Source organism: Mustela nivalis (assembly GCF_964662115.1).
Source record: "Mustela nivalis genome assembly, chromosome: 4".
Lineage (NCBI taxonomy): Eukaryota > Metazoa > Chordata > Mammalia > Carnivora > Mustelidae > Mustela > Mustela nivalis.
In genome coordinates, this window is record NC_139023.1 from 78,102,409 (window position 1) to 78,246,587 (window position 144,179).

The following is a 144,179-nucleotide window of genomic DNA, read 5'->3' on the forward strand; positions in this document are numbered from 1 at the left end:
GAGGGAGAGGGGGAAGACGACTCCCTGCTGAGCACGAAGCCTGATAGTGGGTTTGATCCCAGGACTCTGAGATCATGACCTGAACTGAAGGTTGCCTCTTAAAGGACTGGAGCCACCCAGGTGCCCCTATAAGTTCATTTAAAAATTTAATGTCTATAAAACCTTAGAAAGAGTTATAAGTGGGAAAAATCCATAATTTTTGTTAAGTATGTTAGCTATATATATTTTTGACTTCCTAGAAATTGATATCACAAATCCAAAGGTTTAAGATATACCTACAAATATATTAACAAATACAGGAAAGTAATATTTAGTCAGTTGTTCATACACCAAAAAAAGTATGTCTTAATTATTTTTATTTTAGCTCATTTGCATTTGGAAATATTTATAATCTAAGTATTAAATAATTGGTATGTATTTAAATTATTACTGTGTGCAATCTGCAATGACGAATTATTATTAAGTCTGGATACTGCCCTTCCAAAGATTACTATTTAGTTAGTAAGACAGAATACACCCTTAAAACATTTAATACATTAAAATTTTATGAAAAACATATTTAATTAGAAAATAGCATCTAAAAATGTTAACTCACTTTTAAGGGACTTTTAAAAACTTTCTTTGACAATGCAAGTTTCTGGATAGCAAGGATATTTGATAACTGCTTTATAATATTTCTCCTATAATGATGCTCAGCTTACAAGCACTTTTTCAATGATGAAGGCTTTGGTCAGCATCCCTGCCTCCCACTACACATTCTTTCACACAAAAAGAGAAAACTGCAAGCTTATATCTCAACATATCTCAAATCTATTTCCACTGCTAAGATGATAAACTTCTAATTTTATTTCCCATTCAGGTTTAAAGCTTTATTTAGTTTCTAAGTAGCAAGAAGTCTACATTTTATTGCCTGAATTATGCAATGAAGTGGTAAAATATCTAAACTTCCCCCTTACATACAAGTGTAAGAAACAAAAAATTGGGTAAGAGATGGAAAAATCTCAGCACAGGCGGGAATATAACACAAATGTGGGTGAAGGGCTCACCCTAAGAAAGGATCATACTCTGTATCTGCCCTAGTCCTCTATGTCACTGCTAATTCAGTTTTGAACTTCTGAAGCTCTCTTATAAGAAATTATACTTAAATATTGTTTGTACTCTTTATGGAATTTTAAAGTTTTCAACAAGTGAAAATATAAATACATTTGCACCAAATAATAAATATGAGATTATCCAATGATAATACATTATTGTAAGAAGATTTTTTCTCAAATTATTTAATTCTTTTATATCTGCATAAAGATATTTTGCCTTTACAATCCATCTATGTATAAGAGATTTTCTCAAATTATTATTTATTTGATGTAATTTTTACATGAACAGTTAAATTCTCAAACTGCCAAGCAAAATATTGTTTGGCAAGGTGACACCGTTGAGAAAGAAATGTTTTTAGTATTTGAAGAAGAAATTATATAATCCTTTGCAAAATTTGTTAAATATTCTAGCTCAAAAATAAGCTTTGAATTTCCCTTCAATTTTGAAAAATTGAGAAGTGATTTTCTTGAAATATAATTATAAATAACAAAATATGTAAGTAGAGTATAATTGAGAAGCTTGAAGACCCTTAATTATAGTGGTGCAAATGTGGCATTATAAAACTTGAATTGCAGCCTAATTATTACTTCTTTTTTTCATCTTAAGAAATTGCTGACAAATGGTTTATAGTTTTAACTTAAGAAACTAGAATAAAATTTAGAATTAAAGATACAGTGGCTCAAAAAGCATGTTGACGTATGCTATCTATTTAGCTCTGAAACATATTATGAAATTTTAAAAAACACAGCATAAATTTGTACTTGAAGTGTATATGTGAATCATAGTAAGGAAGAACACATTTTTATTAATTAAATAGAACACTTGTAAATTCTGATTTTGCTTTCTATGGCTTCTCTTTCTTATGAGTAATTGTATATGGTGTGTGTGCATAAATGTCAATTATGTTTATGCTATTTCTTTTTTTAAAAGATTTTATTTATTTATTTGACAAATAGAGATTATCAGTAGGCAGAGGCAGGCAGAGAGACAGAGGAAGGGAAGCAGGTTCCCCGCTGAGCAGAGAGACCTATGCAGGGCACAATCCCAGGACCCTGAGAGGCAGAGGCACAGCCCACTGAGCTACCCAGGCGCCCCTGTTTATGCAATTTTTAATAAATATATGTTAAATACCTCTATATATTATCTGTATATTTATTAACTACATATTATGAATGGTATTATATCATATATACTTAGCACTATATAACAAAGTGGTTTATGCGGATAGAAATTCTAACACAATGTAATTTTTATTGATATATGTACGCATGTACACACACACACACAGCACAAATATGGTCAGTTTTGTAAAGTATTTAACAATTTTCTCAATCAAATATACAATCTTCTTATCACTCTGGAAAGTTTTCAACAAAAACGTTGCAGCTCTATGTTGTATGAATTAGGTATCTGTCTTTGTGATTCTATATCAATTTTTCTGCATTGCAATAGTAGACTTTTGCATTTGTATAGATAGACAGGTACTTTACTATCTACTCACATTTGGTTGTCCTTTGCCGTCAATTTTCAGTAAAAGACTGATCAAACTTTTTCTGTAGACACTGAAAATTCTAGATATTTACTTTCCCAGTCTGCCCTGTATTTAGTGCATGAGGACTTGTGATCTAGGCCTAGATCATTAAGAGCTTCAGTGCCAGACTTTGAATTAAGAGCTACTCTGGCAAAAAGGTACGGTAAAGAACCCATGCTGACAACTGTAGTGAAAGGACAAATCCATTTTCTAGAGACAGCAGTCCAGCCACCATGACTTAAGTGCTGGTGGTACTGGTGGGCAGTCAGGATGACTTTTACTCAGAAGTTTTCTATCCTATGACTTTGCTTTAAGTTGGGCTTTGTGGCCTCCCTTCATTCCTATTTCCCAACATATTTCCTCTATTCTCCCAGATGATTCTCTAAGCTTACCAAAGTCTATGAAATACTTTTGATTCAAATCAGCCAGTAATTTTTGTTGTTTGTGTCTAAGGACACTGAATAGTATAAATAAACATGTCTTCGTGGTAGCAGAAAAAGAGGTGGAGGGGAGTCAACACATGTTTCAGGAAATAAGGAGAAAATATGTGGTCTGTAAATGACAAACTACCCCAGAAGAAAAAGATTTTTCCTTCATATGCAAGTGATAAGGAGGCATAGGAAAAAGTGAAGGAGAGAAAGATAGGAACAATAATTGATCATACAACACAACTGAAGAGACAAAATAGATTACTTTCCCTGGGAAGAAATAATGAGGGCCAACATACTAGCTTCAAGACCAGTTGGAATCATGTGTGCCAGAAAGAGCCAACTAAAGAGATAAAACGCATTTCTTCAGTCTGACTTTGGGGCGGGGGGGGGAGTGCTCCTGGCTAGTCACATATTTTGGGCAGATGTGAGGCATCTGTTGCTTACACCTGAGAAAGCTAATTAGCTAATTAAATTCTTAGGAGGAGCAGGGAAACACGCCTGAGGTACAAGATTCACCCCAGCTGAGTTGTATGCTGTAGTACCAGAATTAATGCGAATTTAAAGCTCTCTGACTAGGAGGAAGGAAAACAAGTGAGGATTTTATTTCAAGCTGTAATTACAGAACTTAAGTAAATTAAAAAAAAAAAAAGGATACTCTATTAGCAACAAGGAAAACAGGGCACAATTCCAGTTTTCTATTAATCGGCTTTATTATTTTAAATAAACATATCTATTCATGGCAATGTTACTTTTTAATATTAGGCAAATGTTATTACGTATTAGATTTCATTTATTAAATTTAAATCACTATATATTGGACAACTTGATTATATAAAAATCTAAATGCATGCTCTTCAAGTATACCCATATGTAAAAAATAAATTTGGCCTTGATTCCCTTACACTTATTAGAGCACAATGTCAGCTGTTAATTCAGGCCACCGAGGATAGCATCTTTATGTTGCCATGACTGGGTTTTGTCTATTGGCTCCATAGAAGGCACACTGACATGAAATACATATTTCTCTCATAATTCACATAATTGGAGTGAACTCAGAATGCTAAAATTGCCCAAGTTACAAAATACAATTCTACTTTACACTAAAGTTCTTAACCGAATCCCTTATTAATGGGATTTTCTCTTTGTACATTAAATGTAAAAACATGCCATTATAAACACTATGGAGACAACACTTAGCACTATGCAGAATGCACTGGTTAGAGAAGACTGAACTGTAATTTGAATTATTCAAGTTTTGAAGTACAAACATGTGAAGATTAGTTCAGTATGTCAACTTGTCTAGGCCACAGGTTACCCAGATATCTACTTAAAAATTATTTCTAAATGTGTCTATGAGGGGGTTTCAGGAAGAAATTGATGTTTGAATGTTTAGGACTGAATAAAGCAGAGGGTCCTCCTCCAGGTGGGTAAGTATCATCCAATCCATTGAGGGCCTGAATAAAACCAGAAGGTAGACAAAGGGAGAATTCCCCCTCCATGCCTGATTTCTGAGGTGGGAATGGGTCTTCTGCCTTTGAACAGGACTTAGGCTATCAGCTCTCAAGGTTCTCAGGCTTTCAAACTCACACTGGAATACACCACCTGCTTTCCTGGGTCTCTGGGGTGTAGGTAGCAGATCATGGAACTTCTGAGCCTCCATAATAATATGAGCCAATTCCTCATAATCCATTGGTAAATAAATAAATAAATAAATGTGTATACACATATATACATATATGTATACACATATGCAGGTATATATACATATATATGTAATGATATATATATACCATTAAATTTATCATTACATATAAATATACATATATATACATATACATATGTACATATGTGTATCCATCTATCATCTATCATCTATTATCTATCTTCCTGTCTTCTATCCATAGTTTAATATAAGGCTCTGTTTTTTTGGAGAAATTTGAATGATACAGAACATGTGTAATTTTGTTTAAAAAATATAATCTAACATTTAGAAGTGTTGTAAAGTGCTAGCTCAACAAGTGAAGCTTTAATAAGGCACATGTTAATACTTCAGTGTTTTGATTGCAATAGAAATGTTAGAACTGAAGCAAGGCACCTGTAACCAAAATGAAATTTAAAAATTGTATTTTATATTAGGTTATATTGACTCACTACAATTTGTGAGAGAGTGAGATAATCTCATTTGTAAGCTAAAAAAAATACATTAAAGACACCTACACCTTAGGGGAAATAAATGTTTAATTACCTTATAAATAAAACTATGAAGTTTTTTGTTGTTTTTCCTTTATTAACATATTTTTAAATTTTCACTTAATGTTTCTTGAAAGGGAAAATATCTATATATCTATTCAATTTTTTGTTTATAATAAACTGTCCTTTTATTCTAATTCTGATCATGAAATTTCTAGGAATCTTCATATAATAAAGGGAAAAGAATACTACTGACGATGACTGCTTTTGTCATTAAAATAATATATTCTTGTAAAATGCATTGTAAAATGACCCACTGTGCCCTTTAAAATGCTTAGGCCTAATGCAATATACAGCAGTGCATTTCATTCGCAAGGTCAAAAAAAAAAAAAACAGTTTAGAAAGATATTTTGTTTTTAGTAACCTCTTATATATCACACAAGCATTACATTGAAACACAACATTAAATAGCTATAAATTTATGCAATTTATAATTTTTCATAAAACACACATATTTAAAGACATATCTTTTAAAGTGGGCCAGAAATTATTGTTACTGTGTCTCCTTAATGGGTAGTAATTAAACAGTAATGTAAATATTCTTCAAACTTCAAATATATCACGACAAGGAATACTCGAAAAAAAGTTTACATTTAATAATGTGAAAATAAAAAGTGCTATATTTATTTTTTATTTTTAAGCTAATCTTAAAATCTGTATAAAATTTAAGTTTTAAAATGTAAATACTACAAATTGTATTAACAAATAGAGCAACCAAAATTGCAACGTAATTTACAAGATACACAATTTGCCTAAATATTGAAATGATCTTGCTCTGGCATGTGCCAGATAGATTACTTTTCTATGAAATTGGCAAGTGGAAACTTGTTTGTCAGTAATATGGTTAATAGCTACCTTTTTTAGAGTTTGTATAAGCTGTGAAATAGATTAATTAGAATATGTCTGAGAGTTATAAGAAGAGGAGATTCTCATTTTTTTCCAATGAGTTCATGGTACAAATGGAAATGAGAAATTATAGGATATTTTCTACATATTAAAAATCTTGCCAAGCTGGCTCATTGTTGCACATAAATCTACATAATATTCGTTATCACTGATTGCCTAGATGCCACAAAACGGCTTATCTTTCTGTTGATTTTTTAAAATTGCAACCATTTGCAAATATCCAAATATATTATTATATTGAATTATTTTTTTAAATCTTTATTCTACACTTGGAATATGGATTCAGCTGTGTTTTCAAGTTAAAATGACCTTGGCAAGCCATTAACTTTCCAGGGTTCAATTTTCCTATTTCCAAGATGTGATAACAATATACCTGCCTCTGTTTACTTTGAAGAGAGTGAAAATAACATAGATAAGGTAGATTCTCCCAGGGCCTAAAATAGCTGCGGATAGTAAATGAAATACTTTATAGAAGAGGAATTAACTTTTCCCAGCCACTAAGTAAACTTTGACTAAGTTACTCTTTCAAAATTGTTATAGAAACGCAAAGAGCAAAAAATACAAATACAAGCACAACATAAAAATTAAATTAACCATTAAATTGCTTTCAAACTGAAGACCAAATCCTGTGCTATAAACATAAACCCAAGAAGAAAAAGGCAGGAAAGGCAAGAAATGGTGCTAATGAAAATTTAGTATTAAGTAATATACTAAAAGAGTGGTTTATAGTGTACACTGTCACATATTTAATTTAATTGGATTTTCCTAATAATCACCTGAAGAAGTGTCCTGTCATGTTTGTAGCAGATATTTCATGTACCACCCGATGCTCCTACAAGAAATCTGAGTCTTCCATTGCCTACATTGTAGCTAGCTTGGAACCTCCAGCTCCTTGTCAGAATTGTCTCAACTTTTTTTTTCCCAGCAATGCCATTTATTTTCTTGTTTATTTTGAAATAATTTTAAATTCACATAAAATTTGCAATAGTACGAAATCTCCCATATAAACTCTACTAAGCTTTTGCATTGTTAAAATTTTACCTTATTTGCCTTAGCATTTCTTTCAGTTCTATTTCCCTTTTCTATATCACTTGAGAGTAAGCTACAGACATAATGTCCTATTAACCTTTAATACTTTATATTTACAAAAGAATTATCCTTCTTTTTTTTTTTTAAGATTTTATTTATTCATTTGACAGAGAGAGATCACAAGTAGGCAGAGAGGCAGGCAGAGAGAGAGAGAGGGAGGAGGAAGCAGGCTCCCTGCCGAGCAGAGAGCCCGATGCAGGACTCAATCCCAGGACCCTGAGACCATGACCTGAGCCAAAGGCAGCTGCTTAACCCACTGAGCCACCCAGGCACCCCAAGAATTATCCTTCTAATGAAAACACAACTATCAAAATTAGCAAATTAACTTTGACCCAATATTACCATCTTGTCAACCAACTGCATTCAAATTTTACCTATTGTCTCTGTATTATTTATAACTTCAAGAAATGTGTGTCAGCATGTCCTTTAACTCCTCAATCTGAAATAGTGTCTGAATCTTTCCTTGTCTTTCATGATTTTGATATTTTTGAATAATATTAAATATATATAATATTTTATTATATATTATATATGTATATTTGATATTTTGATATAGTTCATATTTTGAAGAATATATAGATATATGGATTCATAGACATACAGACATACAGATATAGATAGATCTTCATTTTGATGAGAAGAAACCATTCAGGTTCTTTAGCATACTCCCATCATTCTCTAAATTTTTTCTTACTTTCTGGTAAAAGTTCTTCTGAGCTTATATATTATTTTTTATGACTTGTAAATGGAGTCAACCATTTCTCCAAGGACCTTTAGTATTTGTTTATTTGTTTGTTTGTTTTGTTTTTTAAATTTCTAAGTAGAGAATACTGTTTAGAAATCAAATACACAAATATGCATATTTCTATATTTATCATTAAGTCTATCCATCTGTCTGTATGTCTATCTGTCCATCTATCTTCTAACTATCTTAAAGCCATAAATTCACCCCACTTCCTCTAACGGCAATTTCACACCACAGGATTTTCCCTCATACCAACTTTTCTGTATTTCTAGGGTGATAAATCTGGCTCTAATCATCAAAGAAGTATTATTGTTTGCTCAGTCTCTCCTATATTTGATCAATCTTTTGCCACATCACCAGAAAATTCAGCCCTGATCATGCTTCATAAATTCTACCCTGGCACATCTTCCGAAACCATGATCCAGACAAACCATGGACATACTATTCTCCAGGTGACCCTCAGCCAATGCATAATGTGATGGTGATTACTGAGAACACTCTCTTCTTCGTATGGCTCTCAGACAATGACTAAGCAGAAAAATGCATAATGGCATATTTATTTCCATCCTATTTGTATACTTCTAATGTGCAGGTTTTGCTTCAGGTCTCCCCACTAGGCTTGCGGTCATATATCACAGTCATTTGTCTAACCCTGGTAGTCCTCCTTCCTCCCTTTTCTTTTTGTAGGTGTTACTCCCAATAATATCTGTATGCCTAAATTCATGCCCTTCTCTTCTTTCTAGAGAACTGAAATTATGACAAGGGAGTGGGCAAATCTATCATCACTTTCATGGAATGTAAATAAATTAAGAATTATTGTGAAGAATCTTATAAGCCAAGAATTTGCAGGAAGGGAATGCCTCCCTAGTTTCTAATCATTTCATAGAAAAGTTTGTATGCAGGCAAGGTAGAGTTTGAATTGTCATGCTATGGAAAGAATTTAGTATTGAGATGTCTTCAAAGCCCCATAAACCTCTAGAGAAAGAGCAAATACGGAACAAACACTGATAAGAAGTGGGATGTATTTAGCTATAGAAAGAGGAAGAAATAAGTGTACATACTCTTTAGAGTACTACCACACAGGTGCAAAATCTAGATAGGTTTCCATCAAGGATAGAATAACTATGGAATAACTAGTAACATTAGCCTACCCCCAATAAACTATAAAGTCAGGTAAAATATATGAGGTAACTGCTTTAAGGTAGTAACAAAAAAACACAAGACTGCTATATCTGAGAAAAGAGAAGCAGACAAGTCAAGTCCCCTAATAATGTCAGATCTATGCCTGCAAAATATTTCTCACCAGCAATTCAGAGAACTGGATTACAAATATAAAAATTATATATATAAATTGAGGAGGCACAGATCAGAGTTTGGGAAAGTAAATTGGTTTTCATCTGCAGCAGCATCCCAAAGTAGAAAGCTGCATAGAAAGGTTGCCCAAGACGTCCATTGGGATCCCCTGTGAGATAGTGAGAGAGAGCTACCATTTGTGTGTATGGAGTGAGACAACTAAATGCTTCCCAAGAACAGCTGCTGCAGAGCTAATGGAACACAGGTGTGTAAATTTGTCATGAGTTTGTATTGTAGGAGCCTACTTAGCCAGAGCTACTCCTTCTCGGTTAACAGCCATTTTGTTGTTTATGCAGTAAAACTTAAACTGACCCTGCCCTCCCTACCCAGGGGAACTTACTTAAAAGCAAATCTGGAAAAACAGTAAAATATGGTCGACCAGTCCCTGATAATAGAGCCCAAATACAAGGATGGGTCAGGTCAGGTGGAGATAACAGAGCTCAGAATGCAAGGATGAGTCAGGCCAAGTGGAGACAATCTCATTGGCCAGGCTCAACCACATGGCCTTTGCTCTGTAAAAGCTAGTCTGTGAGGCTGGGGGTGGTAGCTCTCTCTGTAAGAGATGGCCCTAGCTGGTTGGTTTGATTCTCGGTGCTGGCCTGAAATAAAGCTTTGCTTGACCTTTCACTTTGTATCAGTCTTGCTCCTTTGATCATGGACCCCATCAGTACTGCCACAAGTTAAGGATGTTTATGTTGAAAATATGAGAGTTTTAATGTGTGTGAATTATTCCTCAATAAAATTAAGTAAAATTAACTTTATGGTTGCTGATTTAAAAGTGAGACATGCTAAATTAAAGAAATGATTATTATTTTTTTTTAATCATAATACCTGGAAGTAAAGTGACCATTTGAAAATTAAATTTAGGGCCGCCTGGGTGGCTTCGTCCATTAAGTGTCTGCCTTCAGCTCAGCTCATGATCCTAGGGTCCTGGGATAGAGTCCTGCATCAGGCTCCTTGCTCAGTGGGGAGACTGCTTCTCCCTCTGCTGCCACTACCCCCTGCTTGTGGTTGTTCTCTCTTGCTCTTTTTCTCTCTCTTTCTCTCTCTGAAAAATAAATAAAATCTTAAAAAAAATTTTTTTTTCTTTTCTTTTTTTTTTTTTTTGATGCAAAGAGAGAGGAAGACATGCACAAGCAGGGGGAACAGTAGGCAGAGGGAAAGGGAGAAGCAGACATCCTGCCAAACAAGGAGCCCAACACGGGACTGATCCCACCTGAGCCAAAGGCAGATGCTTAACTGCCTGAGCCACTCAGACACCTAGAAAATTAAATTTAGTAACCCTTAATTCAAAGCTAAATGGGTATCTCCCCCAACCTCTTGCCCTACCAATCTGTCAATAATATATTATTATATTATCATAATAAAGTGTTACTTTCTATATCATATTATATATATATATCTCAATAGATACTCAGACACACAGACACAGTCAATTCTTGTTATCTGTGGTAATTATGTTCTCTGAAGTCACCAGGAACACTGAATGAGAGTACACTGAGACTTTCTTAAGTGAAATATAGAGTTAGGTCCTTGAGAGCCTCTAGTCTCCACATTTTCATCAACTGATCAATATATAATCTTGTTTTATGTGTATTTCTCCTTAAAGACATTTTATTTAATCCTTAATGCTGATTCATTAATATTGAATGCATGGCCAACTGCACTATAACTCATGTGCAAATAAAGTCAATCTAACATATGTATTTTCTTTGTGCTTAGGAAAACTAGATAGTACTTTAGCACTACACTTGGGGAACATTTTAAAGAAATCCCTGACAAAAGGTATAACAATCTAAATAAAGAAGACATTAAATAGACCACAGAAAGAACACATTTATGGTGTGAAACCTGAAACAAGAAGTATAGATGCAGATGGAAATGTGCATGTGATTCAAATTTTTCATCTCTTTGCATAGTTCTGTAAGTGACCAAAAAATGCCAATGGAATATTAATTTGGGAGATAAAAATAAACTTTAGTAAGTTAAGAAAATTTACAAATATGGAATCCATGAATGATGATTGACTGTATAATATTTACATGTGTCAATGTGTACTTTAAAAAAATTTTGTATTTATTTGACAGAGAGAGAGAGATCACAAGTAGGCAGAGAGGCTGGCAGAGAGAGAGGGGAAAGCAGGCTCCCTGCTGAGCAGAGAGCCCAATGCAGGCCTCAATCCCAGGACCCTGAGATCATGACCTGAGCTGAAGGCAGAGGCTTTAACCCACTGAGCCACCCAGGTGCCCTTTGTGTACTTTTTTTATTGAAGAGTTGCAATTCCTTTACCAACTTCTCTTTATGGGAGCAAATGTCTTATATATGAAAATCAGTTACTGACGGGCCTCTTATCTTTTCCTGAGAACCTGTTGGCCACTTTTCCTTCAGTGTTTGACAGAATATATACCTTAAATGGTTCTTATATTACCTTTAATAAGGTTCTGGGGCATACCAACTCCCTTCTCTTCATTTTACTCAACCTAGATCTGGAAATATCATGGAATTGGATGTATTCCTGTCTCCATAAAGCTTTTGAATGACTCTAAACACTAAACTTTATAATTTGACAGTGTGAACTTCCTGTTTTGGCTTCATCACTTAAAGAAAAAAAAATAAACTTCAACATTCTATTTGTATAAAATCATACATTAGGAGCTGCTGGGTTATTGTGTTGGTTGATTTTATGTATCACTTGGCATGCCATAGAACTCAAGTATTTATTCAAACACCAGACCAAATGTTGCTGTGAATGGATATTTAAAAGATTGTCATTCATCCAAGTAGACTTTTAGTGAACCAGATTACCCTCCATAATGTGAATGGATATCATCCAACCAGTTGAAGACTCAGATCCCCTAAGGAGGAGAAAAAGACTCAGATCCCCTAAGGAGGAGAAAATTCTGTCTCTAGATTGTCTTTGGTCTTGAACCACATCAACTCTTTCCCTAGGTCTAGAGCCTGCCCTACAGATTTCAGACATGTCAACTCCCACAGTCACTGAACAAATTCCTTAAAATAAATTTCTCTATAAATACACACATCCTATTGGATATTTTTTCCTCTGGACAACTCTGACAAATACAGTCATTAAATTCTTAATGTGATACAGGCATTAAAACAATTTTGTGCAAATGGGATTTTGTAAACATTAATAATGTTTACATAGGCTTTTAGATAGCACACATGTGTGAGCACGCACACACACACACACAGACACACCCACACTTTTCACTCTGGATTGCAGAAACAAAGGAAAGTTCTTATGTATACTGTCTTTGGTCATTAACTTCATATATTTCTCTGAATATCCATATTATTTTAATTAGAAAATGTTATGGGAGAACCATTATAACTTATAAAGTAAGAAACTCAATCTTTTCAGTAACCAACTTTTCATATTTGTTTGGTACTTCTACTCTTTTATTTCTTTTATGGCTGCAATTTTTCATCTACCTATTCAATCTGGAATAAACAAATTGGTCACCTTTTAACTATTACTTTTTTTTCAATTGGGTATGTATCAATCAAAATTTATTTAAAATATGAATTTGAATTTAGCTTGACCAAAAAATGTATTTTTAAAAAAGATTTTATTCAGACCTGTACCCCTGGGGATAAAAATACATGTTTATAAAAAATAAAAAGTTTAAAAAAAAAGATTTTATTTATTCATTTATTTGAAAGAGAGAGAGAGTAGGAGGAGGAGAAGGTGAAGGACAAACAGACTTCACACAGAGCATGGAGCCAGATTTTGGGGGGGGGGGGTGATCTCATAACCCTGAAGTCATGGCCTGAGCTAAAATTAAGAGTAGGACACTCAACTGACTGAGCCACCCAGGTGCCCCAAAATGTATTTTTTAATACTATGAAGAGTTCCATAAAACCAATTCATCTAGTCAATATTTTTTCAATGTCTATTCTGATGGTAAACACTTACTGAATGGCATTCCAGTGAAACCCAGAGTGAAATGATACTATGTATTTATATATAGTCATGTTTTTAAGCACCCGTTAAAATGATTAAAGAACATTATTTTCTCTATCTTATTATTTTTTTAATTAATTTATTTATTTTAGAGAGAGAGAGAGAATATTAGGGGGAGCAGAAGGAAAGAAAATCTCAAGCAGAGTCTCTGCTGAAAAAAGAGCTCACTGAGGGACTCAATCTCAGGGCATTGAGATCCTGACCTGAACCTAAATCAAGAGTCAGACACTTAACCAACTGATTCACACAGACACACCTGTTTGGCTCTAATTTAAACAATTTTAATGTTAATGTAAAGATTTGTAGAGTTCTTGTAAACATCATTTGACATAAAACATGTAAGTCATCTATCTCACTCCCTTGCAGATAATAAATATTTTAATGTTTTAGTGTTGTTTCTGGCATGGGTTGTTTTGAACTGAGACTCCTAGTAAAAAGAAAAATCAACTCTGAAATCTCAAAAGAGTATCAAAAAGTGTCTGTTTGATGGCATTAGAAAACTATGAAGCAATGAAGACTTGCAGGACCAAAATGAAAGGAATAGAAGAAGGCATGAAATGTCAGCCTGATATTTGACACTGCTAGCTTCTTGAGGTATTATTTGATTCAAAATGTGTAGCTAAAAGCCTGATGAACTGGTCAAATACCTGTTAGTAAGAAGAGGCTTTAAAGCCATATGGAGCTTTCAACAGTCTCACTCAGCAGGGTACAGCTTAGTATCTTCTAAAAAGTTTAGTGTCTTCTAAAGTTTAGTATCTTCTAACAAGAAGAGACTATAAAAAATAAAGACTTAGAATGGAAAATAGGGAATAAATCACCAGAGGCAGAAGTATATTAGACTGATAACAATACTTCATGGAGACTTAACCCAAGATTCAAAACTAGTTCAATGCCTGAATAGATCAAGGTAATTTATTCCTACCATCTTCTATATAACATTATCCCAAACCTCAAGTATTTTTACATCTTAATATGAAATATTTGATAATCCAAAAATTAAGTTATGTAAATATATATGAATTGACACTAAACCAAGTGAGAAAATTAAATCAACCCAAAGGAGGATCCCAATGTAAATTTATCAGATATATGATTTAAAATAATTTTATTAGTATGTTTCAGATAATAAATTACAAGGTAAATTTTTTCATCAGAGAAAGAGAAATTGTAGAGCAATAGTTAAACATAAATTCCAAAACTGAAGATAGAATAACTGAAATTCAAATTATATGGGTAGGTTTTCCCACAGATTTTTGAAAGCCAAAGAATTGACTGGAAGATATATCAGAAGAAAAAACACAATCTGAAGTTCAGAGAGACAATTATAAGATTAATTTATTATTTTCTTTATGTATTTTATTTTGTGTATTTTAGAGAGTGTGTATATGTGTGCGAGCAGGGAGAGAAGTAGAGAAAGAGGGACAAGCCAACTCCACACTGAGCACACAGCCCAACTGGGGCTCCATCCTTGCACCCTGGATCACAAACTGAGCCAGAAATTAAGAGTTGGATGGTTAACCTATTCTGCCACTTAGGTGCCCCTATAGAATTAATTTAAAAACCAACATACGTGATACATAAGATACAGTGAATTAAGCATATGTGTTATTGGAGTCCCAGAGGAAATGAAAGAGAGATGAGAAGTGATGAGAGATGAGAATCATTCAAGAAATGATGATGGATAATATGCAGTACACATGATAAATTATATAAAGAATATTAATCTGGTCACAAGGGTTTATATTTGCATGGTTTCCATTACAAGAATTTCCAAAGTGACCAAAATTAATCTATGACTCTATATGTTAGAATTTAATTTACTTCTCAGGGGGAGGATTAAGGTAATAAATTGTGGGGATTAAAAAAAAAATTCTGATTTGATGGTAATGTCTTATTTTGTTAGTCTGTTGACTTTATTATGATTCGTTTAGCTGTACACTTATGGTTTTATATGCTTCATTATGTGTATGTTATAACTGTGTTCAACTGTGATTGAAATCATTAGTATCTTGTCAAAACCTTATCTCTGGAGAACCCCAGTTAAGGAAATATAAATGGTGAAAAACTATTTCCCATTTATTTATTGTCCATAACTTGTTAGCCCTCTTTCTAGGTATCAGTTTAGTATTAATTCAGCAGAAGCTACTTTTAATTTATTCTCACCAAGTGCTCTTACGCTTGAGAGTACATAAGGAGAAAGCTTCCAAAACTAAATGAAATTTCAGAGAATCTCATATAGGTTGAGAATTAAATCCCTTCCAAACTTCTTACCTTCTATTTCCACCAACCACTATTTTTCCTTTCATCTTCATTCATTTCATCCTGAAGTGGCAAGAAAATTTACATGGATAATTTTGCATCTCTCTGAAATACAATAATGCATACTGAAAAATACGTTCACTGGTATCAAGAAGTTAAATTTTAGTGAACATAACATAATTTCTTAAGATTTCATGTCATAATCAAGTTTATAAATTTGACAAGTTTACTGGATAATCTCAACCATAAACTTAATCTTCACTGAAGCTTTGAAATCAAATCTTGACCTGAGCATTCAAAACAAAATCAGAGGTTGAGCCAATTAAAATATATCAGTTGTATGTTATAAAACAAATCAGAATAAGGACAAAATTCACGATAACTTTGTATATTAGCTTGCTTTATATCATTTTCTAACTGTAATCTTCCATGCATTTTTACATATTAATGTAATAAGTAGTGACTAAATGTAAAAGGGACAAAAGGTATTTTTTTCTTGTTATTCTTTGTACTCAGGAAAATGGGATGTTTAAGTGACAACTCAGTTTTCCAGGTACGGTCAGTTTGGATATCCAAAGAATCTCTTTTGATTCATGCAGAGTCATGTATTAACTACTTGAGATTTGGATAAAAATGGATTTAAGATTCCTCATTTCTCATTTAGAGATAATTGCTTTAATAACTTACTCTCCAGCTTCTCTTCAGAAAATCATCTTTCTAAATTAGTTGGCTATTGAAGGTCCTCAGGTGCACACATGTCAAATTTAGTATTAACTGAAGTGTATTCTCTATTAGAAGAAGAAATTCCATCTGTGCTTATATTCAATGTCTGGCTACTGAAATATATTTAGTCTCAGTATCTGAATTACTCTCACAGTGAACCAAACTTACAGGATGACAAGTTAAAAATTGTTTCCTTTTTGCCATCAAAAGAAGGTATAAACCTCCAATAAATACTTGGCCAACATTTAGAGCATTCAAAATTATGACTTTATAATGAAATATGTAAATAACAGGTATATGAACATATTCAAAAAAACAGGATCTTTATGCATTTCTTTAGTTATTTCCCAGGGAATAAGACCTAGGCCAGTACTATGCAACCTACTTCATAAAATACTTGATTTTATTTAAAATATGCTGCAACATGAAACCTGTGATTGTTGTAGTGGAGATTTCTCCTCAAGACTCCAACTCATGACTGCTGCCCCAATATAGTCAGAATTTAATAGGTGAATAAAGTTGGCTGCTTTAGAGTTGATAGCTCCTAAATGCATTTATAGAATCTCACTCTTCTCATCTGCATTGAATGTTGATGCTTTTGGTTTCAAAGCTATACATCCAGAAAAGACAGACTGACCCAGTGCCCATCTTTCTAGGCATTGCATTCTTGGTTTTTCTATCTCTCACTTGTAAGCCTCTCTTCCTTCTAATTTTTATTTTAATAGCAGATAATAATTTATTCTGCTTTCATAATGTTTAACAGTTTACTATAATTCTTATTGAAAGTTGAAAATATATTAATATAAAATAGGTATCATTCTTCAAATAAGTGGATAATAGCTTCTCAGATATGAGGTGCATAGCTAGTCTTTATTTATTGCCATATTTTTATAATCCTTTCAACTAAAAGCATAAAAAAGCACCTGTTATGATGGGCAAACATATTGATTTATCTAAGTATATGGCTTATGGAAACGGACAATTCATATAATCTTATACACAATTTGACTACCAAAGCACATTAGGCATATAATAAAATATTTATATTTACACATTTTAGATTTTTCCTCTATAAAATTGCCAAGATATTAATCTGAAAAAGTGACACTGTCATTTCGGTGATCCAAAATGGTTTTAAATATAAAATAAACTATCAAAATCACATTTGTAGAAACCCAAACGATACAATTTCTTTCATTTATGGCTCTTTCACTAAAGAAAAAGAAATGATTTTACTTCTCTTAAGATTATGATGCTATCTGTCTTGCATATAAATAGTTCTCAATTTATTTTGCTTTTAGCATTAGGACTTAAATAGTGTTTGGCTAAATAAAAATAGGAGTTACTGGGACGCCTGGGTGGCTCAGTTGGTTAAGCAGCTGCCTTCGGCTCAGGTCATGATCCCAGCGTCCTGGGATCCAGTCGCACATCAAGCTCCTTGCTCAGCAGGGAGCCTGCTTAGCTCTCTGCCTCTGCCTGCCATTCTGTCTGCCTGTGCTCGCTCTCTCCCCCTCTCTCTGATAAATAAATAAAATCTTAAAAAAAAAAATAGGAGTTACTGAATTCTAAAACTTTTGTATACTAAAAAGAAATATTAAAACTTTTTTTATGTTTCAAGGTTTTATAAATTATGGTTGGTTAACATATAGTGTAATATTAGTTTTAAGAGTAGAATTTAGTGACTCATCATTTACATAAAACACCCAGTGTTCATCGCAGCACATGCCCTCCTTAATGCCCATCACCCATTTAGCCCATTCCCTGCCCACATCCCTTCCAGCAATCCTCAGTTTGTTCTTTATAGTAAAGTGTCTTTTATGGTTTGCTTCCTTTCCTTCCTTTCTTTCTTTCTTTCTCTCTTTCTTTCTTTCTTTCTTTCTTTCTTTCTTTCTTTCTTTCTTTCTTTCTTTCTTTCTTCTTTTCCCCTATGTCCAACTGTTTTTCTTTTCTTTTTTCTTAAATCACATATAAGTGAAATCATATGGCATTTGTCTTTCTCTGACTGACTTATTTTGCTTAGCATAATGCTCTAACTCCATCCATGTCATTGCAACAGACAGTATTTTATTCTTTCTTATGGCTGAGTATTATTACATATCTTCTTTACTCATTCATCAGTCAATGGACATGTGTGATTTTCCCATAATTTGGTTATTGTTGATAATGTTGTTATAAATATCAGGGTGCCTATGCCCCTCTGAATCACTATTTTTTTTTTTTTTATCCTTTGGGTAAATACCTAGTAGTGCAATTGCTAGGTCATAAGGTCTATTTTTAATTTTTTAAGCAACCTCCATACTGTTTTCCCAGGGGCTGAACCAGCTTACATTCCCACCTACAGTGTATGAGGGCTCCCCTTTTTCTGCATCCTTGCCAACATTTGTTGTTTCCTGGGTTGTTAATTTTAGTCATTTTGACAGGTGTGGAGTGGTATCTCATCTGTCCAGTATTCCCAACACTATTTGTTAAAGACACTGTCTTTTTTCTATTCAGTATTTTTTCCCACTCTGTCAAATATTAGTTAACGATATAGTTGTGAGTCCATTTCTGGGATTTCTATTCTGTTCCATTGATTTATGTGTTTGTTTTTATGCCAATACCATACTGTTTGATGATTAAAGCTTTGTAATATGGCTTAAAATCTGGAATTGTGGTGCACCAAACTTTGCTTTTCTTTTTCAGTATTGCTTTGTTTAGTTGGGATCTTTGGTGGCTCTGTGCAAATTTTAGAATTGTTTAGTCTAGCTCTGTGAAAAATGCTCATGGCATTTTCATAGATATTGCATTAAATGTTTAGATCGCTTTCAGTAATATAAACATTTTAACAATATTTGTTCTTCCAACCCATGTGCATAGAATGTTTTTCCATTTCTTTGTGTCTTGTTCAATTTCTTTTGTAAGTGTTCTATAGTTTTCAGAGTGAAGATCTTTTACCTCTTTGTTTAGTTTTATTCCTGGGTATCTTATGGGGTTTAGTGCAATAGCGAATGGGATTTGTTCCTTGATTTTTCTTTCTGCTTCCTCATTGTTGGTGTATAGAAATGCATCATATTTCTGTATGTTGAATCTGTATCCTATGACTTTGCTGAATTTGTGTATCAGTGTTAGCAATTTTTTGGTGGAGTCTTTTGGGTGTCTACATAGACTATTATGTTGCCTGTGAATAGTGAAAGTTTGACTTCCTTTCCCATTTGGATGACTTATTTCTTTTGTTGTCTAATTACTGAGGCTAGGATTTCTAGTACTATGTGAAATAACAATGTTGAGAGTGAACATCTTATTTTATTCCTGATTGTAGAGGAAAATCATTCAATTCTTCCCCATTGAGGATATTAGCTGTGGGTCTTTTATATATGTCCTTTATGATGTTGTTCCCTTCACCTCTACTTTTTTGAGGGTTTTTAATCATGAGTGGATGTTATATTTTGTCAAATGCTTTTTTTGCATCTATTGCATATCTATTGAGAGGATCATATGGTTCTTATCCTTTCTTTTATTAATTTGGTATATTAAATTAATTGATTTATGAGCATTGAACCATCTTTGTAGCCCAGGAATAAATCTCATTGATCCTCATGAACGAGTCTTTTAATGTACCATTGGATTCAAGATGATAATATTTTGCTAAGAATTTTTGCACCCATGCTCATCAAGGATATTGAGTTGTAATTTACCTTTTGTGGGGTCTTTGTCTAGGTTTGGAATCAAGATAATGTTCGCCTTGTAGAGTAAATTTGAGAATTTTCCTTCCATTTGTCTCTTTTGAAACAGTTTGAGAATAGGTACTATTTCTTCTTTAATGTTTGGTAAAATTTCCCTGGGAAGATATCCAACCCTGGACTTTTGTTTGTTGGGAGATTTTTTATTACTGATTAAATTTCTTTACTGGTTCTGGGTCTACTCAAATTTCCCATTTATTCTTGACTAAGTTTAGGTGGTTTGTACATTTCTCAGAATTTGTACTTTTCTTCTAGATTTCCCAGTTTGTTGATATATATTTTTTCCTAATATTCTCATAGTTGTTTATATTTCTGTAGTGTTGATTGTGACTTTTCCTCTCTCAGTGATTTTATTTATTTTTGTGATTTCTCCCTTATGTTTGATAAGTCTAGCTAGGGGTTTATTAATTGTATTAATTATATCAAAGAACCAACTCCCACTTCTATAATCTGTTTTACTAAATTTTTTATTTCTGTACCATTTATTTCTACTCTATTCTTTATTACTTCCCATAGTCTGCCAGATTAAGACTTCATTTGCTATTCTTTTTGGGGGGGGGCATTTCCTGAGTACACAGAACTTACTGACTTCTGCTTTAATTCTCTTCCTGAGGCATAAAAATTAGTAAAATAAAAAAATAGACTTACTAGCCATTAAGCTGTGGTGGCAGAACTAAAAATTGAAGAAGAAATCATAACTTACCTAATACTGCTACTATTTGCAAAGTGTACAATCTATATCATAAGGGATTACCTAAACTGACAATAGTACATTTATATCCATGCATATCTAGATCACTGATATACCTAACAATAACTTCACAGAATTATGTTTCTGAAAATAAAGGAACTAATTCTCCCAACAATTTGACTGGTTAACAAATTCTGTTCATTATATCTCATATAAGTGAGGTCCAGCCTTCCATATAAGTACCTTTCCTTGACTCCCCCATGGAATGCTTCATGACTCTCTTTCTTTCCTTTCTCTATTGCTTCTAGAAACCAAATATCCAACTTTGGTTAACCACAAGTATTACTAGTGGTTTTGTGGTCAGTGTGCTTTAACATATAGAGATCCTATAGAAATTTGTCTGAGACTCTCACTGCCTAGACTAGGGCACTTGATTGACTTAGTAACAGTGTGCAAATATAACTCTTAGTCTTCACCTGCTTGAGGCACCAGAGTAAATAAATGTATTGTAATATATTCATAAAACAGCATGTTAAACATAATGGCAATAGAAAACTACAACAATAAACAACAACAAATTAATCTCACAAATAAAATAGAGCAATGTCAGACACAAAAGAATATATGCTGAATTATTGTATTTATATAAAGTCTTCAAATAAGCAAACATAATCAATACTGTTAGAAGTCAAAATGGTGATTATCTTTGGAGGGGAAAAGTAGCTAGAAGAATATTTTGGCAGGCTTCTGAATTCTTGTCAAATTCTATTTATGGGTCTGAGTTCTGGTTACACAGCTGAGTAGATTATCTTTAAAATTATGTTTAATGAATTGTGTACTTTTATGAATATGTGTTATATCTCAATAAATGTTTAGTAATAAAAAATAAAAAAACCAAAAGCCCAAAATAGTAATATATTTTATCACCAAGATCTGCTCTACAAATAAAGGCTGTATTCTTTTTAAAAATGTTTATTTGATTTGTATCAAACATTATTCAAATTTGAAGAACCAAGCATAATAATTTAATAAAATTTTAGTTCACCAAATAAAAAAAGAAGTTAGATTCAACAAATTAGTATAGGTTGTCTAAAGATACCACACAGTCATAAATCTTATTTCAGAAATTTAAAAATTAAGTATAACACATTTCCATACAAATATAAATCTACCATATAGACATTTGTTATTTTCTGATGACATGTGCATGTTTTGACTGAATTTAAAAAACAATCATTTTGCTTAGCTGAAGACACAATTCTCTTTTTCTTCTTAAGCCATTCCTTATCATTAAAAGCACCGATAGGAATGAATATCTTGTCAAAGTCCTTCTATATACCCATATATCGAATACACAATTACTATTTGTGTGGAATTCAGATTCTGAATAATGTATTTTCTGTCAATAAAAACCAGCTATTGCCTATGTCATATAAAGCCTTGTAAACTTCAAAACCTTTTCAAATTATCAGAACAACAAACATTAGTTATTATAAACTAAATATGCTTATTTTACCAAATACTTCATTTATAAATGTCTAACTTATTTTGACTGTTATATTTTTAAAATCGTCAAAGTGATGAGGAGACAATCTCCCCAAAATAATTGTGTTTAAGAGGTCTGCTCTTTAATACACAATCAAATTTATACCTGATTGAACCCAGTTGTGATATATTACCAAAGATCTCAAAATATAGTTACTACATTGTCTTTAAAATTAGCATTTTTTTTTACTTTTTTGGTAATTGGTCATATTATGGTTACACAGCTGAGTCAGTTTATGGGTACTTGACTGCAATGATCACTCGGGCATAGTTTATAGGTTTTGTCTACCATTCTGGTTAATTTTAAGATATTTGGAAGTAAATACTAGAAATCATAGCAAAATAGGGCAAAATAAACTGAAGAGTTTATCTTGTACACTTTCCATTGCCATAAATCAAAATGATGTGTTGCTTAAGTAACCAGCTAGGTGTGGTTAGAAAATGACTGCTACTGCCCACTTGGTTTATTACAGCTTAGCATGCTTCCTTGACTATGTCAAATATGAATGGAGATGAAATCATTTAAGGACAATGGGAATGAAATCTTTAAAAAGTAGATTTTGGTGAACTTGACAATGAGGCAAATTAATCTGGCAAGATATGTTGATAGGAATCATTTTTTAAAAGATTTTATTTATTTATTTGAGAGAAAGGATGAGCACAAGCAGGGTTTGCTGCATAGAAAGGAAAAGAAGCAGGTTCCCCATTAATCAGCCTGATATAGGGCTCAATCCCAGGACCCTGCGATCATGACCTGAGCCAAAAGCAGATGCTTAACAGACTGAGCCACTCAGGTACCTCATGTTTATGGGAATCTTTAAGACACATCCCAAAAGATTTTATTAAATTTTGAACAAACCCAATTGTAGCTGCATAACACATGGTACTCTGGGTGCATATAATTTTTCCTAAGGGAAACATTTCATTATTCTGTAAAGACAACATATATGGTAGCTTGATTATCTCTGGCATAGTCATAGCAAACATCCTGCAGATATCTTCAATAATGTTTCAGGCAGATAAAAATATTTCCTATAGGCTTTGAGTCTTTACATCTGGACTCTGAGCTTTGGTGCAAAGTTGGTTGGATCCACTGTTTGCTTATTTCTTCTTGGCTTACCTTTTGAATTTGGAAAGCACAACTTGAAGCAACCTCCCTTAGAAAGGAGTGTAAAAGAGATAAGGAATTGGGTCACAATGACGTTAAATATCCTGAATGTGAAGCAATCAGCAGGTGCTGAGAACCAGTGTTGAATCAAGTTGTGTGGCACCAGATATCTCTTATAGAAGCATTCCAAGATGCACCTTTCCTGGATCATGGTTAATACATTCAGCTACATATATCCTCAGCCATCTCTCACCAAAATGACTAGGAGGAGGAATGCCCATCAGAGGAAAAATTCAGAAACTGTACCCTCTCCATCAGAGCTATTGGATATGGACATAAACAGTATGTTGGAAAGGGAATTCATGCTAACAATTAGCCAGGTGATGGCTAGGTTGGAGAAAAACAATAATGATAAAATAGAATTGACTAGGGCAGAAGTGAAAGCCACCAGAGAAGATGTTGCTATCAATGAGTACTAATCTAATCTGAATTCTCTAGCAGCTAAGGAAACCTTCCAACATCAGAATTACTGGAATCCATGAGTGGGTTGGGGGGAGATCCTTGGGAAAGGGAGAGAAAGAAAGAAAACTAAAGGATACAGTTGAACAAATTCTCCATGAAAATTTTCCCAATCTGGGGAATGGAACCAGCATTCATGTCCTAGAGGCAGACAGGTTTCCCCCCAAAGATCATAGGATCTAGAAAGACCTCAAGACACCTGATTGTGAAACTGATGGGTCATAATTTTAGACAGGAGCTCTTGAAAGCAGCTAGGGGAGGAGATTCCTTATGTACAGAGGGAGGCCCATCAAAATAATGTCAGACCTGTCCACAGAAACCTGGCATGCCATAAAGGGCAGGCAGGATGTATTCAGGGCAATAATGAGAAGAGCATGCAGCCAAGAATACTTTATCCAGCAAGGCTGACATTCAAAATGGATGGAGAAATAAAGAGCTTCCAAGACCAGCAAGGTTTAAAAGAGTATGTGACCACCAAACCAGTGCTTCAAGAAATATTTAGGGGGGTTCTATGAAAGAAGAAAAAACCCAAGAGTGTCATAGAAGAGAAATTTACAGAGACAATTTATAGAAACAAGGACTTCAGAAGCAATATGATGTCAATAAAAACTTACCTTTCAATAATCACTCTCAACATGAACGGCAAGGTTTAAAAGAATATGTGACCACCAAGCTGACACTACAAAAAATATTAAGGGAGGGGGTCTATAAAAGGAGAAAGAACCCCAGAGTGTCATTGAACAGAAATTTATGGAGACAATCTATAGAAATAAGGACTTCACAAGTAACATGATGTTAATAAAAATGTATCTCTCAATAATCACTCTCAACGTGAATGGCCTAAACACTCACATAAAATGGCATAGTGTTGCAGATTGAATAAAATGACATGACCCATCCATATGTTGTCTATAAGAGACCCATTTGGAACCTAAGGATACATCCAGACTGAAAGAGAAGGAACCATCTTTCATGCCAATTGGCCTCAAAAGAAGGCTGGGGTAGTGATTCTCATATCAGATAAATTCAATTTTAAACTAAATACTGTAGTTGGAGATACAGAAGGACACTACATCATTCTTAAAGGATCTATTCACCAAGAAGATCTAACAATTATAAATATGTATGCCCCCAATATGGGAGCAGCCAACTACATAAGACAACTGTTAAACAAGATAAAGAGTCATATTGTTATGAATATATTAATAGTAGGTGATCTTAACACACCACTCTCAGTAATAGGCAGATCATCCAAGCAGAAAATCAATAAAGAAACAAAAGCATTGAGTGACACATTGAACCAGATGGACCTCATAGATATATACAGAACATTCCACCCTAAAACAAGAGAATACTCATTCTTCTCGAGTGCACAGAATAGACCACATACTGAGTCACAAATCAGGACTCAACTGATACCAAAAGATTGAGATTATTCCCTGCATATTCTCAGACAACAGTGCTTTGAAACTGGACCTCAACGACATGAAAAAGTTTGGAAGGAATTCAAAAAGCTAAAGACCACCATGCTTATGAATGTTTGGATCAACCAGGAAATCAAAGAAAAACTTAAATAATTCACGGAAACCAATGAGAATGAAGACACTTTGGTCCAAAACCTATGGCAGACAGCACAAGTTGTCCTAAGGGGGAAATACATAGCCATCCAAACCTCCCCCCCCCAAAAAAAAAAATCCAGAATATACCAGCTCTCTATACACCTTAAAGACCTGGAGAATCAACAACAAATTAAGCCAACCCCACACAAAAGAAGGGAAATAATAAAGATTAGAGAAGAGATCAATGAGATAGAAACTAGAGATTCTGTAAAGCACATCAATGAAACTAGAAGTTTGTTCTTTGAAAGAATCAATAAGATCAATAAGCCATTGGCCAAAATAATCCAGAAGAAAAGAGAGAGGATCCAAATTAATAAAATTATGAATGAAAAGGGAGGAATAATGACTAACACCAAGGAAATAGAAACAATCATCAGAAATTATTATCAACAGTTATATACCTATAAGTTAAGCAACCTAGAAGAAAAGGATGCATTCCTGGAAACCTATAAAATTCCAAAACTGAATCAGGAAAAACTGACAACCTGAATAAACCAATATCTAGTAATGAAATTGAAGCAGTGATCAAAAACGTCCCAAGAAACAAGAGCCCAGGACCTGAAAGATTCCCTGGGGAGTTCTACAAAACTTTCAAAGAAGAAATAATACCTACTCTCCTGAATCTGTTTCAAAAAATTGAAGCATAAGGACAACTTCTAGACTATTTTTATGAAGTTAGCATTACCCTGATCCCCAAACCAGACAAAGACCCCACCAAAAAGGAGACTTTCAGACCAATATCCCTGATGAATATGACTGTCAAGATTCTCAACAAGATCCTAGCAAACAGGAACCAACAGCACATTAAAAAGATAATCCACCATGACCAGGTGGGATTCATCCCTGTGTTTCAAGGGTGGTTCAACATTTGCAAATCAATCAATGTGATAGAATAAATCAATAAGAGAAGAGAGAAGAACCACATGGTCCTCTCAATTGATCAAGAAAAGCATTTGACAAGGTACAGCATCAGTTCCTGATTAAAATGCTTCAAAGCATAGGGATAGATGGAACATTCCTGAACTTCATAAACTCTACCTCTGAAAAACCCACAGCAAATATCCTTAATGGAAAAAAACTGACAGCCTTCTCTTCGAGACCAGGCACATGACAAGGATGACCATTTTTACCACTGTTGTTCAACATAGTACTATAACTCCTAGCAACAGCAGTCAGACAAGAAAAAGAAATAAATGGTATTCAGATTGACAATAAAGACGTCAAACTCATTCTCTTTGCAGATGACATGATACTTTATACAGAAAACCCAAAAGACTCCATGCCCAAACTACTAGAACCCATACAGCAATTCAGTCATGTGGCAGGATACAAAATCATTGTACATAAATCAGTTGCTTTCTTATACACTAACAATGAAAATATAGAAAGGGAAATGAGAGAATCAATTCCATTTACTATAGAACCAAGAACCATTTATACTTGAGAATAAGCATAACCAAAGAGTTAAGGAATCTGTACTCAAGGAACCACAGAACACTCTGTAAGAAATTTAAGAAGACACAAAAAAGATTGAAGACAATTCCATGATCATGGATCAGAAAAACAAACATTGTTAAAATGTCTATACTGCCCAAAGCAATCTCTACTTTTGATGCCATCCCAAAATTCCACTGGCATTTTCAAAGAGCTGAGACAAATGATCCTAAACTTTGTATGGAACCAGAAGAGACCCTGGATTGCTAAGGAAATGTTGAAAAAGAAAAACAAAACTGATTTCAAGCTTTACTATAAAGCTGTGATCACCAAGACAGCATGGTACTGGCAAAAAAAAAAAAAAAAAAAAAGACACATAGACCAGTGGAACAGAGTAGAGAGCCCAGATATGGACCCTTAACTTTATGGTCAACTAATCTTCAACAAAGCAGGAAAAATTATACAGTGGAAAAAAGACAATCTCTTCAATAATGGGGCTGGAAAAATTGGACAGCTATGTATAGAAGAATGAAACTCGACCATTCTCTTACACCGTACACAAAGATAAACTCAAAATGGATAAAAGACTTCAAGGTGAGACAGGAATCCATCAGAATCCTGGAGGAGAACATAGGCAGTGACCTCTTCAACACTGGCCACAGCAACTTCTTTCAAGATATGTCTCCAAAGGCAAAGGAAACAAAAGCAAAAATGAACTTTTGGAAGTTCACCAAGATCAAAAGCTTCTGCACAGCATGGGAAAAAGTCAACAAAACAAAGAGGCAACCCACAGAATGGGAGATAATATTCACAAATGACACTACAGACAAAGGGATGATATCTAAGATCTATAAAGACCTCCTCAAACTCAACACACACAAAAAAGATAACCATGTCAAAAAATGGGCAGAAGACATGAACAAACACTTCTCCAATGAAGACATACAAATAGCTAACAGACACTTGAAAAAATATTCATCATCACTAGCCATCAGGGAGATTTAAATCAAAATCACATTGAGATACCACCTTACACCAGTTAGAATGACCAAAATTAACAAGACAGTAAACAAGTGTTGGAGAGGATGTGGGGAAAGGGGAACCCTTTTACACTGTTGGTGGGAATGCAAGTTGGTGCAGCCACTTTGGAGAACAGTATGGAGATTCCTCAAGAAATTAAAAATAGAGCTTCCCTATGACCATGCAATTGCACTCCTGGGTATTTACCCCAAAGATACAGATGTAGTGAAAAGAAGGGCCATCTGTACCCCAATGTTTATAGCAGCAATGGCCACAGTTGCCAAACTGTTGAATGAACCAAGATGCCCTTCAACAGACAAATAGATAAAGAATATTATGGTCCATATATACTATGGAGTATTATGCCTCCATCAGAAAGGATGGATACCCAACTTTTGTATTAACATGGATGGGACTGGAAGAGATTATGCTGAGTGAAATAAGTAAAACAGAAGAGTCAATTTTCATATGGTTTCACTTATTTGTGGAGCATAAGGAATAATAAGGAGAACATGGAGAGATGGAGAGAAGTGAGTTGGGGGAGTGAGTTGGGAGGTGAACCATGATAGACTGTGGACTCTGAAGAATAAACTGAGGGTTTTGGTGAGGAGAGGGGTGGGAAGTTGGGTGATCCTGCTGGTGGGTATTAAGAAGGATACATACTGCATGGAGCACTGGATGTGGTGCATAAACAATGAATTCTGGAACACTGAAAAAAAGTTTTTAAAAAATAAATAAAAATTAAAAAGAAAAAAAGAAAATATTTACTCTAGTCTCATGATTTTGATTAGGAAAAAAAAAAAAACTTGTTAACCAAAATAACATCACTAATAGGAACTATCTTCCAGGGGAGATAGAAGGCAGTATGCAGATACCAGAAAGCTTTAAGTAAATGGAATAACCAAGTAAAGATTCAAAGGAACCTGTTATCTATCAAAAGTGCTAGAAGCTGGGTTATAGCCTTAGCCAGTAATGCAAGTTGATATTCAAATCAGAATAGAATTTGCTATCTTTAAATTTCAGTGCTTAATTTGCTACAAAATCAAGTCAATTACAATGTAATCAAGTCAATGACCTAAACATCATGGGTAAGAGTGTAATTTATCTTCTCTGATGTTCAGCTGTGAAATTAAGCGCATAAAGATCCAATACTGACTGTATCACCTTTGTGGGATGGTATATGTGCTAGTATCTGTAAAATTTATACTATGAGATCTGTGATATGGCTATACATATATGTACTATGTAGATTCCAGAATTTATTGAACAATGGTTTCTGGTAACCACCACAGTCACTGTAACTATAAGGTACATGAAAGGAGGTCTTAAGGGGGTGGGGAGAAGAATGGAGAATAACGTGATAATTTTAAATAAAGTATTGTGTCAAACATTATTTTTTTTCTTTATTCTGTAGATTTGCAGTATAACAAAGAGTATGAAACTTCACTGATAAAATTAAGTCTGTGAAATATGAAAACAATGATTCTCAGTATAAGAAAATATTTTGGTGACTTGAGTTCAGGCCTCCGATTAATGTAATATTGTGGAAACTGAAGATTGGTTAGAAAATAAATTAAATTTGACCTTAGAAATATGACATACATACTATTTTATTAATCTATATTTTAAATATTTTTAACAGTGGTTAGTGGAAATAAAAGACTGCTTAAACTGGAATAAAAAAAAAATAGGGCTCTGAAGGGATATGGTCAAAATTAATGTGCTTCATAGAATGAATTCCTACTCTCCACTGGGTGGTTCAAATCCTCTTTTTTATGTTAATAGGCTCCTTTGTATGAGAAAATATTGCAGAAAGACAAATAATAATAAGATGCTCAAGGAAAAGGTGTGTCAAGGGAATCCCAGGTAAGACGGTACACTTGGAAAACAGAGGAAGTGAAGAATAAAATAGCTAACCTGAAATCTATTTCTGTCCTGTCCTGACTACCAAGGAGTGAGAACATAGGTGACCAATCTAATCTCCTATTAGTATGTTGTAAATAGACTAAAAATATTTGGCTTGTCCTTGTAAATACATCTTGATACTATAACTTTATGCACATGTAGTCACCCAGAATATATTGCATAAGCAATACAGACATCCAGGATAAGCAATGAAAATATTTCGTAATTTAGCAACTCCTTGCGAAGGAAGTAATAACCTCTGTATCACATTAGAGGCTACTTGGCTAGAAAGTGCATATTCACTATGAAGAGATTCTTGGGAGGCCCTGAGTATATTCTAGTCTCTTCCTTCTTCCCATATGCTACTAAATTGCTTATATTCTTGAAATAGTAGAAAATCTTGATCCAAGGTAGTATCTCCAATTCATGTAAATTTACTTTTAACATATTAACTCAGAGCTCAAAGATAAATGGAAAATTTGGAGAACATTTTTGTTGGTAATGGCTCAGATAAAGAGCTAATAACTTAGATGTTTAAAGAAATTTTTAAAGTGAAGAAGAAGGACACCTGCCTAGCTTAATTGGAATAACATGTGATTCTTGCCTGGCATTGTAAATTCAATCTCCGCATTGGGTATAGAGATTACTTAAAAATAAAATCATGGTAGGAGGCAAGGGGGGAGGGAGAGGGTGGTTGGGTTATGAACATTGGGGAGGGTATGTGCTATGGTGAATGCCATGAAGTGAGTAAACCTGGTGATTCACAGACCTGTACCTCTGGGGCTAATAATACATTATATGTTAATTTTAAAAAGTCATAAAATAAGGTAAAAAAATTTTAAAAACTTGAAAAACAAAAAGACCAAACATCAGGGACATAGTGAAGAAAGGGACAATATATATGAATAGCCTATACATTTATAAATATATGCTAAAGGATGTTGAATCATAAGAGATTTAAATTAAAAATGTATTATTTGGGGGGCACCTGGGTGGTTCAGTGGATTAAAGCCCCTGCCTTCGGCTCAGGTCATGATCCCAGGGCCCTGGGATCAAGCCCCACATTAGGCTCTCTGCTCAGCAGGGAGTCTGCTTCCTCCTCTCTCTGCCTGACTCTTTGCCTACTTGTGACCTCTCTCTCTCTTTCAAATAAATAGAAAATATCTTTAAAAAATTAAAAAAATATAAAAACATTATTTTTGACATAAAGTGGTAAAAATTTAAAAAACAAAAACAAAAACAAAACCTTGGAAAACACTCTATTTGTGAGGCTATGGAAAAATAGCAAGGCTAGTACATTGTCAAATGTATATTCACCACATTGCCAGTGGTGAAAAATGCTGTAACTGTTCTAAAGAGGATTGGGTAACATTCATCACATTTACAGATGCATTAATCATTTCACCAACCAAATTTACTTCTAAGAGTTTATTATGAATATGTGCCTTTAACAATAGTAAACATTATATCAAGTATTTCTATAAGACACCTATTGCTGCAGAATATATTGGAACAAAGTTAGTAGCTAAAATCCAGCATGCACTACTATCTCACAGCTTCTGTGTTAGGAATGCAATGGTGACTTAACGGTTCCCTCTGTTTTAGGATTTATCACCAGGTTTCCATTATGAGTGGGACAGTACTGAGGTCTCAAGGAAGACTAGACTGAGGAAGGATCACTCCCCATTCCAAGCACACATGGTTGTTAGCAGGATTCACATGCTTATAGCTAATGAGTTGAGAGATTCAGCTCCCCACCAATTCTTGATAGGAAGCCTTGAGTTTTTTGTCCTGTGAGTCTCTCCATTACATGCTTTCACTTCCTCAAGGTGTAAAAGCTAAGGAGGTAAGAGACAGAATCAATAGCAAGATGGAAATTCAAATCTTATGTAATGTAATAATGGAAGTAAACACCCTATTCCTTTGTCACATTCTGCTGGTTAAAAGCAGTGATGATTTACTGTTTCAGCTCTGCATGTAAAGAACTTGGAAGTGAACACTCAGTCATTACAAACAGAAAAAGCTGAGTAAACTGAAAATCAACTTTCTTTTTTGTATACACTAAAAAATTAAGGTTGAGAGATGAAAATGGAGTGAATATAGGGATGGGAGTAAGACTTCACTGAATATGGATTTCTAGATTGTGCTGCACTTTGCACTAAGTAAGTATTTTTATAATAAAAATAATTATGAAGAATGGAATAAATACATACTAGGGTTAAAAGCAGAAAATGAAACCTGTAATAATACAAAGTTGGTGACTTTTTCCCACAAGGAAATAATGTCACCAACTCTGGGACAAAGTACACTGACAGTGACTATATACCTTAGTGGAATTTGGAAAGGAAAAGGGAACACTAAAATTTACCTAATATATTATTTTTGATCCATGTTCAAAACTACTTTCCACAACTCTTCGAAGAAAGTCTTTCTTACCTCACTTGGGTCTGAACACTCTGCTCTGGAACACATTCTTGGTATATATCTCCCTCATACTGTCTGTGTGCTGGCATCTCAGATTTCCTCTGGATGAGAGCACCCTCTTCACCACGCTGAAAGTCCAAACAGCCATGTAGGTTTGTCTTTTTATGCATGTGGCCACATTTCTTTTGTGGCACATGAATTTCTTCACTTTTTCTCTCTAAACTCATCTAGATTAGTGGTAATGAGAACTATTCCTAGATAACAAATAGTCAGAGTTGTAGATGCCCCAGGCTAAAACAACTAGATATTTAAATACAGTTATTATTTAAAAGATGGTAGAAAAGCCTTAATATTATAGTACAATTATTATATGATTTTCATGCATAAGGAAAGAACAAGGAAGAAATATCTTTGTGTAATCTCTCATTTTGATATGTAACATTTCCTAATCCTCCCGTACCTTTTTTGATTGTTCTTAAGTGAATAATATTTTTTTTTCAGAATGAGTAACAGGTGAATTTGTATTCACCTGAAAAAAATATTTATCTATACACACACACGTGTATAAAATCATATTGAATATACATATGCATATTATATATGTATACATATATACACATATATACATATTATATATACAATATCTGTGTATATTTATATATCTTTAAAAGATAGAAATATATAAGATATATATTATGATATATATGTAACCATTGTTAAGCAGAATTTGTTGAATCAGAACTCTTCAAATCAGAAATAAAGATGCTTAAACTAAGTAATGTCTTATACTATGATTTTCTTTCTAAGAAATTTGAGATTTGTTTGTTTCCGTCATAAATTTTGTTAAGAATTCTATAAATGGAATAATAAATTCAATGTTTCTTGAGATTAACATGAGTTATTTAAGTATAGAGTTAGAAGATAAGGTATGATAATTATAATTTTGTATATGTGTGTGTAAGTGTGTATATATATATATATATATAAAGTCCTCATTTGTTACAAATATTTTTGAATTGCAGTTAAGAAAATGGGTTGCATATAAATACTAATTTGAATTATCCCTATTTATATAATCGACACAGCTGGTAATTTATTGAGATCTATGTGGCAGGAACAGTTTCAGAGTTATAGTTTCAGAGTTACAGTTGGATTGTCTAATTTGATCCTCACTACCACTCCAGTGCATGATTACTTTTTCATTTTTATGTATGAGAAAACTTCGAAAATTACTTGCCCAAGGTCTCACAACTACAAAAATAAATGCTAAGAGGAGACAGTTATATTTGCTCAGAAATTTTTAGCAACCACATTATACTCTCTCAACATCATTTCTTCAGTCCCATATGTGTTTATAAATTATTTCAGAATCAATCTAATAGTTATTAGTACTTATTCAAATTATTTATACCAAATTGTAATAAAATAATAATTTATATTTTTACCAAAATATATGACTGTTTAAATTTTTTAGAGCATTACTTTTATATATCTGTGTCTCATGTAAGAAAATAAAACTATGGGGTGCCTGGGTGGCTCAGTGGGGTAAAGCCTCTGCCTTCAGCTCAGGTCATGACCTCAGGGTCCTGGGATCAAGCCCTGCATTAAGCTCTCTGCTCAGCAGGGAGCCTGCTTCCTCCTTTCTCTCTGGCTGTTTCTCTGCCTACTTGTGATCTCTGTTTGTCAAATAAATAAATAAAATCTTTAATAAAAAAATAATAAAATTATGCATCTCTTACTCTCTATGTATGATTTTAGAGGTCTCAATAGACCACAATTTTCTTTCCTACAAAATAAATAATATCAAATTGATTCTGTAATTAATTCACATCATGATTTGCTTATGTAACTTACAAAATGAGTACCTATGAAAAGGAACTATAAAGAAAACTAGAGGTAGAGATTAGAAGTTGACACACTGGTTTATTAAAGAGAAGTTAGGTGAGTATTTTGTCTCTTAGTTGATGATAATGATAGACGGATGACAGATAGATAGATCGTAGATAATAAATGATAGATAGGTGATAGATAGATAGATAGATAGATAGAAGAGTATAGATATAGATAAAATTACTCTCAGTCCATGGAAGTGCTTAAGTATGCCAACCATGTTTTCCATTACAGGGATACAACCAATTTCAGTTATTTGATTAGCATCAGAAATCAAATGAAAGAGCTAAGACAGAAATAAATTTCTTAACTGATAGACCAGCCACTCTGTTTGAAGTTGTCTGAATTTGAATAGTGAAACTTACCATGCTGTTTAATAATTACCATAATAAACAATGCAAATCAAAAAAACATTCTGCCTACAAAAGATAACATACAAAAAATATAGGCAATAATTGTAAATCAGATACTCTAAGTAAAACGAAGGCATGCAAAAATATTTTTTAGAAAGGAGACATCAGGCTTAAGCAAAGGTAACAAATCAAGTCCCTTCACACAGCATGAAGGTACAAAACAACATTCAATTCTGCCTTTCTACATCAGGCTTTATTTATTTATTTATTTTTCTTCCCAAGGTCTGAACCTTAATAAGAAGTGGGGGCAAAAATCCTAGGGATGCATATTTTACTCAACTAATATTAATTGAACAAATAGAAAAAAATAATCTGAATTATTTTCCCCTTTACAACACTTTCTCTAGATTAAGTGCCACCTTTCAAAAGTTAGTAGATAATGAGCTTTGATGTGCTCATTTTAAATTTGTCAGTTGGGAATTAATTGCACATAAGATTTTATGTAGCATTAAATGCAAATGATTTTATACTTCCAATTATCTCCCCAACTAGATGTAAATTAGAAAAAGCTCTTCTAACTTAAGTAAATTTTTGTTTTAAAAAAAGTTACATTGTTTGGTATTTTGCACCTAAAACCTTAATATAAGAATAACTCAAATACTATAAATCAGGAGAAGATAATTTTATAATGTTCGAATTTCCAGATGTAGATTATCCTCAAAAAAAAAAACAAAACTTTTTTTTCTCACAGTAAATCCAGTATTTTTTTAACAAAAACGACTGTAGTGAGAGGCCACATGAATTAAAATTATGAACAGAACATCAATAACCAAATCAGCTACAGTAAATATACATTTGTGATTGTAGTAATTATCCTTACCCAGCATAAAATAAAAAGTTAGGCAGTTACAGAGTTTCTGTTAGTCAAAAATAAAAAAAAGAAAGAAAGAAAGAAAAAAAAAAAAAGAAATACAAGACTTTGAGAGTATTCTTTTTAATACTTCCATTAAGGATAATTTCATTAAAAACAGTATTTCTACACTTATTTAGTATTTCTATACTTTTAAAAATTCTTAGCTCAGATAATTAATCAAAGATGGGTTTTGTGCACACCAAATTTTTCTGCATTTTGAATTTTAAAAAGCACTCTATCAACCTTATTTTTTTAAAAACATTTACCTTTATATTATTGTCAAAAGTCACCATAAAACTTTCATTTAGCATATTTCATAAAAATAAACACAAGAATAAAAGCTTTTCAAGTAGATTTGTAAAGCACAATTTAAATACTATTACAATTTTACATAATGCATTGACTTGAATTCACAATTACATATTCAGATAATATTTGTGACAATTTTATTAGAGATCACTTGATTTGTATTACTGTAGAAAAACACAATTGCGCCTGCTGTATTTCAACAATAATCCTTCAACCTTCACAAAGAAATAAAAAGAGCATACTTGAAAATGAAGTAGCAGAATATTCTTTTTTCATGTGTCTATGTCAGGTTTTCTAGGGGAAAAAATAAAAACTGTATAATCATGCACACACAAACCACCCATCAGAAGGTAGTTTTGTGACTATTTCTATATGTTATGTTTCATCAAAGTTACTTACTAATATATAAATTTTGTAACTATTGACCACCTTATGTGGTTTAAAAATTACTAAGCCCTCATTTGTTTGTTTTATTTTGTTCATAAACATAGAAAGGGTAAGAAAACAGATTTAGAAAAGTCATATTTTTATTTTGTTTTGTTTTGATCAAACAATGTCAAGCAATAATAAATATAACATTGATTTTAAGGCTTAGACATGGGATTTGTGTCAAAGATGGCAAAGGAGTAGCAGGCTGAGATGACATCAGGTAGCAGGAGATCAGCTAAATAGTTTATCAAACCATTTCAAACACCTACAAATTCAACAGGGGATCAAAGAGAAGAGCAGCAACTCTAGACTAAACAGAAAATCAACCACTTTCTGATAGGTAAAATCTGTGGAGAAGTGAATAAGTGAATCCAAAGGGACAAGAAGATAGACCCTGGAGGGAGAGGAGGGTTCCCAGAAAGTAGCGGAGTAATGGAGCACAAAATCAGAACTTTTTTTTTTTTTAAAGGTTTTATTTATCCATTTGCTAGACAGAGATCACAAGTAGGCAGAGAGGCAGGCAGAGAGAGAGGAAGGGAAGGAGGCTCCCTGCCAAGCAGAGAGCCTGACGCGGGGCTCAATCCCAGAACCCCGGAATCACGACCCGAGCCGAAGGCAGAGGCCTTAACCCACTAAGCCACCCAGGTGCCTCAAAATCAGAACTTTTAAAAATCTGCTCCACTGAGGGATACTGCTCCAGAGGCTAAGCAGGGGTGGAGCTCTCATAGGGAAAGCATGGTTGTGGGTCCCCATGGGTTCAATGAAGGATCAGGGGTATCTGAGTATCACAGAGCTCGCAGATATTAGAGCAGGGAAGCCAGCTACAGAGACAGACCTGAGGAGTGAGTTCTCAGCTCAGGGTTACCTTAAACCATGACCCATGGCACAGTCAGACCACTGATCTTTGAGCAGGGACCCCTGCTCAAAGGGGTCATATCCGAGGAGACCTCCCTGGAAAAGTAGCAGTGGTCTGCTGGGTTTGGAGACTCCAGGTGGGGCTGTGTACACAAACACTGTACTCTAGTTGGTAAATTCATATCTTAGAAGTATATAGGTTAGGAATTTTGAAACTACTTAAATGTATACTAAGATTGAACAAATATGTAAATATAGATAAAGAGGGGCAGGTTTCTCACTATTAGAAAGGCTACAATGATTTCTGTGGTGCTAAATTAGAGTTAGAACTATAGTTTGAACTCTTGTTTACTTTAATATATATATGAATAGATACAGAAATAAACATAGATATGTGTATATGTAGGTTAGCAGACATATATTTCTTAGCTCTGTCCACTAGAGGGTTGGGAAGAATTGAAACCCTAGAAACAATGAACACACTTGGCATCCAGGTCTGGCTCTCTAAATCTCATTGTCAGTAGAAGGAACCAGAGCTCCTTGAAGAAATAGCCTGTACTAGCGATGGGGTAAGGAAAACACAGGGACTGGGGGCTTGACCATCTTGTAGATTCAAAAAAAAAAAAAATCCTGCATCAAAAGACACACAGTCGAAGGACAAGTGAGTTCAATGAACAGCCAGAGGCCAGGTAGACAGGAGTGATTGAGTGCTTTTCTCTGAGGTGCACTGAGGAGTGGAGCCCTGAGCTCTCCACACCTCCAGGCCAGATTTCGGGAGGCTGCCATTTTTATTCATATCTTCCATAATTCTACAGAAAGCATTCAGGGAAATGAAGCTCCTGAGAACAAACCAGAGCAGATTACTTAGCCTGGCCCCTGGAAAGGGCAATATGAATCTGCCTCAGGCAAAGACACTTGAGGATCTCTACAACAGACCCCTCCCCGCAGAAGATTAGCAAGAAATCCAGACAAGACCAAGCTCACTTATCAAAGAGAACCATGGAATTCCAGAGGAGGAGAAAGCAAAGCATGGAATTCATGGCTTTCTTCCCATGAGTCTCTAGTCTGGCAAAGTTAATTAATTTTTTTAATTTTATTTTTTCTTATTCTATTTTTTAACTTTTACTCTTTCCACATTTTTTTAACTAGTTTATCTTAAAAATAGCTTTCATAAAAAATCTTTTTGAATGTTTATTATTATAGTCATATTTTATCCTTCATTGTATCTAACTTTATTTTTTATATACACATAGGGTTTTTTGTCTAAAAATTTTTTTGATACAACCTCTTTTAATAGATCAAAATATACCATAATCTAGTACAGGGCATAGTTCTGTAGACAGAAGAAAGAGAAATTAAGGAGTCAATCCCATTTATAGTTCTACCCAAAACCATAAGATAACTAGGAATAAACCTAACCAAAGAGGCAAATAATCTGTCCTCATAAAACTATAAAGTACTCATGAAAGAAGTTGAGGAAGACACAAAGAAATGGAAAAATGTTCCATGCTCATGAATTGGAAGAACAAATATTGTGAAAATGTCTATGCTACCTAAAGGAATCCACACGTTTAATGTTATCCCTATCAAAATTCCATCTATTTATTTAAAGAAATGAAACAATCCTAAAATTTCTATTAAACCAGCAAAGACCCCAAATAGCCAGAGAGATTTTGAAAAAGAAAGCCAAATTTGGTGGCATCACAATTCAGACTTCAAGCTCTATTACAAAGCTGTCACCATCATGGCAGTATGGTACTGGCACAAAAACAGACACATAGATCAATGGAATAGAATAGAAAGCCCAGAAATAGACCCTCAACTCTATGGTCAACTAATCTTCGACAAACCAGGAAAGAATGTCCAATGGAAAAAAAGACAATCTCTTCAACAATTGGTGTTGGAAAATTGGACAGCCACATTCAGAAAAAGGAAACTGGACCATTTCCTTACACCACACACAAAAATATACTAAAAATGGATGAAAGACCTCAATGTAAGAAAGGAATCTATCCAAATCCTTTAAAAGAACACAAGCAGCAACCTCTTCAATCTTAGCTGCAGCACTATCTTCCTAGGAACATCACAAAAGGCAAGAGAAGCAAGGGCAAAAATGAACTACTGAGACTTCAACAATATCAAAAGCTTTTGTATAGCAAAGGAAACAGTTAACAAAACCAAAAGACAATGGGCATAATGGGAGAAGATATTTGCAAAAGACATATCAGATAAAGGGCTAGTATCCAAAATCCATAAAGAACTTATCAAACTCAATACCCAAGGAACAAATAATCCAATGAAGAAATGGGTAGAGGACACGAACAGACATTTGTGCAAATAAGACATCCAGATAACTAACAGACACATGAAAAAGTGCTCCACATCATTTGGCATCAGGAAATACAAATCAAAACCAAAATGAGATATTACCTCACACCAGTCAGAATGGCTAAAATTAACAAGTCAAGGAATGGTAGACGCTGGCCAGGTTTTGGAGAAAGGGCAACCCTCCTACATTGTCAGTGGGAATGCAAGCTGGTGCAGCCACTCTGGAAAACAGCATGGAACTTCCTCAAAAAGTTGAGAATAGAGCTACCCTATGACCCAGCAGTTGCACTACTGAGTATTTACCCTAAAGATACAAACGGAGTGATCCAAAGGGGCACATGCATCTGAATGTTTATAACAGCAATGTCCACAGTAGCCATACTATGAAACGAACCTAGATGTCCATCAACAGATGAATGGATAAAGAGGAGGTGGCGTATATATATATATATACAATGAAATACTATGTGACCATCAAAAGAAATGAAATCATGCCATTTGCAATGTGGATGGAACTAGAGGGTATTATGCTAGCGAAATAAGTCTATCAGAGAAAGACAATTATCAAATTATCTTCCTGATATGAGGAAGTTGAGAGGCAATGTGGGGGATTTCGGGGGGTAGGAAAGGAATAAATGAAACAAGATAGGATCAGGAGTGAGAGAAACCATAAGACACTCTTTTTTAAAAATTTTTTTAAATTTATTTTCAGCGTAACAGTATTCATTGTTTTTGTACCACACCCAGTGCTCCATGCAATACGTGCCCTCTCCAATACCCACCACCTGGTTCCCCCAACCTCCCACCCCTCACCCCTTCAGACCCCTCAGATTGTTTTTCAGAGTCCATAGTCTCTCATGGTTCACCTTCCCTTCCAATTTCCCTCAACTCCTTTCTCCTAACTCCCCTTATCCTCCATGCTATTTGTTATGTTCCACAAATAAGTGAAACCATATGATAATTGACTCTCTCTGCTTGACTTATTTCATTCAGCATAATCTCTTCCAGTCCCGTCCATGTTGCTACAAAAGTTGGTTATTCATCCTTTCTGATGGAGGCATAATACTCCATAGTGTATATGGACCACATCTTCCTTATCCATTAATCCATTGAAGGGCATCTTGGTTCTTTCCACAGTTTGGCGACCATGGCCATTGCCGCTCTAAACATTAGGGTACAGACGGCCCTTCTTTTCACTACATCCGTATCTTTGGGTAAATACCCAGGAGTGCAATTGCACGGTCATAGGGGAGTTCTATTTTTAATTTCTTGAGGAATATCCACACTGTTCTCTAAAGTGGCTGCACCAACTTGTATTCCCAGCAACAGTGTAAGAGGGTTCCCCTTTCTCCACATCCCCTCCAACACATGTTGTTTCCTGTCTTGTTAATTTTGGCCATTCTAACTGGTGTAAGGTGGTATCTCAATGTGGTTTTCATTTGAATCTCCCTGATGGATAGTGATGATGAACATTTTTTCATGTGTCTGATAGCCACCTGTATGTCTTCACTGGAGAAGTATGTTTATTTCTTCTGCCTATTTTTTTATATGATTGTCTATTTTGTGTGTGTTGAGTTTGAGGAGTTCTTTATAGATCCTGGATATCAACCTTTTGTCTGTACTATCATTTGCAAATATCTTCTCCTATTCCGTGGGTTGCCTCTTTGTTTTGTTGACTGTTTCCTTTGCTGTGCAAAAGCTTTTGATTTTGATGAAGTCCCAAAAGTTTATTTTCGCTTTTGTTTCCTTTGCCTTTGGAGACATATCTTGAAAGAAGTTGCTGTGGCTGATATCGAAGAGGTTACTGATTATATTCTCCTCTAGGATTCTGATGGATTCCTGTCTCACGTTGAGGTCTTTTATCCATTTGGAGTTTATCTTTGTGTCCGGTGTAAGAGAACGGTCAAGTTTCATTCTTCTACATATAGCTGCCCAGTTTTCCCAGCACCATTTATTGAAGAGACTTTTTTCCACTGTATATTTTTCCCCTTTTGTCAGATTATTTGACCATATCAGGGTTTTCTACTCTGTTCCACTGTTCTAGGTGTCTGTTTTTATGCCAGTACCATGCTGTCTTGGTGATCACAGCTTTGTGGTAAAGCTTGAAATCAGGTAATGTGATGCCCCTAGTTTTATTTTTTGTTTTTCAACATTTTCTTGGTGATTTGGGGTCTCTTCTGATTTCATACAAATTTTTGGATTATTTACTCCAGCTCTTTGAAAAATACGGGTAGAATTTTGATCCGAATGGCATTAAAAGTATAGATTGCTCTAGGCAGTATAAACATTTTTTTTAAAGATTTTATTTATTTATTTGACAGAGAGAGATCACAAGTAGGCAGAGAGGCAGACAGAGAGAGGAGGAAGCAGGCTCCCCACTGAGCAGAGAGCCTGATGCGGGACTCGATCCCAGGACCCTGAGATCATTACCTGAGCTGAAGGCAGCGGCTTTTAACCCACTGAGCCACCCAGGCGCCCCGGCAGTATAAACATTTTAACAATGTTTATTCTTCCAATCCAAGAACATGGAATGGCCTTCCATCTTTTTGTGTCTTCTTCAATTTCTTTCATGAGTGTTTTGTAGTTCCTCGAGTAAAGATCCTTTACCTCTTTGGTTAGGTTTATTCCCAGGTATCTTATGGTTCTTGGTGCTATAGTAAATGGAATAAATTCTCTAATTTCCCTTTCTGTATTTTCATTGTTAGTGTATAAGAAAGCCACTGATTTCTGTACATTGAATTTGTATCCTGCTACGTTGCTGAATTGTTATATGAGTTCTAGAAGTTTGGGGGTGGAGTCTTTGGGTTTTCCATATAAAGAATCACTTCATCTGTGAAGAGAGAGAGTTTGACTCCTTCATTGCCAATTTGGATACCTTTTATTTCTCTTTGTTGTCTGATTCCTGTTGCTAAAACTTCTAATACTATGTTGAACAAGAGTGGTGAGAGTGGACATCCTTGTCGTGTTCCTGATCTCAACGGGAAGGACGCAAGCTTTTTCCCATTGAGGATGATATTTGCTGTGTGTCTTTCATAGATAGATTTGATGAAGTTCAGGAATGTTCCCTCTATCCCTATACTTTGAAGCGTTTTAATCAGGAATGGATGCTGGATTTTGCCAAATGTTTTTTCTGCATCAATTGAGAGGACCATGTTTTTCTTCTCTTTTCTTTTATTGATTTCTTCGTTCTATGACATTGATTAATTTGCAAATTTTGAACCATCCTTGTAGCCCAAGAATGAATCCCACCTGGTCATGGTGGATAATCTTTTTAATGTGCTGTTGGATCCTGTTTGCTAGGATCTTGTTGAGAATCTTAGCATCCATATTCATCAGTGATATTGGTCTGAAATTCTCCTTTTTGGTAGGGTCTTTGCCCCATTTGGGTATCAGGGTAGTGTTGGCTTCATAGAAAGAGTCTGGAAGTTTTCCTTCTCCTTCAATTTTTGAAACAGCTTCAGGAGAATAGGTGTTATTTCTTCTTTGAAAGTTTGGTAGAATTCCCCAGGGAATCTATCAGGTCTTTGGCTCTAGTTTTTTGGGAGGTTTTTGACCACTGCTTCAATCTCGTTACTAGGTATTGGTTCATTCATGTTGTCAGTTTCTTCCTGGTTCAATTTTGGGAGTCTATAGTTTTCCAAGAATGCATCCATTTCATCTAGGTTGTTTAGCTTATTGTTGATATTAACTTCTTATGATTGTTTCTACTTCCTTGGTGTTAGTTGTGATCTTTCCCTTTTCATTAATAATTTTATTAATTTGGGCTTTCTCTGTTTTCTTTTGGATTAGTGTGACCAATGGTTTATCAATCTTATTGATTCTTTAAAAACGTCAGCTTCTAATTTCAGAGATATGTTATACTGTATCTCTGGTTTCTACCTCATTGATCTCAGCTCTAATCTTGATTATTTCCCTTTTACGTGTGGAGTTGGTTTGATTTGTGGTTAATCCTCCAGTTATTTAAGGTGTAGAGATAACTGGTGTGTCCTGGATTTTTCAATTTTTTTGAGGGAGGCTTGGATGACTATGTATTTCCCCCTTAGGACCACCTTTGCTGTATCCATAGGTTTTGGACCGAAGTGTCTTCATTTTCATTGGTTTCCATGAATTGTTTCAGTTCTTCTTTGATCTCCTGGTTGATCCAAGCATTCTTTTTTTTTTTTTAAGGTTTTATTTGTTTATTTGACAGACAGAGATCACAAGTAGGCAGAGAGGCAGGCAGAAAGAGAGAGGGAAGCAGGCTCCCCACTGAGCAGAGAGACCGATGTGGGACTCGATCCCAGGACTCTGAGATCATGACCCGAGCCGAAGGCAGCGGCTTAACCCACTGAGCCACCTAGGCTCCCCTGATCCAAGCATTCTTAAGCAAGGTGGTCTTTAGCTTCCAGGTGTTTGAGTTCCTTTGGAACTTTTCCTTGTAATTGAGCTCCAGTTTCAAAGCATTGTGATCTGAGAATATGCAGGGAATAATCTCATTCTTTTGGTATAGGTTGAGTCATGATTTGTGACCCAGCATGTGGTCTATTCTTGAGAAGGTTTCATGTGCATTTGAAAAGAATAAGTATTCTGTTGTTTTAGCGTGGAATGTTCTGTATATATCTCTGAGGTCCATCTGGTCCAATGTGTCATTCAATGCTCTTGCTTCTTTATTGATTTTCTGCTTCGATGATCTGTCTATTTCTGAGAGAGATGTGTTAAGATCTCCTACTATTAATGTATTCATATCAATATGGCTCTTTATCTTGATTAACAGTTTTCTTATGTAATTAGCTGCTCCCATATTGGCAGCATAGATATTTACAATTGTTAGATCATTTTGGTGGATAGTCCCTTTAAGAATTATGTAGTGCCTCCTGTATCTCTGACTACAGTCTTTAGTTTAAAATTTATTTGTCTGATATGTGAATCCCTACCTGGCCTTCTTTGAGGTCCATTGGCATGAAAGATGCTTCTCCATCCCTTCACTTTCAGTCTGGGTGTATCTTTAGGTTCAAAATAGATCTCTTGTAGACAATATATGGATGGGTCCTGTCATTTTATCCAATCTGCAACCCTGTGCTGTTTTATGGGTGCATTAGGCCAATGTGTCCTGGGATCGGGCACATTGAGAATGATTATTGATAGATACATTTTTATTGACATTGTGTTATCTTTGAAGTCTTTCATTCTGTAGATTGTCTCTTTATTTCTGTTCAATTCTATTCTTAGTATTTTTCCTCTTTTATAGAACCCCCCTTAATTTTTCCTGCAGTGTCGGCTTAGTGGTTGCATAGTCTTTTAAGCCTTGCCGGTATTGGAAACGCTTTATCTCTCCTTCCATTTTGAACGTCAGTCTTGCTGGATAAAATATTCTTGGCTGCATTTAGTGCCCTGAATATATCTTGCCAGCCCTTTCTGGCTTGCCAGGTCTCTGTGGACAGGTCTGACATTATTTTGATGGGCTTTCCTCTGTAAGTAAGGAGCTCTTTTTCCTAGTGGCTCTCAAGAGATTATATCTATAATTATGATTCCTCAATTTGACTATCAGGTGCCTTGATGATTTATTGGAATCTATAATCTTGGGTGGAGACCGTTCAGCCTCTAGTCCATGAACGCTGGTTCCATTCACAAGATTGGAAAAATTTTCACAAAGAACTTGTTTCACTATATCTTCTAGACTTCCTTATTTCTCCTCCCCTTTAGGGATTCCAATAATTCTGTTGTTGGAATGTTTCATGGCATCATTTATTTCCCTGATTCTGTTTTCGTGGCTTCTAAGCTGTGTGTTCCAGGCTTCCTCCTGATCCTTTCTCTCTATCTGTTTGTCCTCCAGATCACTAATTCTATCTTCTGTCTCAGTTACCCTAGCTTTGAGAGAATTTAGATTAGATTGGAACTCATTGAGAACATTGTGAACCTCATCTCGGGTAGCTTTCAGCTCTGCCCCAACATTGTGAACATCATCTCTGGTCACTTTCATTTCAACCCAAACAATTCTGTTTGGTCATCCATGGCTTTTTCCAACCTAGCTATTGCTTGGATAATTGTTAGCCTGAATTCTCTTTCTGATATATTGTCTATGTTGATAGCCGTTAGCGCTTTTGCAGAAGGCCCATTCTCTGCATTTCTTCTGTTGGGCATTCCTCCTCCTAGTCATTTTGGTGAGAGATGACTGAATGGATGTGGCTGGATGTATCGACTGTGGTGCAGTCAAGGTGCACCCTGGAATGCTTCTGAGCAAGCAGGATTCCCCACCCAAATGAGAGAAAAAAAGAAAAGAAAAAGAAAAAAAAAGAGAGAGAGAGAGAAAGAGAGATAGGAAAAAAAGGGAAGATAAAAGAAAAGGTTCATCCCAAATGGACTCCAAGGTAAGATTTCTGAAGTACACAAACAGAAATAGACAAACAAAAAGACTGATAAAAATATATGACAAGAGAAAAAAATATATATATAAGCAAATAAAGGAAGAACCTCGTCAAAAGAACCCCTATTATAAGATTTATATACTATCAGGACAAACACAAAAACACAGAAACACTGGTGGAAGAAAAAGATGAGAGAGTGGTAATAAATTCTCAGTGTGGGCAAGGTAGGTTGTTTTGATTCTTCCTGGATGTATCTTGATATCCTTGTTAAAGGAATCAACTTTCCTAAGATATAGGGGGATTAAAATTTGGTTTACTTATAGGGGTAGCATTGATTGGGGAAAGGGGATTATGTTGAAGTTTAACTCTATATGAATATTAGAAAATAAACTAGGAATAAACTAGACTAAACTGAACTAAAATTTTAAAAAAATTTAAAAATAGAAATGCAAAAGAAAAACAGAAATGTATGTATCAACAAGTTCAGGTTAGAAGGTTATTATGGAATTTGATGTACTGGAAATCTCACTGTGATGGCAAATAGGTTAAAAAATTATTTATATATAAAAAAATGAATGAACCAGAATAGTGGCAACAAGTTAAAAATAAAAGTCGTCCTATGAAGTACTGGTGGTTGTTCTCTTGTAGTCTTTTTTTTTTTTTTTTTTTTTTAGTTTCCTGGTTGGTTTTCTGGGGGAGGGGCCTGCCACGTGGGTTTTCAGTCAATGATGTTCCCTGAGTTAAGTCCTCCCACCCCTCTCAAGGGGGTGGGCTCTGAGGAAACTGGTTTTTTTCAGGCTTTTATTCTCTGGCGGTTTTTATGTTTGTTCACTTTTTTTTTCTCTCACCTTGACCGCTTTTGATGGTTTTTGTAGGTTTGGAGGAAAGCAAACTGCACCCTGGCCTCCCTCTCAAAGAGAAGCCTCAGTCTGGCTACAGAGCCCAAATAAATTCCCCCTTGGCCGCTGGCAGAACAGGTTACGAGTCACAGTCCCTGGGGACCCAGGATCTTTTGCTTGTACCCAAAACCACAGCAGCAGCGGCTGTCTGGGCAGCCCTAGACTGCCAGAGAGGTTCCAAGCAGTGATCGCACACTGAGATTTCCCCACTGGCCTGGCCTGGGAGTGCCTGGTCTTTCCAGGTCTAAGAGCTCAGGGCTTGTACACACCTCTCTCAGGTGAGTCTCAGGCTCTGTTAGCATGGCTTGGCATTCTGCCATCTGGCGAGGCTCCCAGCCCCTCACAGGAGCTGGACCCCACGTGTTCTTGGGTGCGCTGGTGGCTCAGGAACCAAGGTCTGGTTTCTCTGCCGCACTCTCTTTGGCTCAGTGCCAGGGGAGGCTGTTGTGGGTCCCGGGACTTAAGCCTTTGTCCCTAGCCACCCCAATTCCCATAAATTCCACCCCCCATGATCCTTTGCTCTCTTTGAGTGTTTTCAACCAATCTCCAAGTTAATGCTGGTCCCCAGACACAGGGCACTCTCATACTGGGGTATCACTTTCCAATCAATCACCTCTGGTGCTCCCTCCCCCTTTTGTTTATCTTCCAATATCAGTTTAATATTCCCACTCCATTTTACCTGCTCACTGGTGTCTTCTGTCCCGTAGAGATCCAGATGTGTATAATTCTGATCTCAGGCTTATTTCGTGGGTGATCGGAGTTCTTTGGTAGGTAATCAGCTCACTTTAGGATACAGGTTGAAATGGCGCCTCCTCCTACTTCCCCATCTTGTCTCCCAATCTCACCATAAGAGACTCTTAATCTCATGAAACAAACTGAGGGTTGCAGAGGGGAGGGGGTAGGGAGAGGGTGGTTAGGTTATGGACATTGGGGAGAGTATGTGCTATGGCTTGTGTTTTGAAGTGTGTAAACCTGGCAATTCACAGACCTGAATCCCTGGGGCTAATAATACATTATATGTTAATGAAAAAATTTAAAAGAATTCAAAAAATAAAGGCTTAAACATTATTTACTCTAAACAAATACATAATGCTTTTGATTGCATTACAGCAAGCCTGATTTTAGTTTTATATGTACCCCCCAAAATATGCATTAAAAACAACTTCTGAACATTTTCTTCAGGTATTTTCATAAAATCTTAAATTCCCATTGTCTATACCTTATAGGTGCACACTCATAGAAATTATAAGTCCTAAGCACCTGGAGGACTCAGTCATTAAGTGTCTGCCTTTGGCTCATGTCATGATATCAGGGTCCTGGGATTGAGTCCTGCCTGGGGTTCCTTGTTCTGCAGGAAGCCTGCTTCTCCCTCTGGTTGCCACTTCCCTTGCTTGTTCTCTCTCTCTTTCTTTATCTCTGATAAATAAATAAATAAATAAATAAATAAATAGAATTTCTAAATAAATAAATTACAGACACAAAACTCATTCAGAATACAAACATCTGACTTTATAGCATATGAACTTTCCATTCCTATGTATTGCAGAATGCTCTTGAAAGAAGTTGTGCTAAATTATACTCCCTTGGATGAACCTGATGTTGGGTATAATGGAGGGCACATATTCCATGGAGTACTAGGTGTGGGGCATAAACAATGAATTCTGGGACACTGAAAAGAAATTAAAAAAAATTAAACTCCCATTATTTTCCATATTTCTCGTTTGTATTAACTATAATATTTTTAATGAAAATTTTTGCTTGAAGTATCAGCTTTTAAAAGATATGTTGAATTTCCCCTTGGTTGTCTCTATTTTGTCAAATTTTATCCAACAAACTGGAACACTTTTGTTATTTACACTCTGTGTTATTATATATACTTATTTTTTTTCAAATGTCTCTATTGGTAGCTTTTACGCTTTCCAACAGTCATTCTATTTTTTTTCAGAAGCCTGAAATTTACACTGATATATCTTATGACTCTAATTTTGCTTGATATTTTTTAGTTTTTTGAGTATTTTACTTCCTTTTTAAATTTTTAAAAAATTTTGTTATAAGTAATTTTAAGATAACAATATCCCCTTATAATTTTTCAAAGTTTAGATGCCAACTTTGGACTGTAACTCTTTAAATTAGGTATTAAAATTTAATTAATTAATTAATTAATCAGAGAGTTTTTTAGAATATACTGAATTCTGTAGATCCACTTCTGAGAGTGAATTTCATAAGCTTTCAGACACACATAACTTAAAATACTTGTTTAGAATTCTTATATACCCTTAAACCTCTGGTTCATTATTAAATTCTAAAAGAACATGCTACTAATAATCTCCATATATATAATACAATTCAACAACATCACACTTAGTAAAAAAAGAAAACAAAACTTACAATTCATAATAATCTGCTCACATAAATGAATATTACAATGACTTTTTTTCATAATCTAAATTCAGTGAGATCACTATCACAAAATTTGATATGTATTGCAACAAAAAATGTTCAAATTTGTAACTACAGCTGTCACAAATTTTATCTATATATAGAAATAATCTTGTCTATGTTATTAGTTGTCTTGGGGGAGTCAAAAGTTATACATGGATTTTACACATATATAGATTTTTCAGCTGAGTAGGGTGTCAACATTCCTAAACCCCACATTGTTCATGGGTCAACAGTAATGTTGTATACCAATTATACCTAAAAAGAAAAACAAGCAAGCAAACTCCTTTACCTGCCTTCCATCTGGTAGTTTTCTATACAACCAATGTCATTGGTTTACTAGTGTTCAGATTTAATACATCACATTGGAACACTTAAAAGCACATGTTAAACCACTGCTCCTGGAAGATGTTCATTCTCTAGTAATGATAGAGTCTTGTGTACCTAATTTGATTTCTGGGGCCCAATTTCCTAAAATGCATAATAAAAGGGCCTTGGCAATCTTTAAAAACAAACAAAAAAAAAAAAGAAAGAAAGAAAAATAAAAACTAGTGTTGTCTAGAAACTTCATTGAATACTCACCTATCCTTACTCTCTCTCCCAATATTTTATTTTTATAATTATTTCCAAATTTTAATCTATTATATTATTATTTCTCCATTTAGAATCTTTCTTTATTTTATTCAGTTAGCCTGCATGTAATACATCTTTAATTTTTGATGTAGTATTTAATGATTCATTAGCTACATATAACACCTTCCTAGATGTGTTAGAAATGGAAAAACATTCCATACTTATGGATTGGAAGAACAAATATTATTAAAATGTCTATGTTATCCAGAGCAATCTACACATTCAATGCAACCCCTATTAAAATACAATCAATATTTTTAGCAGAGTTGGAACAAATCATCCTAAAATTTGTATGGAACCAGAAAAAGACCCTGAATAGCCAAGGAAATATTGTAAAGAAAATCAAAGCTGATGGCATCACAATTCCAGACTTCAAGCTCTATTACAAAGCTGTAATCATCAAGATAGTATGATACTTGCACAAAAACAGACATAGATCAATGGAACCCAACACAGAATCAAGAAATGGACCCTCAACTCCACTGTCAATTGATCTTTGACAAAGCAGGAAAGAATACCCAATGGAAAAAAGACAGTCTCTTTAACAAACAGTGTTGGGAAAATTGGACAGCCACAAGTAGAAACTAAACCATTTTCTTATACCATAAACAAAGATAAACTCAAAATTGATTGAAGACCTAAATGTCAGACAGGAATCCATCAAAATCTTAGAGGAGAAAACAGGCAGTAAGTTTTTTGACCTCAGCCACAGCAACTTCTTGCTAGACATGTCTCCAGAGGCAAGGGAAATAAAGGCAAAAATGAACTATGGAGCATTCATGAAGCTAGAAAGCTTTTACACAGCAAAGGAAACAGTAGACAAAACCAAAAGACAACCTACAGAATGGGAGAAGATATTTGCAAATGTCTTTTCAGATAAAAGGCTAGTATCCAAAATCTATAAAAAACATATCAAAATCAACACCCAAAAAACACATAATCCAGTCAAGAAATGGGCAGAAGATATGAACAGTCATTTCTGCAAAGAAGATATCTAAATCGCCAACAGACACATGAAAAGGTGCTCAACATCATTTGGCATCAGGGAAATACAAATCAAAGGCACACTGAGATATCAACTCACACCAGTCAAAATAGCTAAAATTAACAAATCAGGAAATGACAGGTGTTGGCAAGGATGCAAAAAATGGGGAACCCTTTTACACTGCTGGTGAGAAGGCAAGTTGGTGCAGCCACTCTGGCAATTATAGAGGTTCCTCAAAAAATTGAAAACAGAGCTATCTGATGACCCAGAAATTTCACTACTATGTATTTATCACAAAGATACAAATGTAGTGATATACAAGGGCACATGCACCCAATGTTTATACCAGCAATGTCTAACTATAGCCAAACTATAGAAAGAGCCCAGATGTCCATCGACAGATGAATGGATAAAGAACATGTGGTGTATAAATACAATGGATTACTACTTTGCCAACAAAAAATGAAATCTTACCATTTGCAACAATATGGATGGAACTGGAGGGTATTATGTTAAGTGAAATAAATCAATCAGATAAATAATTATATGATTTCACTCATATGTGGAATTTAAGAAACAAAACAGGATCACAGGGGAAGGGAGGTAAAAATAAAATTAGATGAAATCTGAGAGGGAGACAAACCAAAGAGACTCTTAATCATAGGAAGCAAACTGAGGATTGCTGAAGGGGAGTTAAGAGGGTAAATGGGCAATGGGCACATGATGTGATGAGCACTGGCTGTTATATGCAACTGATGAATCACTGAACTCTACCTCTAAAACTAATAATGCACTATATGTTAATTAATTTAGTTAAAAAAAAAGCTATTATCTTTACCCTTTTTTACTCAAGCACATTTGTTAATATAAACAATTATAATGACTTTATTTTGTCCTTATTGAATCTTATATTTCCATTCTAAAATAGGAAAAAATATGGAATACCTGCATAACTTGATTATTATCTCAAATTAGCATTCTCCCAAGGGAATGGAAATTCCATGTCTTTTAGTTTAACATTCTCCTTTTTATGTCATTTTTTTCAGCTTACAAAACTTTGAACCTTGTAAGTAAAAATTACATAATTCTGAACCTATATTTTCTGAAGAACTCCATAAACCATCTGATATTCTTGAGAGGAACAAGAAGAATCTCCTCATGGAAGAGGTAAACAACAATGGTGTTTGTAAATCAGAAGTCACAAATGTTATTTGTGCCAAAGGTGAAGGAGCATGTCATAATATCAGACAGGGAGGTATTAGTGGAAAATACAATGATGACTGGAAGCAGAAGAGAAATTAACCAAGATACATTAATTTTAAAAAAGAACAGAAGTTTGTTTAAATCTGATGAATAGAAGAGAGTAAATCATTTTAACAATATAGGATTTATTGGGGTGACTGGGTGGCTCAGTTATTAAGTGGCTACTTTAGACTCAGGTCATGAGCACAGGTTCCTGGATTGAACCCCACCCAGGGCTCTCTGCTCAGTGGGGAGTCTGTTTCTCCTTCACCCTCTGCCTCTCCTCCTGGCTCGTGAACTCTTCCTCTCTTTCTCTGTTACAAAAATAAAATGTTGAAAAACAAAAACAATAACAACAAAAAATATAGGATGTATATTACTGACCTGATACAGTGGATTCATCCTTCCTTATAAACATAGTTCAAACAGCCAGTGACTAAGAGTGAAGTCAATACAGAAATAGATACTGAGCAGTCTGGTTTCTACCCAGTTCCCTGAAAATAACATTACTTTAGTCGTTGACATGTCATATAAACATTTAGGTTAAACCTAACCTCTTAGTTGTGTGTGTATATGTATGTTTATACACACATTTTCATTAAAGTGTTGCTTCTATTAAACTATTTTCAGAGGACAAGAATTGAAAGACCCCTGCCCTGGAAAGTCCCCTCCCCTGGAAGATAGATAGGATAACTAACCGCTTGTTTGCTTTTCTGTGAACCGCTGGCTTTTAGGCGTAGATTAGGTTATTAATTGCGTGACTAATTGCTCTTTTGCCCTTCTGTAACTGTTTCGCTTATAGAATTAATAGAAGACGCCATGATGGCATTCCTACCTTCCCCCTTCTTGTTCCCCCTCCCTGCCTCCCTCCTCCCGCGCACGGGCCCTCAGAACCAATCAGCTTGTTCCCCCTTCCCGCCTCTCTCTTCCGCGCGAGTGGGTCCCCAAAGCCAATCAGCAAACTCCACTAATGCCTTTTTCAAAAGTTCTAACTGTCAACCAATCAGTTGCGCCCCACCCAAAACTTGTTTGCACCTGTCTATAAAAATCCTGCACCACCCCAGCCAGGTGTGCTCAGCTAGCAGGAGCTGCTGACCACCCGCAGGCGCGCGCTGACCACCCGCAGGCGCTTGCGTAACAATAAAGAACCTCTTGCTGATTGCATCCAGTGGCAGTGTTGGATTCTTGGGTAAGGGGATCCGCGGGTCTTTCAGAATCATGAATATTTCATTTCCTTTATTCAGCTTCCTTGAGAGTGCTATGAGATAAGCACTTATTAAATGCTGTTGTTATTATCTTGCTTAATAATGATGATGAAAAGGGAATACAAACACCAGACACTTGCTAGAGCTAAACAGGCTTCCTGTACATTGGAATATTCTGCTTAGTTCAATATTCTGCTAATTAAAATGAGAGGCATTCTCTTTGATAGTAGTCTTTCTTGAAAACTTTTATGGAAGTGTATTTTGAAACTTAAATTATTGAACATAACTAAAGTTCACTTAAATAAAAACCAAAACACAGTCAGAATACCTCACTTAACAATGCTGATATATTTTTACAATTATGAAAGACATTACCTTTTACATGTTTAATGAAAAAAAATTAAGAATAGAATTCGACATGATAAATTGAAATGATTAGTAGAAATTTATTCTATTACCAAAATAGAAAGGGAGATTGAAATCTTAAACAAGGGTAATCCATCTTTGAGATTCCTTTGGCAAATAATCTTATCTCTACCTTAATCACCTTTTTTGTAATTTTGCAGAACTCTTCTCATTTGAATTATTGCTTCTCCTACATTTGTTAGCCTAACTATTTTAAAAAAATATTTTATTTTTATTTATTTGTTTGAGAGAGAAAAACAGCAAGAGAAAGCATGAGCAAGAAGGTCAGAGGGAGAAGCAGACTCCCTGTGGAACTGGGAGCCCAATATGGGACTTGATCCCAGGACCCCAGGATCATGACCTGAGCTGAAGGCAGTCGCTTAACCAACTGAGCCACCCAGGCAACTCAGCCTAACTATTTTTATTATATTATGGCATGTAAATATATAAGAATGTGTTAAACTTAAGAACTATAAATCCTTTTAATATATAGAACAAATAAATCGATTTAAACTTAAATACTTAGAATGTGCTTAATCATATTTATATGGCACAATTTATACTATCATAAAATCTCCAATATTAAACTATTTCAGAAATAATTTCCACTACTTCTCACATTTTAAAACATTTTTGGAAGCGCCATGACAGATTTTTTTTTTTTAATTTTATAAGCAAAAACACTGAAGCACATTTATTTTAACTTTGTAAACTCTTAGAAGTTTCATGTGTTTTTGTGGAAAGAAAGAATCCTTTGTCAATCACATAAATACTATTTCTGGCTTTCAAACATTTTCTATAAACAATGATACTCCTCTTATTTTACAACCTATTAGCATGAGAAAATCATGCAAATGTCCTTGTGACTAAAATATAAAGCTCAGCATACAGAGAAACTAAAATTTATTCTATTTATGGAAAAGCTTATTTTCTCCTTCAAAATTCACATAATAGGTTTTCAAAATAGATATGCTTAATCTTGTTTTTCTGTCATTCGGAACAGTAATACATATGGTTCTTAAAAATAAAGTGTTAACGTTGACATTTTAGAAAACAAACACATCTCATTCATGCATTTAAGAATTCTTTACAGAAATTCAAACTCTACATATACCTGCAGTAGTGTCTTATTTCAAAGGCTTATTGTGGTACCTTTAAATGTAATTGTACTTAATGCTATAAAAAAATAGTATCAGTGAGATCATTCCCATCTTTTTTTATACCGTGAAAACTGAGTCTTTAAATGTATACTGAGTCTTAAAATTATTCATTGTAATGCTAACTCAGCTTTATTATCCTCTAACACCTTTCAAAGTGGAGATGAGCATAGGGAATGTCCCTTTGAAAAGAGTCAGCTGTCAATGAATTAGAAAAGGATATACTTGAGAGATCAGTCAAAATAAATGAAATCAATCCAGTACTTTTTTTTTTAGACATTGCTAAAGCAACAAAAACTCTTTAGTACAAAAAAATGCCATCTGAATCAAAGTGACTTATAAAGTCAAAACCAAACAAACAGAAACAACAAAATAAACCTATAATTGTTCACTGCTCATTTAAAACGATTAGTGTAAAAGCAACTATACAGGGAGCCTGGGTGGCTCAATTGGTTAAGCAACTGCCCTCAGCTCAGGTCCTGATCCTGGAGTCCTGGGATCGAGTCCTGGGATGGAGTCTGGCATCTGGTTCTCCCTCTGACCCTGCCCCTTCTCATGTTCTCTCTCTCAAATAAATAAAATCTTAAAAAATATATATATTAAACAAAAGCAGCTACACAATTTCTGATTAAGTTCAGTTTAAACAGTTATTGGATAATTATAACAATGTTTATGTATACTCAGTACCAAACACAAATGGCTAAGCACCATTTGATACATAATTAAACCTTCTCAACATCCATATAAAATAAAAAAAAATATTAGGTATATTATTTTACAGATGTGTAAAATGAGGCTGAGACACATTAAGTAATTGGCAAAGAGCTTAAATCTTAATCTGTCTCACAAGATTTATAGCTATTATTTTATATACTGAGCAGTTATCATAGATGATATTCAGCTTAATTTAAAAAAATTTCAGGTGGCAATTCCAAATTAAAATTGACAGCTGATGTTTAATCTGATTCACATAGCTATGATTTAACTATGCACATTCACAGTATACTTAACCAATGATAAATTTTGACACAAAGATTTATCTGAACTATTAAAAATAGTTATTTGAAAAGTAGTGGCAACTTTCAAAATATCTCACCTTCTCTCAATTCCAGACGAAAGTTGGTCATGACACTTTCTTTTCCTGATACTACATAACATTTTAGAGTGTTTAGTTGTATGAACAAAATTTTAAGTTATTCAAGGGCTTTTCGCTATATACTTTCTCTTCTGCATTCTGTATGATGTCAGGAACTCTGTGGGTGTTTAAGAAGGATTAATTGGTGTCAATGGCAATAATGACTTCTATTATCTCCTTAAGTATTGATACCATTAAGAAGGTGATACTTAAAAGGATCTAACTTTATAATTTCTAACAATGACCAGTGATTTAATATGAAACAGAATTTTCAAGAGAATAAAAATAGAAAATTAGCATAGAATAAAGATTACCAACTGTATCATAGTCTTTTTTTTTTTTTAAGATTTTATTTATTTATTTGACAGAGATCACAGGTAGGCAGAGAGGCAGGCAGAGAGAGGAGGAAGCAGGCCCCCTGCTGAGCAGAGAGTCCGGTGCTGGGCTCCATCCCAGGACCATGGGATCATGACCTGAGCCAAAGGCAGAGGCTTTAACCCACTGACCCACCCAGGCGCCCCCTGTATCATAGTCTTAATAAATTGAAGTTACAATTACTCAGACCTATGCTTGGCGAAGGATATTTGGTAGGCATTTACAGATACCCATTAAGCAAATCTATTTATGAAAGGTGTAATCACATAGAAGAAAATCAATACGGTAAAAAGAACACTGGATTTGGAACCAAACTGACTGTGAGTAACAGTTGCATTATTTGTAAGTGAAACATCTTGATCATATTATTTAGGCTTTAGCCATATTTATTTACTTATCAGACGAGATCGGGCGCATTCAGGGTGGTATGGCCGTAGACTATTTACTTATCAATAATGGAAATAATCACATCTTACCTCACAAGCTTATCTTTATGTCTCAATAAATTAAATAACAGATTACCAAATTAATAAAAATATCCAACCACATTAAAAGGTCCAGTTATATTTTAATATAATATATATACTATATTAAATACATATTTAATATAATATATAATCCAGTTATATTTTGTATATAATATATATGTTTCCTGTGTGTGTGTGTGTGTGTGTGTGTGTGTGTGTATGGAGGTTTTATTAGGATTCTAAAGAAAAGCAAAAAGGTGTCTGAGGGTGAAGAGGGTAAGGGCTTGGAATTGGCAGGTAAGGTAAAGAATCTTTGAGAAAAAAATTTACAAATATTCTAAGAATTGAAGGGTAAATAAAATCAGTCAATCATAAAAAAAAAAAAAAAAAACCTTCATGTGCAGCTTTCCAAGCAACATAAACATCCAGCACAATGGACAAAGGGAGGAAGGGCTTTACTTAATTCAGCAACAGAGTATGAAGAGTACTAGGGTAAAAACTTAAAGATGTAGGACAGGGAAATCCAAGAAGGACTTTTCAAAGAAAATAAAGCACACAAGATTGAGACGGTGTGAATGATAAGCTAGGGGGGAAAAAAATACTTAAAAATTACACCAAGAGATTAAATGAGACAAGACAAACATTTCTTTGAAGTTGTTGCTATAAAGATCAATAGTGACATTAATAAAAACAGCTCAGGAGAAGTATTGCAGAGAGATGGCACATTTCAGTTATTTAAATACTGAATGTGGTCTATTTCTTCTGAAATATGCAGAAAAGACTCAATATACAATAAATAGAGGTTGCAATTAAAACTAAACAAAATTCTACTAAATGCATAACTGATGGGAAATGTATCATTGCAAGAAAGTAAGGAATATCTCAGAACTACTAGCTGGAAATTGGTGTTTGAGCCAGTTAGGGATAGACTTGGAGATTGAATTTGGCTTTTTTTGGTAGTCAAGAGGCCTGGAAGTTTGCAGTGGTTTTGTCAAACAGATGAAGTGAATCAAGGCAGGAAGTGGGAACTAAAGTGACAAAATAAAAACTCAATTTTCCAAGGTCTCACTGATTACTGACCAGAGACAGGAAAAGAGCAGAGATTTTGTTATCTATCTTTGAGGCCTTCAGAACATATAAAAATTGTTAACATCTGTACATGAGCACTATTCTAATACTGTAGTGGGATGGGAAGAGGTCAGATGCAGATCAAGAGAGAGAAAGCAGAACAGATCTTATCATTTTGTTCCCCAGACTACTCCAGGGAAAAGACAACACAAGACAGGACCAGTTAGGGAGAAGTCCTGGAACCAATCACAAAGCAGAGTGAGAAAGAATACTGAGCACAAGTCTTTACTGTGGTTTCCATAAGAAAGGAGGGGCTAGACAGGGTAAGCCTATTTAACATTGGCTACTTTGAATTATTTTGGGGCACACTGGGGCTTAGAAGCTCCCTTCTTGTCTGTTACTTGAGCCTAGGGCAATGGGGGCAGGAGTATAGTGGCTAGAGTGTGAGAATCCAGTAAGGGAGTTGGTTAGGAGTGTGGATTTAATTAGCGGCTCAGCTTAGACATTGTACTCGCCTCTAGCTAGGGCCTCAAAACTGAGTGAAGGCAGTATCAAAAACAAAAACAAAAACAAACTATATTATAAGTACATAGTACAAATAAGAATAAAATTTCATTATGATAATAAGAAATTGCAGAACACCAAGGACAAAAACAAAATCGCATACATATCCAGAGAAGAAACAAGAAGAAATTGCAAGAATAATATTTATATCACTTAATACTTTGCAACGGCAATATTATTAGCTGGAAGAAAATGAAACTGTATCTCCAAAGTATTAAGAAAAAATAATCCTTTTTCTGGATTCAGTGTGCAATTAAACTAAATTACAAAACAAATAAATATATGAGTTTATAAGAAATGGTACTTATATGTCAGACATTTTGTTTTAAAATATGACATACAGGACACCTGGGTGGCTCAATGGGTTAAAGCCTCTGCCTTCGGCTCAGGTCATGACCCCAGGGTCCTGGGGGTATCAATTTTGTTCATCAGCTGGCATCGAGCCTGGTATCAGACTCTCTGCTTGGCAGGGAGCCTGCTTCTCTTCCTCTCTCTGCCTGCCTCTCTGCCTACTTGTGATCTGTCAAATAAATAAATAAAATCTTTAAAAAAAATTAATTCTGGGAAATAGAAAGAGACAAAATTCTCCCCAATGTTTTTTCCTGATGCTTTAAAACTTTGAAACCAAAACCAGATAAGAAAGTGTGAAATAGAAAAGTTAAGCTAATCTCTTGGATGATTATCTATTTCTATGTTTATACACATTGCAAAGCAATTCCCAAAAAGGTATCCCATCTATTTATGAAAGACTTCTAGCAAACTAGAAGAAAATTCCATAATTTGATGAATCTTTCTCCATTTGTCCAAGCAACAAAGGACTGTTACATAAAACATGTTTTAAAAATTCCTGTGAGGGAGGAAAATTCTTGTGAGTCAAAAATCAGTGGAAGAGGAAATCCAGGTGGTCAGTACATATAACAATCAGGTAAATACAAATTTCAATTATTATGAAATATAATTTATGCATACCCAGTTGAACAAAAAAGTTGAAAATCTGACAAATAATTTTCACTCCAAGGGATGTATTCACATTCTCACAAGAAAAAATATTATATGCACATTTATTAAAACTTTCTCTTTTTTAGAGCAAATAAGAAAATAATCAAGTAAAAATAGATATATAGTTCTATAAATAGAAACAGAGCTACATCTATCAAGGAAGATATACAGATCTGTATGCCATTGGAACATGAATTTTACTTTTTATAAAATAAATTATAGTAATTAATAAAAAGCAATCTCTGATATTGTTTATTTAACAAAAATATAATGTCTGATAAATCAAATATTAAGACAAAATAATTTCATTCTGAAATACTTAATAATTATACTCCCTTCAACACAAGTAATTTTTTTTCCCAAGAAAAGGATATAATGGTAGAATTCATCTTTCAAATCGGAAATATGACATAATTTTTCTTTAGTTTCTCTAGGTCAAAAATGTATTTGTATTCATCTCTAAGCTGGTCACTGAAGTAAACAAATATCTTCATTATTAAAATTTTCTACTTAGGAAAGAAACAAGCTATCAGGTCAATGAAATATCATGAGGAAACTTCTATGCATATTTATACATGAAAGACACCAAACCAAAAAGCTATATACTATATTATATAATATATAGAGCATTTTGGAAAAGGCAAAACCATAGAAAGAGTTAAAAAAAAATCTCTTGACAGGAGTTCCTGGGCAGTTGGGGCAAGATGAATAGGATCGACAGGGGTTTTTAGGGCAGTGAGACTATTCTATATAGATAGAATTATGGATTCTCCATGGTGGATACATTATGTATTGGTAGAACCCATAGAACTTACAATACAAAGAGAGAATCCTAATGTAACCTATGGATTTGAGTTAATAATGTATCAATTTTGTTCCTCAATTGTAACAAGTGTATCACATTAATAAAAGAGATTAGGGAAAAGGGAAACCATACTTGAGGATATACATGGGAATTTTGCCCTTCTTGCTCTATTTTCTATAAAGCTAAAGCCATTCTGAAGAAGTCTATTATTTAAAAACATAACACACATATTCTAAAAGTAGATAAATAAACTATCATTATATAATACAATCACGTGGAAGAGATAAAAATACACTCACTAGGGCAAATAACTTTTATTTTTATCATGTCATTAAGAAATATGAGTAAATAATATGTATTGTGATGAATATTATGGGTATCCTTTGAACAATTTTTTCAGTTGGAATGTGTTTGAAGATAATGTGAAATAAAATCTTCAATTTCAACGTTTGATAAGCCTAAGCTTTATGTGAAGAATGAATCTACACACATTATATATGCACACCTGAAAGTAAAAAAAAAAAAAAAAAAGGAGCTAGATACTGCAGATATTTTTAGGCATGTGCAGATGGCACTCACATTCATTTTAAGTTCATTTAATTCAGTGTGATCACTTTCTATTTTGCACTGCTGAAAGTTGTTAGACCTCCTTTGTTTGTCCTAAGCATCTCTGTCCATTTCTGCACAACAGAGCTCTTCCTTTATCAACTTTTCAGATGAACTAATTGTGTGTGTGTGTGTGTGTGTATATATATAAAATATATGTGTGTGTATATATGGATATATGGATATATACACTATATATATTTATGCATGTGTATATATTTACATATATATAAATATATATATTTATGCTTAATATATTTATATATTTATACACTTGTGCATATATGTATATTTTGTCTGGAGGACTACTTTCTGAACCCTTTCTTCATTCATTCTAAAACTTTGGGCTTTCATACTTTTTAAAAACACATCAGTGGTGAGAATTTTCAAAGGCTCTGACATCATCCTCTTCCATGCTATATTGTCATCAATTCTTTTTATGTTTTATGAACCTTTGTATTTCTTTCCACCTAAGTGCAGTATATTTCTAGTTGTTCTGAGAACATGTTCTAAAAATCACTTTCTGTAATTACTTACTGAATATGTTGATCAGTTGTGTTCCATATGTATTCTTTATTTGCTTCTCACCAGTCATCTCAAAGTCATTTTCGGCCTTTCATTGTAGACTGCTTTTAAATTTGAATAGAAGGAACATAAATTTTATTTTCTTGCCTTTTAATGGCACAAGTTTTGATTTAACTAATAGTATGAAATTGGTAAACATTTTCTTTCCTTGATCGTCATTACTTCAGCTTTCCCTGAAAAAAATCTTTCCTAAACTACTTTTTACACTGAGCAAATAATTAAGTGACTCCATTTTTTACCCAATTATTGTACTTGGATGCGAGGGGGCAGTGATATAGTGGTTCAGAATGACAGCAATAAAGCCAACGTGTTGAAATGAAAGTGTATCTCTGTTGTTCTCTAGTGATTTCTCAGGAAAATTACTTGCCTTCCTGTGCCTCAGTTTCATATGAAAGGGAATAATATCAGCATTTACCTTTTAAGGTAGAAAAGAAAAATAAAATTTGGGTTTATATAATTGATATGTTTGGCATATTATCTAGTGTCTAAAATTGTTCAATGGTTATGGTCTACTTATAAGGCCATAGCCATGATTATTTTAAATGTATATTTTATGTAATCTGGAATACTGTTTTCTATAATATATAATATTCTCGTACAGTCCAGGAATTTAGATTTCTGTGTCCCTCTTTAAACCAATCTGTACTTTGAAGATCACTAGTGGATACATGCTGAGAATTAACTACTCAAGAATTTTGACTTGTAGGCAAGTGGTTTGGTCTTCATTATGGAATGTGAAACAACTGGTAATGAGACTGGAAGTCATATTTTTGGGGCATCTGCAAAGTTCTAAAGATTGTAAAGCTTATCTATTAATCTTCATAAGCAATGTATGAATTTTGTGTCATTACCTCTTCATTACCAGAAAGAAAATGGATCTTTTGGTGAAGAAGTCAGATTGGAGTTTTGGAGCCTTAATTTTCAATCCCATGTACTATCTGCCTCACTACTGTAAAAATAGTCACACAAAGTTCTATAATCTGCACTATAATCATCTAGAAAGAGCCACTTAGTCTATATTTTATTTTACTTTATAAAATGTTTATATTTTATTGATCTTAACCATTAAACATTTCAATTTGGGTTTTCACTAAGAAACAAAGTAATAACATTTCTCCACTCCTGGTCTAATTTAGAAGTGCATCACCAATCTCTACTGAACAACAGGTTAGTGATTATCTACAAGGCCAGCCTTTCTAGGTATTCTGCTCCGTAGTAGGTCTATGTATCCAAGTGATGTGAATTTTAGTGTTTTCAAAAATGTATTATCTGTGTTATCATATTTTCTTTTCATGTTATTCTATTAAATTTTATTCACAATATTGATCCATATTAATAGTCAAAATTGTTTTTTTGTTTTGTTTTGTTTTTTGATTTTTTTGGATACAGTACTTTATTTTTATTTATTTTTTATTAACATATAATGTGTTATTTTTTTCAGAGGTACAGGTCTGTGAATCATCAGTCCTACACAATTCACAGGACTCCCCCATAGCACACACCCTCCCCAAGGTCCATCGCCCAGCCATCCCATCCCTCCCACGCATCTCCCCTCCAGCAACCTTCAGTTTGTTTCCTAAGATTAAGAGTCTCTTACGGTTTATCTCTCTCCCTGGTCTCATCTTCTTTCATTTTTCTATACAAATAGTTGAAGTTTTAAAGTCACTTGTTTCTGTCACAAGTCTGTGCTTCCATTGCTTTTCGTTTCTCCTTTTGTGGTTTCTGTTTCTTTAATGACAGCACTATTATTTAATTAGTCCAGTAAGAATTGTTTTTAAATTATTTATTTATTTATTTTAGAGCCAGAGCATGAGTAGGGTAAGGGGTAGAGGGAGAAACAGATTCCCTATGGAGCAGAGAGTACTCTTTGAGGCTCAGTCCAAGGACTCTGGGATCATAACCTGAACCGAAGGCAGATGCTTAACCAACTAAGCCACTCAGGTGCCCTAGAAAATTTTGAATTACCTTCTACTTCTCTTAAATTAACTGAAAAACTAACTAAGGTACCAAAAAACCCCTGTGTCTGCCATTTCCACTGGGCTGTGTCTCTGAAACAAGTTCCCCACCTTTATGCTCTTCCAATAGGACTTTTGATTCCCCATCTACTCGCTTGCATATCCTTCTTCCTTGTCACCAACAGAATGCCACTGTGAAAACACACTGGTGGCTGATGTGCTAAAAGAATTGTTTCATTGGTTTGGAAGAACTCTCATATTTTTATCATTTCACCCATTTTTGTTTTATGTGCTTACCTTCAACTACTTTTTCAACAATATTTTTGCTGACATTACTAAAATCTCCATTCAGTGTTATTAGCCAAAGTCATTTACATGTCCAATCCCAAAGTCAAATCAGTGATAAAGAGTATCTCACCCATACTAAGAAAAGTGTCAAGGATGTGGTTATATAATGTATGTATAATGATATTAGAGAAAAATAAGAATTTGGCCAATAATTCTATCTGTACCTATAGGATGCTATGGACTGACTTGTGGTACCTCAAGGTTCATATGTTGAAGCTTCAACTCCAAATGTAATGGTATTGTGAGATGGGGCCTTTAGGAGATAATTTAGTTTAGATAGTTCGTGAGAGTGGTGCCATTAATGGGATTACTGTCCTTATAACTAAAGTTATCAGAAAGCTTAAGGTCCCTCCCCACCTCTGCCCTATGAAGACATAATGAGAATGAGGCTCTCTATGGAGCAAAAATAGAAATCTCATCAGAATCAGATCCTGACACTCTGGTCTTGGGTTTCTAGCCTCTAGAACTGTAAGAAATTACATGTCTATTGTTTAAGCCAGCAGATGATGATGATGATGATGATTATTATTATTATTACATTCTGAGTTGACAAAAACAATGATGAAGAAGCCCAACATCATTAAAGGGCAAAAGCAGCCTGAGAAACTGGATAATTGGTTTTACATTTTTTCTATAAAATGAAAAAAAAATAAAACAAAAATGTATATGGGTTCCTACCACCTTCATAGTTCTACTGATGACATAATACTAAAAATAATTAACCTTAATTTAGTAATTACTCTATGCTAGTTCCTCCATTAATCAATTATATGTATCAATTTTCTTATTTTTCTGAGATATGGCCCTCTGTTTAACTTTACCTTACAAATGAGAGAACTGGACACAGAGGTTAAGTACCTTAAGGAGGTCAAACAACTAGTAAATAGTAGAGTCAGGATTCAAACCCAGTTGTTACACCAGTACTGCACATCTTATTTCTTATGAGTTAAAGCCTCATATTCATACATTGCACAGAATTCCAATGTCCTCATAATATTTCAGTGATCTTGTTAAAACCTAGACTGCAAAAAAAAAAAAAACCCAAAAAACCCAAAACAAAACAAACAAACAAACAAACTACATCACTTCATGCTACCTTAAATCATCCCAGTCTCATGATTCTCCTGAGCCTAACTTCACCCTCTTCTTTCTCTACTGTTCTCCTTACTGCTGCACAAACACAAAGATTGTTCTTGCCTCAGTATCTCTGAATTTGCTGTTTCTTTCTTCTTGTAATGCTTTCTTCAAACATTTATATACAGTTTCTCTTAATTGATATGATATACATTTAAAGGCTTATTCTTTTGAAATTGATATTTCTTAATGTCCTATAACCTTGATTTTTCTTTATGCAATTGACCTAGAAACTTTGTCATTATCTATCCTACTAATCAAACTTTATGGTTCCTCACAACATTTATTACTATCTGTAATATTGTTCATTTTTTATATCTCTCTTAGTACACTAAGGAACGGGAATTGCATTTATATGGTATTGCTTAGTGAGAGTAGCAATTGGCAAAGAGTAGTAATTTAGTAAATATTTTTTGCATAAATGGATATAAGACAAATGCAATTTATTTTTTTCTCTAGTTTAGTTTTTTCTAATCTTCTCCTATTAAAATATAAGCACCATAGTATAAGGAACTTGCACAGCTTCTTCAATACCAGAGACCTATTCTTTAAAAAAAGTACGTGTGTACATAGTATATGTTGAATCAATATTTAATGAATAATGGATATATAAATATTATTTCTTCATTTTTTGAGACAAGAAGATTGACAAAATAATTACTACTATAAAGCAGAATCAAGACAATATCAGATCTGATCCAAATTGTTTTTGTTGCATGATTCCGGGTAAGGGAAAGTTTACTTTCCTGAAAACACAGAGATTTCTTTCTTTCAAGAAGAAAAATAATGATATGTCTCAGGGACTATCCCAGAATCAAGATTTTTAAAGGCTAGATCATTAATGAGGATGATTTTGGAACAGGGCATGACCAACAGTAGCCAGGGGAAGGTGTTCTATAAAAGCATAATAGAGCCTGAAGAAAATAGTTTGGGCAAAGAATTGAAATTATGGTGTTTTAGAAATTTAGTTGTTCTGGTGAAATTCTCATACCAGTTTAGAAATATGACTTAACAGTTTCTTGTTTGTAACTCCAGAATTTGTGTTTTTACTATTCCATTTACTACATATTTAATATATTTTCTGTATAAAATAATACTCTAAATATGAAACTTTTGAGTTTGTCAAAAAGAATTTTTTCCCCCCAAATTTGTGTCAGTGTAGAAGAGAACAGTGGGTCCTGTCATGTTTTTTAACATCCTCAAACGGTAACACCTGATAGAATAAGTTCTTCACACTGTAAAGTGACCCCTCTGAAGTAAAACTTTTATTCTAAATGATAAAGAAGGCTACTGTTCCAGACGATTTCTCCCAGCTTTTAAGGCAGTCCTTACACTTATTTTACTCTCTCCGAGTTTCTTAAAACATACAGAGATTATCTGCACTTCTTGGGAACACTCTGTCAAGGTTCTAATGGGTTTGAGACACAGTAAAAGACAGCTTTGAGTGGGACCAAAACAAGAGTGATAATTTTTTTGCAGACCTATCTTCTGCTAGGCCAAATATGAGGTATGGCATTAAGTTAGTAAGAAAAACAACTAGGGCTGCTGCGTGGCTCAGTCAGTTAAGTGTCCAATTCTTGATTTCAGCTCAGGTCATGATGGGCTCCGTGCTCAGTGACGAGTCTATTTGAGATTTCTCTCCTTCTCCCTCTCCCTCTGCTCCTCCCTTGGCTCTCTTTCTCTCTAAAATGAATAAAATATATCTTTAGAAAAGGAAAAATAACTATAAATCATAATCCCGATACCAACACAGTTTACAAATTGTATATATAGATGAATCATATCTATCCTTATGTTGCGGATAGTATATTCCAAAGTAGGACCAAGGATAAGTGCGAAAAGGTAATAGAAAGGGGGAGATAATTTCAGAAGGGCTGGTCAAAGAACGCCTCATGAAAGATCACATGTCAGCTGTGATTTAAAGGATTTCAGAATTCAAACAGATGTGCAAAATATAATCTACTAAATTTAAAAAGTTCCACAGTATTCACTAAATTATACTAAGATGACTCCAAAGCATTAACACACTTTGATCCTTGGTTATCTAGATTTGAAACAAAAGAAGCTTAAGTTCAAGCATTATCATGTTCTGGAAAAATTGTGATGAGAAACCAAAGGCAGTACACTCTCCCAAGGAATAAGAATATTTCATGCTTATTATTTCATACTGCCTATGTCCTATAGAGAAGACGTTGGTATATAGACTTAAACATGTCTTTAACACAGATATTTTAAAGTCTATCAACAAAGTACAGTTGGGGGGTTTTAATTACATAGTATTGCTGCACTTGTGAAAACAAGGTAAAATAATTAAGGTGAAATAGTTGGTTGGGTTCTGCCATAAGCTTAAGATTAATAGGAAAAGTATTAAATCTCCTCTTTTGTAAACACAGACTTTTTTTTTTTTTTTCCTGAAAGCTCTTCTCACACTGTTTATGTTGAACCTTTTAAAAATAAAGGAATACCTGGGCAATAATTTAAACAATCCTTAGTAAAGTGTTTTCTTATGATACTAAAAAGAAATTCAGAGTTAGGGAGGCAAATCATGATAATAATTTTCTATGTAGCTTCATGAACACAAATAATGGCCATAGTCAAGGAATATTTACTCAGAAATAATTTCTTATAAACAGTAATCATTTGAATTCACCAAAAGATCGATATGTAGAAATTAACATAAGTAATCTATTTTGAAATTCCAATGGAAAACCAACCTTATATTTACTTATAATTTATGTATCTTATAGTGTTTCAAATGAGAAAAAATATTTTATTATAAAAATAATTTACATTTCTTATAAAAATGATAAATTATTTGAGTGTAACTTCAGTGGAACAGGATAAATATCTGTGACATAGCAAATAAATCACATGCTACTAAATATATCCAAACTGACCTCAATTGCTTACAATTAACTGCAGACGACGTTGAGAGTTTGGCTTGCCAATTACTTGACAGAAGGAAAACTGTAGGCTGGCAGTGAGCATACACTGGCATCCAACTTTCTGGGACTCCCTTCTTTAGAATGCATTAATTGTTACTACCAGATTGTATTTACTAACAAGATTTCAGAGTCTATCACACATAAGATCTACATTTGTATCTGTTTCATTTTTCTTAAGTTATACTCATACATATTTCAATATCATCTGTATGGTCACACAAGAAAGGAATGATTCAGTTGCTAACAAGCCAAAATGTCATCACGGAAGTGTCATGTTCATGTCAATACTTAAAAAAAAATTTTCCCCCAAATAATCATCTACTGTTTTAAAATTATTTTCCTTTATTTTGATAAATTCATTTCCATTTCATGTTACATCCAGTTAATTTATCACAAGAAATACGTTGCAAAATTTGGAAATATCGTTTTGGCATGTCCATGAGATTGTTTTATTGTAATTCATATCAGTTCCTTGAGTAAAAGAAATGAAGTAGAATTAAAATATTAACTTCATATTTGATCATTTATTTCTCAAAATGAAAATGTTGAACAGAATACATAGCAACTAATGATAGAGACAGTATTAAAAAGAGACAAAGAAAAAATATACTTTATTTGAGGGAATAATTCATACTATTACAGATTTTGGGTTTTTTAAATTTCTGTTTAATAAATGTGTTAAAAATTAAATGTCCTCTAATTTTTAACAGATTTTATATGCTGAAATAACCTTAGATATAACCTAACTATCCCCTTATAAAGCTTAGAGTGTGTAAATATTCTCCAGAATGTATATCTAACAGAGTTGTTAAGAATTGAGATAGCTAGTTAATTTCCTTTTTATGTGATTTCATCTACAGTTTATTTAGTCCCCAGTTGCAGCCCTTATGTTGCTTGGTAAAATTAGTTCCATCATTTAATAAATTCATCCTTAATGCTACTCATCTTGGGAAACAATACACAAAGTTGCCCATCGATACTTATATTGAAATCTACCATTTGCTTCCTCTGTCAATGTGTCATAGAGGGTCTGATAATGTGATTATTGGTCTTTTTATTTTTGCACAGTATTTTTTTCTTTGGCAAAGTTGACGTTCATATTGATCAACTCCGCAATTCATTTTGGATTGAGTATATATTGTTCATAAAAATTATCCCTTCATTTTTCTTCAAGGAATGACTGAACATGAATTGAAAATTTTAGTTTGACAAAGCCAATTGACAGCACTACATAAATACTAAACTACATTTATGTGAATTATGAGAAAAGTAATTCTGCTTAAAAAGCAAAGAATACAAGTTGACATACTATTTACTTTTTAATAAAAATAACTAGAACCATTCAGTTATTGTAGATAACACAGATCTAATTATGTATTATTGAATATACCATAATAAATTATAATTTTAATTAATCAGTCAAATTCATTAGCAAATTATTTGTTTTGAATCATAAATTCATTCATTTATATCATACATTCATGAAAATTATATATACATATACATATGTATATATAATTTATTTATTGACAGACAGAGAGACAGCAAGAGAGGGAACCCAAACTGGGGGAGTCAGAGAGGGAGAAACAGGCTTCCTGCCCAGCAGGGAGCCCAATAAGGGGCTCAATCTCAGCACTCTGGGATCATGATCTTAGGCAAAGGCAAACATTTAATAACTGAGCCACCCAGGCACCCCAAAAATTCTATTTTTGAATGTTTGTTCTATTTCTCATTTTTTCATCAAAATGATTGCTATTTTTACATTAAGTGAGATTATAAAGATGATGGAGATTAAGCAATGTTAATTTAAATGTTACTTTGAGGTTTTAAACTTCTTATACATTGATGCTCCATCAATAGCATGCCACTCATATTCATTAATATCAACTTTAAAAATGTTATGTGGTTGTCGAAGTTAACATATATTATTACAAGTTTTAAAATTACAAGTCATTTAGAATAATTTTTTTAATTTTTGTGAACCTATCTTTAAAGATGATTTTGATCCATATAATAATACAAAAATAATGTTGAAATATCTTTTTATATAATAGATGGGCTGATAATAGGTGAAAATGAATAGAGATGACCACACTTTTTTGTTGTTGTCGTTATTATTCTCAAGGAAATAGGATTTATATCTCTCCCACCTAAGACAGTTTATCTCTTATTGTATATTGATGGTGGGTGGGTCTTTGGTTGTTTAACTAAGAGAACACAAAAAGAGTAGCACTTTCCTTGACTGTCAGTTATGGGCCTGGCTCTTATTAGACCTTGATGGCCTGCTTTTTTTTTCTTGAAGTACTTGCAAGAGGCAACTTCTTTCACAATCATGTTGCCAAGATGTGAGAAGCACAAGACACCCATGTAAATGATTTTGTTGACAGCCCCAGTTAGACCCAGTTCCCTATCATTAACCATCAGCCCTGTGATTAAATCATTTTGGAAGTGAATTCCCGAGTTCCAACAGAGCTATTCTAACTGGCACCATGTCTGCTCAAGTCCTGCCCAAGTGATTAAACTGTAAAAATATTAAAAAAAAATTGTTTGTTTCAAACCACAGGTTTTGTTTTTGTTATAATGGACTCTTTAGTACTTTAAAACAATTTTTCTGTTTTTTTTTTATCAAGTATAGTTGACACAAAACTAAAAATTAAGTGTAAGAACTGATGTAAATCTTCGTTCCAAAAACTTTTCCTTTATACTCCATTCACCTACCTATTTTCTGCTTGAAGTATGTATTCAATGATACAAATATTATCTTTTTCTTTTCCTTTCTAATGTCTGTTTGCTTCCTTTTTTATTGTTCTGACAACTTTATTTTAATTTTTTCTAACTTATGAAGAAAAATAATAGATCCCCTTAATATTCAAGTTTACATTTTATAACATTAAAATAGTATTATGAAACCATGTACTAAATTTTAATAGCAGTTTTGTAGTGTCAAAATTTTCATACCAACAATTACATAGTTGTTTTGATCAGTAGTTCACTACATAGTAATCTCTAATTAGGTTTTTGTAATACATATTTTTGCCTTTTAATGGAGAAGGAATATTACTTTGTGATTTATATCATAGTAAAAGTCATTGTACATTTAAACTAAGAATTTAGTCATATTATGCTGAGACTTTAAACACAGTAGATAACAAGAAATGCCTTATAAATATCTAATTTAAATAGGAAGCTTATAAAAAGGATTTTAAAATGTTTTCAAATATTTCCTTGTCAATGTATTAGTTGAAAAAGCAGGTTTTTATTTAGCATTTTTTAGATCATTTAGTTTTCTTGATTTTTATCTCGATTCCCAGTTTGTAGATCAAAGCTGTAGAATATATATTGACCAAATTAGGATAATATGCTTGATTTTCATCTGAGAGAAAATTATTGTAAAATAATGATTTTGGTTATAATGACATTATCTAACATCTGCTTGAAATGCATTATAAGGTTTATGTAGATCATCCATATTTAAAGTTACTTAAAATATATAAGAAAAATAATTTCAAATAATCAAGATATTTATTGTTTTTAATATATAAAAAACCTGAGCAGGATCACCTTTGTATAGTTTACTATCTATATAACAATGCACAATACTGGGGAGAGGTATAGGATAAAAAGTCAGATTTTCAGAGCCAAGTCAAGATGTAGAGTGTTTTTATTCTAAACATTGACAAATAAACAACAAAAGGAGAAGACATTTGAATTGAGTTTAACTGAGGCAAACATTACTTCATTACTTCATAAAGGAATCATAACTATAATGAATTCATCAGATGGAGAAAACAGGGCAAAGTTTTGATGTGAAAAGAGGATTCTGATTGTCTAATGATAGATGTAAAAAATAATATAATAAAATATAGAGACTCAGACTCATGAGGTGATGATTCTTAGTTATCAATTAAAATAGATGACTTACACTTACTTTAAAAGATTGCACTTACAAGTAGTAATCATTTACCTTAGTTTTGGGGGGAAAAAAAACTGCAGAATCAGAGACTTAAGTAATAATCAAATAGATGTAATATAAAATCCAGTCACATGTGACATGTTTTTAATATGAAGCACATACAATAATTAGTTTGTTAAAGTTAGATGTTGTATGCTACACATGAATTATTTCCAAACACTAGTTTAAAACTTTTAGTCAAATATCCTTTCTGTGCCTTTCACATTATCTTGTACAACAGAATTCATGATTTCAAGGCACTGTCAAGCATTAAAAACAACATTAAAAGCATTAAAATTTAAAATTTAATCTTTTTTTAAAGATTTTATTTATTTATTTGACAGACAGAGATCACAAGTAGGCAGAGAGGCAGGCAGAGAGAAAGCAGGCTCCCTACCAACCAGAGAGCCCGATGTGGGGCTGGACCCCAGGATCCTGGGATCGTGATCTGAGCTGAAGGCAGAGGCTTTAACCTACTGAGCTACCCAGGCACTCCTAATCTCATTTCTGATTAAAGTCTCTCCCTCTTTTATTTATTATCAGTGCTGTCAGAAATTATGAAGGGAGATGAAATGCAATTGTTTCTCTTTCCTCTAGTAGGCTTTCTTCTCTAGAGTGTTGCAAGCCAAAGGAGAGAAGACAAATATCCTTTAGTAAGCAGATATACTCCTTGGGGTGCCTGGGTGGCTCGGTGGTTGAGCATCTGCCTTCAGCTCTGTTCATGATCCCAGGGTCCTGGGATTGAGTCCCACATTGTGTTCTTTGCTTGGTGGGGAGCCTGCTTCTTCCTCTCCCACTTCCCCTGCTTGCATTCCCTCTCTAACTGTCTCTGTCTCTGTGTCAAATAAATAAATGAAATCTTAAGAAAACAATCATGCAAAAACAAAAACAAAAAACACAAACAAAACAAAAAACAGATATACTCCTTATGGCAGTACCTGGTTATCAAGGTAATGTTGACTGGTCTCTGTCATGTCCTCGATATATAGGAGATGTCCAACAGCCACATGACTCTAAATGCCAGTAGTGTAAAATTTCCAGAGGAATGTGGAGAAGGCCTTCCTGATACAAAGTTTTAAAGAGGGCTATCTGCTTAGACCTAAAGTCTTTTGTCCTTCCTCTCTTCTCTTAGTTACACTTGCAGAAAAACTTGCAGAAAAACTTACTAAGTTACACTTAGTTACACTTGCAGAAAAACCTCACAGTTTTTCTTGGTAGGTTTTTTTTTTTTTTTTTTTTTTTAGTGATATGGGGGAATATCTAATTCAACTGAAACACAATTGAATTCCATGGCATCTCTAGGAAATTTCCTCATCCTTGCCAAACCAAATAGTGAGAACACACTTTTCCTAAAATATTTACCTCCCCAAACGTCTCTCCTCAGCTCACTCTCTCACTCTCTTTGATCAAATAAGCATTGGCATCAGTTTAGCTTACCCTTTATGTAAGCAGTTCTCAAAACTGGGGATTCTATATCAGGCCTCCTTTGTTCAGGCACCCTGGTATCTAATGAATAATTTTGTTTCATTTCTTCACTTTTCCTCAAATTCTTCTCTACTTTTTTTTTTTTTTTTTTTCCTGTTTTCTATGTTTTGGTTGGGTGTGAATAAATACGGGAGTTGAACTGATGGTTGGAGAATTTGCTTACCAATTGTTTAAAAGTTCCTTCAGAAAATGTGGCCATTGGTTTCAGTTTAATTTTAGTTTGGGGTCCTAGTAGCAACTATTGGAGACTCTAGAAGGGTGTCAAAATGCATCTCATTTTAGACTTTTAAAAAGATTTTATTTATTTGACAGAGAGCATGCTTGAGTGCATGAGTACATGCTTGAGTACATTGTACAATCATGTAGGGGCAGAGGGAAAGGGAAAAGAAAAAGAGAAAGAATCCCAAGCAGATTCCATGCTAAGCACAGAGCCCAATGCAGGGCTGAATTTCATGACCCTGAAGTCATGACTTGAGCTGAAACTAAAGAGTTCAATGCTTAACCAACTGAGTCACCCAGGTGCCCTTCAGTTTATATTCTAATTATATAGTCAAGAATACTTAATTTCCAGAACATGGATTCCTTGCTTTAAGTCCACATTTACTGATTAGCTTGTATAGTTCAAGAGTGATACAATTCCTTCCTTCATGAAGCCTAGGTTCCAGAAGTAGAAAAATACCATTAACATCATAATAAAACACAAATAGAAATTTATTTTTAATTTGATTATACATCATGAAGATAATAAAATCAATGTGATAAGAGAAGAGTGACTGTGATAGAACATTAGGTAGGGCTATCTGGAAAGGCCTTTTGAAGGAAATATCTGGGTTGAGATCCAAAAGATATACAGAAACTGGTCATACAAATATAAGAAGATAAAACCTTAGTGCACATGTTTATCATAGAAGTAATGTTGATATGTTTCAGGAAAGAAAAGAAGAACCAGAAGGATCATGAGGCTAGAACTTATGGCTTAAGAATGCATTGAGAAAAGATCAGATAGATGGCTGATTTAGAATCAGTTGACCCTGATAAAGAGTTTAGGTTTTCCTCTAAGTGCAAAGAAAAGTTACTAAACATATTTTAGGTAGAGGTTTTGAGTTATGTTTTGAACAACAGAATGAATTTTAAAGGATAAAGACAAAGGTAAGGAAGACTTTGGAAGAGAGAGATGATGACAATGGAACTAAGAGAGTAAAATAGAGAAAGAAGTGGATTAGAAATACACTTGCTAGAAGTTCCTGGGTGGCTCAGTGGGTTAAGTGTCTAACTCTTGATTTTGGCTCAGGCTATGATCTCAGCTTCATGAGATCGAGCAGCATGTCCAGTTCTGTGCTTACTGTGGAGTCTCTCTAAGATTGTCTCTCCCTCTTCTTCTCCCTCTCCTGCCCTGCACTTTCTCTTTCTTTCTGTTTCTAAAATAAATGAATAAAAAACAAATAAATAAATCTTAAAAAAAAGAAATATACTTGCTAATGTATTAGAACACAAGAAGAATGCACACATCTTTCTGTGCATATGAATAGAAGATTACGGGAAAGAGAAGGAGTAAAAATAAGTAAAATATTTGAACCTCTGTGTCTGGGGCATTCCATTTACATAGATAATGATGAGCAGTTGAAGAAAAGATTCATGGATATACGAAGGAAATAAAATGGTTTCATTGTGCATATATTACATTTGCAGTGTCCATGAAATATTCAAATGGAGAAACAGGACATGAACAACTGAAAAGACACTGCCAAAGAAATGCCATAAATACCAGTAAGAAGATGAAGTTAGAATTTTAAATGAATTACTAATGGCTGATGAATTACTAATGGGTGGCAGGGGAGTGTGATGTTACTAGAGACTTCAGGCATTGAGTACTCTCACACTCTTACAGGCTCTTCCTCCAAAAACCTCATTAGACATTTTATAGGATGATTAGGGGAAAATGCTGAGAAGTCACCAGCCTGAACTGGCTGAGAATGAAGAGCAGCCACCACAAGAACTCCACTTACACACATTTTACCTATTGCCCACATGGGACAGAAGCCTATATATACCGGGGAAATATAAGAAATTGGCTCTTGCAATTATAAAGGCTGAGAAGTCCTAAGGTTTGCAGGTTTGCAGGTTTGCAGGTTTGCAAACCAGCAAACTAGAAATCCAAGAGAGAGGATAATACTCTTCCAGACTAAGTTGAAGACCCAAGAACAAGAAGAGCTTATGGTTTCAGTTCCAGGCCAGCTGGCAGGCTCAATCAAGCCTAAGAAGATCCAGTTTTTTAGTTCATATTCAAAGGCCAGAAAAGATTCATGTCCCAGCTCAAGCTATCAGGCAGGAAGAATTTTCTCTTATTTGTGGAAAGGTCAGGTTTTTTGTTCTATTCAGGCCTTTAGCTGGTTTGGTACGTGCCACCCACATTAGGGAGAGCAATCTATTTTACTCATTCTACCAGTTCAAAAGTTTTCTCATTTCAAAAACCACCTCATAGGTGGTATACCTATGTATACCTCATATACCCAGAATAAATTTTAACCAAATATCTATCTAAGCACTCCATGGCCCAGTCAAATTGACACCCAAAATTAATCATCACGGGAAAAAAAAAAAAAAAAACATTCTTGCATTAGAAGTCTAAGAATTAGGGGCGCCTGGGTGGCTCAGTGGGTTAAAGCCTCTGCCTTCGGCTCTGGTCGTGATCCCAGGGTCCTGGGATTGAGCCCCGCATCGGGCTCTCTGCTCAGCAGGGGTCCTGCTTCCTCCTCTCTCTCTCTCTGCCTGCCTCTCTGACTACTTGTGATCTCTCTGTCAAATAAATAAAATTACAAAAAAAAAAAGAAATCTAAGAATTAGAAGACTAGAATGCCTGAGAAAATCAATGGACAATCTCTGCAGTTGGGAGAAGGAAACAAGGGAGAATAACAGCAAAATAGCTATCCCTGATGGAGGACTAGAAATACATGTTAAACCAACCAGTTTATTCGACTGAATTGTGAAACCCCTGTGAAGGACATACTTCCCAGTTACAGCTGACAGCGTCTGCCTAAGACAGAGACATAATCGTAACCTCAGAAAACACAAACGCACACATACAAGCACACGAACCACCAGCAGCACCATAGCACTCATAATAATTTAGTAAAAACAGGAATGCAGCTGTGACAGCTGCAAGATACAGATTCTCTTTAGGGAAGCTATGTTGTGAAAAGAGGCAAAAATAAAATACCAGTATGTCTTTTTCTCTCCTTTCCTAGGTCACCCAGTATAAGGCAATACTTTAGACATATAGCAACTTTGCACTTTCTGTGAAGCTAACATATTTCTTTTATTTATTATCTCTCTACATATAATATTAAAAGATATTTTTAATATGAAAATGACTTTTAGCAAGTAAATCATTGCTACAAATATTAAATATAAAATCTGTTCATCTATAGATTGTAAATATATTCGATTAAAGAATGTTTCATCCTGCTGTGCTTTCTAGAACACTAAAAGTATATGCTTCTGATAGATAACCTATAATTTATGTTATGGGTGTTATTTGTGCATTTCTCCATGCTTACTTCTAAATTTTATTATGACACTGAGAAATACTACCCTTTGGAAAAACCTGAAAAATTAAAAAAAGATAAATAAGTCAGTGCAGCCACAAGGGGGAAAAATGAGAATTCTATGCCACTTCCAATTAATTTAAGATTATATAAAGTTTTATAAGATTTATGTATGTCTACATTTTACTTCCTCAGTGTTCAAAATAGCTTACCTTCAAAACTTCAACTAGTGACAAGAAATATTATGAAAGATTAATAAGTATATTTAATATAGCCAAGAAATGGGCTTCTTTATCAAACTTTGTAATTATATAAATGTGTAATACTTTCTTTAAAACATGGCCTCATATAATACATTTATCAATTGGCATATAGACAGTTGTCAGTATAACAGTATAATTTAAAGTCATTTTATGCAATATATTAATCATTAAATAATTCAGTAGCAGTGATTTGATAAATTTTTAACAACATATTTGCTTGAAATTTATTAAAGGCAAATATTTTCTACTTTGTAATATTTTACATGGTTATTTAAATATGATTATTTTATTTTTCACTATGAGGACTGAAATACACCATAGATGCATTTTTTTCCTTGATTTTTGCATATTCTGAATTGGTGAAAGTCATATTTAGTTTGAAGTTATGGCAGAGATGTGACCTGAATAAAGGAAATCTATAGAGAAATACAAATCTCTGGTGGTTGTTTTTACAAATTTGATTAATTATAGAGCTACTTATTGAGGCACAAAAAGGGAATGAGGCAAATGTCATAATTTGATTTCCACTTTTGGTATTATAACGTAAGATTAACATAAGAGAAAAAGGCACTGAGTAATTATAGTTGACAAATATAACTGTCTACTCTTAGCAGATGTAACTGTGAATCACAAACTAGTGTGCAAACACTGTTTTTCTTCCTCTGAAACTCAAAGTCAGTTCCCAATTTAAAATTCTCAGGCACATGGTAAGTTTTCTTAACATAATATTACATTTTTATAAATCACATAATAATCAAATTTTTATCAATTACTGCCAGTATTAAAAATGTAAGTTAAGGAAAATCACTTAATAGTAGAAAAGCTTTATCAGTACAAAATCTTTGGAACCTGGTTATACTTAGTTTAACGTAGACATTAAAACATTTATTTATTTATTTATTTATTTATTTATTTATTTATTTTAATGACATATTATTTTATTTTTGGTGAAGGTCCAGACCAGCACTGTCTAGTAGAAGTTTTTGCCATTATGGTAGATCTGAACCCTTAATCATGACTACAACTATTAAAATACTGAATTTCAATTTATTCTTAATCACTTCATATTGAAATATAAATAGACACATGTGGCTAGTAAATACTGTATTGGACAGCGCCAATCCATGATATAATTTGCATAGCTGGAGTGCTATTGAGTCTGGACCACAGTATATATCATGTTGTTTCTTTCCTTTTTTTTTTTTTTAAGATTTTATGTATTTATTTGAGACACAGAGAGAGAGAGAGAGAGAGAGTTCATTTAAGTAGGCAGAGAGGCAGACAGAGAGAGAGGGGGAAACAGGCTCCCTGCTGAGCAGAGAGTCCAATGCGAGGCTCCATCCCAGGACCCTTAGACCATGACCTGAGCCGAAAGCAGAGGCTTTAACCCACTGAGCCACCCAGGTGCCCCTCATGTTGTTTCTATTATATAACTTAATCCTGTCAATCTTGGTAAATTCCTTAGATATCCTAATATAACATCTATTGAAAATTAATCAACAGAATGCAAACTGACATAGATAATCCATCTAATAATGGGAAGACAATGTATTCTATTCCTCCATTCATCTTCAATCTACCTCTGCATAGAGTAAAGACATAAAGAAGGGAAAATCAGTTAAGGGTCTGCCTTCAGCTCAGGTCATGATCTCAGGGTCATGGAATCATGCCCCATGTGAGGTTGCCTACTCAGTGGGATATCTGTTTCTCCTATTCCCTCTGCCCCTACTCATGTGCTCTCTCTCTCTCTCTCTCTCTCTATCTCTCAAATAAATAAACAAAAATTTTTAAAAAAGGAAAGTCACTATTGTACTTAGAGTCCTTCAGAAATATAAGATATGCTTAGATGTGTAAATAATGTAATAATATTTTGTATTTTTTTCTAAAAATATTTTGTATTTGTTTGTATATTTTTTCTAAAAATACAAAATAATATTTTGCATTTCTTCTATGTTTTTTCTTTTTTTAAAATTTTTTTATTTATTTTTTTAATTTATTTGACACAGAGAGAGCACAAGTAGGCAGAGGCAGGCAGAGAGGCAGGCAGAGAGAGAGGGGGAAGCAGGCTCCCTTCTGAGCAGATAGCCTGATGCGGGACTCGATCCCAGGACCCTGAGATCATGACCTGAGCCGAAGGCAGCGGCTTTACCCACTGAGCCACCCAGGTAGCCCCTCTTCTATGTTTTTTCTGTAAGTTATCCTATATTGTCCTTAAGTGTTTAGTCTATTAAAATGTATATCCTAGTTTTGGCACTTCTTAACCTGGGGATAAAACGTTGATTTTTGTAGTTTTTTATTTTTTTATGTTTTAGGTTTAGTTAACTCATATGTCATATTTTGAGAGCATATATTTAAAATGCAATGTATTAATTAAATAAAAACATATAATTAATTTATCTATATAAAAAAGATGATATTTCAAACCATTTCCATTTAGCTAACCATATGACAAAAATGAAGAGCTATAGGACTGTCTGTAAGTGGTGAGCTGAAATAGAACCATAAGAGTGTATGTTATAAAAATATGCCATTGATTCCCTAAAAAGAACTTTTATAAATAATACTGAACTGTTCTTGTATAAACCTTCCATATACAGATTTTAGATAGATTAAGTTGACAACCAAAAACAGGGAATGATAGCCAACTTTCCCTATTAGATAGCAATATTATTTTTTTAATGAAATGCCATGCAGACAAATATCCAGTACAATGAACATTACTTATTTTTTTTTCCTTGTTACTATCTGAGCTGCAACTGTTCATGAAATAAAGTTTTATCTTTCAATTTTTTATTGTTCTGTAAATACTTAATATCTTAATATTCTAGTCAAATTAACTTTTAGCATTATACCATTGCCATCTTGTGAATAATATGAATTCTGAAATTATCTAATATTTTCTTCTTAATTTTTCATATATTATAAAAAATAATAAAAAATGTACTTCTTTAGATCTAATTAAGAAATTTGGAATTAATTATTTCCCTCAAATCTAATAAAGATAAAAGAGCCCCTTGAACACTTAACCCAAGTTATTATTATCAGCAAATTCCTTGAAGAGTTCATGTGAAAAAGAATCAATAGGCCTTCAATGTACTAATTTACTGTCTTCTCTGCTTTAGAGAAGCAGAAAAAAGTACAAGAGAATCACTACACAACAATGATTATGTCTCAGACCTGTCTCCTTAAGAAGTAGAAGAGGCAAACTTTTTTACCCTGTTCTGTACAGAGTACATAAACATAACATGTATGTAAAAAGTATATTAAACTCTATTTATAAAAATAAATGTTCAAACAAGAAGGAAATAAATCAATTATCAAACACTTGGCATCCCCCAAACATTTATTTATTTATTTATTCATTCATTCATTCATTCATTTATTTATTTATTTTTAAGATTTTGCTTACCTTTTTTTTTTTTTTTTTTTTTGTCAGAGAGGGAGAGCGAGAGTGAGCACAGGCAGACAGAGTGGAAGGCAGAGTCAGAGGGAGAAGCAGGCTCCCCACAGAGCAAGGAGCCTAATGCGGGACTCGATCCCAGGACGCTGGGATCATGACCTGAGCCGAAGGCAGCTGCTTAACCAACTGAGCCACCCAGGCATCCCAAGATTTTGCTTACTTATTTTTTTAATTTATTTTTTATATTTTTATAAAAATGTATTTTTATCCCCAGGGGTGCAGGTCTGTGAATTGCCAGGTTTACACACTTCACAGCACTCACCAAAGAACATACCCTCCCCAATGTCCATAAACCCACCCCCCTTTTCCCAACCCCCCTCCCCCCAGCAACCCTCAGTTTGTTTTGTAACTTTTTCTTACTTATTTGACAGAGAGAGAGAACACAAGCAGGGGATGCAGGCAGAGGGAGAGGGAGAAGTGGGTTCCTTGTTGAGCAGGGAACCTGATGCAGGGCTCCACCCCAGGACCCTGGGATCATGACCTGAGACAAAGAGAGACATCTAACAGACTAACCAGATGCCCCTCCAAAACCATTTACAGAATACACAGATCTATTAAGATAACAGACCAAAAAAACAAACAAACAAACAAACAAACAAAAAAAACAATTTTCTTCAGTTTAACTATGGAATGCTAGAAAACTCCTTACAATCTTTTATTTCTAATCACTATTTTTATTTTTGGCAAGTCATATGTTTCTAAGCTTTTATCCATGTGCTCACAATTCTCTTCAGACTAAAATAAAAGATGAGAATCTAGTTTTAAGGATGTGGCTAAAAACGTAATTGAAATAATAAGCAGATAGTATATTTTACACACCACATAGTAGAATTCACTTGTAAGCAATTGGTAGTAAAAGCTTAATGCAGTCTTGAAACTGAGTGATTTTTCCAAGGCATGATTTCTACTTTTAAGAGGCAAAGGAAAAAAAAAATGAATTTGATATGGAGAAAAGTTTCTAATTACTTTGGAGTATTTTTTAAAATATAAAGTTAATACAAGTATATATTATACAAATTTATAAATAAAACAACTGATTAAATTAACATATAAAAAGTTATATAGCCAATATTAAAACAGAAATGCAACTTTTGTTGAGTGCTTACTATGTGTTAGATAATCTTTAGCACTTTAAATAAATTAATTTTTTCAATCCTAAGGATACATCAATATATTAATTACTCTTTCTATCCTCATTTTACCATTTAGAACTGAAACTAGATAGCAAATTTGCCAAAGATACCAACATTAGGAGTTGCAAATGTCTAAATTCAAATAAAATCAATGTGACTACAGACCCTCGTCTTTAACACATCTTTTAACACAACTTCATGATCCCCTGCAAATTCCTGTTAACTGTACCAATCCCAATCTTTCTTTTTCTCCTCTAATAAATAGTTCGGTAGTTATATTCTAATTGAATTCTATGCACAGTTACTCATTTATTTGCTCAATAAATACTTTTGAATTAATTATATAAGAGACCTTGTACTAAAAACTGAATTTATAGCACTGAACTATAATGTCATTGTATAAACTCTCAGGAAGCTTATAATTTACCCACACAATAGATAAATGAATAGTCATATAACTATAAGAATTTAAAGAGAAGAGCTAGTATTCCCGTGTTAAAAGTAAATAAAAACTTTGAAAACACTCAGTAAAGGTAACTTGATAAAATAAATGCTGGAGAACTTTAGAAAATGACAAAAAGAGGAAGAAATTAAGGCCCTATTAGGATTTTTGCCTTAAGAATGCTTTTCAAGTCTCTTCACAGTCTAGTTCACTGTGAAAAAGCCTAAACCGGATGTCAATGATGAAACATCATGGTTTTAGTGATGAAAAAAAGATGATGTGACAGTTTGTTCAGTACAACTATATTGAAAAAAATGTCTTGGCTGTTTATCAGAGAGTGCAAGTAAATATAGATTTATGTGGTTTAAATAAAAATAAAATATTTAGTTATGATTTCTTTCTTTAAAACACAAGTACTAATTATATGAGACAAAGATGATGTATCTACTTATACTTATTAGTTATTTGTCAAGTAGAAATTATGGCTAACATGCATACCAGTCAGGTATATATTTTTAAATAAAGTTACACAATCTGATATTTTTCTTTTAGATTTATTAAGATTTTTGCAGCTTGTTATGTGATAAGTTTACAGATACTTTATAGACATTTACTTAGAAATTGTATTCACTCAATGATTAAAAGTCTGAGCTTAATTCTCATTTTTCTGTAGTAAAATTTAATTTTCTTTGAAAGTTTTTGGGATATATTATTTTATTTCAACATTGTGAATTTTATTAGAATATGTCCACACTGGTCTTTTTTTTTTTAAGATTTTATTTATTCATTTGGCAGATTGAGATCACAAATAGGCAGAGAGGCAGACAGAGAGAGGAGGAGGCAGCATCCCTGCTAAGCAGAGAGCCCGATGTGGTTGCTTGATCCCATGACCCTGGGATCATGACCCAAGCTGAAGGCAGAGGCTTTAACACCCTGAGCCACCCACGTGCCCCACACTGGCCATTTGAAAAAAAAAACTCATTCTTTGTTGTTTCTCTTTTCATATTTTAATCTTGTATTATTTTATTCTGTGAAAATACTTCTTAAATTAATTCTCTAAAAAAATGCATGTATGATGGACTATTACTCTGCCATACAACAGAATGAAATCTTGTCATTTGCAACATGAGTAAAGCTAGTGAGTATAATACTAAATGAAATCAGTCAGAGAAAGACAAACATCATATGATTTCACTCATGTGGAATTTAAGAAACAAAACAAATAAAGAAAAAAAAATGAAAGAAAAACAAACGAAGGAACAGACTCTTAACTACACAGAACAAACTAATGGTTACCAGAGAGAAGGTGGGTGGGATGGAGGACTTAGGGGATGGGGATTAAAGAATACACTTATGATGAAAAAAAAATGATATGCATGATGTGATATGTATGTGATAAAAAGATATATGCAGGGGCGCCTGGGTGGCTCAGTGGGTTAAAGCCTCTGCCTTCGGCTCAGGTCACAATCCCAGGGTCCTGGGATCGAGCCCCACATTGGGCTCTTTGCTCAGCAGGGAGCCTGCTTCCTCCCCTCTCTCTCTGTCTGCCTCTCTGCCTACTTGTAATCTCTGTCTGTCAAATAAAATAAATAAAATCTTTAAAAAAAAAAAAAGATATATGCATGGGGTGCCTGGGTGGCTCAGTCAGTTAAGCAAATGCCTTCGGCTCAGGTCATGATCCCAGAGTCCTGGCATCAAGCCCCGCCTTGGGATCCCTGCTCAGTGGAGAGCCTGCTTCTCCCTCTCCCTCTGCCTGCCCCTCTGCCTACTTGTGCTCTCTCTAGCTCTCTGTCAAATAAATAAATAAAATTATATATATGTATAATTTTTAATTTTATTATGTTATTCTTTCAATTTTTCCCTTCTGGTGATAAATAAGTGATCTCAAAGAACTGCTAGAAGATGGTGGTTACAAGTTTAATAATGAGAAATGCATTTGTAGATAAATACACAAATATATTAAGGAGGAAACGTGATGTAACGAGCACTGGGTATTATATAAGACTGATGAATCACTGACTTCTACCTCTGAAAACAATAATACTTTAGATGTCTATTTAAGTATTTAAGTATTAAGATGTTGAATTTAAGTAAAAAAAAAACTTAAAAATATTTTTTAAAAAGTACACAATTACATGTATATTTTCTAACCTTGACTGCGTGAACAAGTCTCAGCATAGTTATTGACAAAGCAAACAAATTTCTCTTAACATATAATATGCAGCATGTGGTAAATTTATTACACTATGTTTTTGTCCAAATATAATTCAGCTACAATTTATATACATGCTAGTCTATGTCATTGGTTCAGGGCTAGTTAATTTGACACTGACATACTCATTTAAAAGAGATTGTTTCTCCAGCCTAAGCAATCAAATCAAGCACGAGCATGTGAGAATTGGTTCTGTAAAGTAGGAAAAAAGCAAAACCAAAACAGAGATGATTGAGGTAGGCTTAGATGACTAATTCAAATGTCTCCAAATTCCTGTATCCTAACTAGTATGTAGTTTCATTTAAAGACTTAAATTAATCCTGTAGACTAAAATAGACTTTATTAGGGTCAATAAATTAAAAACAAATTGCTATTTCATTAGGATACAATTACCATAAGTATTAACATATAGTAAGTTCAAAAGTAATACCAGATTAAAGAACTCCATCAAATTAACATCAGATAACTTCTGAAAAGTTAAAAACCAGAGAAGACTTCAAACACTCGTTCACTAATACTAAAGGATTTCTGAACAATGTTCATATCTGTATCACTTGAGATTAAGAAGCACAACATAGCTAATGCTCAATAAATAGTTGCGAATTGACCAAATGACTAATTAGAGTTCTAATTTTGGAATAAATTGTTCATTTAAGAAGTGCTTTGGGGAGTGTTATATCTTCTAATTATTCTGGGGTGATGTGTGCCACCCATGGTAAATATCTTTTTAATTTATATTTCATAAGAATGAAATATTATTAATAATAATTACTTTCATAATAAAACTTAACCTACATTTTGATTAAACATTATCTTTTTTTAAAGATGTATTAAAATTTTATTAGGGTTTATCTATATAATGTTTTTATTATTTATTTTTTATCTTTAGTTTTAAAGTAAAATTAAACAGTGAATAAAGAACAATTTCAACATTGACATACTTATTTTTAGCTTATTCTTATTTATTTCTTTTAGTGAAGTGCATGATGTAAGGAAAGATCAACAGAGTACTTTGCACCTATGTGTATGCATGTGCATTTGTGTGTGTGTGTATGTGTTTAGTATTTAAAGAAATCTGAGATCATAATGTGGAGGAAAAAGAACCCTCATACATCATTAGTGAGAATACAAAATTATGCAGCCACTTTTGCAGATAGGTTGACAGTTTTCTACAAAGCTAAAAATATTCTTACCCTACAATCCAGCACTCTTTGATATTTACACAGATGAGCTAGAAATTCATGGGACACCTGAGTGGCTCAGTCAGTGAAGTATCTGCCTTCAGCTCAGATCATGATCTCAAGGTCCTGGGATCCAGATGTATAAATATAAATTTATTTAAGTAAATAAAATCTTTGAAAATAAATTGCTACAAATTCACTATTATTTTATTTTTAAGCTTTTATTTATTTATTTATTTTAAGATTTTATTTATTTTTTTTTTGTCAGTCAGAGGTCACAAGTAGGCAGAGAGGCAGGCAGAGAGAGATTGGAGGAAGCAGGTTCCCCACGGAGCAGAGAGCCCCATGTGAGGCTCGATCCCAGGACCCTGGGATCATGACCTGAGCTGAAGGCAGAGGCTTAACCCACTAAGCCACCCAGGTGCCTCTATTTTTAAGCTTTTAAAATGTACTAATTTTCTCCCAAATTATAAAATTTGTTAAGGTATGTCTGAGGTGTTCTGTTGTTTGTTTGTTTGTTTGTTTTGTTTTTAAGTTTTTATTTATTTGAGAGAGAGAGTGATAGAACATAGCTGGGAACAGGGAGGGGCAGAGGAAGAGGGAGTGGAAGAAGCACACTCTATGTTGAGCAGGGAGACCTACATGCAGCTGGATCCCAGCACTGCCCTATCATGATCTGAGACAAAGGCAGACTCTTAACCAGCTGAACGACCCAGGTGCTATGTTTTATTTTTAAGGTCATGATGTTTACATAATGGAAGCTGATAAATTAAAAAGAGAACATCAGTTTTATAGTTCAACAAACCTTGATTTTAATACCAGCATTAGTTTAGTAGACATATTATTGGTCATAATTATAATCTTTCTAACCATAACTGGAATAAATATGAAATAAAGAAGGCTTTGTGGTTATTTTGTTGTTTTCCATATAGTATGCCCTCTTTTAGGGACTATTTTAGCATGTGAAAAAATAAAACAAAACACATTTTTGAAAAATTAAGACAAAATGTAAACAAATTAATTTTGTTATGAATTTTAACTTAAAAATTACTCCTGGAGTGGTGCCTGGATGGCTTGGTCAGTGAAGTTTCTGCCTTGGCCCAGGTCATGATCTCAGGGTCTCATGATCTCAGGTCTATGCATTAGCCCTGCATAGACTTCTGCACTCAGCAGGAAGCCTGCTTTTCTCTCTCTCTTTGTTCCTCCCCCTGCTCATCCTCTCATCTCTCAATGTCGCTTTCACTCTCCTAATTAGATAAAAATAAAAAATCTTTGAAAAAAAAATAAGAGGAATCTCCATACTGCTCTCCAAAGAGGCTGCACCAACTTGCATTCCCACCAATAGTGGAAGAGGGTTCCCCTTTCTCCACGTCCCCTCCAACACATGTTGTTTCCTGTCTTGCTAATTTTGCCATTCTAACTGGTGTAAGGTGATATCTCAATGTGGTTTTAATTTGAATCTCCCTGATGGCTAGTGATGAAGAACATTTTTTCATGTGTCTGATAGCCATTTGTATGTCTTCATTGGTGAAGTGTCTGTTCATATCTTCTGCCCATTTTTTGATATGATTGTCTGTTTTGTGTGTGTTGAGTTTGAGGAGTTCTTTATAGATCCTGGATATCAACCTTTTGTCTGTACTGTCATTTGCAAATATCTTCTCCCATTCCGTGGGTTTCCTCTTTGTTTTCTTGACTGTTTCTTTTGCTGTGCAGAAGCTTTTGATTTTGGTGAAGTCCCAAAAGTTCATTTTCGCTTTTGTTTCCTTTGCCTTTGGAGACATATCTTGAAAGAAGTTGCTGTGGCTGATACCGAAGAGATTACTACCTATGTTCTCCTCTAGGATTCTGATGGATTCCTGTCTCAAATTGAGGTCTTTTATCCATTTTGATTTTATCTTTGTGCAGGGTGTAAGAGAATGGTCGAGTTTCATTCTTCTACATATAGCTGTCCAGTTTTCCCAGCACCATTTATTGAAGAGACTGTCTTTTTTCCACTGTGTATTTTTTCCTGTTTTGTTGAAGATTAATTGACCATAGAGTTGTTGGTTCATATCTGGGCTCGCTACTCTGTTCCACTGGTCTATGTGTCTGTTTTTATGCCAGTATCATACTGTCTTGGTGATCACAACTTTGTAGTAAAGCTTGAAATCAGGTAACATGATGCCCCCAGTTTTATTTTTGTTTTTCAACATTTCCTTAGTGATTCGGGGTCTCTTCTGATTCCATACAAATTTTTGGATTATTTGCTCCAGCTCTTTGAAGAATACCTATGGAATTTTGATCGAAATAGCATTAAAAGTATATATTGCTCTAAGCAGTGTAAACATTTTAACAATGTTTATTTTTCCATTCCAAGAGCATGGAATGGTCTTCAATCTTTTTGTGTCTTCTTCAATTTCTTTCATGAGTGTTCTGTAGTTCTTCGAGTATAGATCATTTACCTCTTTGGTTAGTTTTATTCCCAGGTATCTTATGGTTCTTGGTGCTATAGTAAATGGAATCAATTCTCTAATTTCCCTTTCTGTGTTTTCATTGTTAGTGTATAAGAAAGCCACTGATTTCTGCACATTTACTTTGTATCCTGCCACATTGCTGAATTTCTGTATGCATTCTAGTAGTTTGGCGGTGGAGTCTTTTGGGTTTTCCATATAAAGAATCATGTCATCTGTGAATAGAGAGAGTTTGACTTCTTCATTGCCAATTTGGATACCTTTTATTTTTCTTTGTTGTCTGATTGCTGTTGCTAGGACTTCTAATACTATGTTTAACAAGAGTGGTGAAAGTGGGCATCCTTGTCTTGTTCCTGATCTCAACGGGAAGGCTGCAAGCTTTTTCCCATTGAGGATGATATTTGCTGTGGGTCTTTCCCCCAATATTTATAGCAGCAATGGCCACGGTCGCCAAACTGTGGAAAGAGCCAGATGCCCTTCAACGGATGAATGGATAAGGAAGATGTGGTCCATATACACTATGGAGTATTATGCCTCCATCAGAAAGGATGAATACCGAACTTTTGTAGCAACATGGATGGGACGGGAAGAGATTATACCGAGTGAAATAAGTCAAGCAGAGAGAGTCAATTATCATATGGTTTCACTTATTTGTGGAGCATAACAAATATCATGGAAGACAAGGGGAGTTAGAGAGGAGAAGAAAGTTGGGGTAAATTGGAAGGGGAGGTGAATCATGAGGGACTATTGACTCTGAAAAACAACCTGAGGGGTTTGAAGTGGCAGGAGGGTGGGAGGTTGGGGTACCAGGTGGTGGGTATTATAGAGGGCACGGATTGCATGGAGCACTGGGTGTGGTGAAAAAATAATGAATACTATTATGCTGAAAATAAATAAATTTAAAAAATAATAAGAAAAATATTCTTGGAAATGCACCTGCGTGATTCAATTAGTTAAGCATCCAACTTTAGATTTTGGCTCAGGTCATGATCCCAGGGTCATGAAATAGAGCCCTGAGTCAGGCTCTGAGCTTAGTATGGAATCTGCTCTTATGCCCTCTCTCTCTCTCTAAAATAAATAAATACATCTTAAAAAAAAAAGTATCCTTGGAAAAATTTACATATCCTTTTGGTATATTGATGAATGACTTACTGTTGGGAGAGAATGCTCCATGGGTCTTTACCATTTCTGCCTAACTTCAGAGTAAGAGGCATTGACCACTTAAATCTAGAAAATCTTTCCAAGGCCATTGGTATTTTTTTAGCATTTGATTTCTTATTCCAAGATTCAACAGAAATTCCCTTGCATCTTTAGGCATTTAACTATTTAATGTCCCTCTAAATAATATCTTCATTTTATCATCTTAATACAACTATAATGTGTGAAACATTGTTATGCATTTCCACAGGAATTACACAAATAACCATTATGGTAGTTTTAAATATGCAGTTGCTTGGGGTACCTGGGTGGCTCAGTGGGTTAAGCCTCTGCCTTCAGCTCAGGTCATGATCTCAGGGTCTAGAGATAGAGCCCCGCATAGGGCTCTCTGCTCAGCAGAGAGCCTGCTTCCCCCTCTCTCTCTGCCTGCCTCTCTGCCTACTTGTGATCTCTGTCAAATAAATAAATAAAATATTTTAAAAATATATGCAGTTGCTCAAATCATTTATATACATACAAAATCTTTTTTAAAGTATTTATAATCTCAAAAATTTATTTTTGTTTTATAACTAAAGTAATACTGTAGATTTGAGTGAAAGAAGAGTTAACAGTATTATTTGAAACTTCCATGAAAATAACAGATAAAACATAATTACAATCTTCTGCATGATTAATAGGCTAGAATTTCATTTTTAATTTCATCATACAGTATGTTAACTGTGATCTTTTGGTTAAATAAATTTAATTTCCTAGGAGATCAAGCTACTACAACATGTATGCATTATCTGAATACCTATTATTATTTTAAATTTTATATCTACTGAATTAGATTAATGGTTTACTTTGGTTGGCTTTATTTTCAAAGGACCTAACTGAAAATTTTTTTTTATTTTATTAAACATCACTGCTTGACCAGATCAAGGTAGTGATGAGATTCTATGTTAATGGTGTTTTGATATATATACTACAAAAGTGAAAATACAACTTGATGACTTTCATATTATTGTCCATAGTTTTAAGAATTTTTTTAATTATGGTAATATAGAATAGATTCTAAATAAAAAGAAAAAAGAAGATTTGAAGAAATATTTACAGAAACATTTCAACCAAGGATGTAGAGTGCAATTCTTAGGAAAATTTGGACACAAGCTATAGTTCTCAAAATCTTAAAGCTAATTCAATCTATTTCAATCCATCTTTAGTAAAATCCAGGCAGAGTGGATCTGTACTTTTTCAGTTTTATGTATTTTTAGAAAAGCTACTATTAAACTAGTTGAATTTCTGAGTGATAGCCAATTTCTCCACAAATCTCTGTTTATGTCAACACATTTCAGAATTGAATGGAAATTAAGAAACATGGGGTGCCTGGGTGGCTCAGTGGGTTAAAGCCTCTGCCTTCGGCTCAGGTCATGATCCCAGGGTCCTGGGATCGAACCCTGCATCGGGCTCTCTGCTCCGTGGAGAGCCTGCTTCCTCCTGTCTCTCTGCCTGCCTCTCTGCCTACTTGTCATCTCTGTCTATCAAATAAATAAATAAATAAATAAATAAAACCTTTAAAAAAAATTAAAAAAAAAAAGAAATTAAGAAACATTAATATAAATAGCGTCAAAGTTACATATTTGCATATTATGTTTATATATATAATATATAATACATACATATACACATACATATACATTCATATGTTTGTTGAATGAAGTTATTCATTAGTTTATCCTCACTGCTATATCAGAAAGCAAAAAGACAAAAACCCTTTCACTAAGCTTATATTTTATCATATAGATAAGCAAGTAAGTATTCCCAGAACCAGAGGAATGATAAAAAAATGTAACTATGATTAGCCCCAATTAACAGCTATAAATCACATAATTAAAATGCCTTTGTTCTTGCTTTGGCAGCACATATACCAAAACTGAAATGATACACATAAAAATAAGCATTGCCCAATACAAAGCAAATTCATGTTTTTCCATATTAAGAAAAAAAGAAAATGTTAACTGTATGAGGTGATGGATGTTTTCATTAGCTATATTGGGGCAGCCATTTCACAATGCATATCAAATGTATATACATAAATATGTATATCAAAACATCATGTACACCTTAAATATATACTCAAATTTGTCAATTATACCTCAATAGGGATGAGGAAAAAAATTACTTTTGCTGCTGCTAGTACTCACTCAGGTATAACAAAGATGGCACACCAACATTTATATTTTTCCATTTACTATACTCTTTTACCTATGTTATCTTGCTTCATATTTACAATAAGCTGATTAGATATGTATCATTTTATTGATAAGAAAAACCAAGGCACAGGGGGTGGGGAGATGGGATAACTGGGTCATAGGCATTAAGGAGGGCACTTGATAGAATGACTAGTGGGTATCATATGCAAATGATGAATTACTGAATTCCTTGTCTAAAACTAATAATACACTACATGTTAACTAATTGGGCTTAAATAAAATAAGTAAAAAAACAAAGGAAACAAACAAGCAAAAAACTTACCAGGATAGGAAAGGAAAACGAAACTAAAGTCAATCTAATGTATCAAAAATAAGGAAGAAAAACTTGAAGATTATCAAGCAGAAATCAACAATGTATTAAAAAATATGACATCCTGGACAGGAGGTTTATTCCAAGAAACCCTGGAAAGCGGTGATGGCTTCATACTAAAATACCAATTAATGTGATGCACTGAAACAAAAGACTTAACAAATATCAAAAAATAATTTAATGCCGTGGTCTTAAAAAAATAAGTCTTACATTCTGCCATCTAGAAATAAAAGAGAATGTGTTTAACTTGATTTCCTTTGGAAAGCATCATGCTTAACAAGGAAATGCTAAAGTATATTCTATGAGATTGGAGATAAGGGAAATATCAATGTTATAAATAATACAGATTAGAGATTTTAGACATGGCAGTTTTTTTTTTTCATAATAAAAATGATTGGATAAAAGAAAACAAACAATTGTATCATAGAGGTTATTATTATCCACACAGAAAATTCAAGATGGTCACTTTGGTGGCTCAGTCCATTAAGCATTCATTATGTAAAAATGAATTGCATTTCTGTATATGAGCTACAAACACAAAGTAAAACACCACAGATATGACTTATAATGGAATTTTAAAATCAAGTTATTAAAAATAAGTTAAAAAAAAACTATGGTGAGTGCTGTGAAGTGTGTAAACCTGGCATTTCAAGACCTGTACCCCTGGGGCTAGTAATACATTTTATGTTAATTAAAAAAAAAAGTTAAAAATAAGTCTAACTGAAGCATGCCAGATCTTGTGGAAAATAACAAAAAACCTTATAGATAATTATTTAAGATGACCCAAATACACTGAGAGTTCTGCCATCATTAGACTGACAAAGAAAAAGAACTTAAAGAAGTAATTTCTCCTTTAAAAATTTATCTGTAATATCAATGCATCCCAAGTAAAAGCTCTGTTAAGATTGCAACTTAAACGATATCAAGCTAATTCTATACTGTATGTTAAATATAAAAAGGCTCAAAGTTAATGTAAGTTTCTTAAAGAAAACAATACATTAGGGAATGTGTTATAAAATATAATAATATATCATATTATTATATGTGTGTTAATATATGTGTGAATATATAAGTGTTGTATTAGAAAAGCAAAAGACAAATAGATCAATGGAATGGAATAGATAGATCATAAGAAAAATGTTAGTATGAACACATGACATTTGGGAGAGTTGATATTCTAGATCAATGATGGAAGATGGATTTGTCAATAACTGTTGCTGGTAAAACTGATTATGCAAATGAGAAACAATTAAAATGGCCTTTAATTCACACAATATATAGCAAGTTCTTCCTTGGGGAATAAATATTTAAGTGTAAAACCTAGGCAAAGTTTTCTCTTGGCTTCAGGTTGTTACTGCTATTGTTCAATATCTTCTTGTTCTTTATGATTTGTGGGGTGTTGTTTTTATTGTTTCTCATCAAGGGTGCTGAGTTATTGGCTTCTTTGCATAAAATTGATGTTGGGTTTAGATGCCCAGCTTAAGCATCTGTTTTCTAGATAGAACTTCAATTAGAATTTGTGTTTTTAGTCTCACTTTTCACTCTCTATTTTTTTTTTTTTTTGCTTTTATCTATTTTTTCTTTTTTTTTTTTTTTTTTTTTTTTTGCTTTGTTTAACCCTTTAAATCCAGTCTCCCAGGTGGTTTGGTTCCCCCTCCACTGTACACCCATAAATTTTAGTTCTTTGTGTCTGTTTTCTCTATTCCTTTATATTTTTTTTAATAATCTTCATTCTTCTTTCCTCCTCCCAGAAATTTGCTGAAACCTTTTGAATGCTTAAGACTTTTCTCATTCCATATGTTGTTCTATTTAATTTCCTTTTGTACTTTATTTATAGCCTTTCATAGCTGTATGAGAGATGTAGTCATATTTTTTCAAACTGATTGTAAAAATATGTTGTTTTAAAATGCAAGTAGTGATTAAATTTCTGATAATTGAACAATAGTTGAGTATGATGAATTTAATTTTCATTGACATTTCCTTCTTTTTTTTTTTTTTTAAAGATTTTATTTATTTGATAGGCAGAGATCACAAGTAGGCAGAGAGGCAGAGGCAAGCAGAGAGAGAGGAGGGAGGAGGAAGCAGGCTTCCCGCTGAGCAGAGAGCCCGATGTGGGGCTCGATCCCAGGACCCTGGGATCATGACCTGAGTTGAAGGCAGAGGCTTTAACCCACTGAGCCACCCAGGCGCCCCTTGACATTTCCTTCTTAACAAGAAGAACTGGTGTTCTCTTTCCCTACAACTGTACTAAGAGGCAATACTGTGATGTTATCACCGTTAAATTGTTCAGATATAGAATATACTTTGCCAGGAAATTAGAGATCATTTATTCTCAGGATCCTTCTATTAAAAACTCACAATAAACAGCTGTATAAATAGGAGTTATCACCTTTATTTTGCACCTTGAAAAATATATTTCAAATAGCTATCCTAATCTGTGTATAATTAATTAAATATACTTTTTATGATGAAAATGTTTAGAAAGTAGATGAGATTGAATTATCATATCCATAGAATATGGATTCCATGAAATGAAGGAAGTTTGATGGTCTTCAATGATTATTTATTCTGATAAAGGTGTGATCACATGTCTCTACAGACCTCTTTTTTTTTAGTAAAAAAACAAAAACAAAAATGAAGTAAAACTAGTTGGTAGCTTTATTTAGTTTTATAGAGAAGTTTAGGTAAGACTTTGGGCAAGAGATAGAGTTGTTCAAATGGAACCCGAGTGTATTCCAATCCCTTCTTACTGAAACTAATTCCTAAGTCCCTGAGTGTTAAACAACAGTTTCCCTTCATCTTTGCTGCAAAAAATTCTGGACTCTGCTAAAATGTCAGCCACCAGAATGATGTGTGTGTTTTACCTTTTATTTTTTAAAAGTTAACTATACAGTTGACTCTTGGACAACATGGATTTGAACTACATGGGACCACCTATATATAGATTTTGGTTGCTGTTTATTGTAAGAATATAGTACATAATTCATATATTATACAAACTGTGTGTGAATCTACTGCTTATATTATTGGTAAGGTTTCCAGTAAACAGTAAGCTATCAGTAGTTCAAGTTTTTGGGAAGTTTAAAGTTATATATGGATTTTCAGTTGTGTGGAGGCATCAATGCCCCTCATTCCTACATTGTTCAAAGGTTACCAGTATTTTCATATTTGGCGAATATCTTAGTTTTGTATTCAATTTTCCAAGTAGTATGTATCTAGTCACTATCTTACTCAAAAGTTTTTAGAGATAAAAGAGCAAAATATGTGGCTTTTTAAATTTTTACCATTTTGCCTGGTAAAAATCAATGTAAAATTTTTTTTTAATCTAACTTTTTCGGGTTATAGTCCCTTCTCTAGTTTCTTATATAATATATTGCTGCTTCAAAACTGATTTAGATAGAGACAACAATAATATTAGCTATTTCTTATAGCATCTGAATACATGTAGCATCTGAATCCCACTTCTTCTGGGAAATTTATTACCCTTTAAAATAATATTTATATTTCTATAATACACCAAAACATTTTGCATACTAAAATAATAAAACATTCTTAGTAGCTTTAAAAAGTCATATGATCAGAAAGAAGAGACACAGGCTGAATTTCTATGTGAACAGTAAAGCTATAAATACTTATAAAACAATTCTTAATGAGACCCAAACAATGTGACATAGAGTCATCCTATCAATGAAGGAAGATCAATCCTAAGATAAGATGAACATGAATTTCTACTCCAAGAGCTTTTTTTTTTCTTCCCCCTTAAATGATATTAGAGGGGTGCCTGGGTGGCTCAACCTCTGCCTTCAGCTCAGATCATGATCTCAGGGTCCTGGGATCGAGTCCCACAACAGGCTCTCTGCTCAGTGGGGACCCTGTTTCCCCCTCTCTTTCTGCCTGCCTCTCTGCCTACTTGTGATCTCTGTCAAATAAATAAATAAAATATTTTTTAAAAAAAATTACATACAGAAAATGCTAATTCTTGGATTTAGACTACAATCTTGCTACATATGCTACCGAAGTGTTATGGACTGGATGTTTGTACCTCCCTGAATTTATATATTGAAGTCCCAATCCCCAATATGATTGTATTTGGAGATGGGCATTTGAAAGGTAATTAGGACCCTTATGATGAAACCCCCATGAATAGAATAACTGCCCTTATTCAGAAAAAAGCAGAAGAGAGATGATCACTCTCCACTATGTTAATACCTAGCTATCTGCAAGCTATTATCAATAATTGAATCTGTTGGCTTCCTTAATCTTGGACTTTCCAGTTTCCAGAACTGTGAGGGATAAATTTCTATTGTTTAAGCTACCCACTCTATATTTTTATAGCAGCATGAACTAAGACAATCTTTCAGAATATTTATTCTTTTTTTAATTAAAAAAAATTTGTGAGCAGAATACTCGACTGCAAGAAAGCTGTCGTCCATTTTTTGAATTGATCAAATATGCATATTTTACATTTAAAGCCATGTCTTCTTAAGTCCAACATTTATGTTATTGCTTTTATAAATATTCTATATTTGATAAATAAAATGAATAATATAAAAGTTATGGGCTAAAGTATAACATTTCAAAAATGTCAGAAAAAAAGGTTAAAATTCCCAGTCTTTTTTTTCTATTTTATTATTATTTTTTTTGGTCTTTTTTTTTCTAGTCCTCCAAATTGGATAACTTTTATTTATTTATTTATTTATTTATTTATTTTTGGTTACACTATTTCACTTAAAAGGACAAAGTATAAATCAGACAAATATTATACACAAGTTTTCTGTCTCCTGTTTTATTCCAGTTTCCACAAAATGTATTATGTAAAATAGATTTGAAAATATATATTTTACCATAATCATTTATTTGATTGTAAAAAATAGAAACATCAGTATAAAATATAAATAGATAATAAGCTTTACATGTGAGTTTCTCTATCTTTTCAAGTGGATCAGGTAGATGGATGGCACTTTAAATAATGTGTTAAATTTAGAGAGAATACATTAAATAGGAAAGAAAGTCATGGAAAATAGGAAAGCCTTTCCATTAAGGGTTTCAGAGATGAAATGTTCTATTCAGAAACAAACGAAGCCTAAAATGAGAGGTTTAAAAAAAAAAAACACACACACTAAAAGAGCTAGAGAGTAATTAAAGGTAATTGGCATGTTATTATTCTTAAAAGGTTCCCTTTTCTGTTCTAAGAATACCAGGGAACAATTGAATAGATAAAAAGCGAACTATAAATTGCCAAATAGATCTTTTGTATAATAATACATCTCTCTAGACAAAAGATATTTCAAAACCATAAAAAAGAGGGAGGTGTATTTGCCTGACTGGCCCCTCATCCTGCCTGACCACAGCGAAGTTGCTTCAGATTTTCAAACTCACAGTGTTAGAAGCCATCTTAATAGGTTAAGAGGGAATCAGAAGTAAATGTGATAAACTTGAAGGAGCCCAGGTGGTTGCCAGAACTTAACATTAGGTGAATAGAAAATCACTTGATAAATGAAATTGAAAGCTGAATTAATAATTTTATTTAGGAATACCTATGGCAGATTGAGGCTGTTAACATTATTGATCCAATCTGAGAAGCCCTCCCTCTTGCCCTTTCTCTCTCCAAATCCCGCATTTTTTTTTTTTTTTTTCAGAACTGGATCAATACAAATTCTCATTTTGAAGCCATTTATTTACTATTCTATCCTTCAATGAACTCTTTTGCAAAGACATCTATCCCACCCATAGTCAATACAGTGGCACATTAGTCCTGTTTTATCTTCAGTTTCTAATACCAAATAAGACTCCTTCAGATGTTTACTCTAATTAATCTTATTTAATCCAATTAAAATATAATCCTTATTCATGTCTTCTCTCTAAAACAATGATCCTTCTGATCCATGAATTTTCCATGTTTATTTAAATATTGTTTTTATGTACCTTCACTATTCTATTTAGAAGATAAAAATTGTTTTTTTCCACATTTTGTATATTTGTATCCATTTTTATTTATGATTTAGTCCCTGAAATCTCCCAATATATTTTGTCTGGGGACATCAAAACTTGTTAAATAAAAGGAGCCATATTGAAGAATTTGAGTAAATAGTTTTTCTTCATTCTATACATAGTAGGGATGTTTATTAAAATTAAAGTGTTCTTCATAGCAACTGCCTTATCATACCACTTTTATACCACTTAGTTATGACACTTTTTTACTGTTTTATTGCATGCACTTCTAATCATTTTTACAGATTTAAGAGGTATAACATCTATACAAAAATGGCACATATTTAATATATAAAATTTGACAAGTTTGGACACATGTTGATACTTGTGATACAATCACCCCACTAAGAGTAATAAATAAACATATCCATAACCTCCAAAAGTTTCTTTGGATTTTTTTTTTTTTTTGGTCATAAGAGCACGCAAAATCTACCCTATTAATACACTTTTTAGTGCACTACACCATAATATTAACTACAGATTCGACATTGTACAGCAGACAACTAGAATTTATTCAATCTTGTATAACTGTAATTTTATACTCATTGAACAACGTAAACTGAAATGGCTCTTAAAATAACTCACATACAGGATCCAAAGTTATTTAGGTATGAATGAAAAACTGATTGATATGTGGCTATTTTGCATTTAATCTTAAACTTAATGATGATAAAGTTAATATATTTATTATCGATGACATTACAATAACCATAAGGTGCATTTCTTTCAATGTTCTAGGATTGTGTTGAAGCTTAGTGTAGGAACATAAAGACAACCATAATCTACTATCTTATATATTGTTGAGCCCAAACACTCGATCTGGATTTCAGATGTAAGAGTTCAGAATATATCACCCCAAAAGGTGCTACTTTGGCATATTGATTATTTTGAATGAAAGGTACTTGAGAAACAGCTGGTGCAGGGAGACTCTGGCCCTCTTTTGTCCCCCTAAAAACAGGAGACATATTTTGAGTGTAGAATGCATCCTCCCTGTACAAGGAAGGTAGAAGGCCTCCTTATCACCAAGTGACAGGGAATTTAGGGCCAAGCAGTTTGCATAAGTAACTTGTTATTTTGAAGAACTAACAAGTTTTACTTTACAAAGTTTTCCCCAAATTTAAGCCCAATTCACTTTATCTTGTTAATTCTTCACAAATTTATTGCTCCTTTGTCTAAAAAGTATAAAACCTTCTTGCTTTGGTCAATTCTAAGAGCCTTCTATTTTGGGAGGGATTCTATATTTCCATATGTATTAAAGTAATTTTATTTTTTTTCCCATTAATATATTTTAGGTCAATTTAAATTAGTACATCAAAGAACCTAGAAGGGAGGAAGAGAGACTTTTTCTGCACCGATGATTTAGTGCCCATGTGAGGCTCTCCACTTGCTAGACACCCTTTGCTCTCAGGCTGCTGTGGCTTAGAGATCTGGGGACCTCTGGCAAGAGGTAAGTAAACTTTCTTACCACATTAGTTTTCCAGATCTGTGCCTGCAGAATCCAGTGGAAGTGAAAATGGTAAGAGGTTTGTTGTTGCTGTTGTTGTTTTGTCTTGTTTTTTTGTTGTTGTTTTGTTTTGTTTGTTTGTTGCTTTTTTTTTTTTTAATTGTAGATTAACAGGAGAAAATATTTGTATGAACTGGGTTCCTGGGTATGGTGACCCTGAGAAAGATTGTATTACGAGTATTCTTGTTTTCTACTGATCTCTTTCATCCCAGAGATGGCCATTGTTTTCTTTTGTCACTGTCTTTTGTATCTTTTGTCAGAATGAGGGAAATCATAAGGTAGAATGAAGGCATAGTTCTGATAAGCCTGCAAGCTGGCCTCACAGAATGGTGAATTCACGGTTCGTATCAGACAAGTGTTTGTTTTGATATATTTTGTGTCTGTTTAGATGGAGTCATTATATAAAAATGAGATGAACTTTTCCTTTCTTCTGGTTCCGTGTCCTGAAAACTTGGCTTTGTGACCACTGAGAATACTTTTTCTGGCCTCCACCAGCCAGAAGGTACACATGTCACTTTGCATCTGGCAGCCAGCCAAATAAGCTGGAATCTGGGACACAAAGTGACAAACAGCATTCTCTTTGACCATGCCAACTATCAGGGGGGTTGTTTCAAGGGGTCTTAGTTTAAAAAGGACCTTTATCATCTCAACCTTCGTTGTCTCATTAGTGCTGGAAAAATCCTATTCAAGGAGAGGCCACCCAGTTTCACAAATTAGTAGCTAGAGGCATCTCTTATTCTCCTGGAAAACTGGAAACACCATTTTGCTGACATTCAAACTGCTAGTGATAATGTAGGTTTTTGCTTTCTTAGGTTAACTCTGGAAGTGAATTTTCTAGATTTTGTGAGAGCTGCCTATTTTGTACCATCTTTAGGGACACCCCTTGTATCCATAGCTGAGACATAAAAGCCTTTTTGGTTTGAGTCACCATTAAGATTAATGTACCTCTGAAGGACATCTGGGGGCTCAGTCAGTTAGTTGTCCAGCTCTTGGTTTCATCTCAGATCCTGATCTCTTGTCATGAGATAGAGCTCTGCATCAGGCCCTGCACACAATGGGGAGTCTGTTTAGGAATTCTCTCTCTCTGCCCCACCCACAATGCTCACTTTCTTTCCCTTTCTCTCTCTCTCTCTATCAAATAAATAAATCTTTTTAAAAGATTAATGTACCATTGAAGAGCATATGCATCAATAGCCCAGCGATGTACACTTTAGGTTGAAAAAATTTCTATATCTGAAAAATAAAAATAGGCAGCTATTATCCTTAATAATTATCTTATTGGTATCTATGGAAAAATCAAATTAAAAAGAGGACACAAAAAGTGTAATGTCTAGCTTAGGGATTTCCTTAACAAAATGGAAAAAAAAAACACAGAAAAAACACAGATCTCCTACGATTAGGGTATTCACATCAATATGACTCTATCTTGATTAACACTTTTCTTATGTAATTGGCTGCTCCCATATTGGGAGCATAGATATTTACAATTGTTAGATCATCTTTGTGGATAGTCCCTTTAAGGATTATGGAGTGTCCTTCTGTATCTCTGACTACAGTCTTTAGTTTAAAATCTAATTAATCTGATATGAGAATCACTACCCCAGTCTTCTTTTGAGGCCCATTGGCATGAAAAATGTTTCTCCATCCCTTCACTTTCAGTCTGGGTGTATCTTTAGGTTCAAAATGGGTCTCTTTCAAGACACATCTTCAAAGGCAAAGGAAACAAAAGCGAAAATAAACTTTTGGGGCTTCATCAAAATCAAAAGCTTCTGCAGAGCAAAGGAAACAGCCAAAAAAACAAAGACAACCCACGGAATGGGAAAAGATATTTGCAAATCACAGTACAGACAAAAGGTTGATATCCAGGATCTATCATGAACTCCTCAAACTCAACACACACAAAACAGGCAATCATATCAAAAAATGGGCAGAAGATATGAACAGACACTTCTCCAATCAAGATATATAAATGGCTATCAGACACATGAAAAAATGTTCATCATCACTAGCCCTCAGGGAGATTCAAATTAAAACCACATTGAGATATCACCTTATACCAGTTAGAATGGCCAAAATTAGCAAGACAGGAAACAACATGTGTTGGAGGGGATGTGGAGAAAGGGGAACCCTTTTACACTGTTGGTGGGAATGCAGGTTGGTGCAGCCTCTTTGGAGAACAGTGTGGAGATTCCTCAAGAAATTAAAAATAGAACTTCCTTATGACCCTGCAATTGCACTCCTGGGTATTTACCCCAAAGATTCAGATGTAGTGAAAAGAAGAGCCATCTGTACCCCAATGTTTATAGCAGCAGTGGCCACGGTTGCCAAACTATGGAAACAACCAAGATGCCCTTCAACGGATGAATGGATAAGGAAAATGTGGTCCATATACACTATGGAGTATTATACCTCCATCGGAAAGGATGAATACCCAACATTTGTAGCAACATAGACGGGACTGGAAGAGATTATGCTGAGTGAAATCAGTCAAGCAGAGACAGTCAATTATCATATGGTTTCACTTATTTGTAGAGCATAAGAAATAGCATGGAGGTCACGGGGAGATAGAGAGGAGAAGGGAGTTGGGGTAAATTGGAAGGGGAGGTGAATCATGAGAGACTATGGACTCTGAAAAACAATCTGAAGGGTTGAAGTAGTGGGGGGGTGGAGGGTTGGGGTACCAGGTGGTGGGTATTATAGAGGGCATGGATTGCATGGAGCACTGGGTGTGGTGAAAAAATAATGAATACTATTATGCTGAAAATAAATAAATTTAATTAAAAAAAAAAAAAAGAAGCACCCGGGATAGATTGTAGAGCTCACTTCACTATCCCATGCAGCTCCTCCTACTTTCCAGGGCTCTGTAATCTGGCCCTTCCAACTTCTGGCCCTCCTATGCAATAAGCTTTGTTGATGTAAATGGGATCCCCCACTGTTAAGAATTCAAGTCTCCTAGACAGCAGCAGATATATTAAATTATGAAGTCTTTTTACCTCTACTTTCAGAGTATCCCACAAAATTTAGAGAAGAAGTAGAAAAACTAGTGATGGGATGCCTGGGTGGCTCAGTCAGATGAGTATCTGCCTCAACTCAGGTCATGACCCAGGACCCTGAGATCAAGTCCCTCATTGGGCTCCCTGCTCCTCTGGGAGCCTCCTCCCTCTGCCTTTCTCTCTCTCTGTCTCTCATAAATAAATAAATAAATAAAATCTTAAAGAAAAAAATAATGACCATTCCCAAACCTACTCACAGACATTTTGGCTGCTAGAGAATGTTCTTCTCACCTATGATTATTCTGTAATTAACAGAGTAAGCCAGCTTCTCCTCTAGGGAAAATTTTCATCAAAAAGGAAAGAAATGACAAAAATTTCTCCCTAGCCTTCCTACAAATGATCAGGAAGTAGATCATCAGGAGGCTTATGCTCAGAGGCTGCAGAAAGTAATGATAAAGATTTGCTTTTTCCCAAAAATGAATTGGCCCAATGTTGAATCTAAATTCAAGAAAAAAAAGAGCATTCAAAGGTCTTTTTTGAATGCTTTATACAGAATTTTTGAAGGTATACTGCATTAAGTCCTAAAACTCCAGAACATAGAAATCTTTTGATTCCCACCTTACTAAGAAATCTCCCTGATTTAAAAAAACAAAAACAAAAACAAAAACAGAAACAAAAACAAAAAGCAAACAAACAAACAAAAAAACATGATTTAATGTAATTGGGTGGGTGGGTCAGCTCCTTGGTATTATTTTAGGCCCTTACCCAATTCTTTGACGAAGTAAAAGCAACTGACCTTGTCTTAGAAATCAATCTTCACAAAACCAGAAATGCAGCTCTAGAAACAATTCAAAGTTCACCCATCTTTATCTACCCCCAAACCTTCCCTATTATCTCAGAATGCTTGCTGAGCATTATTATGAAAGATCAGGACATTGAAACAGAATTATTCTAAAAAAGAAGGAAAAAATATACAGTAATTACCTAGGACTTCTGATAAAAGACAAATGTAACACCTAACACCTTTCTCTGTCTATTGAAGACATAAATTTTACCACATCTTTGAGTTGTAAATATCCAGGAAATGGTTGAAACACCTCCCACAATCTCCTAAGACTGAGAAAGTAAGAAAGAAAGAAAGAGGTCTTTTAAAATACAAACAGTTATAAAATCTTCTTTGCTCAAATCTTTTTCAACATTTCCTTAGCAATTTAGGGTCTCTTCTTGTTCCATATAAATTTTAGGATTGTTTGTTTCAGCTCCGAAAAATGCCAGTGGAATTTTGATTGGGATGGCATTGAAAGTATAGATTGCTCTAGGCATTATGGACATTTTAACAATGTTTATTCTTCTGATCCATGAGCATGGATTGCGCTTCCATCTTTTTGTGTGTCTTCTTCAATTTCTTTCATGGCTGTTCTGCAGTTCTTTGAGTACAGATCCTTTACCTCTTTGGTTAGGTTTATTCCCATGGTTCTTGGTGCTATAATAAATTGAATCAATTCTCTCATTTTTCTTTTTATATTTTCATTGTTAGTGTATAAGAAAACACTGATTTCTGTACATTGATTTTGTATCCCGCCACATTACTGAATTGCTGTATGAGTTCTAGTAGTTTGGGGGTGGAGTCTTTTGGGTTTTCCATATAAAGTTTCATGTCATCTGTGAAGAGAGAGGGTATGATTTATTCTTTACCAATTTGGATACCTTTCATTTCTCTTTGTTGTCTGATTGCTGTTGCTAGCATTTCTAATATTATGTTGAACAAGAGTGGTAAGTGTGGACACCCTTGTTGTGTTCCTGATCTCAATGGGAAGACTGTCATTTTTTTCCCATTGAGGATGATATTCGCTGTGCGTTTTCATAGATAAATGTTATGAAGTTGAGGAATGTTCCCTCTATCCCTATACTTTGAAGTGTTTTAATCAGGAACAGATGCTGGATTTTGTCACATGCTTTTCCCAGATCAATTGAGAGGAGCATGTGGTTCTTCTCTCTTCTTATTGATTTGTTCTATCACATTGATTGATTTGTGAATGTTAAACCATCCTTGTAGCCCAGGGATGAATCCTACCTGGTTATGGTAGATGACCTTTTTAATGTACGGTTGGATCCTCTTAACTAGGATCTTGTTGAGAATCTTGGCATCCATATTCATCAGGGATATTGGTCTGAAATTCTCCTTTTTGGTGAGGTCTTTGCCTGTTTGGGGGGTCAGGGTAATGCTGGCTTCATAAAAATTGTCTGGAAGTTTTCCTTCTGTTTCTATTTTTTGAAACAGCTTCAAGAAAATATATTTCTTTGAATATTTGATAGCATTCTCCAGGGAATCTGTCAGGTCCTGGGCTCTTGTGTTTTGGGAGGTTTTTGATCACTGTTTCAATCTCATTACTAGATATTGGTCTATTCAGGTTGTTTGTCTCTTCCTGATTCAGTTTTGGAAGTTTATAGGTTTCCAAGAATGCATCCATTTCATCTAGTTTGCTTAACTTATTACCATATAACTGTTCATAATAATTTTTGATAATTGCTTATATTTCTTTGGTGTTAGTAGTGATCTCTCCCTTTTCATTCAAAATCTAGTCCATAGCCTCTATAATAACACTTGTTGAGGGCAAATAGAAATCTTAAATCTTCTCTACAATTTTAATGAAATCAAATGAACCTTATTCCAAATAATAGAAACACAACTTAGATTCAACTATTATTTATGAACTAGTGAGTTTTTTTTTTCTTGTTCCTGATTCATGGCTAAAATTTTAAAAACAAAAGCCATAAGGTCTGTTTTCTTCATTCTTCTAAATGTCTGTGTATGTCCACAAATGTATGTTATGTATATATTTTTCTACCTCTGGATGGCATTGACAAATTAATTTATTTTTAAAAAAATGTAGTTAATTAACTTAAAGAAAAGTAAGCAAGCCCTTATCAAATTAAATATTTATAGATTTTCAAAAATCTATTGGAAACTAACCCAAATGTTTTTCAAGTTCCCATGATCTGGGATACTCTTTGGTAAATAAATCTAGTTAAATTTGTTGGTTTTATTAAAGTAGGCATGTCTGCAGTGTTATCAGTTTTAAATATAGTGCAGACATATAACTTTTATTCTATCTGGGTTAGCTAGTTAAATACATTTATGTTATCTCTGTTAAAAAATGCTCTCTTATTAATTTTATTTTTTTAAATGTTTTCAATCTTGCCTTGCATCTCTCTAAAGAGACACTCCTAAAAAGTTTTTTTTTGTATCAGTTCTGATTCTTTGGATATTAATTTCTCTGTTTGCTATTTTTTTCACTTTTTCTTTCTTTTCTTATAAGTGTGATAACTTTTGGGCGCCTGGGTGGCTCAGTTGGTTGGGCAACTGCCTTCGGCTCAGGTCATAATCCCGGACTTCCAGGATCGAGTCCCGCATCAGGCTCCCAGCTCCTTGGGGAGTCTGCTTCTCCCTCTGACCTTCTCCTCTCTGATCTCTCTCTCACTCATTCTCCCTCAAGTAAATAAATAAAATCTTAAAAAAAAAAAAAGACAAAAGTGTGATAACTTTTGATTTTTCACACGTCTTTCTGTTAACCAGAGCTTACCTCCAGAGATGAAGAACTGTGAACCTCCTGTGAATTTGGTTCACAAGTATTGCCGTCCAGCAGCAATAATAACGACCCTCCGTCCGGTTGGGTTTCAAAAAAGCCCTTTATATAATATGGCCATCGTTTATATAGGGGAGCTAAGCCAATCAGCATAGACAGCGATATGTATCCACCAATCTTAAGTTTGTTACCAAGTACCCACAGCATAGCAATAGTTCAACAGCCAGTAGGTAGTACTTCCTGTTTACAATCAGTCACTCTAGACACACCTGGCAAATCGCCAGGCTCCATTTTGCAAAGCTCTACAGTTGACGGATCTCCCGGCCCCTGGAGCATCCACCCTCGACACACAAGGAATAACCATCCTTGTTTTCCAGCACTGATGCTCTCTGTTCTTCCTAGGTTTGCCAGTTATTGGGGTTCTGCCCTGTTCATCTTACTGATATTTGAAGACTCCTTTTGCCAACTAAGTCTCAGTTTTATTATGCTAAAGTAATGTCTTATTTTATTTTTTAAAGATTTTACTTATTTATTTATTTTAGAAAAAGAGATTGAGGGAAGGGGTAGGGAGAGGGGGAGAGAGAGAATTTCAGGCAGACTTTGCTCTGAGTTCAAAGCCCGATAAGGGGCTCAATCTAATGGTCCTGAGAGCATGACTTGAGCTGAAACCAGAAGTAGGTCACTTAACTTACTGAACCATCCCTCTTCATTTTTTTGATAAATGGCATTTCCTTTTTTCATATTTAGGTTTATTTCTTCACCAACTCTTTTTGTTTCTGAGATTTTCCCATTCTCAATTAAACATGATAAACAGCAACAAATACTGGCATCAAAAAGCTTCGCCAATCAATTATATCAACTATTTAAGAAGGAATAATATAAATAACAAATAAACTCAAGCAAAATAAATGAGGAAAACTTCCCCATTTATTTTGAACACAGAATAACCATGATGACCATGAAACCTGAAATTGACAAGGAAGGAAAATTATAAATCAATTCATTCACATACTCAAATTTCAAACACTGAATAAAAGTATTAGAAAATGAAAACTAACAATATACAGAAGTGGTTAGTATATAATCAGCAATTGTAGGGTTTTTAATAATGTTCTTTACTAATTTTTCTCACTGAGCATAAAAGATGTTTTGAAACAGGGTCAGATTTCAGGGCGCCTGGGTGGCTCAGTGGGTTGAAGCCTCTGCCTTCTGCTCCGGTTATAGTCCCAAGGTCCTGGGATTGAGCCCCACATTGGGTTCTCTGCTTAGCGAGGAGCCTCTTCCTTCTCTCCCTCTCTCTCTCTCTCTCTGCCTGCTTGTGATCTCTGCCAAATAAATAAATAAAATCTTAAAAATTAAAAAAAAAAGAAAAAAATAAAGAAAAAGAAAAAAAACAGAGCCAGATTTCTTAGTAAGTATATAGATCTCCCCTTTAGTCTTTTCCCCTGGGAAAGTATCACAAGATCCTGATGAGTTAAGCTAAGTACTAATGAGGCACCCATACATGAGGGATAAAGAAAATGGGTTTTTCCTCTGCCACTGAGAGAAAGGAAGTTGCTGTCCCTTTTCCCTTTTGAAAAGTCTCTTTCTTACTGTAACCATAAAGTATGTAAACAAAATCTATCCAAAAGCCAAGTGATAGAGATTTCTAGGTACCATGTTTTATCTCTTCTTGATTTTTAATACATTTTAAGAGAAATTAATTATTTATTTGAGAGAGAGAGAAAGTACAAGTGGGAGAAGGGACAGAGGGAGAAGGAAAGGGACAAGTAGACACCCCACTGGGCAGGAACCTGATGCAAGGCTCAATCCCAGAACCCTGAGATCATTACCTGAGCTGAAGTTACACACTCAACTGACTGAGCCTCCCAGAGGCCCTAAATATAAACACCTTATAACAATAAGTAGTAATATGTGGCGCCTGGGTGGCTCAATGGGTTAAAGCCTCTGCCTTCAGCTCGGGTCATGATCCCAGGGTCCTGGGATCGAGCCCCGCGTTGGGCTCTCTGCTCAGCAGGGAGCCTGCTTCCTCCTCTCTCTGCCTGCTGCTCTGCCTACTTATGATCTCCTTCTGTCAAATAAATAAAATCTTTAAAAAAAAACAATAAGTAGTAATATAAATATTTTTGGATAAAATGTTTGGATATAAATATTTTAAAAACAGTCCCACTTCCCTATTCCCAGAACAGTGATATTTCAATTTTTCCTATATAATAAATAGGAAAAGGCCCAAAGTCAACGACATATTTTGGAGGAAAGGAATTACTAATATTTATGTAACTTGAATTATTCTAGTTTCTGTCTTTTATATTCCAGAAAAAAAATATGACCTGATTTTGTTTTTCTAGAACAAATCACTTCCCTTTTTTTTATTGAATAGATTAGTTGACTACTAAGATATCACTTTTATTAATTTAGTTTGGAGTAGGATGTAATTCTATTTTATTTAATTTTCAGAAAACTTTTCCAAAATCAAACTTGTGATTTCTGTTGGTATATATGTCACTGTGTTACATCTAGATTTTTCTTTACTCTAATGTAGCAACCAAAATAATATTTGACTACGAATGACTTGTGAAGCAAATTGAAAAGTATTTATGTTATGGGACGCCTGGGTGGCTCAGTTGGTTAAGCAGCTGCCTTCGGCTCAGGTCATGATCCCAGGGTCCTGGGATCAAGTCCCACTTCGGGCTCCTTGCTCGGCGGGGAGCCTGCTTCTCCCTCTGCCTCTGCCTGCCTCTTTGTTTGCCTGTGCTCGCTTGCTCTCTCTCCCTCTGTCTCTTACAAATAAATAAAATAAAATCTTAAAAAAAAAAAAGAAAAGTATTTATGTTATATTATACAACTTGATGAAAATGCACTAAACTCATGAGCTTCTAAAGATTTGTTAATGCCTGGAAACCCTGTATGGAGACATCCAGGAAAAAATCTTACAGTATAAACTATGCAATAGTGAAAAATCAATAAAGCATACCAATATTTTCATAGGATGACACAATCTGGCCCTATTAACTAAGTAAATAATCTCAAGTGAAACATGATTTCCCAAAACAATATTTTTATATCAAATTCAGTTAAGTTCAATGAAAATTTATTGAATTCTCTAAGTTCTAGATATCATGATTCATCCTGCTAATGCTAAGAATCTCTTCGTTCTTTACCTTGAATTCACAGTGTAATGGGAGAGAGGCTTAGATAGGTACTCAATGAAATATGATAAATAACATGATAATAGTACTTTTTCTTAGTTTTCAGATATTAATTTTTATTTAAAAACAGTTCTTTAGAGAGTGATCAGTTTTTTCTCCTTAGATATCAATAAGAATCTACTTGCTTTGTTTGGTAAAAATGAATTAATTAGAGTTTGTTCAGACATATTCTGTTGAATTACAAGGTTATGTTAGATAATACCATTATGATAAGACATCCAGAATTTATGACTTTCTTCTCTCTGAATATATGTTACAAATATGCATATGTTATATATACATATCAGGCATATATCATATAATATATATTTATTAATTTTGAAGAACACAGTATTTTTTTAAATAAAATTTCTTGAGGGAGCCTGGGTGGCTCAGTGGGTTAAGCCGCTGCCTTCGGCTCAGGTCATGATCTCAGGGTCCTAGGATCGAGTCCCGCATCGGGCTCTCTGCTCTGCAGGGAGCCTGCTTCCTCCTCTCCCTCTCTCTGCCTGACTGTCTGCCTGCTTGTGATCTCTCTCTGTCAAATAAATAAATAAAATCTTAAAAAAAAAATTAAAAAAAAAATAAAAAATAAAATTTCTTGATTAGCCATTAAATGCCAGAATGTGCTAACTCAAAGTCCACCACAGTTGCATACACTGGTATAAGAGGCATGTGACACACACACTAAGAGATTAGACTAATTTCTCAAATCCAAACCATTACTAATATTGAGTTAAACAGGAAAAGGTGACTTCCCTATTTAGAAAACTTGAAACAAAAATCAATTCTTTGCCTACATTATTGTTGAACCATTTATTTTCTTGTAAAATATAATACACTTTAATTACAAAATATTGCCAATTTCTGTGTTCAAGTGTCAGCAATATTTCTAGCTCTGGTAGTCATTACTTACAGTTGTAAAGACCTTCTTGTCGACACAGTGGGGTCTGGTAAACGGCTTCATATGATTAATTGCTGGTAATGCATAAGTTATTTGAAATTATACTGAAATAACTAGACATAAGTGAGACTTTTTCCAATTCTTTCAGACTTTTAGTGAGAGACTTAAAAGCTCAAAATAACAAATAAATGCTATATTATCAAAGGATATACCAAGAGATTGTGATAATGTCATTGTGCCCTTCTGTTTTTCACTTATTTCCAGAGGTTATATTTTCAAAGAGATTCTTTTGGATAGGATTCCTATCCTATGTATGCTCTTGCCTCACTTTAGTAACAAGTGAAGAGGGCTGTAAGGAAACATTCAACAAACGTGACATGTTTCTGGGGAGATGCAAGGACTGATATCTGTCTCATGCCTATGAAAGCTTAAAGATGAGAGTTTCTCTGGAATAACCTATGTAAGCAGACTGAATCAAACTGAGTTTGTGTGTATATTCAAGGTTTGATTGGGTCAGATGACGGTATCTGAGATGGTAGCTGGAATTGGTTTGCCTTGAAATAATCACATCTAAGAGAAGTGTTTGGGATAACCTGGTAATCCTAACAAAGGAAAAATTCCAGTACTGACTGCCTAAACATCGGGAGATGAGAGCAAACTGTAAGGGGCCAACTCAAAGGGACATTTTTTTTTTAAGATTTTGTTTATTTGACAGAGAGATAAGAGCACAAGGAGGCTGAGAGGCAGGCAGAGAGAAAGGGAAGCAGGCTCCCCGCTGATCAGTAAGCCTAATGTGAGACTGGATCCCAGTATCCTGAGATCATGACCTGAGCCTAAGCCAGAGGCTTAACCCCCTAAACCACCCAGGCATCCCAGAGGCATTTTTTTTTTTTTTTAAGAACAAGAAATGTATTGGTGCTGTGATTTCTTTTTTTTTTTTTTTTCCCCTTCAGTGTTCTAAGATTCATTGTTTATGCACTACACCCAGTGCTCCATGCAATATGTGCATCTCCTTAATATCCACCACCAGGTTCACCCAACCCCCCACCCTTCTCCTTTCCCAAACCCTCAGTTTGCTTCTCAGAGTCCACAGTCTCTCATGGTTTCTTAACAACTGTCACATATTTGTGGTCCAATTTAAAGAAGAGCTAAAAAGTAGACATTGCACCATCACAAGGACACTCCTGCACAATGAAAACTACATGGGTTAAGCAAGATTTTTTATGTCCCTTTCTCCCTATTACTACCCTGTAAGAGCCAGAAAGAACATAGAAATTGGAGAAGATTTAACAGTAAACTGTACGAAGGTAAAAATCCCTTTGCTATTTGCCTAGTCTGAGGTATGACTGAGTTCGGAATGCAGCATAGTTTGGAATTAGATAAAAGAAATATTATTGATATTCAAATTGACCATAAACTATAAAATTAGAACCAATACTATTTCTTAAAACCTAAGAGTGACTAAAAACATTTTCCAAATATCAGTGTGTGAGGAGAAGAAGAGAGATTGTTTTAGCATGAATAAAGGAGAATCCCATGAAAAAAGAGTCTACTTTTTTCAAGGATTCAAACCAAAATAGCTTTTTCAAAAACAAATTGTATACCCAAATTAAAAAAAATATATATATATATATAATATAAATAAATAATTCCATTTAATGTTTCTTTTAATATAAATAAATATGCCCTGACTAATTATTTGATAGGAAGTCTTGGGTCTTAATTTTGTACATGGATTTATTGAGCTTTGTTTCTTTTCTTTTTGGTAACAATATTTTTAAGTTCTACTTTTTTGGCAAATTTTAATTATATATGTCATATATAATATATAAATATTATATAGTTATTATTTTAAAAATATATATACATATATAATATGTATACTTGACATCTTTATCCAATCTTCTATTGATAGATACTTTGGTTGTTTCCACAGCATGGTTATTATAAAAATTGCTTTAGTGTATATGGGAGTACAAATATGTCTTCAATATCCTGTTTTCATTTTCTTTGGATATATATTGAAGTGAAATTGCTGGATCATATAATAGGTAGTTTAGTTTTCACTTTTTATGTCAATTCCCCTAATAGTTGTGTCAGTGGCTCCAGCAGGGTATAATGGTTCCCTTTTCTCCACATCCTCGCCAACACTTGGTTAACTCTTGTATTTTTGATGATAGCCATTTTAACTCATGTAAAGTGGTATATCACTGTGGTTTTGATTTTCATTTCCCTAATGACCAATGATGTTGACCTTTTCATTTGTCTGTTAGCTATTTATATGTTGTCTTTGGAAAAATGTATATTCAGTTCTGCCCATTTAAAATCAGATTTTTGTTGTTGTTGTCCTTGAGTTATGAACATTCTTTATTTGAATTTTGGATATTACCCCTTATCAGACACATGTTTTTGCAATTATTTCATTTCCATTTTCATCATTTTATTTGCTGTGCAAACTGCAGATTGAGAATTATTATTATGCAAAGATATTGACTGTTGTCAAGTGTTTTTTCTACATCTATTGAGATGATTAAATGATTTTTATCTGTCATTTTGTTAATGTGGTTTATCACATTGTGATCTGTGGATGTTGAACCATTCTTGCACCTGGAATGAATCCCACTTGATCATGTGTATGAGCCTTTCAATGTATTGCTGAATTCGGTTTGTTAGCAATGTTTCTTTTTGCAATAGATATGGTCCATGTTTTTTAGTGCTGCTTTCTTGAAGCAGACCAATTAGTTGGAAATCCATAAAAACTAATATATATGCAGAATTTACCCACCCTCCATTTAAAAAAATATATAAAAAAGCAAAAAAGGGAACATAAGCATCTGACTCATAAATCCAATTTTTTAGCATTTTTAGTAGCTTATGTTTAACAATTTATATATACTTTCAAACTCATTTATCTCTATTTTACATAATAGTTACTTAAATTATCTGGTTGCAGTAATCATTATATCTGATATAAATATATTTGGGAACAAAACAACCAACTTTTGGCATACAAACAAGCAGTAGAAGAAATGTGTGAGCATATAAGATAGGGCTAGCCCAAAAAATGTGCTCTGCCAGAGGCCAGGAAATCCAGTGCATTATTGAACAAGTACTGGCAAGACATTCAAATGTACTTTATGTCTTGGATGCAAATATGAAGGAAATAGATAGTAATATTATAAATAAAAGTGAATATTTTACCAGATATCAAGAAAAAAAGCAAAAGAAGCAAAATGACATGGGAAATGGAGAGACTTTGGAGTAGGATCTGCTTTGTGTTTTGTTTGTTTTTTGTTTTTTAAGATTTTATTTATTTATTAGTCAGAGAGGGAGAGAGAGCACACAACCAGGGGAAGTGGAAGATAGAGGGTGAAAGAGGCTCCCCGCTGAACATGGAGCTCAGTGCAGAGCTGAAGGGGGAGCTTAACCAATTGAGCCACCCAGGCATCCCATGGGACTCTTTCAGCATGTGGAAAATCTGACTTAGTTGTTCTGCTTCTCTCTCTCTCTCTCTCGTCTTTTTAATGACTTACTTATTTATTTTAGAGAGGGAGAGAGAGAGCAAGGGGAGGGGCAAAGGGAAGGAGAATCCTAAAATAGTCTCCCCACTGAGCATGCAGCTCTACACAGGGCTTGATTCTAGACCCCTGAAATCATAACCTGCACTGAAATCAAGTCTGCTGCTCAACTGACTGAGCCACACAGGTGCCCCAGATAAGTAATTCTTTCTCTTGATAAATTTGGCACTAAAGAGTATATACAAATAAAACCAAGGAGCACATGAATTTGTCTTTCTTTTTTAAAAAGCCACATGTGATCACTGAGGCAAGTATTAGAAATGAACATTCATTCATTTGTTAATTACTTTATGTGGGTGATCTTTGATTTTTTAATTCTTCAGTAATCAATCATCTTTACTTTAATAGATCCAGTTAACTGAGGGAAGAATAACACTTAAATATCAATAGCAACACGATATTTTTATGTGAAACTTTCAAGAAAAGAAGTGAAAGAATATATTAAAAAGGCTGTTGTCTGTCATTTTCAACTGGTATTTCAATTAAAGATTTCTTCATGTCCTCTGCCCATTTCTTTCTTTTTATTTTTTTAAGATTTTATTTATTTATTTGACAAAGAGAGATTACAAGTAGGCAGAGAGTCAGGCAAGGAGAGAGAGGAGGAAGCAGGCTCCCCACTAAGGAGAGAGCCCAACACAGGGCTCGATCCCAAGACCCTGGGACCATGACCTGAGCCGAAGGCAGAGGCCTTAACCCTCTGGGCCACCCAGGTGCCCCCTCTGCCCATTTCTTGATTGAATTATATGTTCTTTGGATATTGAGTTTGATAAGTTCTTTATAGATTTTGGATACTAGCCCTTTATCTGATATGTCCTTTGCAAATATCTTCTCCCATTCTGTCAGTTGTCTTTTGGTTTTGTTAACTGTTTCCTTTGCTATACAAAAGTTTTTGATCTTGATGAAGTCCCATTATTTCATTTTTGCCCTTGTTTCCCTTGCCTTTGGTGATGTTCCTAGAAAGAAGTTGCTGTGGTTGAGGTCGAAGAGGTTGCTGCCTGTGTTCTCCTCAAGAATTTTGATGTATTCCTTTCTCACATTGAAGTCCTGCATCCACTTTGAGTCTATTCTCATGTGTGGTGTAAGGAAATGGCCCAGTTTCATTTTTCTTCATGTGGCTGTCCAATTTTCCCAACACCATTTGTTGAAGAGGCTGTCTTTTTTCCATTGGATATTCTTTCCTGCTTTGTTGAAGATTAGTTGACCATAGAGTTGAGGGTCTATTTCTGGGCTTTCTATTCTGTTCCATTGATCTGTGTCTGTTTTTGTGCCAGTACCATACTGTTTTGATGATGACAGCTTTGTAATAGAACTTGAAGTCTGGAATTATGATGCCATTACCTTTGGCTTTCTTTTTCAAAATTCCTCTGGTTATTTGAGGGCTTTTCTGGTTCCATATAAATTTTAGTACCATTTGTTCCATTTCTTTGAAAAAAAATGGATGGGATTTTGATAGGTATTAAATTGAATGTATAGATTGCTTTAGGTAGCATAGACATTTTCACAATATTTGTTCTTCCAATCCATAAGCAGAGGACATGAACAGACATTTCTGCAAAGAAGACATTCAGATGGTCTACAGACACATGAAAATGTGCTCTACATCACTCAGCATCAGGGAAATACAAATCAAAACCACAATGAGATACCACCTCACACCTGTCAGAATGGCTAAAATTAACAAATCGGGGAATGACAGATGTTGGCCAGGATGCGGAGAAAGGGGAAACCTCCTGCACTGTTGATGGGAATGCAAGCTAGTGCAACCACTCTGGAAAACAGCATGGAAGTTCCTCAGAAAGTTGAAATAGAGCTACCCTATGACCCGCAGTTGCACTACTGGGTATTTACCCTAAAGATACAAATGTAGTGATCCGAAGGGGCACGTGCACCCGAATGGTTATAGCAGCAGTGTCCACAATAGCCAAACTATGGAAAGAACATAGATGTCCATCAACAGATGGATGGATAAAGAAGAAGTGGTATACACACACACACACACACACACACACACACACACACACTATGCAGCCATCAAAAAATGAAATCTTGCCATTTGTGACAATGTGGATGGAACTAGAGGGTATTATTCTTAGTGAAATAAATCTATCAGAGAAAGACAGTTGTCATATGATCCCCCTGATATGAGGAAGTTGAGAGGCAATGTGGGGAGTTTGGCGGGTAGGAAAAGAATAAATGAAACAAGATGGATCAGGAGGGAAACAAACCATAAGAGACTCTTAATCTCACAAAACAAAACAAACTGAGGGTTACCTGGGGGAGGGTGGTAGGGAGAGGGTGGTAGGATTATGGACACTGGAGAAGATATGGGCTATGAAGTGTAAACCTGGCGATTCACAGACCTGTGCCCCTGGGGCTAATAATACATTGTGTGTATGTGCGTGTGTGTGTGTGTTTATTTTTTTTTTCAGGCCTAATAAAAAATCCTACCAATTAAAGCAAGTGCAATTTTGTTTTCATTGGCTTGAAATTGAAATTTGCCATTCTTTCAAATCATACTTAATTTAGTTTTTCAAGGTTGGAAACAATAAAGAAATGTATGAAAAGAGAGAAATTAAATAGAAAATAAGATGACCATTGAAGTAATTGGCACAAATTTGTTGGATAGAGCCTGTATATTTGGTCTTTTTTTTTTTTTTTTTTTTTTTTGGTTCTACACATTTCTCTCTCCTAAACTTCATTTGTGAGGAATTCAGCTATAAAATCGGTCAGATTGTCAGTGATAATTGTAGCTATGTATGGCAGTGCCTGTTGCTTTATGGGAGTTATAGCCGGGATTGTCTTCATACATATATACATATATCTATCATTTATTTAACAACTCTATCATATATACCACACACACTTATCTTTCTACATTATTACATATTTTACTATAATATAAAAACTATTTTTAGAAGTATTAGTAAGTCTAAATATTAAACAGCAGAGGAATTAAGTATCTCATATGGTGATCATGTCACATGATATTAATGAACAAAGAAATAAGCGATTCATAATAGGATAAATTTAAGACAAGACCGAAAAAAAAAAACAAAAACCCTACAGTTTTGGAGGTGAAGTGGTCATTTAATTTTGAAGCATTTCAAGTAAATTATCATTCAATAAAACATTTATCACATATAACAAATAAAAATTCAGGGAAATATGTTTTGGTTGACGAACCATAATTGGCTTTAGAGACTATCTTTGTCTTTATTATTTTATACAAGTATCTATTCTTAAATCAAGGAGAAAGAAAAAAAAGGAAGCAAGTTTTTTTAATAATGCAAAGAGCTACTTTTTAAAGTAAAAATTTTAAGTATTTTTATATAATCATAGTTAGAAAACGAAGTGGAAATCAGTATGTGATTTCAGATGGTTGAATATTTTTATAAACTATTAGAAAGAAAATATGTCCAAGCTTCCTGTTTTAAGTTGCTGAGAGTTTTAGACTCAAAGGTAGCTATTGGTATGGTAAATGCCTTTTAAAATGGAACTAGAAAGTACATAGGCAGACATAGTTTTAAAATATGAATTTAAAATTGTCTGTAGTTAAACAATAAAAAACCTGACTTACCTATAAACTAAAAGAAATCTAAAAATTATTTTACATTTAAAAAACTGTAAAACTTAACTGCAATATCAAATCCTTTATAATACTAATAAAGGTAATTTGAGACATAGTACACTTTAAGAAATATCTTTGTAAATAATGTTTACTAAAAATGCAAATGTAAACCTATGTAATATGGCATGTAGCAAATATAGGTCATTTAGATCATCATGTTGATTACTTATGTTTTTGAAATTATTGTTCATGGAACAGTCTATACACGTAAGCAAGAAATTTTAACAAGGACAAACTGGAGACTTCAAATATTACTTTGAAAGTGTTAATAGTCAATTGAAAAATGATTCAGTACAGCTGCTGACAAGTAAAATATATCCTTGCAATTAGTATTTTATGTGATTAATGTACCTAATACTTACATAAATATCTGTTATATTTCTGAAAGGAGCAAGTGAGATTTCTACTTTTTTTCCCCCATTTTACATTTATTCTTCTACTTATATTGGCATATTTATGAGCCAGATTTATGTGATAGTTTCTCTATTTCATCTTTTATCTTTTTAAATTGTATGCAGACCTTAATTGTGAAAAGAGTTCATTGCCCTGGAGACTGGAAAATAGTATGTCCGTCCACCCACTACTAGGTAAGGCAGAGCAAGGAGATCCAAGCTACTGACTTATTTTACACTGTACCAACTTAAAAAGTCAGAGAAAATGAATGGAAACAGCTTTTGTGGCTAGCAGATTTTGGATTAAATCTATCACAGTTATTAATAAATGTGCTTCATTAGACATATTACATAGCCTATCCCATTTTCAGCTAATCCTTCATTTAACCCTTCATTCAATTTAATATAGTCCTTATTTACTTCCTGCCTACGAACCTGCCTGTTTTCATTAATGAGTAGCTACTCTATTCAGGCATTTCTGTCAGTTGTGAGGGACAAAATATTACACAATTTTAACAAAATCCTTGTCCTCATGAAACCACATTTACTCAGCAACTAATTAAATGTTAGTGCCAGTTTATGAAAAAGGGGAAGAAATTCATTAGAGTCAAAAATTATAATGAGATGTTCTTTAGACATTCAATCTCTAATATCAATAGACTTTTAAAAATGAGAATGTGGACATTATGAGAGAGGACATACATTTAAGAGTCCTTGGTTAATCTGGAATATTAAAGATTAATGACTCTCAAATTCACCTAAGCTACCTAAATTGAATGCATGAAGGGAAGAGAAGATAACTAAGAATTTATTTGTTGGATACTTCTGTGTAGAAGAGAGTTCATGGAGAGAATAAAGGTGAGACTGAGAAGGAGTAGACATTGACATAAAAGAATATGAGAATAGTGTGGGGTCTGGGCAGTCCAGTAAAGCAATAATTGTAAAGAGAGAGTAGTATATTCTGCCAAATATTGTAGAAGTACTGAAAATAATGAAAAGTAAAAATTGACTAGTAAGTTTGGTAAAATGGAGAGTGTTGTTACTCTTATCAATGTTAGTTTTAGTGAATTGGCAGAATTTAAAAGCTGGCTAGAATGTGTTAGGAAAAATTAGAAAAGTAGAAATAGTAAATATAGAAAACCCAGAAGAAGAAAGACTAGGACAAAGAACGGGGTTAATGCTGGAAGTTACCAGGATAACCTGGTATGAACGGAGAGTAAACTTTATAATTCAGAATATAAAGAGAGAATGATTTATGGATGGAGGACTTGAACAGAGCAAGAGAGGATATTATCCAATGTATATGTAGGAGAGAAGGCCTTGGAATAGGGCAAGGAGAACTAATTTATCATAACAAGAACAAAGGCAATGTTTGTGGGTGGGTGGGAGTACAGACTCAAAGAGGGTGGTAGATGCACGAACAGGAATATTAGGGAGTGTCTTCTAAATGCTTTTATTTTGTCAGCCAGTCATTGGAAGTGTCTACTAGCAGAGAGTTTTGAGCTAAAAGCAGACATTAGGAAAGGTTTTCACTTCCTCAGTCTATGGGGGAGAAAATTACCAGAGCAATAGATGCGGATAATCACACAGTTTTTAGTATTCACTCAGCATTATTTGATGAGCAAAAATATCTTTGAGAGAATAAAATAGGATTTTCCAGTCATTTAACAAATACATGGCATATTCTCCCCTGAGAGAGTCTCAATCATGAGTACAATTAACTCATGCTCTAGACTGTGCTGGTTAAAAAAGGGCTCTTCCAGTGGAGAAGTTTGGGTTAATATTGCTCAATTTGAAATAACCAGAAACTTCGATTTATAATATAAATGTGCATAATTTATGATCTAAATGTTCTGTTACAAACCAGTAACCCTTAGCTAATTCAGACTAATTGACAAAGAAACCAGTCAGCATAAGTGGAAAAAAAAAAATATATATATATCGTGAATTTTATTTGAACAAACCTGTTTTTCTCTAAGTGTCTTTTGAAACTAGAGTCAGTATAGGAATGATACTTAGTAACAGTCATTTGTTTATAGATGAATATTGCCAAAGACTTCATACAGACTGTTTATAAACTACTCAGAGATTTTAAAACAGAGTCAATATTATTACTACTCTGTAAGAATGGAATCCAAAATTCAAACTGAGTAATATAATCAAGTTTGTATAGCTGGCAAGTTACAGAGCCAGAATTAAATATAATTATGTCTGAAACTAAAAACTATGTTCTTTTCACTACATGCATTATGCTACCAAGCACATGAGTTACTTATTAAAATAATAAATTAATTGTGAATGTATATTAATAAATTAAAATATGACACAATTGTAGTGTGTTTTTATTTATAATGATCACACAAGTCATATGGCATCTAATACTTGCATCCTTGAAAACAGCTTATTCTCTAAAGATATTTTTTATTTCTCCTCCAACATGTTTGTTTTAAATTTAATGCTAATATGATATGCTTTAACCTGAGCAACTTAAATACTTTATCAGTGGAATCTCAATTGATAAAATTTTGTTATTCAATTGATTCTATATTGAGATTCCTGTTTTGTCCTACAATCCAAACTGTAATAGGTTATTACAGAAAATTGCCATTCTGAATCAAATTTTTTCAAGTTTCGTCAGTGAAGTAGCTGTAACAAAAGTTATATTTAAACCTAACACTGCGAAGTTAAGTGTCAGAGGCAAGGAGAAACTATTGTATTTGCTTTGAGCATTTCCACATTGTAATAAAGGATATTGGATGCAATTCAAATATAACTTCATTTGAGGATAACCCCAGGCATTCTGTGTCTGTATTTCTTGTAATTTGGACTGGCTATTGGAAACTCATTCAGTTTTGCCTCAGAGCACTCACTAACATCAGACCAAAAAGCACAAAAACTATTATGTGATGATTAGCCTCTTTAGACCAGTTACAACAGGTATGGGCAATTGCACAGGGCTGATGACTCACAAAAAGAAAAAAAAAAATTGGAAGGAGTGACATGTGAAAATAATTACTTAAACTAAAAAGAAACTTGCATAGTTTAGCAAATAGATTTGAAGGCAATCAAAAAGGCTTATGTATCATATAGCCTTTTAATATATTTTTTCTGTATAATAGGACTTCTTTTCACCTTTTTGACTGCAAATATTTTGGTTAGTCATTCAGTTACACTTGTTTTTGTATCCCTAATAGAACCTATCCTGATGGTTTGTACATTAATAATCACCGTTAAATATGGTTGAGTTGAATTACATTTAGTAGCAGTTCAAAGGTATTTTTGGAATTTAGTAGCAGTTCAAAGGTAGTTTTGGATGGATAAATGAAAATGTTATAACCAGGTAAATTACTACTGTAGCACTTCTTGATAATAATATCATGAGGCACCTTTAGGAAAGATAAGAAACAAAATGGAGGAGTAAACAAAGAAGTAAGTTCAAATTTGGAATTTGATAGACAATGGAGATTGCTTTTTAGGTCTAAATATTGAAGGATTGATCTTTATGGAATTTCAAGGTCCCAAGTCATTTGTGGAAAATTTATCAAATATTTTAATCAAGAGATTAAAATGTTTTACAATTAGAAAACTGTACAAGTAAGATATTTGTTGAACTGTCCTGAAAACATAGAAATAACCATATGTCTTAGCCTAAGGCATAAAATCATATGGCTAATATCAGGAATTTCTATTTCCATCAAGAAATTTTGGTTGTCATTGAAAAGATATAGTCAATTTCTGTTACTTACTTATTACTGTTCAGTATATAACTTAATGAACTAAACGCATTTATTTTTGTAATTGATAGAAATATGTCTTGTCCCAGGTAAAATTGCAATTTTTTTCTTGGGGCACCTGGGTGGCTCAGTTCATTAAGTGTCTGCTTTCCACTCTGGTCATGTTCTCAGGCTCCTGGGTTAGGCTCCCTGCTCAGCGGTGAGTCTGTTTCTCCCACTCCCTCTTCCTCTGCCCCTCTCTTCTGCTTGTGCTCCCTCTCCCTCTCTCTCAAATAAAGGAATATAATCTGTTTAAAAAATTCTCTTGATTGTCTTTTTGTTAATATTTCTTTATGTTGCCCAAATAAAGTCTTATTTCCACAAATCACTCCTTTATTTAAGAATCTTTTTAGTGAGGCCAAAATTTCAGTGATATGATACAATAGAAATGTTCTATTCTCCTCTTAAGGGCTGTGTCTAGAAGTATCACTCAGATTGAAATTTTCTTTTTATTTTTCAGATTTCTTTGGCATGATACAATATTTGTGACTGTTAAGTATTAAAATAAGTAGGCAAATCTTCTAATAACTGAATAGAATTTTTCTCTGAACCATTTCTTAGGTGTTACTGTTGTGGTTTCTTATTATTTAATGTTACCTATTAAATACTATAAAAAGTCAAACAATAAGCTTACATAAACTAATATTTAACATAATACTAATAAATTTAAGAATATATAAAGCAAAAAATATGAGAATAAATAACATTGAAGTTTCCCTATATTACTTGATAAAATTTAGGATACAGTCTCAAGAAAACATTTTTTTTTTTTCCTTCTTCTGCATCAGCTCATCTACGAACCAATTTATTTCTGAAATAGGCCCCCAGGGCAGATTGGTTGGTGACTGTAATGGGGACATCTGACTGGCCACTCAAGGAAATTGCTATGGACTTTTAATCTTATTTTGATTAAGTTCTGTGTAGATTGTGTCTGCCAGGCTAGCACTAACATTACTGTTTCTGAGCTCCTTGGGCTGCTGCTGGACTGAGACTCATTTCTTTCTTTTTTTTTTTTCCTTTTCAAGGTTATGTTGAAAAAATATTACCCATTTCTTATAAATAATATATGCTTATGTTTTAAATTGTGCTAGAAAATGTAATGTTAATAAAGACAATATTTAACAAGTCACAAGTTTATGAAAGTCACTTTTTTTTTTTAAAGATTTTATTTATTTATTTGACAGAGAGAAATCACAAGTGGGCAGAGAGGCAGAGAGAGAGAGAGGAGGAAGCAGGCTCCCTGCTGAGCAGAGAGAGCCCCATGCGGGACTCGATCCCAGGACCCCGAGATCATGACCTGAGCCGAAGGCAGCGGCTTAACCCACTGAGCCACCCAGGCGCCCCTGAAAGTCACTTTTTTGAGGAAAAACAGTTTCATGTTAAAAAAAGAAAGAGAGAGAATAAAGGAAAATTACCTTAGGAGAAAACCACAGTATCTTCATGTGTTTGAAGTTGCAAAATGATTACTCTTCTAAGGCCAATAAATACATTTTAAAAGTAACTAATCAAAGAGATATTAAGTAACCAGAAGTGTGGATATAGGAGATTTAATTTTTTATCTGCTTTCAGCAAATCAAAATACATATAGAATCAAAATAAAGAAAACTTGATGTGTTCTATTTCAGAGCTATCACGATATAAACAATTAACTGTTGCCTTCCATCTTATAGCAGGTAAACACTAGTTAGTTGCCTACTCAATCCATTCCTCTTTTTTACTTCTAAGTAGAATCCTGGTATTATGCCAGCATAATATGATGCCATGTAGCATCGATGACTCAGGGAAATCTCACCCATCCCAAAGGACAGATATGGATAAGCCCTTTCCCATTGTTAGCTCAAAGATGCCATAGGAAACCAGACTTGCATCATAAAGTTCATGGCATTTCTCCTGGATTAATAACGATTCATGGGTGGGCAGGTGACCTAATTTGGCCTGATCAGGTCAAGAGATGGACTTGTGTTTCATTATTGGAGCATAAATTTCCTGCCTCTTTTCCACATGTGAATAACAAACCGTGCTGCATCCATTAATCTTATTAGAAAAAAAAAATACTTGGTATGAAATACTTCCTTCTTTAGTACATGATATCAAAATTCATTTATTGTTAAAACAAGGTTAGAGTCAATGTTTGTCACCTCTCTTGAAAGCATTTTGATATTTCTAACCTCACATATTACTTGTCAGATTAATCTGTGGTTTAGAGCAAAACTTCTCAGTTCTTACAGTAGTACCCTGATGTGAAAGGTGTGTTAGAGGAGAGGCAACATCTAATCTCAGTAACAGTTAGTTAATCAGGGGACTCCTGATGGCCATAATCTTTAGGTGACTTGTTTCCAGTCCTGAACTATACTCTACAACTATTATTAACTTATTTGAAAGCAGTGCATTTTGAAATGATAATAAGTATTGGTCTAGAGCATCTGATTTATAATTCAGAGCAATTCAGTGGGTCATAGTTGAGTGGGTAGGGAGTGTTCTAGCTATCTCTTCAAGTATAGTACTTTCATATATTGTCCACACTAGAAAAACCTAATACATTTCCAGTTTACTCATTCAGAGTTTGGTGAGGTCCAAAAATAGTTTACAGCTCTATAAGAAGTAATAGTATACAGTGTGAATTATTCTATAAATATTTAATAGTCAATATTTGTTTGCAGTTTTATGTATCAACTAGCTTTATAGGGAATTAATTAAATTTTATAGTCTATTTAAAAGTTAATAATATATCAAAATAGTTGTCCCGCAAATTAAAGTACCAGCAATCGTAAGTTTTCTTCTGGTTTATTCTCTAAGGATTAGTTTTAAATCACTGCTAAACTACATATTTTCTTTTTCAACAACAACAAAAAAACTCTTCCCAAGTTAGTTTTAAGGTCCATTATTCCTAAGGAGATGCATTCATTAATATGAGATTAATCTGTTACTAGGTACTGACATTTTTATCAAAACTGTATGCAAAAGGGCACCTGGGTGGCTCAGTTGTTAAGAGACTTCTTTCAGCTCAGGTCATGATCCCAGGGTTCTGGGATCCAGCCCTGTGCTGGGCTTCCTGCTCAGCCGGAAACCTGCTTCTCTCTCTCCTACTCTCTCTGCTTGTGTTCCCTCTCTCTCACTGTGTCTCTCTCTGTGTCAAATAAATAAATAAAATCTTTTTTTTTAAGATTTTATTTATTTATTTGACACAGAGAGAGAGAAAGATCACAAACAGGCAGGCAGAGAGAGGGGGGGAGGAAGCAGGCTCCCTGCTGAGCAGAGAGCCAGATATGGGGCTCCATCCCAGGACCCTGAGATCATGACCTGAGCGAAAGACAGAGGCTTAACGCTCTGAGTCCCCAGGCACCCTAATAAATAAAATATTAAAAAAAAACACCTGTATGCAAGGCTATCTGAAGGTATAAAGATTAAGTTCCATTTTCAAATCAGTGGGTAGTTGTAGAACTCAAAGTTCTTTTTTTTTTCCTGCAGAGCTATATTTTAATCTTCGAAAACATTGTCCAAACTTATTTGCATATAAGTTAATAGAATTGATGACATAATATGTAGCCTAAGATACTACTAAGTTAAGTGCATCGAGAATGTTGAAATTTCAAAAAACAAAATAAGCCCCAAAGCCTCCATTGTGGAGTATGGAAAGAAAATTTCTACATTAAGAAGTAGGAAAAATAGTCATTTGTATTACTTTTAATCGGCTCAACTGACATGATTCCTCGTCTTGGGGTTGTCTCATTTTCTCACTTCATACTAGGTCCAAGAAAGCAGTTACAAATCTCTCATTTCTCCTTTTTTTAATTTTAAAATATAATTTATGTTTTTAATTGGTTTTAAAATTTCAACTTAATATATCAGAAGTGACACTACACACACACACACACATCATCATCATCATCATCATCATCATCATCATTCTTTATATCTTTAAACTCCATCTCTTTGGACAGAAGTGATTGCTTGAGAAATCTCAGATTCACAAGGATGCCCCTGACTGTGAAGACACTGGTATCTAGATTCACTGCCAAGTCAGCAGAGCCACATGTTAGTCCTTCTGGAAATTCTTTAATGTAAACATAAGTAAAATCTTTCCTTTAGCTTCCATCAGCTTACCTGGGATAGACTGTAACTTTTAAGGAATTTTGTAGAGACCTAGATGTCAAGAGAGAACAAAAAGAGAAATAAACTTAAGAAATAATTTATTTATAAGTGTGTGCATGAACACGTGTGTGTTTTCGTGTGTGCTTTTGGGCTCCACATACAGGACTTTAAAGATGCGTTCATTGTATAGTTATAGTTTCTGTGTTCCTACATTATGCCTTCTGATACATATATTATGAGAACAATTAATTTAACATTTCAGGGCAGTTTGTACTTGTTCTTGTAGACACCCAGTTAATGGTTTCTTCACAAACACCAAAATGGAAATTCTCTCCCTACTTCCCACATACAGTTTCTCGAAGGGTAGTGGAAGAGCAATGGATTATAATTTCTATAAATTTTAGTAGGTATTATTCAAATGTTAAAACTTAATGGAAATGAGTTTCTTGGAGGCAACATATAGATGGGTTTTGTTTTTTTATCCATTCTGATACCCTGTGTCTTTTGACAGGGGCATTTAGCCCATTCACATTCAGGGTAAATATTGAGAGATATGAATTTAGTGCCATTGTATTGCCTGTAAGGTGACTGTTACTGTATATGGTCTCTGTTCCTTTCTGATCTACCACTTGTAGGCTCTCTCTTTGCTTAGAGGACCCCTTTCAATATTTCCTGTAGAGCTGGTTTGGTATTTGCAAATTCTTTCAGTTGTTGTTTGTCCTGGAAGCTTTTAATCTCTCCTTCTGTTTTCAATGATAGCCTAGCTGGATATAGTATTCTTGGCTGCATGTTTTTCTCATTTAGTGCTCTGAAAATATCATGCCAGCTCTTTCTGGCCTGCCAGGTCTCTGTGGATAAGTCAGCTGCCAATCTAATATTTTTACCAATGGAATACTATGCAGCCATCAAAAGAAATCAAATCTTGCCATTTGCAACAACATGGATGGAACTAGAGCGTATCATGCTTAGCGAAATAAGTCAAGCAGAGAAAGACAACTATCATATGATCTCCCTGATATGAGGAAGTGGTGATGCAACATGGAGGTTTAAGTGGGTAGAAGAAGAATAAATGAAACAAGATGGGATTGGGAGGGAGACAAACCATAAGTGACTCTTAATCTCACAAAACAAACTGAGGGTTGCTGGGGGGAGGGGGTTTGGGAGAAGGGAGTGGGATTATGGACATTGGGGAGGGTATGTGATTTGGTGAGTGCTGTGAAGTGTGTAAACCTGGTGATTCACAGACCTGTACCCCTGGGGATAAAAATATATGTTTATAAAAAATAAAAAATTAAAATTAAAAAAAAAATAAATAGTATAAATAAATAAATAGTATAAATAAACAAATAAGTTTATCAATAAATAGTATAAATTTAAAAAAAACTTAATGGAAAAAGGGGATCCCTGAAAAATTCTGATATTTCAGAAATAAAACTGTACTTTCATCACCAAAATGATCAAAAGAATTGTCTGTCAAAGCAAACATGAAATGGTTAGTGGAACGCAAGGAGTTTTAACATCTGTTGCAAGTTGTCAACGGTGGAGGAAACAGGAAATAAAGCAACAACTTTTATCTCTTCCTTTGTAGAGATATTTGCAATTTCTCTTTCTTTTTCCTTTTCTATTTCTTTCACTAATACCCATATAATACAGAATGCATTTGAAGTATTTACAATTTAAGCCAGAGTTTATAGAAAAAAGAAAGCCAAACATGAAAGAAGTTGAAAAGCAATCTATATTTTCTAGTGGTCCTGGACCTGAAGATGAATATGGACCTGATGTGATTTGGCATTTTCTCCTTCAGGAAACGGTTGAGTGTGATTTTGGTTATATAAGGAATAGTTTATGTTAGTAACTGCAATTTCTTCCTTCCTTCCTTCCTTCCTTCCTTGCTTGCTTGCTTCTTTTTTTTCCTGTTTGAAAGAGAATATGTTTTCTTCTAGGATATGTGGGCATTTGCCAAGCTTCCAACACTTTCTTTTTCTTTTCTTTTCTTTTTTTTTCTTTTTCACATTTATTGAGCTGAAACTGACATGTAACTAGCCTGAGAAAGAAGTAAACCTTGCCATTTACCACAACACAGATGGATCTTTAGTTTATTATGCCAATCCTTTCTTTCATTTAGGAGTTCCACCACAGAGTCTTCCAATTTCAAAGCTCTTAGTGAATAGATTTTCCTCTTTCCACGTCCTGGAAGTTAAACCCTAGAACAGACTTAAATATGATGGGTTAGTGCCTCACTTCTAAGATTTTTGCACAGGGAAAAATTAGGTGCAGAGTCTGAAATTATTCATGGTGACCAGACAGATATGTACAACCCAAAGTTAAAACAAATGACCAGAGACCAGCAGCCTTAGTACAAGTGCATGTGCAAGATATACCAACAATGGTCAGTGGCAAGGGGCCAAAGGCTATATCACAAGCAGATATCATCTTATTCTCTTCCAGATATCTCTCCTTTTCCTGACATCTGATTTGAGTTTTTCTCTGGTTGCTGTCTGACCCTGATTCTACTGCTTTTTTTTGTTCAATTCTAAGAGCTTTTTTTTTTTTTTTTTTTTTTTTTTGCCTTTCCAGTACATCTACTTTGCTTGCTTGACATTACAAATAATTTCTATTGTTTTCAATCAATAACACTAAAAATAAATGGTATTGCTAGCACACTGGATTAAAAACTTTTAAATTCTTTTCTCTGTTTTAAGAATTCTTCTAGTCTTTTGTATATCAGTGCACATCTTTGACTCTCCAGTTGAGGCAGTATGCAATAAAACACTGTAAAAAATAGCATTTACCAAGGTGCCTTGGTGGCTCAATGGGTTAAGCAACCAGCATTTGCTTTGGCTCAGCTCATGATCTCATGGGCCATGGGATGGAGCCCTGCAAAGAGCTCCATGCTCAGCAGGGAATCGGCTTGAGATTCTCCCTTTCTCTCCTCCTGCCCTTCCCCCAGATCTCTTGCTCACACACTATTTCTGGAATAAATGAATAAACCTTAAAAAAAAAAAAAAAAAAAGAAAAAAAGAAAAAAGAAAAAAAGAAAAGAAAAGCAAGAAATATAATTTACCTTCTGGACTCTTCAAAATTAAAAAAAAAAGATCTAATTATCAATGTATAACTTGGGATTATTAAAGCCAAGAACAAAATTAAGCTCTTTTATAAAATAAGGGCACTTGAGCACTTTATTACCCTATTTCCCAATCTCACATGATCCTACTTTCTTATGGATATCTTTATTTCCAAATATCATTTAATATTTTAAAATTTCCCTGCCAAGGAATTTTCATATTGAGAACAGTTTACAACCTTATTTGTATGTATTATTTTGTATTTGCATTACTTTTGGAAATCAAAATGTGCTATCTATAACTAAAAAAAGGTATTTTACAAATTTTGTTTAATTGTGTTATCTGAGGGATCTCTGTTACTGTTTGGTCCATGTTCAAGATGGGCTTGATGGGTAAATATTCTAAACTTTTAATTATCTGTGAATAACTTTATGCTATTTCCACATAGACATTAATGGTGAGGTTAAGAATAAAATTCTAAGTATTTCCATAAAAGTGACTAATTTCTTCTCAAATATCTCTAAATGATTTTATAATGTCTCCAAACATTTGGTGTTCTACAAATAAAAGTCTGGATTCAATTTAATATTTTTTTCTATTAAAACTGCCATTTTTAAATATCTTATTTGTTTGAATTTTTGTTTAGAAATTTAGATTCTGCAAGATACCAGTAGGTGTCGTAATTAAAATAAAACAAAACAAACTTCGCTAGGAGTAATTTGTGAGATTTAATTGCTAGACTTGCTTATTTTAAAAAATTCCCAGGGGTATCTGAGTGGTAAAGACATTAAGAATTTAACCCTTGGTTTTGCTTCAGATCATGATCCCACGATCCTGAGATTGAGAACCACATGGACCTCTGTGCTCAGCAAGAGTCACTTAATATTCTCTTCCCTCCCCTTCTCTCCCCACCCCCACTATCTCTCAAAATAAATAAATAAATAAATAAATTTTTAAAAGATTTAATAAATGAATGAATGAATAAATAAATATCCTGTATATTTTTTCAATATTATGTTTGATAAGTTTACCTGTTCCAATTGTCTTCATTGCTGCCTCAAGAATGCCAAAAATTCTTGGATTATATTCAGGTTTTAGACTGCTATCAACTTAATTTTTTTAAGATTTTATTTATTTATTTGACAGACAAAGATCACAAGTAGACAGAGAGGCAGGTGGAGAGACAGAGAAGGAAGCAGGCTCCCTGCTGAGCAGAAAGCCTGATGCAGGGCTCAATCCCAGGACCCTGGTATGGAGACCTGAGCCAAAGGCAGAGGCTTTAACCCACTGAGCCACCCAGGCGCCCCTATCAACTTATTTTTTAATCTTTTAATTGGCAGGTCTTTTTTATACACAGTGTTAAAGGGCTTCATACATTTGTAAAACCAAGTTAATATTTATGTTATTATTTCAACATTCCATAATAGTAATTCTGACATTTACCACCCCAAACCAATGTCAGTTTAGTATGTTTTGACTGTTTAAAATTCTGTATTATCTTACCTATGTGTAGTTTCTTTAACTTTGAAATTTCCTATTTTCCTATTTACATCACTATTATTTCTTCATATGGCATTTTTTCCTTTCTTCCTGTTTCATACAATTCACTTCCTCTTGCAAGCTATTGCAATGAATTTCTAATTCTTCTAACAAAATCTGGAATTTTCAATAGATTATTTTCAGAATCATAATTAAAATGATTTTTTTCTTTTTGCACTCTTTTTGTATTCTATCAGGCAAATGTTTTCTTTATATTTACTGATAAAATGATCTATTATTGGTATTTCCTATTAAGAATAATTATGGAATCTATGTTCTTCATCTTCCTGTTATTAAGGTTCTTCATTTACAAACAATAGAAACCAACTCTGACCAACTTCAGCAAAAAGAACTAATTGGAAACATACTGGTAGGTTTATAGAATTGAGTGACAAGATGAAAAACCAAGTCATGGGAAGGATAAGGGCAGGGAAGAATTAGGCCTTCAGCAGTAGAATTGGTTAATTTATTTCTTTGGCACTGGAATCATATCATGGCGCTCTCATTCTCTTCCAGTCTGTAAGGATCGGCTAACAATGTAAATTTCAGGCATTCCATTGGCCTTCTGTACTGACTCATCCTTGTTATCAGAGAAAGGGATCTATGTTTGGAAACCCATTAGAAGAACAAGGGGGAAGATGTGCTGGTATCAAAAGAAGGAGATATCAAAAGTGATGTTAGAGCAAATTTCATCCTATGCATTTCCCTCTTTTCGGGTTTGACTCCTTTTCAGTTCCTATCAACTTCTTTTGTTTTAAATTTTTGTTTTATTTTTTTGATGTAGTGTTCCATGATTCATTGTTATCATCTTCTGATAGATCATTGTGGCTTTGAAGTGTTATTTATTATATTTTGTCCTAAGTCCTTGTTTGTTATCTGTGGGAGGATATAATCCTTACATACTATGTCACTGTTATTAGAAACAGAATGCCCATGTGAATTTTATTTATTTATTTTAAAGATTTTATTTATTTATTTGACAGAAAGAGATCACAAGTAGGCAGAGAGGCAGGCACAGAGAGAGGGGGAAGCAGGCTCCCCGCTGAGCAGAGAGCAGGATGTGAGCCTCACTCCCAAGAGCATGACCTGGGCTGAAGGCAGAAGCTTAATCCATAAGCCACCCAGGTACCCCTGTTTTTTATTTTTTAAGGTGAATTCTAAAGTACTTATGTGCAGGGTTTTATATGGGTCCATTATATTAAGTTCTTTTATTAGGTAGTTCAACTGTCTATATTCCTACTAACATTTTTTTTTCTTCTGGTTATATAAATTACTGCAAAATTGGGTTAAAAATTCTACTGTGACTGTGATTTCATTGTAATAATGACAATTTTTACATTATTTATTTTGAGACCATATTGTTATATTCTTCACAAAATGTCCTCATTATCTCTATTAATTATTTTCCCTCAAAGACATTTTTGTCTTATATGAATGTGGCTATGACAGCTCTCCTTTGCCTAGCACCCTCATGTTCCACCTTCTCCCCAAAGCTTTAATTTTGAACTTCTGTTTTCCCGTACTTCAAATCTATTACATACAGAAAGACTGCAGTGAGGTTATATTCCTCTAGACTTCTGTCTGTTGTGGTTAGTTGACTCATGGAAGCTTTTAATCTGTTTGTATAAATTAAATTACATATGTATGTGTGTTAAACCTCTGATCCTAAGTTATGGTAATTGTCTATCCAGCTTGATAAAATTAGTTCTTTCTTTACATCTCTTCTACTTTATTTCTATTAATTTTTCTAGTTTAGATATTGCAATTCTGTTTCTGTCTTTATTGGCTGCTCTAGAAATTAAATGCATTTTAATTTTTAATTCTAATCTTAGTATATTACCTCTTCCCCTGCAATTGTATAAAAACTTTAAATCATAATTTTTATACCAACCACCTTTTACAAAATTGTACACCTTAATTTTCTTTTTATACTATTTAAAGAACTCAGAGGTGAGTTTTTGCCTAAAAAGTCAAAGACTATTTTCCTTCAATTTGAGTTGTATTTTTTAGATTTCATTCAGTGAAGTTTTACTGATGCCAAATTTCCAGTGTTGGTTTGTATATCTTAAATAGCTATTTCACTTTCATCATTGGAATATATTTTGATGAATATAAAATTGGGCATTTTTAAAAATATTGCAGTTACCATTCTACCTTATTGGAATTTCATTTTTTTCTGTTGAGAAATTAACTTCACTCTAATTATTGTTTCTTTAATCTGTCTTTTATTTTCAGGCTGCTTTTAAGATTTTTCTTCTGTCTTGTTTTGTGCAGTTGCTTTTCAATGTTCTCACCTTGTTAGGAATCTCTCAATCTGCTTTACTCTCTTTATTTTGCCTTTCATCAGTAGTTAAAGAATATTAACCATGATCTTTTTAATTATTGCTTTTGTTTTTTAACTCTGTCTTCTGGGAAGAGTTAGAAGTATATTAGAGATTTTAACTCTATTCTCTGTATCTTTTAACTTTCCTTCACTATTTTCTTTCCTTTTATTTCTCATTGTTGCACTTCGATTATTTCCTCGTAGTTTTCTGTTATTTTTTGTAGGTATTCTTTTTTAAAAATCTGCCATGTTTGATTTTATATTTCCCTACATTCATCTTCAAGGTTGTATTTTGTTCCTTCAAATATTGTAAGCATAATTATTCTTTAAATTCTATCTGTTAATTCTAGGATTTGAAGTTATATTCTGTTTCTCATGCCATTTGATTTGTTTCCAGGTATTCTATTATCTTTGAACATATGCTGATTCTTTGCTCTCTTTCATTCTCTTTCTCTCTCTCATGCACAAACACACATACACACAAACACAAATATTATAATTCACATACTTGTGTCAGACAAAATTCTAAATGATTTATAAAATTAATCAATTTATTTTAATTATCAATGTTGACCAACAAGTTAGTTACTCTTATATTCACTTTACAGTTGAGGAAAGCACAAATAATAAATGACTTGGCTAAGTTCACACAGTTAATTCATGTAAATAATTTCTAAGTATACCTTGAGGTCTATGTGAATGTAATTTCCTCCAGAAGCTTTGCTTTTGCAGGCATTACCCATCCCAGGCCACCTTAAACTGAGGTCAAAATTTGAGTCCCCGGACAACCTAGTTTTGATCCCAGTCTACAAGTATGTTCAAAGACTGTTCTTTATTATGCCCTTCATTGAACTCTGTTAGTTTTTAATATTCTAGCTCAGTGTAAGTAGGTCTCTGGCCAGACTCTCCATTTTATATTTTTCATAGGCTTTAGTTTTTATCTCTTTCAGCTGAGGTTTCCATTAAAACAAAAATTCATGTGGACTGGCTGGGAACATGAACTAATTTTGTGCTAAATTCCCTTCCTCAGATTCTATCTTTTCTCACTGTTACTGTGTGTTTCTTATAACTTTTTTTCTTCTTTTGGCTTTCATTGGATTGATTGAATAATTCCTTTTTTCCCTACATATACTCTTGACTTAAAGTAAATCACTATCCCTAATTTATTCCTTGTGACACAAATATCTCATAATATGTAAATCCTGATTTTTTTATTTCCCTTTACAGGCATTATCCCTTCATTAATGAGTGACAAAGAATGAATTTGTAAGTTTCTGTGTCCTTCTCTTCTGCCACCCAGAAAAGTCAAAGCAATTGGCTGTGTTGGTATTAAATCTTTTTGGTATTTCTAGCAGAGGTTCTTTTCTTTGTTTTCCTACAATTTTAGGTATATGTATGTATAGAAATAACTAATAATTTTAATATTAGCATTTGTTACTGAAATTTTTCAGGTAAATTAGCCTTCTATATAGACTAAATATAATTCTAAAGTCTAAGTTCTATTCCTTTAGATATAAAACTTGAACTTCTTAATAAGCATTAGAAAAATATTTGAAAGAAGAGTGTTTAGTATGTATGATGATGTTATTCACTGATGTAAATAACAATTGTATAGTCAATTGAGTTTCATTTGAAGGTAGACCATGAGATTAAATACAAATAATGCTTATTTAAAAAATAATAATACATTGTATAAGTTATCTGCTGCAAGAATAAGTACTCCTCTGTAAGTGCAATGTCATAATCATTAGAACAATATTATATATATATATATATATATATATATATATATATATATGTATACATATATATATATATATGGGGACTTAATCTGATTGGTTTTTGAAATAGTAATTTTCCAACACAGTCTCTCAGCATGTTATATTTACACAAGAGAAAATGCTTTAATCATAAGAGTTTTAATTTATCCTGGTAATTTCATAAGAAAAATGATTAATTACTTTGGAGCAATCAATTTACAGATAATCATAGTTTCTTTATTTAAGCCACGAAAAAAGAGAAATAAATGTAAGAAAGCCAAGAATAAGGTTATGCATAAGACATATAGAAAAATCCAGTTTTTTAGTTAAACTGAAATCAATTGTGAAATAATTCCTTAGACACTGCTAAAACCTACCTATTTTTGCTGGGTAACTAATAATTATCTTTTTAAATTGAATTGACTCAACAAAGCAATGGAATTTGAATCAAACATATGATTTTGGAAAATAAGTGATACATTTAGAGTGTTGACATTTAGAAAATGCAAGTTTTGTGAAATTCGTAATGTGTTTTAGAATCATAAATGTTAAATAAATAAGACGTATTTAATGAAATAAAAACAAGAATATTTTAAGCACTTAAAGGCTCAGGCAAAGTTCTATTATAAGTACTCCTTTTTCAGTCAAGATCACAAACACTTAAAATTGCTTCAACTAATAATATGTACTTACCTTAGAGATCTAGCTTGTGCCTCTGAACCCTGGCTTGACCGTAGGAACACATGGTGAGCTTTATAGTACTCACTTCTAGCCTGATCACTCTAGCCTAATCAAAACAGATCTTAAGTTTGTTTGGCTTTTTATTTTTTTTTAAGGTTATATTTATTTATTTGAGAGAGAGGTAGAAAGAACAGGAGTGAGGTAAGGGGTAAGAGGAGAAGCAGACTCCCTACTGAGCAAGGAATAAGACGCAGGGCTCTATTCCAATCCCCAGACTCTGGGATCATGACCAAAGCCAAAACCAAATGTTTAACTGACTGAGCCACCCAGGAGCCCTGAAACTAAAGTTTTTAAAAAGTTTAAAATGGATAGTTTAAAATGTTTCATATTATTCTAATAAATGCATGAGTTTGAGAAACAATGAACATAGCTAGGCTATATGTAATGAGCACCATACAATAGTTACTTAACCTGCCTGAAATATAAAGAAAGAAAATACTCATGACATTGACATAAACACAGGAATTCAGACCTGGCAGAATTTGTTTCTCATTTATTTACAAATAAGTTCAAAATCTGAATTATACTTATAGAAATTTGTAACAGAAAATGCCATACAGTTATTTTTTGCATAAAATAGGTATGCTAATTTACACCTTTGAATTTGACTTTCAAACTATCTCTACAGTGCTTAAAGAAAATTGATGATCATGTGTTTTCAAGTCACCACTTATATGATAAAATGAGAATTTTCTTTACTTTAGGTAAAATAAGTTAAAAAAACTGATTGGATGTATCAATTAAAGATACAGGGGTTTTTTGCACAAAATACAGCAAAGTTGTAATTTTACTTATTACTATGGCAGATATCTACTTTGGCTTCATTTGCAAAGGGTCCCTGGATAGCCTCTGTGTTTTACTAGTAATTTCTTACCATGCTTAAAACGATTTGGCTTTTCATCTTCCTTATTTTATTATTTACCTTCTTACTTAAAATAGCTTGCTCTCTCTTTTGCTTCCAGTTTTTAACATTTTCATCTAAAGGGAAACAAGTAATATATATATTTTTTGTTTTTAAGAGAGGCTTTCATAATCCTCCTAAAGTAAAAATAAGCAGTAATATGGTTTCAAAATATCAAAGTACCTTTCTAGTAATTCTACTGAAAATAGCATTATGGATAAGCAACATAAATAGTGGCAGCTCCTAAAAATAATAAAGGATGACATCAGCAGACCAGAAAATTTATAAATTTTGAAATACATGAAGCATATCATATCCAATTGCTGGATAAACTAATCATTTTCTGTTACTGAATTTAGGTCACAAAGCCTAATGCCTGCTAATTGGCAAATGGACATGTGTCTTTAAGAGCTGCCCAGAAATTTTACGATATCAGAGGATAGATCATTGGCAGCAAGAGCATTTTTTTGTTACTTGGAAAAGAAAGAAGTAAATAATGTTAATCTAGAAATTCAAAATTATTCTATTTAATAGACAATGACATGTTGGTTGAAATTCAGGTTAAACGTGCTAGAAATTACCTAATATTGAGAAATATGCTGCTACAGCCTCCAGGGAGACAGCAAAAAATGGAGGAGGTAGTAATTAAAAGGAAGGAGTATTTTAAAGGAACAAGCAAAGAAAACATACAGTTTTCTGTATGTTTCAGAAGAGAAATTCCTTTAAAAGTGCAACCTATTCTAGGGTTTTTAACTATAACTTTTTAAATACTATAACTTTATACACTAATTTTATATATATATTTTAAGATTTTTATTTATTTATTTGACAGAAATCACAAGTAGGCAGCGAGGCAGGCCGGAGGTGGGCGAAGCAGGCTCCCTGTTGAGCAAAGAGCCCAATGTGGAACTCGATCCCAGGACCCTGAGATCATGACCTGAGCCAAAGGCAGAGGCTTAACCCACCAAGCCACCCAGCACCCTAATTTCATAATCATAACTAATTCATTATTCTGCCAGTGCAGCTATTAAAAAAAATACAGACCGGATGATCTGAACAACAGAAATTTCTCTTCTCACACCTCTGCAAGCTGGGAGTCCAACATCAAAGTGCCAGCAGTGTCAGTGTCTGGGAAGACATCTTTTTTGGCTTGCAGATGGCTTCCTTCTGCTGTGGACACACATGGCCTTTCCTCTCCTCTTCCCAGAAAAGAGACACCTCTGGTGTCTCTGGTGTTAAGAAAACACCAGTCTTACCAGATCAAGGCCCCATTTCTTAGACTTCATTTCACCTTAATTACTCTCCTAAAGGCCCTTTCTTGAAATATTGTTACACTGAGGTTAGAGCTTCAATATATGATTTTTGAGGGGACAAAAAAAAGGGAAGAAGTGCACATAGAGAAGAAGAAAATGAGTGTTAATTTTGTTTAGTTAAATTCAGTCCTATAGGACTCATATCATGTGACTTCTGACACCCTGAATTTCTCTCCTTGACTCTATAAATTAATTCTGTGTATTTTTTATATATCATGATAGATGTTTAAGCTAAATTAAAGTGATATTCTTTCATTGTTTCCAATAGTAGTGTTTTATAACTTAAGGGTTTTTTTCTGCATGTGATAACAATATTTTACAAATTAAGATTTTTTTTAAGGATTAAAGTGATATCTAATCAAAGCAAAGAGGTCAAAGTGACTTAACAGGGAGAAAATTTCAATACATGTTTTTAATATATACTGCAATATATTATATATCATATAGTACATATATCAAGTATATATTTTATAATTATATTCTTATTATATATGTATGTATTGTAGATTTACTCTCACACACATATACATTAAGTCCAAAGGGAGCTCTCCAAGACAATTAAATCAGTGACTCAATGAATTAATCAAGAATACATTTTTTTAAAGATTTTATTTATTTGATAGAGAGATAGAGAGAGACAGCACAAGTAGGCAGAGTGGCAGGCAGAGAGAGAGGGAGAAGTAGGCCCTCCACTGAGTAGGGAGCCTGATGTAGGGCTCGATCCCAGGACCCTGAGATCATGACCTGAGCCAAAGGCAGCCACTTAACCGTCTGAGCCACCCAGGAGCCTCAAGAATACATTTTTTCCCATCTTTCCATACAAGCAATTTTGTATTGACTTTTTGTAGTTTAGATCTCCTTAAGGGTATAAATAACTTCAGAAATACCACAAATCATATTTAAGTAGAAAAGAGGAGGAAGATTTTCTTTCTTTTTTTTTCTTTAGTTTTAAATACAGTTACTTTCTGTAGCTTTTGGCAGATGTACCCTCACATTGTCTTGATCAATACTAGTCATTGGAATAATCAGTCAAAAACTTAAAAAAAAAATTAAAATGTCACATTTTACATATACTCAGTATGTTTACACCCAGAGATAAGGATAGGATTACCTTCCTGAATTTTAGATATGTGTAAATAACTGGGATTGTGTGATAATGAGGAGTGTAATGGATCTAGTATTACCATGAAATATATTAAATACAAATGTTTTGAAAACTGTAAATTCAGTAATGTGTCAGGTGTTCTCAAGAACTTTAGGCTCAAGAATATGCTACAAGGACTTACAGGACTCAGAAGCTGTTAGCCTTACTTAAAGTTTAATACAGTGGAAGGATATAAATCAAGATCAGCAAAGGAGAAAAGCACACGGATTGAAGTCCAAGAGACAGCAGGTGTAAGATTTCAGTTGCCCCCTCCTGGAGCTGCAAAGGGGCATGTTTAATTCTCCCAGCAATGACATGTGACAACATGTGCAGAGTATCACCAACCAGGGAAGCTCACTGGAATCCAGCTCTCAAAGTGTTTATTGGAATCAATCACATACACATGTATAACTCATTTAACTGAACTCAGCTTCAGCACACACGCCCCACCCCAAGAACAACAACAACAAAAAAGTCTTAAGTTACATCATTATTGCAACCTTATCTGATCAAACTCTTAAATTTTTGTATGTCCCGTGTGTCAGGCATACTCTTACCAGGCAGGATATTCTAAGGGCTCATGGACTGTCTCCCTGGTTAAGGTCCAATCCTGCAGACCGGCCTTTATTTGAAATGAATAGTTCAAGCCAGTTGAGTTAACCTGTTCCTGCTCTTCCTACATGCTATTTTAGAAATGGAAATGAAACATAGTAATATATTTTTAAAAACTTTGAAAAATATATTTATATAATATGGCATAATATACAACCCAATTAATTTTCATGAACAGTCATTCTTTCTTCACAACCAAATTACCTTCAATGTACCCTTTCCATCCAGTAAACTATTATCCTCAATGCTAACACTGCTGATTATTTTACCTATTTTTGAACTTATAAAATGGAATAATGTGATATCTACTCTTGTGGCTGGCTTGTTTTACTCAATAGTGTGTTTATGAGTTTCACTAAGCTCTTGCATATATATCATTTTTTTCTTATTGCATTACATTATGTGCATGTACAATAATGTATTCATCCATTTCATTCTTGATGGTCATTGGGAAACTTCTAATTTGGGACCATTATCAATAAGTATTTTTTTTTAAAGATATCTATTTATATATTTGACAGAGATCACAAGTAGGCAGAGAGGCAGGCAGAGAGAGAGGAAGGTAAGCAGGCTCCCTGCTGAACAGAGAACCCGATGCGGGGCTTGATCTCAGGACCCTGGGATCATGACCTGAGCCGAAGGCAGAGGCTTTAACCCACTGAGCCACCCAGGTGCCCCTCAATAAGTATTTTATAAGCAATCTTGGACATTTTGTGGAAAGTTTATACATTTCTGTCAGGTTATTGCAGTGAAATTACTGGATCATAGGGTATACATTTGCTATGGTTGGAATGATGATGTTCCCTCAAAATCTAGAATTGAGAATACTGCTATAAGAAATACCTAAATATGTGGGAGCAGCCATGCACTGGAGAATAACAGAGACTGGGAGAGTTTGGAGGAAGTATGATAGAGGAAACCTACATTGCAGTGAATGTACTGTTAAAGGGGACTGTCCTAAGGACTCAGAAGGAGAGGAGAGCTATAGAGAAAACCTCAGCCTACTTGGAGAATATCTAAGTAGTTGTAAACAGAATGTTCATAAAAACAGGCAGTAAAGGCCATATTTTGATGAAGACTTCCAGGGAGATGAGGAACATGTTATTAGTAATGAAAGGAAAAAACATTCTTGTTATGAAGGGGCAGGAATTTGGCCTGATTCTGGCGTGGTGGTCCTCCACTGACCCAAGTGCAGCTTCTGTGGGTTCCATGTGTCCAGTGCTAAGTCCAACAAAGGACAGAGGTTGTGGCCACCTCCTCCTTCATTGCAAAGAATGAGGCTTCAGGCAGTGAACTAGTCAAGAGAGAACAGAAGAGTGAGGTCACTACACAGAGCCCCTATTGAGGAAAAGCAATTGGCTACCCTAGACTACAGACTGTAGACCCACCTGCAAGCAATTTTTGCTCAGGAGAGAGTGGAGTAGCCTGCGCCCAGCAGAGCAAAGGGAATGGTGGTGCCCAGAGCCTTGGGGCCTAAGTCTGCCTCAGTGGTCTTAGTTTTGAACTTGTTCAGGAATCATTTCCCCTTTGCTCTTTCCTATTTCTCCCTTTTGGAATGGAGATGTTCATCCAGTGATTGCTCCATCATAGCAGTTAGGAAGAACATTACATGTTTATTTCACAGGTTCAGAGCTGTAGAGTAATTTGCCTAAGGATGAGTCATCTCATCCATACCTGATTTAGATGTGCTTTAGAGGAGATATTGGAGTTCAACTAGTTAAGACTTTTGGGGCTATTGGAATAGAATTAATATATTTCACATGTGATAAGGACATGCATTTAGGGGGACCACAAGCAGACTGTTACAGTCTGAATATTTGTGAACCCCCTCACACAATTCATATATTGAAACTCTAATACACAACATGAGTTATTGGGATGTAGGGTCATAAGGTGGAGGTCATACGTCATACGGTGGAGCTCAGGTTATAGGGTGGAGCCCTCATGAATGGGATCAGTGTACTTATAAAATAGATAACAATGGCTCTCCACCCTCCTTCTTCCATGTGGGACCACAGAAAGATATTACAATCTATGAAACAGGAAGTGGGTTCTGAACAACCTACCATGTAGAATCTGCTGGTACCGTGATCTGGGCCTTCCCAGCCTCTAGAACCATGTGAAATAAATTTATCTTTAATAACTACCCACTTAGTACTATTTTGTTATAGCAGCCTGAATGGACAAACACAGCATACATGTAGCTGTAATAGAATCATATACTTTCCAAAGTAGTTTCAGCAATTTATAAGTCAATCAGCACCATTTGAGAGCTCCAGTTGTAAGGTTATTTTGGAATAGTCTTCCTTTCTTTTGGTGATTTATATGAATATTTTTAGATTGTTGATACAATATTTTTGTTTATGTACATGCAGGATTTTTAAAGCAAATTTTACCAAAACTTTGGAACTGGAATAAAATAACAAACCCTGAAGTTAATTCTGAGAGATAAGATTATTAGAGACAGTCCTCTGAGATTTACCTCCCCAGGGGTGGGTGTTTACATTTCAAGAGAGAATGAGACCCTTTAGAGACCCTCCAGGATTTGTACAGCTGGAAACTCTAGTCTTCATTTCTCCCTGGAGAGATTTATTTGCATTCCAAAGAACTAGAGTAAGAAATCAAAATTCTTTCCATTATGTTACCATGGAAACTCTCTCAGAAGGTGTCAGAGCAGCTGGTCACTCTTTTACATGAATGCCCTGACTCTTTTTGCCAGGGTTCCTTGCCTCTAGTAGATCCCATTATCAGTACTATGACATCTCATTTGCATTGCATCACCAGAGGGGCAAAGAGGAGCTAGGCAAAAGGCAGCCATTTCTCTCTGCTCTCGATGCCCTTCTGGTGCTGAACACCATGGTCTCTGAGCATATCTTGGAACAATCCGTGACTCTGCCCCTTATGTTTTGGCACCAACTGAATCTTTGGAGTGAGTAGTAGAAAGACCCTTGACTGCTAGAAACAACGTAATTTTACATGGAAAACACTAAATCAAGCACATTGAACTCAATAAAGCCAATTAAATGTATTCCATTATATAACTGTACTAAATTCATTTCAAAAATTATTTTTAGCAATATATGATAATATAGTTTCTAATGTTTTCTTTAAAAAAAGATTATTATTTTAGAGAAAGAATACACACGTGAGTGGAAGAGTGGGGAGCAGAGGGAGAGGGCAAGGGAAAGAAACTCCAAGGACTCACTGTTGAGTGCAGAGCCCACCTCGGGGCTCAATCCCATGACCCCAAGATCAAGATCCGAGAGGAAATACAGAGTAAAATGCTTAACTGACTGAGCTACCCAGGTGCCCCTCTAATATTATTTTCTATGACAAGCAATGTTACACTTGAAATTCTTATTACTGTCTATGTATACGTATTATATGTGCAACACTAATTTTATTTATTTATAACCCAAAGTAGTCACACATAATTACATGTCATATGTTATACTGAAATATAAAATAAAGACACAGTAAATTATTCAAGATATTGACAAATAACAATATTTAAACGTTTTTTTTTCCTTTACAATTCTTGTCATCATTTGCCAAATGACCCAAAATCCTGTGCTCCCTGGCATTTAAACTTAACTACTTTTCTTGATACTTGTTTATTTTTATCTGTCTATATAGATTCCTGTTTCTCCTAAATGGCTTTTGAAAAATAATGGCATACAAGAGATATACTTGGTTTCCTTCATATTTAAATTATAGTAAACTGTTTCACTGAATAAAGAGTAACAAAATAGAAAAAAAAGTAGTTAGTGTTTTGCTTAGTGATTACAGATATTGATTACATGGACAAAGTAAAAAGATTGAAAGAAATGAATTAAAGCCATTTTATACTGTCAAAAAGATAGAGGTTGAATATGTAAATAAGCTAATTATCACAATTTCAATATAGAAAAATGTTATTTTAATATTCATAAAAAGAAAATGCTACATGAAAATAGTATTTGAAGGAAATTGAATTTGGAAGTGATAGTCTTGCAAGTCCCTGAAAATCTTTGGTAAAATGTTCAGATTATGAAGATTTGTTTTTAATAATTTAAAAAAGAAATGGGTAAGAATATACATATATATGTATATATATTTTAAAGATTTTATTTATTTGACAAAGATCACAAGTAAGCAGAGAGGCAGGCAGAGAGAGAGGAGGAAGCAGGCTCCCCGCTGAGCAGAGATCCTGATGGGGGGCTTGATCCCAAAGCCCTGGGATCATGACCCAAGCCTAAGGCAGAGGCTTTAATCCACTGAGCCACCCAGGTGCCCCAGAATATATAAAATTTTAGTGATATAAAGATTATTTTCAGTGGCTCTAGATTCAACATACTCAGTTTTAAATAATCATTCTGAGAATTTAAAATTAATTTTTATCAAGAGATTTAACCCATTTCCAGATACAGAACTTTTTACAAATGAGCTGTTAAAAAAAATCAGTATGGCTTTATTAACGTGTATCACAAAACAAGCAGTTCTTTTATGATTATTTCAAGAAATTTCATTTTAAATATGTACAACTGAGGCAGAGTATCTGACAATTTTTACCAAGTTCTCAAATAAATGAATCAGTAACTCAGTTTTTCAGGAAGTGCAAAGTGCCTTAATTTCCTAATCTGTGAAAGGGTCACAGAGTAAATGATTGAATGAGAATATAAATGCAGTTTGATCCCAGCGTTTTTCATTTTAAGAGCATGGATTATTGAAAAAGATTTAGTGAAGTGTTCCTCATGTATAATTACTTTACTTAAGGTTATCTAGGGTTATAATCATAATAAAATGTTTTGAAAACTCTTTTGAAAGCTCTAAATATTTTAATATATCCTATCATGAACACTGAGTTATGATGGTATTTTTCCCCCTTTGGTCTTTAAGTCAAAAGTAATTAGGTTCTGAAATCAAGATTGATATGAGAATATCATGCCTATTTGATGTTGTGTTGGAGTCTAGAAATCAAATGTCATCAAAAAAGGGAATTTTTTCCCTTTCTCACTTTCCAAGGAAATCCCTTTACATACTTTTCTCCTTTTGTTGTTATGTAGCATTATTCATTTCTGTTTTTGACTTGTCTCTGCTCTTTGCTGCTTTCTCCACCAGAGCCCAAGTAAAAATCTTAAAAGCCTAATGTATATATTTTGATATTTTTATCCATACTCATGACCTAATATTCATATCTGTATATAAGGATATAATTTTTAAAATATTTGATATTTTTAAAATTTGATATCTTTATATATACATACATTTCATCACTCTCTCATTTTCATTTTTGGTTGCAGACTATAAACATTGAGAAAAATTTATTAAGTGAACATTATTAGAAAGTGTTACACATCAGAATTTGTGAAGTGTCAAAATACTCTTCCTCTTATCCTATAATTTGTTCATATAGAATGACCTCAGACTGCATTCAAATCCATTTTATAAGCTGAGCTGGTAGTATATTAAAAAAAAAAAAGGCTTTGGGAAAAAGTAAAGTCCAAATACAAGTGGTCACCCATGTGCATGTGCATAGGCACACACAACACAAGAAGGCAATAGACACATACACCTATACATAACGATCACAAGTAGGATTACAG

General features: G+C 34.0%; 1 long non-coding RNA gene across 1 annotated transcript; it reads right to left on the minus strand.

The window, feature by feature from the left end:
• Positions 1 to 55,854: 55,854 nt before the first annotated feature.
• LOC309862753 lies at positions 55,855 to 105,712 on the minus strand. The gene is made up of 3 exons (XR_014310695.1): positions 105,639 to 105,712; positions 61,294 to 61,385; positions 55,855 to 55,990 (listed from the first exon to the last, which is right to left on the minus strand). It is a non-coding gene; the product is annotated as an uncharacterized lncRNA (long non-coding RNA).
• Between the last annotated feature and the right edge of the window lie 38,467 nt (positions 105,713 to 144,179).